A 120,897-nucleotide genomic window follows, 5' to 3' on the forward strand; every position below is an offset into this window, starting at 1 on the left:
GCCTAAACTCTGGGCCAGGCACTGTCCCTCAGCTCTTCAGCTCAAGGCTAGTGCTCTACCACTGGAGCCACAGCGCCACTTCCAGCTTTTTCTGCTTATGTGGTGCTGAGGAATCGAACCCAGGGCCTCATGCATGCGAGGCAAGCACTCTACCACTGAGCCACCTTCCCAGCCCACGTGTTTTTGTTTTTGTTTTTTTAATAATATATATCGTCGGGGGACAGTGGCTCATGCTGTAATCCTAGCTACTCAGGAGGCTGAGATCTGTGGATTACAGTTCAAAGCCAGCCAGGGCAGGAAACTCCGTGAGACTCTTATCTCCAGTAAACCACTAGGAAACCGGAAGTGGTGCTGTGGCTTAAGCAGTAGAGCACTTGCCTTGAGCTGAGAGCGCAGGGACAGTGCCCAAGCCCAGAGTTCAAGCCCCACGACCAACAAAAATAAAATAAAAATAAAAAATATATATCATATATCATATGATTTTTTTATTTGTTGCTCTGGTCCTGGGGCTTGAATTGAGCACCTGGGTGCTGTCCCTGAGCTTCTTTGCTCAAGGCTAGTGTTCTAGTACTTGAGCCACAGATCTATTTGACTTTTTGGTGCTTAATTGGAGATAAGAGTCTCAGGGGTTTTCCCACCTGGCCTGGCTGAACCTTGATCCTCAGATCTCAGCCTCTTTGGAGGATTGTTTTATTTTGCACATTTTGCATTCTTGGTGCGGGGTTGTGATGGCCAAGAATCGGGCTCTGAATTCATATTCCAGTACTTCCCTACGGCTGTGAGGCCTTGGGTAAGTAACATAACTTCTATGTGCCTCCGTTTTTCTTTTTTTTTTTAATTTAATTTTATTTTATTCGAGAACATACTGTACAGAGGGGTTACAATTACATGGGCAGGATAATGCATACATTTCTTACCAAGCATTCAGCCTCCTCCTTTGTTTACCCTTCACCTCCCTTCCCAGCCTCCCCCCTCCCCCTGTGCCTCCGTTTTTCAAATCTGATGCTGGTCAGAGAACAGGAGTGAATGGAGTAATGTGGACCTGGGCCTGGCTGAAGCTAGCTTTTAGTTTTACCTACCAACTGCAGTGTGGCAGGCTCTGAACCATCTGGATGTAGCCTTAGCATCAGAAGGGAGCCTAGCATGAAGCAAGGGCTGGATAAATACTTGTGGGGTGACTGATGGGATGAATCAAGTCCTAGAACCCTAAAATGCTTGAACCACTCACCCATACCCCGTACCTCCGTGGTCTGCAGCTGCTGCACTATGGCCTGTGTCCACCAGAGGGCGCTGCAAGCCCACGGGCCGAGCCCAGCCCAGGAAAGCTCTGCACCTTCCAATTCTAGAAAGGGAGGGAGTCCTCTCAGAGCCCCTGGCACATGCAACCTCCTGCAGGAAGCCTTCTGGGAATCCCTTCCCCCAGATGCAATCTCTGAGACTCCTGCATTTCATTCTTGCCCACTCTGGGTCATATTTCTTTTTCTTTTTGGTTGGTCATGGGGCTTTAACTCTGAGTGCTGTCCCTCAGCTCTTCAGCTCAAGGCGAGTGCTCTACCACTTGACCTACAGCACCACTTCCAGCTTTTCTGGTGGTTTACTGGAGATAAGAGTTTCATGGGGGCTGGGAAGGTGGCTCAGTGGTAGAGTGCTTGCCTTGCATGCATGAGGCCCTGGGTTCGATTCCTCAGCACCACATAAGCAAAAAGAAAAAAAAAATCCGGAAGTGGCGCTGTGGCTCAAGTGGTAGAGCCTTGAGCTGAAGAGCTGAGGGGCTGTGCCCAGGCCCAGAGTTCAGGCACCATGACTGGACCAAAAAAAAAAGAATTTCATGGACTTTCCTGCCCGGGCTGGCTTTGAACTGTGATCCTCAGATCTCAGCCTCCTGAGTAGCTAGGATTACAGGTGTGAGCCACCAGTGCCCAGCTGGGTCATTTTTCTGTGTTGTTGGCAGTGGTAATGGTGGTGATGGTGGTGGTGGTGGTGGTGGTGGTGGTGGTGGTGGTGGTGTGTGTGTGTGTGTGTGTGTGTGTGTGTGTGCGCGCACTGGTCCTGGGGCCTGAACTCTGGGCCTGGGCACTGTCCTTCAGCTCTTCAGCTAAAGGCTAGCGCTCTACCACTTGAGCCACAGCGCCACTTCCGGCTTTTTTTTTTTTTTTCTGCTAATGTGGTGCTGAGGAATTGAACCCAGGGCCTCAGGCATGCAAGGCAAGCGCTCTACCACTGAGCCACCTTCCAGCCCTGGATTTTTCACTCCAGGATGGTGCTCTCCCACTTCAGCTGCAGCTCCACTTCTGGGTCTTGGTGCCTACTTGGAGAGAAGAGTCTCACAAACTTCCCTGCCCTGGCTGGCTTCGAACCATGATCCTCAGATCTCAGCCTGCTGAGCAGCTGGGATGACAGGCGTGAGCCACCGGCGCCCAGATGGGTGATCATTCTTTTCTAGACAGGTGCATCTGTCCTACTGAATGGACCGTGTATACCCTGGCCACAGGACAGGGGCACGCCACGGTTCTGTCCCCAGAGCCACGCGGTCTGCATGGGGCAAGTACAGGGAAAACACTGTGGAATCCCGGGTATTGGTTGAAAGAAACTAGAAATCCAACCGATCGCGGTGGAGCATGCTGGGAGTCTCTGCACTTTTGGAGGCTGGGGCAGGAGTAGGAGTTCCAGGGCGGCCTGGGTTCAAATCCACCTGGCTCCAGGATGACCTCCTGCTGAGCCGGTCTGGGACACAGAGGATTGCCCGGGACAGAGGCCAGAAGGAAGTCCCTGCGCATGCGCAGGCCGCGCTGGCCCCAGGCCAGCATTTCTAAACCGTACCTGGCACAGGCCCCGCGCCAATCACGCAGTCCACCCCACACCAGGTGCTTGCGGGGTCCCTGTGCCACTGGTGAGCGCGACGCACCCAGACCAGGCCGCTCTGATCTTTCCATTCTTACGATCATTCGGCGGGAGAAGGGTGGCGAGGACTTTTCCTAGCTGGGGCTGCTAGATCTCTGACTCCGGGGTGGCTGGGATTACAGGCGTGAGCCACACGGGTGCCTGGCTTGGTAGTTGCTGCTTTGGGATAAATCCTGGGCAAACCCACTGGCTCACCTCAACCCGCAGTGGGGGAAGAGAGCTGGAGAGAAAGTCCTGGAACTTTGGCATCTCCAGAGGCTCAGAGGAAGAATGAGAAGTCCCCTCTCCCGGGTGCCCCCCTCCCCCCCCCCCACACTGCAGAGTCCTAGAAGGGTGTGTCATCTGTCATCAGGGGCTTAGAGGAGTCTCAGCTGCTCTTTCCCCTCCCCTCTCCTGCTGGCCACCAGCCTGGCCAGCGATGGGCCAAGCCACGCCCACCCCAGGGCCTTTACACCTGCTGTTTCTCCTGGGTGTCCCCACATGCTGGCCTCCTCCCCTCCTTCAGGTCTCTGCTCAGATGTCATACCTCCTAGAAGAGGCCTGCAGTGACCTCCTCTCCCCGCTGTTTTGGTCTGTGACCCTCTGGGTGGTTAAAACCCCAGGATGGTTAAAAAGAAAAGATGCATTGTCCTCATACCCCGCACTCTTGAGAGCCCTTTGCTCAACTCCTTAAAAGAAAATAAAAAATAATAATAATCCTAAAAGCAGCTCTCGCCTATCACGTCATTCTAGCTAGGAAGGAAGCAGAGATCTGAGAATTGAGGTTCAACGCCAGCTCTAGCAGGAAAGTCCATGAGACGCTTATGTCCAATGAACCACCCAAAAGCCAGAAGTGGGAGCCGTGACTCAAGTGCTACAGTGCTAGGCTTGAATAAAAAAGCACAGGGAAGCCCGGTGCCGGGGCTCACGCCTGTCATCCTAGCTACTCAGGAGGCTGAGAGCTGAAGATTGCAGTTCAAAGCCAGCCCAGGCAGAAAAGTCCATCAGACTCTTATCTCTAATTAACCACTAGAAAACTGGAAGTGGCGCTGTGGTTCAAGTGACCTTGAGCTGAAGAGCTGAGGGACGGCACCCAGGCCCAGAGTTCAAGTCCCAGGACCAAAAAAAAGTAGCACAGGGACAGCACTCAGATCTTGAGTTCAAGCCCCAGAGCCAGCATTATAAAGAAAAGGAAGAGCCTGGTGCTGGTGGCTCACGCCTGTAATCCTAGCTACTCAGGAGGCTGAGATCTGAGGATCGTGATTCAAAACCAGCCCCTGAAAGAAAGTCCGTGAGACTCTTTTTTTTTTGGTCAGTCGTGGGGCTTGAACTCTGGGTCTGGGCGCTGTCCCTCAGCTCTTCAGCTCAAGGTGAGTGCTCTACCACTTCAGCCACAGCACCACTTCCCGTTTTCTGGTGGTTTATTGGAGATAGGAATCTGTCTTTCCTGCCAGGCTTCCTTGAGACTATCTCCAATGAACCACCAGAGAACTGGAAGTGGCGTTGTGGCTCAAGTGGTAGAATGCTCGCCTTGAGCTGAAGAGCTGAGAGACAGCGCCCAAGCCTAAGCAGAGAAATCTATGAGAATCGAGCTCCAAAGTAAAAAGCAAAAAGTGGGGCTAGAGGCATGACTCAAGTGGTAGAGCACCAGCTGAGCAAGAGAAGTGGAAGGAACTGAATTCAGACCTAGCAATAGGTCGGTAGGTAGGAAGATAGTTAAAGAGATGACAGAAGGCCCGGAACCTTCCAGGCTGTACCCTCAAATACCGGCCCTCCTGGCATGGACTCCCCTCCTGGGAACTGAGGTTCCCGATGACAGCTGGGGTGCTGAGTGTGTCACCACGTTGTTCCAGTCCCGAGTGCAGAGTGACAGGACTCCTCCCCCCCACCTTCCCTTCCCCTTGGGGCTGGGTGGGGCCACGGGGGGCCTCCCGAGCTGCCCTTGTAAGGAGGGGAGGCTGAGGACGCCGGACACCCAGTTATAATTAACCCGGACACGTGGCCGCCCCCCCAACACCAGCTGCCTCTCCGGCTGCGCCGTGGAGGCCACAGGGCACCGTAAAAATAACTCGGGGGCACACATGGCCCTGGGCACCAGAGGGAGGGGCGGGAGGAGCTGACCCCCCCCCACCCCAGAGTTCACATCTCCCCAACGGGGTCCAGCCTCAGTTTCCCTCCTGCTCAGTGGCTCCCTGGGTTACACAGGGGTGGCTGTGTCCTCGGTGGGCTCCTGGTTCTGAATCTTCTAAGATGCTGGGGCTCAGCAGCTGGGGGGAGGTATGTAGTGTGTGTGTGTGTGTGTGGTGAGGGTCGAGGGGGGTCGTGGCCAGGACATGCGCAGGCCACGGCGTGTCCCCGGCAGCCAGCCAGCTGCTCCCCGCCAGCCCGACTCAGCACTGGCTCGTGGGCTGGGCGGGCGTGGTTTTGGGGGGCGCTGGGGCGGCCCATACAAGGCCACGGGGCTGGGCACTGGGCAGGCCTGGCTGTAGGGTGGGCGCTGTGCCCAGGCAGCTCGGCCCCCTCCCTGGGGACAGCCCCACCCAGCCAATCGCGCAGCCCCGGCCCCCCGATATAAAGCGGGAACCCCAGGCCCTGCCTCCGGGTTGGTGTTGCCTGCAGGACACAGACAGTTCTCTCGGCCAGGTACTGGGGAGGGGGGATATGGGGGGGCTCTGTGCCTAGGCTGGAGGGGATGACCTGTGTCTGGCCCCTCTGTGACTTCCAGCAGGTGGCCCTGTGGGGCCAGAGGGCCCCCCAATCTGTGGCCCCAATGTGGCTTTTACCCTAAGTCCCGAGCCCCTGTGTGTGTGGGATGAGGGGGTCCCCAGAGCCCCAAAAAGGGTCACCCCAGCTGGGTGCCACGGGCAGCGGGGGGTGCCTGTCACCGGTCAGGGTGGCTGTGACCTTGTGTCTGACTGTTCCCTGCTCTGGGATTACAGGCATCCCCTTGGGACTCACTTGACAGGGCTGGAGGGGTGCGTGCCCCGCTCTTTAGGGTCACCTGCTTGGCCTCCATGCCTTCAGGGTGTCCCTAGTTGAGGTCCCCAGCAGGCACCCTCTGGAGGGAGGGAGGCTGGGCTTTCTGGGGTGTCCTTGAGCCCCGGGGCTTGGCTGCGCGTCCTCCCCACCGCCCTGGCCACCCACCCCCTGCTGACTTGGTACAAACCGAGCCAGGGCGGGGCCGGGCGGGGGGATGCAGATGCCAGGCCCTAAAAATAACCACGGGCCTCCCCCCAACCCCTCTCCAGTTCCATCGCACCACCCCCACCCCCCCGGCTGGAGCTGGGGGGTCCTCCACGGTCTCCATTGGGTCTAATGGATACAATAATGCCCCGGCTGAGTTCTGAGGATCAGAGAGGTCTGAGCCTGGAACACACAGCACCCACACGCCGAGCTGGGGTTTGAACCCCGTGCTGTGTGGACTCCAGAGACTAACCTGATACAGAGATGGTAGATGGTGGAGGGGGGTGCGCCCACCCAGCCCCCTGCCCCAACTCTGCCTCTCAAGCTTGGAGCAGGATGCCCCGCGGAGAGCAGACTCCTGTTCAAGTGCTCCTTCTCCGCAGCTCCCGAAAACCCAACACCACCAGGACAGATATAATAATAGCTAAATAAAAGACTGCTGGAGCTGGGTACAAGTGGCTCCCCTAGCTACTCAGGAGAGTGAAATCTGAGGATCACAGTTCAAGGTCAGCCCAGGCAGGAAACCGAGTAAGACCCTTATCTCCAGTTAACCAGCAAAAAGCCAGACGTGGAGCTGTGTCTCAAAGCAGTAGAGTACTAGCCTGGAGTGAAAGAGCTCAGAGACAGTGCCCAGGCCCTGAGTTCAAGTCCCATGACCAACAAGAACAACAACAAAAAGAATATAAGAGCTGGGCGCCCAGTGGCTCAAGCCTGTCATCCTAGCTACTCAGGAGGCTGAGATCTGAGGATCGAGGTTCAAAGCCAGCCCAGGGCAGGAAAGGTGTGAAACTCTTATCTCCAATTAATTATCAGAAAACAGGAAGTGGCGCTGTGGCTCAAGTGGTAGAGAGTGCTCGCCTTGAGCTGAAGAGCAGAGGGACAGCGCCCAGGCCCAGAGTTCAGGCCCCACAACTGACAAAAAACAAAAAACAAAAAAAGAAAAAAGAAAAAGAAAGAAAGAAAAAAGAATATAAGGTGTGAACAAGACATGGGTACAAGTGCCACTCCTGCATTAACTCCTTTAAACTCCTTTCTTGCTCCCAACCTCCCAAGAGGTTTGTGTTTTTATAGGGCCTCTTTTTATGACTGAGTAAACAGAAGCACAGAGAAGTTTAACAACTTGCTCAAGTCCACCCAGCTTGTCCCAAGGAAAGAGTAGGAGCCAGGATTTGAACCCAGGCTGTCTGATTCCAAAGCATACACTCTCCCCCTAGCTCTCCGCCCCCCGCCCCCCCCCCCCCCCCCCCAGTCCTGGGGCTTGAACTCAGGGCCTGGACACTGTCCCCAAGCTTCACCATGCTCAAGGCTAGCTCCTCTACCACTTGAGCCACAGCTCTACCTCTGGCTTTTTCTGCAAATGTAGTGCTGAGGAATCGAACCCAGGGCTTCCTTCATGCATGCGAGGCAAGCACTCTACCACTGAGCCACCTTCCCAGCCCAAGTCCATACTCTTATCCTTGTTTCTTCTCTGGCCTGGGGGAATGTAACTAGTCTTGTGTGATGGAGCCAGACTATGACCCAGCCAGGGAGCTCACCTGAGACTCTGCTTCTCCTGGGCAGGGTTCAGGGGTTGGGGGGGGATGGGATGGGGGGCTCTCTTGTTGCAACAAGTCCTCAAGCTTCTTCACCCCCGAGTCTCACACCCTGCTTAGGTTCGGCTCACCGTCCTTCCCTGCCCCCCCCCCACAGACCCCCACCCCCCCACCGCCGCCACCATGCCGTTCGGAAACACCCACAACAAGTTCAAGTTGAACTACAAGCCGGAGGAGGAGTACCCTGACCTCAGCAAGCACAACAACCACATGGCCAAGGTGCTGACCCCTGACCTCTACAAGAAGCTGCGGGACAAGGAGACGCCGGCTGGCTTCACCCTGGATGACGTCATCCAGACGGGCGTGGACAATCCAGGTCTGGGAGCTGAGGGGGGGAGACTGGCGGGGAGTGGGGGAGGAGTCCAAACCCTCTCAGCCTCCACCTCCCCGGTGCACACGCATGGACCCGCATCTCTGACCTCAGCCCGCCCCCCGCCCCCCAGGTCACCCCTTCATCATGACGGTGGGCTGCGTGGCCGGGGATGAGGAGTCATACACGGTGTTCAAGGACCTCTTCGACCCCATCATCCAGGACCGGCATGGGGGCTACAAGCCCACCGACAAGCACAAGACGGACCTCAACCACGAGAACCTCAAGGTCAGCGATCCAGGGTGGAATGGGAAGAGTACACAGACACACAGACACACAGACAGACAGGGAGCCAGAGGGCGGATGGAGAAGGGGGAGATCCAGGAGTTGGGGTAGATGTGAGGTTCTGGGGAAGCCGTGGAGGCGCTGAGGACCCTGGAGATGTGAGGAGCCCTGGGAGGCTGGCCAGGGGTGGGGTGGTAAACCACGGATCTAGAAGAGCCCTGGGAAATCTGGGGGAGATTCAAGGAAGGTTTTGGGGAGCCCTGAGCTCAGTGGGATGGTACGCCCTTGAGGGTCTGTCATCCAAGACATCCCTCCCACTGCCTCTCCCCCCAGGGTGGAGACGACCTAGACCCCAACTATGTGCTCAGCAGCCGGGTGCGCACTGGCCGCAGCATCAAGGGCTACACGCTGCCCCCACACTGCTCGCGGGGTGAGCGTCGGGCTGTGGAGAAGCTCTCCGTGGAAGGTGAGTCCCCCCCCCACACCTCATTTCTCCAGTCCCCCACAGACCTGGCCCTTGCAAGTCACTCAATTCAACTCAAACAGGGGCTGCCCGACAAACTTTGGGTGTCCTTGAACTCCAGATCCTCCTATCTCTGCCTTCTGAGTAGCCGGGATTACATGTGTGCACCACCACACTTTGCTGGTGTTGAGTCTGCTCCTGGGGAGACTTGGGGACAGGTCACAAGTGGAGGTGGCATAGTGTTTAGGTTCTGTTAATGGCTCAGACCACTGGGGGCAAGCATGGGGTCCCCTGGATACCACACCTCAGCTGAAGTGAGCCAGCTCTGTTTAACCCTCTCCTCCCAGCTCTCAACAGCCTGACCGGGGAGTTCAAGGGCAAGTACTACCCGCTGAAGAGCATGACGGAGCAGGAGCAACAGCAACTCATCGATGACCACTTCCTGTTCGACAAGCCCGTGTCCCCCCTGCTGCTGGCCTCAGGCATGGCCCGAGACTGGCCTGATGCCCGGGGCATCTGGTGAGGCCCTCCGCTGCTCTGTCCCTGCCCTCTGCACCACGGAGGAGAGCCACAGCCCCACTTCCTCCCCCCCCCCCCATGGGAGGTAAAACGTCTCAGGGACTATCCTGTGTGGGCTGGCTTCAAACTTTGATCCTCAGATCTCAGCCTCCTGAGTAGTTATAGTCTCTTTAATAGAAGGCTGTTTAATTCCTTCTGAAGCCCTGGGATCCCAGGTGTGAGGTTCTGCAGATCCCCTGACGTCTGAATGCTCCGACTCAAGCACCTGTGGTTTGGGGGGAAGGCGAGCACACACCCCCTTTTTCGGGGCCCCCCAGATCTGACTCTTGGCCTCTGATCTCACCTTAGGCACAATGACAACAAGAGCTTCCTGGTGTGGGTGAACGAGGAGGACCACCTCCGCGTCATCTCCATGGAGAAGGGAGGCAACATGAAGGAAGTTTTCCGCCGCTTCTGCGTGGGGCTGCAGAAGGTGGGCGCCACCTGCCCCTCGATGCCCCACCCACTCGAGAGGCCACACCCACACATGCAAATACAAGACACGCCCAGTTTCTACGCCACACCCTTCCACATGGAAAGACAGACTTCAAATTCCAAAAGGCCAAGCCATCTGTTCATACACAAAGACACCCAAAGCACCCAAAGCCCTTTCAAGGTCTCTCACACACACACCACGCCCACTTCCAAAGACCACGCCCCTCACATGCAGACACACCCTTTCTACCTCTGAGGCCACGCCCATTCACAAAGACATCGCCTCGCCCACTCCCAAAGCCCCGCCCACTGCTCGGCTTAAGCCTAGCCCTTCAGTCCTGGCCACACCCACGTTCCAAAGCCCCGCCCCTAGAGCCAGCCTCTGTCCACGGGGCGTGGCCAGACTCGGGGCGTGGCCAGACTCGGGGCGTGGCCAGACGCCTCCTCCTGGGTTTCCCAACCTGCGCTCCCGCCCAGCCCCACCTCGCCTGTTGGCTTTGATTGGGGGTGCACTTGGGGGAGCCCGCAGGTGCCGACCTCTGCTTTTCTCCCCCTCCTCCTCAGATTGAGGAGATCTTTAAGAAAGCCGGCCACCCCTTTATGTGGAATGAGCACCTGGGCTACGTGCTCACCTGCCCCTCCAACCTGGGCACCGGGCTGCGCGGGGGCGTGCACGTGAAGCTGGCGCACCTGAGCAAGCACCCCAAGTTCGAGGAGATCCTCACCCGTCTACGCCTGCAGAAACGGGGCACAGGTGCGCTCCCGCACGCCCCGCCCCGCCCCCTCACACCTGGGCACCCTCGGGGGGAGGGGACGTGGGGCACCCCGCGGGTCCCCGAGCCGGTGAGGGTGGGCCTTGGGCTCCTCCTGTGTAAAGTGGGCATCTACACGTGTGCTCAGGAGCTACTATAGTCACAGTTGTACGACACGCATGCCTGCAGGCCCCTGGGCCTCAGTTTCCCTTTCTGGAAATGTGGTGTTGGATGGTTTCCGGACAAGGTACCTACCGTTCCTGAAGCCGAATCCGAAGCTCGGCCACAGGGTCGCCCCGGCCCCCCTCTCCCTCCTCACTGCCCTTCCCCGCTGCTCCACACAGGTGGTGTGGACACGGCCGCGGTGGGTGCGGTATTCGACATATCCAACGCCGATCGGCTGGGCTCGTCCGAGGTGGAACAGGTGCAGCTGGTGGTGGATGGTGTGAAGCTCATGGTGGAGATGGAGAAGAAGCTGGAGAAAGGCCAGGCCATCGACGACATGATCCCGGCCCAGAAGTAGGCGCCCGCCTAGTTCCAACTCCAGGGAGGATGAGGCCCCCCGGAGGCCCCGCCCCCGGAGGCCCCGCCCCCGCCGGAGCCCCGCCCCCAAGCCCCACCATCCGGGCACCAAGAGTTCTAGTCCACCCAGAGTTCCAACCTATGGGCTCCGTCCGCTGAGGTTCTGGCCAATCAAAAACCTACTTTGGGTTCCCAGGGCCTGCCCTCCACCAGAAGCTCAGAAATAAAAGCGATGGTGGCCTTAGTCGCGTTGCATTATTGGGGCGGGGAGGAGTTCTGCAAATGGCCTCTGTGCTCTACCTGTAATTTGCCCTTCTGAGCATACATTAACCATGTCTTATCCCATTTCTATAAAGACTTGAAAGTAGGGTACAGGATTTGATCCAAAAATTAGATTTGTATGTGGAATCTGAGACACCCCAAAGGGGCCTGGTCTGCACAATGAACCAGGCAGGCCTCAAGCTCATGACCTTCCTGCCTCATCCTCCCCAGTGCTAGGATTAAGCAATCACGAGTTCCAGCTTCCTGTACTCTGCTCAAGAAACTGCCGTGACTCCAGTCTCTCCTAGAATGCACTGTTTCGTTTTAAGATCCTGCAAGTCCACGCAGGTCTGACATGCATGCTGTCCACACCAGCTCATCTTTCCAGTTCTCTCCCCATTCCAGCTGCTGACCTGTGTATATACTGCCACTCCCACCAGCCACCCCGGGGCTTGCAAGCTGGGTCCTTGGAAAGAGCCCAAAGGGGACCAGTGGCCCAATAGAGGAGAGAATAATAGCTAACAGAAGTCATGGAGTACTCAAGTGGTGATTGGTTGTTGAGCATGTCAATAACTTCCAACCAGCCAAAGAGGCCAAGACCTCCTTCAGTGAGGGCAGTAGATGGGCCCTAAAAGGGACATAGGAAATGGGTGGCAGGGTGAATGGAAGACCTGGTGAAGGCTTTTTTTTTTTGGTCAGTTGTGGTGCTTGAACTCTGAGCCTGGGCGCTGTCCCTCAGCTCTTCAGCTCAAGGCTCCTGCTCTACCACTTGAGCACCACTTCTGGTTTTCAGAATGGTTTATTGGAGATAGGAGTCTCACAGACTTTCCTGCCCAGGTTGGCTTTGAACTGCGACCCTCAGATCTCAGCCTCCTGAGTAGCTAGGATGACAGGTGTGAGTCACTGGTGCCCGGCTTCATCCCCTCCCCCCCAAAGAGCCCTTAAATTATAACCCAGTTGGTGCTGGGAATGTGGCTCAGTGGTAGAGTGTTTGCCTTGCATGCATGAAGCCCTGGGATCTATTCCTCAGCAGCACAGAAGCAGAAAAAGCCAGAAGTGGCGCTGTGGTTTAAGTGGTAGAGTGCTCGCCTGGAGCTGAAGAGCTGAGAGGCAGCGCCCAGACCCAGTGTTCAAGCCCCACAACCGACCCAAAAAAAAAAAAATTATAACTAGGTGATCCAGCAGTCTGTATGCTGAAGCAGAAAAATAGGAGTTCCAGGCTAGCCTGAGCTACATGGGGACTTTATTTCCAAAGGAGAGAAAAATGTCCTTAAGAGATCAACAAATCCACCTCCTGCTTTAGAGGGTAAACTGAGGCCCAAGGCTGCCTCTTCCCCCTGCCTTTCCCAAGAGTCCCAAGGATTACTGAGATAGGAAGAACAGAAAACACCCAAAGATGAAGGCACATCAGATGTGGGGCTGTCTTCTGCAGCATTAATGAATGATGAGGTGTTAATTATTAATAAAGATCCCAGCACTCATGCTGACTTCAATCCCAAGGCTATGGAGCCCCAGCTGCTGGGGGAGGGACAAAGCCAAGCTAACCCACAGTTATTGTTTGTATCCATCACTTGAGCCACACCCCAAGTTTAGCTGTAGTTATTCGTTTTTAGGTAGGCTCTCATGCTTTTGCCCGGCTGCTTTGTATGGAAATCCTACCTCTGCTTCCCATAGTTGGGATTGCAGGCATAAGGCGCAGTATCACACCAAGCTTTATTACTTTCCTGAGAAGGGTCTCAATAGCTTTGCCCATGCTGGCTTTGAGCCTGAGATCTTAGAATCTCTTCCTCCCAAGTCGCAGGGATCATAGGTGTGTGCTACGAAGGCCTGACTTCTCAAGTCTCTTAAAATCCACCGCTTCTATATCCCCACTTACGCTCCCACCCAGACCTCCTGCCTTCCAACCACCTAACAAATCCGTTCTCAACTCTTCCCCTGCCCGAAAGCTTCCCCTGATTCGCCTGAAAGCAAGCCCCTCCCAGCACCGGCAAGGCCCTGCCCACACCTCCACCTCCTCTTCCCTGACTCCACTTACCCGAGTCACATACTAGGTGTGAAGGCCCTGCGCTGTCTCCCTGGCCGGTCCCCAAGCTGTTCCCTGCACCTAGTATGCAAGCAAAGTTTTTACTTCTGGCGCCCCAGTGCTTTGGGAGATCTACCCTGCTCACTCTGAGCTAAAGGCCGTGTGACCCCCAACCTTTGCCTGTTTCCCTCCCAAATACTTTCTGCCCCGAACCCCAAGCTCTGGTCCCGTGGGGCCTGGCCTCTCTAGAGTCAAAACGATTACTTTGGAGGTGACGACTTATGTGAATCAGAGCTGGCCTGGGAACTTGGGCTGGATGTTGATTGGCTCTGAGATGATCACATGACACACATGAGCCAATCAGAGCTGGCCTTGGAACTTTTGCTGACCATTGGCCTTGACGATCTGCTGGGGCATTTTATTTTTGGGAGGGGTGTGTGTGTGTGTCAGCCGTGCGCACTGTCCCTCAGCTCTTCAGCTCAAGGCCAGCGCTCTGCCACTTGAGCCACAGCGCCACTTCCAGCTTTTTCTGCTTATGTGGTGCTGGGGAATGGAACCCAGGGTCTCATGCATGCCAGGCAAGCACTCTACCACTGAGCCATCTTCCCAGGCCCTGCTGAGCCATTTTAAGTAGCAAGATTTAAACCTAAGGCCTCAGGGCTTGCTGGGCAGGTGCCTTACGACCTGGGTTGGACCTGTAGCCCAACTGGATTATCTGTTATTGGGAAAGGAGCCCAACACCTATTAAATCTATAGTGATGTAATGGTGATAATTGGGGGCCTGGCTCCAACCATGCCTGAAGCCTTAAGCAACATCAACCAATTAACACCTCTAGCAGTGTAGGTGGATTGCTAAGACTAAGGTATTTGTTGAGACACAGTCTTGCCAAGTAACCCAAGCTGGCCTTGAACTCCTAATCCTCCTGAGTCAGCCCTTCAAGTGTTGGGATTACAGGTGTGTACTACCACACCCAGCTTCTAAGGTAGCATATTACTTTGCTAGTTCTACACACACACACACACACACACACACACACACACACACACACACACACACACACACACACACACACACACACACACACACACACACACACACACACACACACACACACCCTCCAAATACAGCCATGCTGAAACCATCTCTCTCAAGTTATGCCATGTCCTTCTGGTCTGGCCATACCCAGCGCCTGGACACTGGAATTTCTTTCCCAACTCTCTTGATATTGTGATATTGTTTTGTTTTTTTTTGGGGGGGGGCTCAGAACTTGCTGGCATCTGACTCCCACAGACAAGGACTCCTGTGTCTCCCGGTCCCGCTCTGGGCCTGGCGTGGAGTCGGCACCAGTGAATGACTGTTTATTGAATACATAGAGAAGAGGCTTGGAGTCCAGTGTTGACGCGGAGGTGGACAGCACGGGCACGAGTGGGTGGCCTCACGGATGAGGCCCAGCTCCGCCCCCCCCAACCGCAGGTGCAGACAGAGGCTCAGGGAGGACCAGACTCCTCAGCTTCCCGATGGGAGGAGGGCAGGGAAGGAAACCCCCCCGGCGCCGTGGGGCGACTCTCCTACATTTATTGGGCAACAGGCTGCGGGTGAGGGGAGTTAATAACTTAAAAACCGAGGTGACAGCGGCAGCTCCCCGAGACCTCTGCGGGGGGAGGGGGGTATTTACAGGGGTTTGTACAAAGTGCCCGCACCAGCCTGGGGCAGGAAGGGGGGGTTCGAGCATGAGGGCCGGGGAGGGGAGGGAATCTGCCTCTGGGACCCCTGCTCCCAGCACCCCCCAAAATCCCCCAGTCCCTAAGTAGGTTCAGCAGCTTCCCCCGCCCTGCCCAAGGCCTCATTCTTCAGTTGTTGAGAACAATGAAGTTTCCTCAGTTTCCCTTCCTGCCCCACCTCCCCTCCCCCCCAAAAGTCTCAGTGCCCCGTAGCTGGGCAGGGAGGGGCAGAACGGGCTGGAGGCTCCAGGAAGGGGGTGCCAGCTCCCCCACGAGCCCCCTCACCTTCACCTTTGTACCATGTGGCCGCCAGCCACACCTCCCCTCCCCCCACAGCCCCTTCCGCTCCTGGAGAAGGGAAGGGAGGGTGAGGGAGAGGCCAGGGAGGGGAGGCTCAGAGCTCGAGGTCGTTGGAGATGCGGGTGACGAGGGTGCGGAAGGCCAGGGCGGTGCCCGCCACCCGGCGGAAGAGAACGCCCCGCAGGCCCGGCCGGGGCAGCTGGCACACCTCCACTTCGAAGTGCGACAGGGGCTCGGGCCCGCCCGCTCCCCCGTGCAGGCAGGCCAGCAGGAAGGGCTGCGGCTGGCGGCAGCGACAGCGGGCGGCGGCCGTGGCCTGGCGCAGAGCTGCCATCAGGGCCTCGGGAGGGCGCGAGCTGGTCAGCTTTACACTCCAGGGGAATCGGAGCAGCCGGGGGGCGGCTTCCGCTTGATCCCAAGGTAGATGGCAACTGGGGAAGGCGAGGGCAGAGGTCAGGGGGACGGGAGAAGGGACCGAGGCCCGGTTTCCCAGCTTCCCCTGCAGCCAGGCCGGTAGGCCTTGAGCCTACATTCGCCTCCTCCTCCTCTACCTAGTCCTTGAGATTAAGAGATTGAAGCTACCATCTGGCACGCCACACCCCGAGCCCCTTCTGACTCGGTTTGCTGACAGGGTCTTGTGCTTTTGCCCTAGCCCATCTTGAATCTTTTGTTTTTTGTCGGTCGTGGGGCTTGAACTCTGGGCCTGGGCGCTGTCCCTCAGCTCTTCAGCTCAAGGCAAGCGCTCTACCACTTGAGCCACAGCGCCACTTCCAGTTTTCTGGTGGTTCATTGGAAATCAGAGTCTCACGGACTTTCCTGCCCGGGCTGACTTTGAACCGTGATCTTCAGATCTCAGCCTCCTGAGATCTGAGCTAGGATGACAGGTGTGAGTCACCAGCGCCCGGCTCCATCTTGAACCTTGACTTGTCCGTCTATACTTCTCTAGTAGCTGGGGTTACAGGCATGCACAGCCACGCCTGGCTCTTGTCTCTAGATTCTGGCATATGGGCCCAAGTGAGGGGTACAACTTCTATCAAGGAAGCTGTACGAGTTGAGCAGGGAAATGGCCGAGTGAGGGGTCCTGGGGCACCTCAAGAAGTGATGCGATCTGGGCCCTGCCTGTGGGTGTTAGGGGAGGGTCCCCACTCACCTTGTGACCTCAGGTCCCCCGATTCTCTCAGGTTCGTCTGCGACCCTAGGAAGTGGACAGGATCGGTGAGAGTGTGAACCAGGACCCGGCCCCCCCTCTGCCCCCACCCACAGCCAGCAGAAACTTCTGGCCGTCCCTGTCCCAGCTCAGTGGCTCCCGCTGGCTTAATTGGGCTAGGGAGAACCGAGCCAGGATAGGGGGTCCCCTCCGGGTCCAGAAGTGGGGGAGCTCCCTCTGAAGTGGTTAGTGCAGGTAGGAGGAGAGATACTGAAGATGAAAAGAGGAGGAGGGAGAGGGGAAGCATCTCCAGCTGGGCCCTTCCCGTCCCACCTGAGTCTGCTTACTTTCCTTTCTTTTTTTTTTTAGTTCCGAGAGTAGGACTCGAACTCGGTACCCGATGCTTTTGCCTCACTGGCTGGCGTTCTACCAACTGAGTCATGCCTCCAACCCCTCCGTGTGTCTCCTTAGTACTTGCCACTACCTGACAGTCAAGAGACCCTCCTTGCTGTGTGGGTGCTTTCTAGAAGCTGGGCTCTGCCAGAGCAGGAACTTCAGCACATTTGCTGCCAGGCACACAGTAGGTGCTCAATCATGAAGTAGCAAATCTGTGTCTATGTACGTGCACAAAGCACTCTCAGCCCTGTAGGTCACCTCATCAATCTCTGCAAGCACCCTGGGAGGAAGGAAAGCCAGGCTCAGAGAGGTTGAGTGACTTCCTTGAGGTCACTCAGCATAGCTAATAAGTGGGAGCCCCAAGAACAGGGCTCTGGACAACAGACTTATGACCACTCTGTCTTTTTTTTTTTTTTTTAAATCAATCCCGGGGCTTGAACTCTGGGCCTGGTTGCTGTCTCTCAGCTCTTCATCTCAAGGCGAGGGCTCTACTGCTTGAACCACAGCACCACTTCTGGTTTTCAGAGTGGTTTATTGGAGATAAGAGTCTCAGAGTTTCCTGCCCGGGCTGGCTTTGAACTATGATCCTCAGATCTCAGCCTCCTGAGTAGCTAGGATGACAGGCATGAGCTACCGCTGCACGATTTCCCTTGCCTTCTTAAGCGGGTAATAAATACCAGACCCCATACAGACCCTGTACCCCAGTTCCCATCCCCAGGACCCCTCCGATGGCCGTGCTCACAGTCGGACAGACATGCAGACAGGGAAGGAGGGCCAGCAAGGAACTGGACTTACTGATCTTGGATCCCTGGGGCAGAGAGGCGCCCGAGACACAGCGGTTCGAGTTCTGACGTTTAGAGGGATCGAGTGTAACCCTGCAGTGTGAGGAGGGGGTGAGGGGTGACAGAGGAAGAGGAAGCAGAAGAGAAGTGGAGGAGGAGGAGACGTGAGGGTACAGAGCAGAGTGGAGGACAGGTCAGGCCCACCCCTCCGCACCCCTAGATTCCAGGCAGCTCACCTGCGGGTCAGTTTGGAGGTCAGCTTGGTAAAGAGGTTGGTGGTGGGGCGCGGTCGCCCGGAGGGCAGGGGTGAAGCCTCGTGGGCCAGCGTGGGGGAGGCAGGAGGACCGTTCTGCACACCCCCGCCACCCCCGCCCCCTGCCCGCCGGTCCCGGACCTGGCCACCATGGAAGGTGCTGCGGATGGTGGAGCCCCGTGCCAGGCGGCTCCGTTCTCCGGATGGAGGGGCCAGGCTGTGGCTGGAGGGGGAGGCAGGGGGCACCCGGGGGGTACCCGAGCTGTAGGCAGAGAGGGACAAGTTAGGGTGGGGGGCCCAAGGCAGGCCAGCGCCAAGTCCCACTGATTCTTCATGGCCCTGTCCTGAGTCCTCAGACCCCAGCCAGCTCGGAGCTCACGGCTGGACGAAGCGCCTTGTTCAGATGCCCAGGCGGCCGTAGGCCACAGAACCCGCCATTATGTTATTGACTCTGGCTTTCTTGGTTAATTCTTCAAACTCTAACACCTCCCTCTGTTCGAACCCTCCTCGCTCTAGATTTACATCACTTCCAGGAGACAGTTCCGATTCCCACCTTCCCCCGACCCCTCAGGACCAGCCTGCACCTCCAGAGAACCCCTCACTGTGGTAGCGGCTTCTGCCTCTCCCCCAGAGCCCGCCCTTCTGCTCTAGGGTGTAAACACCCTTAAGAAAAAAGAGCCTGTGGGCTGGGAAGGTGGCTCAGTGGCAGAGCGCTTGCCTTGCATGCATGATTCCTCAGCACCACATAAACAGGAAAAGCTGGAAGTGGCACTGTGGCTCAAGTGGTAGAGCGCTCGCCTTGAGCTGAAGAGCTGAGGGACAGCGCCCAGGCCCAGAGTTCAAGCCCCACGACCGGACCCCCCCCAAAAAAAAAGAAAAAAGAAAAGAAAAAGAGCCTGCATATAGTCTCTGGCCCAGAGACTACATTTCCCAGCATTCACTGCAGCACATATTGGCCATGTGACCACCCGGGCCAATAGGATATAAGCAGCAGTCTTGTGTTCCACTTCTGGGGCCATGCCTTTCAAGAATGCTGTTTAACCCTCTCTGCTCTGTTCCTACTTCTGCAAAGAAGTGTTGGGAGGCTGGCAGCTGGCACGGCAGCCTGTGACCCAGAGCTGGAGCTGGCAGGATCCTAAGCAAGTCCTGAGCACTGTCTACCTTTTAATGGTTCTGTCCCAGAAGGTTAAATGTCCATCTTTTGTTTTTGTCAGTTGTAGGGCTTGAACTCTGGACCTGGATTCTGTCCCTGCGCCTCTTTGTGCTCAAGGCTAGTGCTCTACTACTGGAGCCACCCACACTACTTCCAGATTTTGAGTGGTTCAACCGAGATAAAGAGTCTCACAGAAACTTTTCTGTCCAAGGTGGTTTTGAACCGTGGTCCTCAGATCTCAGCCTTCTGAGTAGGTAGGAATACAGGCGTGAGCCACCGGCACCTGGCCCCATCTTTTTTTTTTTTAAGCCACTGTTCCTACTTCATGACAATTCTGTTATAAGCTAACTGGTCTACTGTCTTGTCCAGAATGGAAGGCCACATACTATGATGGCCACAAATACAGATTCTGGAATCAGTCTGGAATCTTGTGTTCCTCAAATTAGCTACCAGCTGTGTATCCTTGGATAAGTTACTTAACCTTCCTGTGCCTCATTTTCTCAGCTGCAAAATGGAGACTGGAGGACCTACACAATGTGGTCAGAGCATTAGGTCAGCTACTGGACACAGCCTGGTGACACACGGCTGCTGCTTGAAGAGTGATCAGTTATTATTTGAATTTAATTAATTAATTTGTTGGTTGTGGGGCCTGAACTCTGGGCCTGGGCGCTGTCCCTCAGCTCTTCAGCTCAAGGCTAGCGTTCTACCACTTGAGCCACAGCGCCACTTCCAGCTTTTTCTGTAGTACTGAGGAATCGAACCAAGGGCCTCATGCATGCAAGGCAAGCACTGTACCACTGAGCCACCCTCCCAGCCCAGTTATTATTTTTATTTAGGTCACTAAATAAAAAATAAACCATGGACCAGATCCTGACCTCGATGGGACCTGGAAGCAATCAGCATTTGGCAGAGGAGGAAGCAGGCTGAGAGATCTCTCCAAGTCACCTCACTAACAGTGCAGAGGTAAGGCTCACAGAGTCCTATCTGTCACCCCCCCCACATCACCCCAACACCTGCAGTCATGCACCCCCAAGGACAGTTGCCAGCCTTGTCCCTGGGCGCCCTGGTGCTGGCTAACTGCACACCCTGCGTGGGCAGGAGTGTGACTCTACTGGATGCCACCCCCTCCCGGGTGAAGCTGAGAGAGAGAGACAGAGAGAGAGAGACCACAGCAGGCCCAGGCCTCCAGCCAGCACCCAGCAGCCAGATGAGAGGCTCAGGAGCTAGAACAAATCTGGGCTCCTCTTGAGTTCTAAAAATGGATCATTCAAAAACTTGCCCGGGTTCCCAGGCTGGTGGGCGGACTACTTCCCTGGTTCATTGAGTCTGAGCATCTGGAGGGAGCGGGTGGAGGAGGGACCAGCTTACTGTCCCACCCCCTAGCCCCAGGATGCCCCCCCCCCCCCCCCCCCCCCCGCTGCCAGCCATACCTGTTTTCTTTGCCATTTGGCAACAGGGATGGGCGCTCGGCCCCAGGGCGCTCAGTGCACACGTAGGTGTTCCTGCGGGTCATCATGCTGGGAGGAAGGTTGTTCTGTGGGAGACAGGCCAAGCAGGGGAAGGTAGGTGTGGGTTCTCTCCCAGAGCCCACCCTCCCCTTTTGCTCCTGGAATCCACACCCCTGAAAGTGACCTGCACACTGCCTCCCAGAACGACTACGTTTCCCAGCGTCCTTTGCAGCAAGGGCAGGTCACGTGACCAAACACTGGCCAATCAGAGCAGACATGGAGTCCAGAGCCACAGGACAGCTCCCTTGTGCAGGGCACCCCTCTGGCTTATGTCCCCACTTTTCTCCTGCAAAGCCTGAGGCAGGGGCTCCCTGGGTTCCCATGGAGACGGAAACATTGAGTTCTCTCTGCTGGGGTCACAGGGCCCATTCCTCATGCGGCAAGCTGGCACACTGGCATACAGCACATGGTCAGGCAAACAGCAGGCACTCGATAGATGCACAAATGGCTATCACAGAGCCTGGGTGCTGCAGGGTCAGAGCAACCATGCTCACGGGCAGTGTGGACAGGCTGCCCCATCACTCACAGGGGTGCTCGTGCTGTCCTTCCGCCGCTCGGGGATCTCCGCCTTGTTGGGGTTGTGGGCACTGCTGACCATGGGGCTGGAAGGGGGCAGCCCTCGGCTCCCGCTGCCCGCCGCGCTGCAGCTGGCCTTCCGGCCAGGCAGCCGCTCCTCCTTCAGCTCTGCCTCCCCTGTGCTGGTCGGGCTGCGTTTAGGGTGCAGGGGGGCAGGGGATGGGCCGCCTGGTAGGGAGAAGGGGCATGGTTAGAGCTAGGGTCTCCTGGGAAGCCTCAGCACCCTTGTTGGCATAGAACCTCTGCACAGGGCCATTCTGAGGGCATTTTACAAAAGCCACCAGCGCCTGCCCCTGGAAAAAATGGCTCAAGGAGACCCTAGTTACCGTTTGGCCCAGACTGTAAACGTGAGGCATGAGGAGTCTCAGTTGAGAGATCAAGAGGGGATCAGGAAGCTGGGTGCTAGTGGATCCTGCCTGTCATCCTAGCTACTAAGAAGGCTGAGATCTGAGGATCACAGTTCAAAGCCTGCTGGGCAGGCAAGTCCACGAGACTCTTATCTCCAGTAAACCACTCAGAAAACTGGAAGTGGCACTGTGGATCAAGTAGTAGAATGCTAGCCTTGAGCAAAAGAGCTCAGGGATAGCGCTCAGGCCTTAACTTCAAGTCCTACAACTGGCCAAAAAAAAAACAAAACAAAAAGGAGTCAGGAGAGAAAAAAGACAAGGAAGTTGGGTACAGACAGTGTCTGATCTGGGCCTGGCAATTTTTGCAGGCTTGTGCTCCTTTTTGTTGTTGGTTGTGGGTCTTAAACTCTGGGCCTGGGCACTGTCCCTGAGCTCTTCAGCTCAAGGTGAATGTTCTACCACTTGAGCCACAGCGCCACTTCCAGTTTTCTGGTGGTTCATCGGAGATCAGAGTCTCAGGGACTTTCCTGCCCTGGCTGGCTTTGATCCTCAGATCCTGAGATCCTCAGATCTCAGCCTCCTGAGTAGCTAGGATTACAGGCGTGAGCCACCGGCACGCCTGGCAGGTTTATGCTCTGCCAGGACACGCTTCGGCACTGCAGGCAGTGTCCTGCCCACGGGGACCCTGCCCCCCTCCAGCACTGGTGGGCTCGGGCCGGGTGGACACTCACAAAAGTCGCTGTGCCTGCGCTGGCGGTGGTAGGTGGACGAGGAGCTCCGCTGCCCCTTGCTGTGGCTGCTGCTTTTGCTGGAGCTCGTGCCATTGGTGGTATCGCTGGGCGCCCGCACCCGTGCCAGGGCCAGCCCAGGGGCGCCCCGATCCCCACCCTCCTGTGAGAACATGACAGAGGAGGGGTCTCAGCCCGTCTCTGCTCCCCCCAGCCCCCCCCAGCCGCTCCCCCAGGCTCCCTCTGACCTCAGTCTTCCTGCCCAGCAGGAGGTAGGTGGCGGTCACTTCATTGTACTTCTGGCTGGTCAAGGCCTCTTTGATTTCTTCCCGGGTGTAGCCCATGCCCACCATCACCTCTGGGGGAGGGTGGAGAAGGTCAGTCACCAGCCCTTCCCTCCGTAGTATCTGCTCTTTGTTCTGGTTAGTATTTATTCACTCTCCTCTGTCATCAGTACAGATCAGTACTCTGCCCACTGGGGCCGAAGCAGGCAAATGAGGTGGGTCTGGCCAATCAGCCTGCTCCATCCCCAAAGCCACACTGATTAGCTCAGAACAGACACATGGCCCAGATTTGGCCAATCAGAGCGCTTGACCCTCCCCCGCCCCCGTCACACTAATGCTGATGTTGGCAATGTTTGACTTATACAATGCTGATCTCATGGGATTCAGCCTATTATTATTATTGTTGTTGTTGTTTCGTTATTTTGGGTTTTCTGTTACTTGCAACCACAGAAGTCCTGACCAATGTGGTCAGGAGCCTATGAAAGCCTGTTTCCTCCACCGTACAATGGAGGATTTGGGGTGGTTTCTCAGGGGTTCCTTCTAAGCTAACCCTTTAGGGCTCACAAATGTTAGGGGAAGGATCAAGTCCAAAGAACAAAAAAGATATGCCAGACCCCGGTGGTTCACACCTGTAATCCCAACTACTCAGGAGGCTGAGATCTGAGGATCGTGGTTCGAAGCCAGCCCAGGAAAGTCTGTGAGACCCTTTTCTCCAATAAACTACTCAGAAGAAGCTGGAAGTGTGGTGCTGTGGCTCCAGTAGTAGAGTGCTAGCCTTCAGTACAGGGAGGCTCAGGGCCAGCACCCAGGCCCTGAGTTCAAGCCCCAGGACCAGCCCCCCCCCCCAAAAAAAAAGAAAGAAAAAGAAAAAGAAAAAAGTATGTATGAAGGAGGGGAAAGGCAGGTATCTGATGATCTGTGTTCAAATTCTCCTCAAATGGATCTGCAATTTTTCCTTCTTTTATTAAAAAAATTATTAATTGTCGCTTTTGGCGACAAGGTCTTGCTATGAAATCGAGGCTGGCCTCAAGCTCAAGATCCTCATCCTTCAGACTCCCTGGGACGGGGATGACGGGTTTGCGCCATCATGCCTATCTCTTCCTAACCTGATGGTCAGAGCAGGTGCTGGCTCGTCCATGCTTACGTAGATCAACTCACTTACTATGCACCAGGCCCTATGGGCAGGTTTTGCCATGACGACCTCGGAGCCCAGAGAGGGAAAACCACTGGCTCAGGGTGTCACAGCTCAACAGAGCAGCCTCGGCATAGGAACCCAGAGTGGATTCCTAGCTGCCCAGTACCTGACCGAAGGGACCACAGCCTGGTGGCTCCCGTCCTGCCCGAGTCTCACCGATCCGTTTGGTGTCCCCAAAGTCTTCCTCGGGCTCCGTGTATGGCTTCAACTCCTCGCCCTCGTAGCCGATGTTCATCCATTTGTCTTTCATGATTTGCTGTGTAGCGTGGGGGACAGGCGGCGTCAGAGGCAATCAGACACAGCACAGCCCCCCCACACTTCCAAGGCCTAAGTTACACCCCCCCCCAAATCGAATGGAGGGCTTGTTTTGAGCTTTGCCTGCCATGCCCACCTCCTGCGGGAGCTTCTAGTTGCCACCCTCTTCCTCCCATGCTGCATGGGGGGGCCCTTGGCACCCTGTAATAAGTCTAGGCGCTTATTAGCTAATTACTTAGCATGGCGGGGAGTGGGTGAGTTGGCCTGGGAGCAGCTTCCCGGGGCTGCCCATCTACTCCCACGGCGGTGGCTGTGTGGGGAGGGAGCCCAGAGTCTGGGGGGAGCTGGGGGATGGGAGGGGCGGGCGAGGGGCTGGGGTTCACCTCAAGGGTACAGCGTTTAGCGGGGTTCAGCACCAAGAATCTCCGCAGGATGCTCTCACAGTCTGTGGACATGTAGAAGGGGACGCGGTACTTGCCTCTGAGCACGCGCTCCCGCAGCTCCTGCGGGGGGGTGACAAGGACAGGACCACCCCACCCCGTGAGGTCGGGGCCTGCCCTTCCCCCTCCCCTCAGCCTCTCACATCCAAAGCGGGGCACACTACCGAAGTTCTCGTGGCTTTTAGAGACAGGTCTCCTTTACGGAGCTGGCTTCCAACTCTTTTTTGTTGTTGTTGTTGTTGGTCGTGGGGCCTGAACTCTGGGCCTGGGCGCTGTCCCTCAGCTCTTCAGCTCAAGGCCAGCACTCAACCACTTGAGCCACAGCACCACTTCCGATTTTCTGAGTGGTTTATTGGAGAGCAGAGTCTCACGGACTTTCCTGCCCAGGCTGGCTTTGAACCTCAGATGTCAGCTTTCTGAGTAGCAAGGATTACAGGCATGAGCCACCAGCACCCAGCGGGCCTTGAAGGCTCAAACCTCCTGCTTTCACCTCCCATGAACCTGGGATTGCTCTGAGCATCCGGATCTTATCTTACAGGTAGGGGGACCCGGGTTCAGAAATGGACTTGTCCAAGGTCATCTGGAGATGACAGAGCTGGAGGCTTGATGGAAACCAGGGTGGCGGGAGATGAAAAGGGCCTGGGGCAGGCGTAGTGCTATCCCGGCCCTTTGAAAAGATCTCTTAGTGTCACACCTGGCTCTCAGGAAAACTATTCCATGACGGGTTTCCTCCCCAGGCTCCAGGTGTTCAGGGAACACCTTGAATTGTAGCCACAAGATGTGTGTGTGTGTGTGTCTGTGTCTGTGTGTACACGTGCACATGTGTGCATGCGCACCAGTCATGGGGCTTGAACTCAATCAAGGCCTACGTGCTGTCCTTGATCCACAGCTCCAGCTTTTTGGTGGTTCGTGGAAGTCTCCCAGCCTTTCCTGCCAGGACTGGCTGCAAACTGTGATTCTCGGCTCTCAGCCTCGTGCATGGCTAAGATGATGGGCGTGAGGCACTAGCTCCCAGCAAGATGGGTATCTTCATGACCTGGTAGCTCAGAGGGCTCAGCTGCCTGGCCCAGGCCTTGTGAAGACTGGGTCCCTGCCCCTCTCTCTCAGATCTCAGGCCACTCCTTCTGATTTCAAACTTCCTGGATACACTGAGCAGAATGGAGCTCCGTACTTCAGAAGTCCCTCAAAAGACCCCCGGAATGTGGCCTAGAAGTCCCACCAGGTCGCCGGACAAAAGGACACGCCCCTCTGCACAAGAAGCAGGCCATGATGCTTGTGCTAGGAGCCATTCTGGCATGGAAAAAACAAGGGATCGCCGACTGGAAAAGAAAAAAAAAAACAGTGGCCAAGCATATTTCTAAGGTAGCTGACGACATGGGTGGTAAGGTCAGCAGGGTGGCAGCCAGGCCAGGGAGAGCGTCCCGCTTCCTGTGTGTGACTTCCCCAGGAAGACGTCCCTGCTCTCAAGAGGTGACCTGAGAAAACCTTTAGGGACAAAGGGTCATCGTCTCTCGTGTCTATCAATAACAATGATGAGGGCTGGGCATGGTGGCTCATGCCTGTGATTCCAGCTACTCACGAGATGAGACTGGGATGATGGAAGTTTGAGGCCAGCCAGGGCAAAATGTTAGCAAGACCTCCATCTTAACTGGATGGGGGGAGGGCCTTAGGAAAATCCATGAGACTCTTATCTCCAGCTAACTACCACAAAAGCCAGAAGTAGCCAGGCGCCAGTGGCTCATGCCAGTCATCCTAGCTACTCAGGAGGCTGACAACTGAGGATCGAGGTTCAAAGCCAGCCCAGGCAGGAAAGTCCGTGAGACTCTGATCTCCAATCAACCACCAGAAAACCAGAAGTGGTGCTGTGGCTCGAGTGGTAGAGCACTTGCCTTGAGCTGAGGGACAGTGCCCAGGCCCAGAGTTCAAGTACCATGACCACCACCACCATCACCAGCAACAACAACAAAGCCAAAAGTGGAGCTGCGGCTCAAGTGGTAGAGCACCAGCTTTGAGCCCAAAAGCTCAAGGACAGCGCCCAGGCCCTGAGTTCAAGCCCCAGTAACTGGCAAAAAAAAAAAGTGCTTCCCTACCAAGTGCAAGGCCCTGAATTTATACCTCAATATCACCCCCTCACCCCCCCCCCCAATAAAAGGGAAAAGATAAAATAACAGTGGTGAGGACTAGCACACTAGCCACATGCACACAGTGACGAATCTAGCCGTGTGGCTGAGCGCCAGCCAACATGAATTTCCTGAACGGTACCAGTGTTCTTTCTTGCTGTGTTCTCGCAAGTTCTCCATAGGTTGGCAATGATTCAAAGGAAAAACACAAAAGCAAGCCAAGCAGATGACCCTGACCCCCACCCATCCCACCCTTCCAGTGTCTGTTCCCCAGCCTCTCACTTCGCCCTCTTTTGTTTCTGTTGTTTTCTGTCTGGCCTGTTCTGCAGTGTCCCTGTGGCAGGATGGAAAGTTTTCTGCCCTAAGTGAGCAATTCCTGGGGTTTTTGGTGGACCTCCCCGGGCTGCAGGTCACCGCCGCGATCAACTTGAGTACATTGTTCATCAAGCCAGAAGCAGCTATCACCCCAGCTCCCCCGCCCCCCACCCCGCCTCAGACCGTCAGTAATCTGCTTTCCTCTTCCGTGGATTTGCCGATTCTGGACATTTCACAGAAATGAAATCACTCTGTCCTTCTGTCACTGGGCACAGCTCTCATCAGCCTGGGGAGTTCTGTACCCCCACCCTTCTTTTGGTGATTAGTAATCAAGCCCAGGGCCTTACACAAGGTAGGCAGGAGCTCTACCACTTAAGCCACATCCCCAGCCCCTGTGTTGCTTTTGAGAGGGGATCTTGCTCACTTTGCCTGGGCTGACCTTGAACATTCCATCCTCATACCTCCCCCTGCAGAACATCTGGAACCACAGGTGTCAGTCACCCTGCTCTGCTCTCTCCTCATTCACTCATGCTGTACTTGCAGTGCCATCGCCCAGAGATGCCATCACACAGTGCTATCGCCCAGAGATGGGCGATGATTATTTCTTAAATGAGAGCTGGGATGGGACCCCATGCCTGTGGGCAGCCACGCCCACACGGGGGTCTAACCACGCCCACATAAGCCAGCACCATTGTAGCCACGCCCACGCACAGAGCAAACCTCTTTGTGGCCACGCCCACGCACAGAGCAAACCTCTTTGTGGCCACGCCCACAGACAACCAGGCTGTAGCCACGTCCACAGCAAACCAACCAGCAGAGACCACATCCACACAAATCATTGGTTGGGCCACCCAAGCCACGCCCACCAATCGCACAAACCCCACCCACACAAGCCCGCGGTTGCAGCGAACACCTCTAGCCCCGCCCCACAGCCAAACACTGCCCTGGCCACGCCCATACCTCCATCACGCTGCCCCGCCCCTTACCTTGAGGTTGTGCCCGTCAAAGGGCAGGGAGCCGCTGACCAGGGTGTACAGGATGACGCCGAGGCTCCAGATGTCCACCTCGGGCCCATCGTACTTCTTGCCCTGGAACAGCTCAGGGGCGGCATACGGGGGGCTCCCGCAGAAAGTGTCCAGCTTCGAGCCCAGCGTGAACTCGTTGCTGAAGCCGAAGTCCGCGATCTTGATGTTGGCCTCGGCATCCAGCAAGAGGTTCTCAGCCTGGGGGTGGGGGAGGAATCGGGGGTCTCTGTGGACAAGGCTGGACCAGGCCTCTCCCACCCCAGGCAATGGCGGCGTGCCCTTGGGCACTGCCCTCACCTCCGGCCACTGGGTGGGCATAGTGGGAGACTGAGAACTAAGCAAAGGATTTTGTGCTATGATCACGTGCAGACTACGGAGCCAAGCTCGTTAGGCACATTTTTGCCTTGCCCTGAGCCTCAGTTTACCCAGTAGAAAATAAAAATAAGAGCTGGGGACATGACTGGGTAGCAGAGCAATTGCCTAACGCGGGAAGCCCTGGGCCCCATCCCCAGCACCACAAATTACAAAAGCAAAGGAAAGAAAATGGCAGGTTCCTTAAGACTGTAATAAGGAAAATAAAAACTTTATTTGCTGCCCATCTACTATGTGCTGGGCACTGTGCATTACAGGTAAGAGAACCACTGTGTTACAATGAGGTTTGCATTTTTAAACCTTTTTTCATTGCATATTTCCTATAATTTTTTTTTTAATGGTTGGTCATGGGGCTTGAACTCAGGGCTGGGCACTGTCCCTCAGATCTTTTGCTCAAGGATAGCCCTCTACCACATTGAGCCACAGCGCCACTTCTGGTTTTCTAGTGGTTTATTGGAGAGAAGAGTCTCACAGACTTTTTCGCCTGAGCTGGCTTCCAACCATGATCCTCAGATCTCAGCTTCCTGAGTAGCTAGGAGTACAGGCATGAGCCATTGGCAGCTGGCTTTGATTTTATTTTACAAAAGTATCTTTCCATATGGGAAATTTTTAAAATTTATTTTTCCAGTACCAGGGCTTGAAATCCAGGCCTTCTGCTTGTTTGTATGCTCAGCAGGTGTGCTTCTACATAAGCCTTTTTTTTTTTTTTTTGCTGGTTGTGGGGCCTGAACTCAGGGCCTGGGTGCTGTCTCTAAGCTCTTCAGCTAAAGGCTAGCGCTCTATCACTTGAACCACAGAGCCACTTTTCTGCTTATATGGTGCTGAGGAATTGAACCCAGGGCCTCATTCATGCAAGGCTTACTCTACCACTGAGCCTTTTCCCAGTCCTGGTTTGTGTTTTTTTTTTTTGGTGGGTCATGATGCTTGAACTCTGGGCTTGGGTGCTGTCCTTGCACTCTTCAGCTTAAGGTGAGCGCTCTAGAGCTTCAGCCACAGAGCCACTTCTGGTTTTCTAGTGGTTTATTGTAGATAAGAATTCCGCCCAGTATGGCTTTGAACCGCAATCCTCAGATCTCAGCCTCCTGAGTAGCTAGGATTACAGGCGTGAGCCACCGGCGCCTGGCAACCTTAAACTCTTTTTTTTTTTTTTTGGGGGGGGGGTCTGGTGTGGGGCCTGAACCCTGGGCCTGGGCACTGTCCCTCAGCTCTTCAGCTGAAGGCTAGTGCTCTACCACTTGAGCCACAGCGCCACTTCCAGCTTTTTTCTTTTTGCTTATGTGGTGCTGAGGAATCGAACCCAGGGCCTCAGGCATGCAAGGCAAGCGCTCTACCACTGAGCCACCTTCCCAGCCCCAACCTTAAACTCTTAAGTGATCCTCTGGCCTGTGTTTTGAAATAGTCCAGAGTGACCTTGAACTCATGACCTTCCTGCTTCAGCCTCTCTTGTACTGGAATTACAGGCATGTTCCACCATGCCCGGTCTTTCCAGAGGTTCTCTGAAAAGCCAAGATCCTGCTGTGACACCTGCATCCTACCCAAGTGTCCCCGTCCAGCTCATGTAGCCACCAGGGCTGTGCCAGAACCTGTCCTGTCCTCTGCCTGCAACCCTATCCAAGGCTGCATTCTGGGACAAATCTCTGGGAAGAGCCCAGAGATCTGGGGTCCTGGGGGAAGCCCAGTCAGTGCATGAGGGGTGGGGGTTGAGGGGTGAGGGGAAGGGTCCCCAAGGTCACAGGGGGCCTTACCTTCAGGTCCCTGTGGACAATGTTTTTCTGGTGACAGTAGTGCACAGCCGATACAATCTGCAGAAGAAGGTGAATTATTTGTGGACGCCATGCCTTGGTCCCCAGTGGTCTGTGAAGGTGATCCACAGCCCTGTCCCCAACTTGGCCCAGGCCTCTGACCTGTCGGAATTTAGCTCGCGCTTCCTTCTCCTTCATGCGGCCATGGGACACGAGGTAGTCAAACACTTCTCCTGGGGGCAGAGGCCAAGCGGGGGTCAGGCAGGGCATGGGGATGCAGGGGTGAGGTGTGAAGAGGGGTGGGGCATGGGGGTGCAGGGATAGGGCATGCAGAGGAGCGTGGGGAAGAGAGGTAAGGCCTGGGGGTGCAGGGAAGGGGGACTGCGCAGAGGGCGTGGCCTGAGGAATGAGGGGGCGTGGCCTGAGGGATGAGGGGCGGAGTATGAGGTTGTGAAGGGCGGGGCCTGGCTAGAGGTACCGGGTATAAGGGATACAGGGTGGGGCATGGAGATGGGCGGGGTGTGAAGCATGTGGGCGGGGCATGGGGAAGGGGGCGGGGTGTGGAGAGGGGGCGTGGCCAGCGCCTCACCTGCACTTGCATATTCCATCACTAGGTAGAGTGTCTTCTCTGTCTCGATTACTTCGAAGAGCTTCACTGTAGGACCAGAGGGGAGGGCGTGGGGTCAGGTGGGCAAACCCCTCTCTCCCCCCTCCCCCGCCCCGCACCTCCAGGCTCCCCCCACGCTTTGGGTCCATCAGGTCCCCTACTAATGGTATCCTCAACTGGGCAGCAACCATCCACCAGGAGACAGGACCGGGGGAAGGGAGCTGCTTCCGCCATCCAGGCCTTGGTCAGGAGAGACCCCGAGCGACCACCCCACCCCCCTCTTCCTGACAATGACATCCATGCTCCCATACCCGCAGTCCCCGAAGTTTAGCCCTGAACCAAGTGCTCTTTGTTCAGAGCAGAAAGTAAGAGAACAGAGAGGTCATGTGGCTGCCTTCAAGCCACACAGTAGTAGAGATGTCAGCCTCCCTGTCCCCTGCCTCTGCCTTCCCAGGAGGCTGGGCTGGCAGCCTGTCCCAGAGCCTGCTTACTCCCTTGCTCACCGATGTTGGGATGGTTTAGGCCCTTCATGATTCGGACTTCTCGGAACAGCTAGGTGAGGCCAGAAAGAAAGAAAGAAAGACAAGAATGAGGGGGAAAACCAAATTGTCAAGCAGGGGTCAGGGCAGAGGCTCGCATCTATTAATCCCCGGCATGTGGAAGGTCAAGATAGGGGAGGATCATAGTTTGAGGCCAGCTCAGACAAAAACGTCAGGGAGACCCCATCTTTTTTTTTTTTTTTGGTCGGTCGTGGGGCTTGAACTCTGGGCCTGGGCGCTGTCCCTCAGCTCTTCAGCTCAAGGCGAGCGCTCTACCACTTGAGCTACAGCGCCACTTCCGGTTTTCTGGTGGTTTATTGGAGATAGGAGTCTCACGGTCTCTCCTGCCCGGGCTGGCTTTGAACCGCGATCCTCAGATCTCAGCCTCCTGAGTAGCTAGGATTACAAGCATAAGCCACCAGCGCCTGGCTGGAGACCCCATCTTAACCAATGACCAAGGTACGGTGGCAGGTACCTGCCATCCCAGCTATGCAGGAAGAGTGAATAGGCGGATGGCGATCCGGCTGGACCCAGACAATCCTTTGCAACCCCATTCAAAAAGCAGTTAAAGCAAAAAGAGTGGGCAGATGGGCCAGCTCAAGTGTCAGAATGTCTGCCTAGCAAGCACAAGGCCCTGAATTCAACCTCACAACCATCAAAGAAAAAAGGGAGAGATGATGAATGGTTTGGGGGATCCCCTCCCCTAGCAGTGGCACCTTGCTCCCACTTTATTCCCCCTTCTTTAGGCCGCACCTTCTGCAGGCTGCTGGGGTTCAACTGGGTTTTATCAATGATCTTGATTGCGACCTAGAGGAGAGAAGGAGGAAGAAAAAGGTCAGGGTTCTCCCTGAACAGGGAGAGGTCTCCGACAGCGCAGATCACAGGAAAAAAGCCCTTGTTTGGTCTCCGTTCTTGGAAGAGTCTTCCCTCGGCACCATTGCCACGCATTGGCCTCAGGGCCTTTGCACATGACTCTCATCTCCAGGGCTGTCCTTTCTTCCACAGGGAACTGTCCTCTATTTTGAGGCAGGGCCTGCACAAAGCCGCTCCAGGGGCTGTGAGTAGGTGAGAGGCCCTGAGATCCTGAGGGGTTCCCTGCATGATGGTAGTGCAGGGCAACTGTGTATCCGGCTTTCAACGCTTGACGTGTGAGGTAATGATGACAGCCAACGCTCACCGCTCCCTGAACGCCAGCTACTGCTCTGGGCTTTGCAGTGGAGACAGCATCCTACAGCATGAGGGAGGCCCCCCCCCCACACCAAATTTACAAAAGAGGAAACGGGAGCCAGGCACTGGTGGCTCACACCTGTCATCCTAGCTACTCCAGAGACTAGGATCTGAGGATCAGGGTTCAAAGCCAGCCTGAGAAGGAAAGTCTATGAGACTCTTCTCTCCAATGAAGAAGCACCAGAAAACCAGAATTGAAGCTGTGGCTCAAAGTGGTAGAGCGCTCGCCTTGAGCAAAAGATCTGAGGGACAGCGCCCAGGCCCTGAGTTCAAGCCCCAGGATTGACAAAATAAACAAATAAAAATAAAAAAGAGGAACCAGAGGCATGACCCGGTTTCGTCACTCAGGCAAGACGATGCAGGCTTGAACTCACGACCGCAAGCTCTCCCTTGGCTTTTTCACTCGAGGTTGGCAAGCTACTCCTTGAGCCACAGCTCTATTTCTGTGAGATAAAAGTCTCACAGACGTTCCTGCTGGCTCTGAACCGTTGATCCTCCAGATCTCAGCCTCCCTGAGTAGCTAGGATGACAGGCGTGAGTCTCCAGGCTCCCAGACCCCTCCCATGCACTGGATGAATCTTCCCCTGGGACGCCTGTTCCCTTCCGCTCTGGGCTCGTGGAAACCTCTGGAACTGGGTACAATTCACATATGGTGAGCCCCACGCTCGCTGTGTGGGGAAGGGCCCCTCGATTCGCTCACATCGCACCCATAGATGGCTTCAACCTTGGCAAACGCTGCGCGTGGCAGCACTGAGGATCATATGGTTCCTCTCCCGGAATCTGTGAACGTGGCGCTGCGCGCGCGGGCATAAATCAACCGGCAGAGGGAAGAAGGTGACGAGCCAGGCCTGGGAGAAGCCAGCTCTGTCGCCCGCGCCCCACGGAAACGTGACATTTGAATGTCCGGTGGAACCTACCCTGCTGAGAGGGTGGCCAGTGCCTCCGTCTAAGGGTACGGGGGTGGGGGATCCTGAAGCTATGGGGGTGCCGCCCACCTGTCTGTCCCCCGTCAGTGTGAATGAGGGGCCCTGCGCTGAGGTCCTGCCCTCCCCAAAGGATGCTGGGAGAGCGAGGATGTGACACCCTGACCTCCCCCCCCCCCCAAAGCTGCTGTGTCCTCAGGTTTGGGGGGGAATCTGGAGCAACCAGGGTCCATCTTTAAGATGGGGTGGGGGTGAGCGGGGCACTGGTGGCTCTGTCATCCTAGCTACTCAGGAGGCTGAGATTTGAGGATAACGGTTTGAAGCCAGCCCGGGCAGGAAAGTCCATGAGACTCTTATCGCCAATGAACCACTTAAAAACCAGAAGTGGTGCCGTGGCTCAAGTGGTGGAGCACCCACCTTGAGCTGAAGAGCAGAGGGACAGCGCCCAGGCCCAGAGTTCAACCCCCATGACTGACAAAAAAGAGAGAGAGAGAAAGAGAGAGAGAGAGATGGGGAGGGACTGGGAATGTGGCTCAGTGGTAGAGTGCTTGTCTAGCATGCATGAAGCCCTGGGTTCCATTCTTCAGCACCACATACACAGAAAAAGCCAAAGGTGGCGCTGTGGCTCAAAGTAGTAGAGAGCTAGCCTGAGCAAAAAGGAGCTCATGGACAGTGCCCAGGCCCTGAGTTCAAGCCCAGCACTGGCAAAAAAAAAAGATGGGAAGGGCTGAGGGCATGGCTCAGCAGTAGAGTACCAGCCCAGCATGGACAAGACCCTGGATGCCACCTCCAGCACCAAAAAAAACAAGGAAGGGAGGTGGTGAGGGTTTAGGCAGGAAGATCGTGTGCCTCCTGAGGCATACTACACACCACCAGCCGAGGCAGTGCATGCCTGCCATCTTGGCTCTTGGGAGGCAGAGGCAGGAGGATCACAAGTTCGAGGCCAGCCTGGGCTGCAGAGTCAGACCTTGCCTCAAAAAAATAAAACAAACAACAACAAACCTGGCCTGGTGGTCAGTTACTTGGAATGCAGGGGAGGAAGGATCTGGAAAATAACTAGAGGAAGGACAGGATGGGGGTGGGGGCGTGGCTCCAGTGGTAAAGCACCCAGCCAGCCAGCATGAGGCCCACATTCACACCCATGGATGGAGGAAAGTGCCCAGAGCCCGCACTCCGGTGTGGTCTCCAGGGAGGCCGGGGCGTGGTGGGGGACGCTGAGCGCAGGACGCAGTCCCAGCCCGCCCCAGCCCTGCTCACCTCAGCCTGCCCCAGCCCTGCTCACCTCTCGTCCCGTGAGGATGTGTCGAGCCAGCTTGACCTTGGCAAAGTTGCCTTTCCCGATGGTCCGCAGCAGGCGGTAGTTACCTACGTGGGGCTGCTCCTCGGGACAGGAGGCGATGGAGTTCCGGCAGCGGGCGCCCAGGGAACGGCTGGACCACGACGGCCCCTTGTCTGAAGACCGTCCGCTGCCCAAGGTGCCATGCTGGACAGGAGGGAAAGACAAGTGTAAACTGCCTGTTCCTACCTCCTCCACCGCCGCCACTGGCCCCGGGAAGGAAGAATGACCGTTGGATCTAACCCTAGCTACTCCAAGGTGGCCCTTTTTAAACTAGAGACCCAACACCACTTTCTGGTACCTATAATCCCAAGGTTCAAGGCCATCTTGGGCCAAAAAAAAAAAAACCCAAGACCTCATCTCAACCAATAAGTCTGGTGTGGCCGGACATGCCTGAGATCCCAGTTACTCAGGAGGTGCAAATAGGAGGATCGCAAATTCAAGGCTGGTGCCATACAGAAAGATTAAAAAAAAACAAACAAGACTCAAGCAAACAAGGCTTGGGGACGGGGCCTAAGTGGTGGTAGAGCACCTGCTTAGTAAGAAGGACCTGGGTTCAAACCCCCAGAATCACTGCAAGAAAAGAGAGAGAGGGAGAGGGAGAGGGAGAGGGAGAGGGAGAGGGAAATCCAGCCCCAATTCTACGCCAAGCCCTGACACCCTAGCTGATCTCTCTCACATCTTCCCCTCAACTACCGCTTCTGGGCTTTACCTGGTCTAGAGACAGTACCTGGAGCTGGGAAGCAGTGGCTCATGCTTGTCATCCTAGCTACCCAGGAGGCTAAGATCCGAGGATCAAGGTTTAAAGCCAGCCCAGGCAGGAAAGTCCATGAGACTCTTATCTCCAATGAACAACTAGAAAACTAGAAGTGGCGCTGTGGCTCAAGCGGTAGAGCGCTCGCCTTGAGCCGAGGAGCTGAGGGACAGTGCCCAGGCCCAGAGTTCAAGCCCCCCCCCCACCACAAACAACAAAAAAGACAGCACATGGAAACTTCCAGCTAGAACCTTGGTCATGGAAGTTTCCCCAGGTCCCCGGGACCACAGTATCTCACGGGGAGATTTCTGCTTTACAATGGTAGCCGACCTCTGGCGGCCCTGGTGTATCATTAAGCTTTATCACAAGCATACAAGCAAAAAAAGAACATGCCAAGTGTGGCATGCACACGCTCCAGGTAGCAAGCATGTGGGGGGTGTGTGTGGGGGGGATTCTAGAACATTCCACTATGGATGAGGGGGGGGGGTGGTGGTGTCACTGTGACCCCCTCAGATCTGCTACAAGGACTGGAACAAAGTCTTCCAGCCCTGGCTTGGGTAACAGTTGCCATCTTCCACAAGAAACATTGTCTCCCCCTGACCGCCCCCCCCCCTCCCCCGCCCTGCCCTGAGCCTCCCCGGGCGCTGCCCCAGTGCTCCGGCCCGTCCCGTCCCTCCGGGCCTCTCCCCCGCGGGTCACCGCCTGCTCCCGCTGCCCTGTCCTCATTGTGTGCCCGGGCACACTGAGTGTCCCTTTCAAGGCTGGGGCCCAGGGCACCAGGGCAGGGCCAAAGCGGCCGCGGGGACAGAGGAGGACAAAGGAGCCAGAGGAGAGGCGGCCAGGTGGCCAGGGACCTGGGGTGGCCGCCTCAGGGCGGTCAGAACCAAGTTAGGGTGCACGCGCCCCCCCTCCCCTCCACGGCACACAGGGCCGGCGCAACCCCACGGGCAGATGGGGAAACTGAGGCTCAGAGCTGGGGGAGGGAACGGGGCCGGGTTAGCACGCTGACCTTCCCCACGGCCACCAGCCTAGACCTGGCCACCGTCTCAAGCTGGATGTGGGGGGGAGCGCCTGTCCTGAACTCAGTTCCCACAGGACCCCATGAGGGAGGCACTTGTCCCTGCAGAGTGCGGAGGGGAAACTGAGGCTTGGAGGAGGCAGCGTGCCTGGCCAAGGTCACCTGGCTCACTCCCTAGAAGCAAGGCACAGGTCGGTCCCCCCCTTCCCCCCCGCTGGACCTCAATGGGGTGTCCTCACCACACTCGAGTCCAGCTGCGGTGCACACCGAACCCAAAAAGTTCCCCCAGAGCTCGTCCAGGGACACAGGGCAGGATGAATGAGCACCGGGGACTCGAACCCTGCACCGGCTGTGGAGTGCAGGGCCTCTCCCAGGCCCCCCAGCTGCCTGCGGCCCAGCCCAGCCCCTACCCTGGGCCGTGGAGATGCTGCCACCAGGCCCCACGAAGGGCGGGGGGGGGGGGGGGGGGGGAGGGACAAAGTCCCCAAGGGGCTGGGAATGGGAGCTAAACATTCACCACACCAGCACTTGGCTTGGATCCTGCTGCCAGGCTGGCACCCCAGCCCCAGGCCCGTTGCTAGGGAACCTCATAGCCAGATTTTGGGGTGGGAGGGCATAACCTCCCATGGCTGTCACCATGGTAACCAGGTAGCAGAGAAGGGGCTCCAGCATCAGATTCCAGGGGGGAGAGTTGAGCAGACCCTGCTGATGACCTCAGAGGGGAGGGCAGACTCCGCCATCATCCTCCCTATTCAGGGAGTTCCAGGATCATCAGCCCCATTTTGCAGACCCACAGACATGGAAACTGGGGCTCAGAGAGGTGCATTCACTGGCCTGAGGTCACACAGCTCAGGAGAAACAGCAAGTGGACTAGAACTCAAGTATATCAAAGTAGTTTACAGTCATCAGAGGAAAGAACCTCCTGGAAAGGTCCTTGGCCGGGAAAGGCCCCTACAGGCTTATCTAGAGAAACTGAGGCCAGCTCCACCAAACTCCTGCCATAGTTATGACAACACTGGTTGGGCAGGCTCGGCCTTCTCAGTCCTCCCCACAGCTCCACCACCAGCCAGGTACCAGGCTGCACCCACAGGGCCTTGGGTAATGCCCAGGAACCTGTCATCATCACCCCATTTTCTAGGGCAGGAAACTGAGGCACAGAGAGGGGAGAACGAAGCTCACACAGGACAGGCCCTGGAGCCCAGGGCCTCAGGCCAGGCACCGCCCAGTCCAGACCAGGGAAGGGAGAAGGTGGGCCTTGAGAAAGGCCAGCAGCAGGTAATGGGGGCTTGCTCTCTCTCTCTCTCTCTCTGCCAGAGAGGGTCCTGGAAGATGGGGCGGGGACTGGGCTGAAGGGGGGGGGGGGGTTGGTGAGGAAAAGAGGCAGCTGAAGAGCATTCTGGGACTTTGGGGGTATCAAAGTGACCAGACCCCTGGGGGATGGTGGGAGGGGTGGGTCTCTCTGGGCTGCCCTGTAGGAGTCTGGGGAGGGGGGTGTCTAGCTGAGTGAGCCCCCCTCCCCCTGGCTGAGAGCCAGGGTTGGTCCAGGAGATTTCTGGAAGCCAGATCTGCAAGGAGTCCTTTGAAGGCCAGACCCGACCCCCCCCCCCCCCAAGCAAGGGAAAAAGGAAGCCCGGGGGGCCCAGGAGACATAGATGGGCCTGGAAATTGAGGGGCAGGGGCTTGAGGCCCAGGTCAGACAGAACCCTAAGTTGGATCCAGGAAGGGTAGGGGGGGGTCAAAGGCTGGGGAGCTTGGGGAGGGGCCCGAGTAGTAGACACAGGGAGGCCCAGGCCTGGACTCACACTGGCTCAAGGGCCTAGATACTCCGGCCTGGATGGGGGGGGGGCTGGAGTCGGAGGCCAAGGCTCCCTGCCAGAGGAAGAGCGGCAGGAGGTCTGGGTGGCATCGGTGGGAGACCAGGGGGGGGGGGCCCGAGGATCCAAGGACAGGACGGGGCTTGGCAGAGGACCAGGCCTGGGAGTGGAGAGAGACCTTGAAGAAGCCAGGCAGAGGGCCCAGGGCCCCGGGCAAGGTGTCCCCCCACACCCCAGCCCGCAGCTTCCCGGGGGGCACCGGCTTCCTGTCGGGGTGGGGTGGGGGTGGGGGGCTGCAGGGGCAGCCACATACATCCCAGAGGTGGGGGGGGGGGACCCCGGATCCAGAGGCCGGGCCGGGCCGGGGCCTGGCTGGGAGAGGCCCAGGGCTGCGCCTGGGCGGCGGGGGAGACGCCGGGGGCCCCCCCAGACCCGGCCCCGGGGCGCGTGGAGGCTGCGGGGCGGCCCGGAGGGGCGGCAGCAGCGCTGCTGGCTCTAAGACCCGGGGAGGGAGGGAGGGGCCGCCGGGGCCGGGGCTTCCTGGAGGAAGAGACCCGGGCAGGCGGAAGCGATGGACCGAGGCACGAGAGAGGGGTCCCGGGCGGGGGGCGCCCCCCGAGGTGTGGGGGGGTCGGGCGGGGGGTCGGGGGGGACCCCGAGGCCTGGACACCCCGTGGGGGGGGCTCGGGGCGGAGGAGCGGGGCGGGGGGGGCCCGCGGCGGGGGGCTCGGCGTGCGCCCCGCCAGGGCTCCCCGGGGAGGGGGGGAGGGGGGCGCCCCCAACTCACCGCGTCCGAGTTGCGATCGTTGCCCGGGGCCAGCGCCGTCCGCGAAGACATCTTCTCCGGGTGTGCCGGGAGGGGGGGGGTGTCGGGGGGCGGCCGGGTGGGGGGGGCGGGGGTCTGGGGGGGTCCCCGCTCGTCCCCTCCCCCCCCCGCCGGCCTGGGGGCGCGAGCTGGGCGGCTGGGGCGCCGCGGGGCTGCGGGGGGGCCTCAGCGACCCCGCACCGGCGCGCGCCGGGGGTCCATGGGCGTGCGTGCGGCCGCGCGGGCGGGGGCCGGGCGGGGGGCGCGCGCGGAGCCGGCCGGGGCGGCGGCGGCGGCGGCGGAGGGCGGCGGCGGCGGGGCCCGCGAGAAAGGGACGTCAGGGGCGGGGCCGGGGGCGGGGCCGCGCGGGGCCACGCCCCCGGCGCCGCCACGCCCCCGGCGCCGGCTCTTAAAGGCGCAGGCTCTCCCCGCTCTCTCCTCTCCGCACGCCTGTCCCCGGGCTGGGAGGTGGGGCTAGGGGGGTCCGGGGGCGGAGGCAGGTCGGGACGCGCCGGCGCCCGGCAAGTTCTCACAGGAGCGCGGAGACTCCACGGGGAAGGACGGGGGCCGGGGGAGGGCCGCGGGGGGGGGGGTGTGGAAGGAGGGAGGGAGGGAGGGAGGGGAGAGGCCCAGGCCCAGCGCCAGAGACGCGGAGAAAGACGTCCGAGAGATGGAGAGATAGACCCAGAGACGCAGAGAGACACAAAGAAACCCAGAGAGGAGGAACAGAAAACACAAAACAGACAGACAGACAGACACAAAGACCTCGGGAGAGCAGAAAGGACGAAACTGACAGAAGGACATAGAGGGACAGACAGATTCTCGGACAGAGGTAAAGGCGGGGAGAACCCCCCCACACACAGGGACAGGACAGACACAAAGGGAGGGACACCGAAAACAACAACAACAATAATAATAAAAGAGAGACCCCTGGGGACAATGAGGACAAAGAGACCCCATCACCCCCCCCCACCCCCCCACCCCCCGGCCCCCACCGCCAGAGGCAGGCTCCAGGCCCAGGGCCCTGACCCCCATACTCCTCACCCCTAAAGGGATCTGGGGCCCAGGCCTCTGTTCTCACCCCACCCCCAAGTCGCTAAGGTAACAAACAACTTGGATGATGGGGTACAGGATGCAGCCACAGCAGAGGACTAACTTCTCCCACAGGGAGAAAGTTCCAGGCTCCAAAAGTTGGGGCGCAGTGGCTAGGACATCCTCCCTGGAAGTCGCCTGCGATTTCTTTCTTTCCTTCCTTCCTTCCTTCCTTCCTTCCTTTCTCCATCATGGGGCTTTAACTCAAGGCAGGGGCTCTGCCCTTCAGCTTTTTTTCCTTAGTGCTCTACCACCTAAACCACAGTTCCACTTTCAGCTTTTTTTTTTTTTTTGGTTGGTTGTGGGGCTTGAACTCTGGGCCTGGGCACTGTCCCTCAGCTCTTCAGCTCAAGGCGAGCGCTCTACCACTTGAGCCACAGCGCCATTTCCAGTTTTCTGGTGGTTTATTGGAGATAGGAGTCTCACAGTCTCTCCTGCCCGGGCTGGCTTTGAACCACGATCCTCAGATCTCAGCCTCCTGAGTAGCTAGGATTACAGGCGTGAGCCACCAGCGCCCGGCATCCACTTTCAGCTTTTTGCTGGTTGATTGATCATAAGAGTCTCACAGACTTTCCTGCCAGGGCTGGCTTTGAATTGCAATCCTCAGATCTCAGCCTCCTGAAGAGCTAGGATGACAGGCGTGAGCCACCAGCGCCTGGCTCACCTGGGATTTCTAAGCCTCTGTTTGCCCTGACTTCCCTGTTAGGGCAGAAGCAGCCACCAAGAAGCAGTGCTGGCCTGAACAGCATGACTCATCTTTGCATGGGCAATCAGACCAGAGAGGGAAAGGCTTTACAGAAGCCACAAAGCACCGTGGAAGAGGAATTGCCCTTGGAGTGAGGTGTGGTCAGTCTCAGAACTCCAAGACCCCAGATCTAAAGACCTACCCAGCCTGCCTTGAACCTCAGTTTCCCCTTTCTGAAAAATGCATATTGACAAGAGTAGTGCACTGGGAACCAGTCCTCATAGTCCCAGGAAATTTAGAACTACTTGTTAAACCGTTGCCATTATTAAAAAAAAAAATTAAATTATGCAGAAAAAATTAAATTATGCAAACATGCAATTAAGTAAATTGTATGAAAAACAAAGGTAATATGCGCTCGTCTCCAAATTATTTTGCTTCATTTCTCTATTAGGTGGGATTTCCAGTGGTTACTATATCTACCCAGTGAACGGCTGTACTTTTTGTCAGAACTGTGTGCGGGTAGGTCACGCCTGTAATCCCGGTTACTCAGGAGGCTGAGGCCTGAGGAGCACAGTTTGAAGCCAGACAGGGCAGAAAAGTTTGTGAGACTCTTATCTCCAATAAACCAGCAAAAAGAAAAACCCAGAAGTGGAGCTGTGGCTCAAGTGGTAGAGTATTGAGCAAAAAAACCTCAGGCGCCCAGGCCCTGAGTCAAGCCCCAGGACCAACACACACACACACACACACACACACACACACACACACACACGCTGTCTATGATGTCACCTTGGTGGCTTGAAATTATCCCAGGTGGATATGTTTGCATCGTACATCTTGCCAAATGCTGCCTACACAGGTTCCCACCCCTACCCCCAGAGAGAGCTACTTGTTAAAAATTTATGGGCCTGCATGGGGGCTCAAGCCTGTAATCCTAGCTACTTGGGAGGCAAAGATCAGAGGCCAGCCTGGACTTAAAAGCTCACTAGACTCCCTCTCCATCAATGGCTGGGTGTAGTGGTACATGTCTGTCATCCTGGCAACAAGGGGAAGCATGAATAGGAGAATCAAAGTCCAGGTTAGCCTGGGTATAAAAGCAAGACCCTATCCATAAAGTAACATGAACTAGGACTGGCCCAATGACTTAAGCTGAAGAGGGTCTTGCTTAACAAACATGAAGTTCTGAGTTGAAAACCCAGTACCACCATGATAAACAACATCCACACATAACCCTGGCACATACCATCCATGGATGTTTCTATATAACAGGGTTAGCCTTTGATCTGTGCGGTGAAAAGAAATCAGGCATTATTGCCACCCTGAGTAGTGGGCCTGAGATTTGAACCCACTGCCCTCCAATTTGAGTTCTTTTTGTTATTTGTTTGTCAGTCATGGGGCTTGAACTCTGGGCCTGAGTGCTGTCCCTCAGCTCTTCAGCTCAAGGCGAGCGCTCTACCACTGGAGCCACAGCGCCACTTCCGGTTTTCTGCTGGTTCATTGGAGATCAGAGTCTCCTGGACTTTCCTGCCCGGGTGGGCTTTGAACTACGATCCTTAGAAGATGTCAGCCTTCTGAGTAGCTAGGATTACAGGCATGAGCCACTAGCGCCCAGCTCAACTTGAGTTCTTAACACGTAACACGTTTTTCTCGTGTGTGTGTGTGTGTGTGTGTGTGTGTGTGTGTGTGTGTGTTCAGGAGGGCCTGGGTGCTGTCCCTAAGCTTTTCTGCTCAAGGCTGGCGTTCTACAACTTGAGCCACAGCTCCACTTCCAGCCTGAAGGTGGTAAACAGGAGATTAAAGTCTCAAGGACTTTTCTCTCCCTGGCTGGCTTCAAAATGCAATCCTCAGATCTCAGCCTCCCACATAGCTGGGATTACAGGCTTGAGCCACCTGCACTCGATTGTTTTCCTGCTTTTGAATAATAACTAACATACTAGAGGGCAAATCACCCAGAATAGGTAAACCCAGCCCTTCTCAGGGGCAGCCTTAGAACCTCTCTTGATGGTTTAGCGGGTGAAGCCTGAGGATATGAAGGCTAGAAAAGGAGAGGAGGGAGTTCAGGATGGGAATCTAGGAGCTTTGTGATACAAAGGCTCTGCAGGGCTCGTGGGGGCTCATGGGAGTGGGATGGAAGCCAAGCCTCCCCCCCCCCAACAACCCCCCCAACACTCCCCGGTCCTAGCGCCTGCAGATGCAGTTCTCCATCTCACCACAAGGGGGCAGCACACCATCTCCATACACATTGGAAGCCTTGCCTGGCTCTGTATTTCTCAACACTTGTCCCCACCCCCATTTCCCAGATCTGGGAGACTGAGGCTCACAGAGGAGGAGACTCACAACGTCGGGGAAAACTTGCTTTTTTCTGTTTGTCCGTTTGTCTGTGACAGTACAAGGGCCTGGAGCTCTCACTTGGCTTTTTCATTCCCAAGGCTGGTGTTCTACCATTTGAGCCACAGCTCTACTTCCGGTTTTTTGGTGGTTCATTGGAACTAAGAAAGTCTAGTCTCATAGACTTTCCTGCCCAGACTGGCATCGAACCACCATCCTCAGATCTCAGCCTTCTGAGTAGCTAGGATGACAGGTGTGAGCCACTAGTACCCGGCTAAAGATTGACTTCTCTAGGCCAGGGATTTGTGGGGCAATGCAAATGTTCTAGAATCCGATCTCTGGTGTTGTTTGCTGCATCCTTGGGAATATAGCCAAACCCTCTGAACCACAGGTTTTCAAAAGGTGCACTTCATGCTATGTAGATAATATCTCAATAAAACAAAATGAAATTAGCCACAGATGGCTGTTCACACTTGCCAGCCTAAGCACTCAAGGGGGGAGCTGAGGTAGGAAGATCATGGTTCAAAGCCAGCCCAGGCAGAAAAGTCTGTTGCCATATTCTCTCTGGTTTAACTTAGCAAAATGCTGGACTGGAGGCGTGGTTCAAGTGGTAGAGCACCAGCATTACCAAATCTAGCCAAGAACAAGAGACCCTGAGTGCAAGTTCCAGTACCGGTTAAATAAAGAAAGGGGAGTTGCTCACAGTGGTCATAGCCCATGACAGATGCCCGGTGGCATGGCTCTGGCTGCAGATGCTGACCTAGGGGCCAGGCTGGCTCCTTCCCCTTCCTGTGTGACCCAGCAGACTTGAACCCAGAGGTGTCACAGTCCAGTTTTCAAAGTGCTCCAAGCCCAGAGATGAGGCTCGGTGTGGAAGCTCGGGCCTAGTGAGTTCAAGACCCTGGGTTCCATCCCCAGCCCTGAGATAAACAAAAACGCCACTAAGTCTGCGGTGGAGACAGATGATCTGATCTTTTCAGACCACGGAAGGCACTAGAAAAATCTAAGCACATTCCTGGGAAATGGGGGTTGGGGGGGGAGAAGGGCTGCAGAGGGGGAGGGTAATGGAGCTCCAGACCAGGAAGATAAAGATGGCAGGGGTGGGGGCTGGGAGGTGGCTCAGTTGTAGAGTGCTCGCCTTGTATGAGGCCCTGGGTTTGATTCCTCAGCACCCCATAAACAGAAAAAGCCGCAAGTGGCACTGTAGGTAGCCTTGAGCTGAAGAGCTGAGGGACAGCACCCAGGCCCAGAGATCAAGCCCCTCGACTGACAGGGGCAGAGGGGAGGGGGGTGCGCTGGGGAACAGAACAGGTAAACCCAGCCCTTCTCAGGGGCAGGGTTAGAACTTCCTGATGGTTGCCGGGCGCCAGTGGCTCACACCTGTAATCCTAGCTACTGAGGAGGCTGAGATCTGAGGATCACAGTTCAAAGCCAGCCTGGATAGGAAAGTCCATGAGACTCTTATCTCCAATAAACTACTAGAAAACCGAGAGTGGCACTGTGGCTCAAGCAGTAGAGCGCTGGCCTTGAGCTGAACTGCTGAGGGGCAGGGCCCAAGCCCAGAGTTCAAGCCCCACGACTGACCAAAAAAAAAAAAAAAAGAACTTCCTGATGGTTTAGCAGGGGCAGGCTGAGCAGAGGAGCACCCACCTGTAATCTCAGCCCTAAGGAGGCAGAGGCAGGAAGATCACTCTTCAAGGCCAGCCTGCTTTACGAAAATATGAAGAAGGTACAGAAAACTACAATTCCAAAGCCAGTGCCACCCCCACAGGGTCCCCAAACCCAGCCCCCTGCGGCCAATGGTTATTTCTTTCTAAAGTCCTCCATAGCTTGGTACAGGAGCAAAGTTAAGAACCCCCCCCCCATCCTCCCTCAAGGGCCTTAGCTTTGCCCAGGCTGGAGAGCAGTTCTGGGCTCTGGTCCAGCCCTGGGGCGTCTCCCTGGGGTGCCCAGGATGGACTTGTCACCTTGGAAGGCGTGAAGAGTAAGCAGGGGGGTGTGGAGGGAGTTCCGGCCCGGGGCTCAGGGAATGAGGGGGGGTGAGGGGGGGGAGACTGGGCTGTGGCCCTGGTCCTGCCCAGTCCAACCATGGGGCTCGCCTAAAAGGACAGACAGATAATGAGCCCTTCCCGCCCCTGGCCCCAGAGAGGGAGGGGTTTCCTGACAGGAAATTGCCCTCCTCCAAGCACCCCCCCCCCCCCCCAGATCCAAGCCTTCAGCAGTCCTGGCTGGAGCAGCCTGGGGAAGGGACAGGAGAAGGCACGGAGGACAGAGGTGAGCGGCCTGGAAGCAGGGGACCCCCCCCCCCAATCCCACCCACAAAGAGCTGCCTGGACCTGAACTTACCTGAGCCTATTGCATGAACCCAAAAGGAGCAGGAGGCCTAAGGAGAAAGGGGGGGCACTGACAAGGAGGCAGACACAGACAGCAGTGGAAGAGGGGTGCAGGAGAATTTGAGGACCCTTGGAAGCTGGAGGAGAGGGAGGAGAGAATCTTGAGCAATCACCAGCAAGCACCCTCGGTGCAACACATGCGCGAAGCCCACTGGAGAGACATGGGGGCCCGGTGGTGGTGGGTATGGGGTGCTTGCTTCCTCCTAAAGATAGGGTTCTTGGAGACGGGCGAGGGCAAGGCTGGCATTTGGTCATGTCAGGATTTGTCTTTGGGGATAAGAACCTATGGGTTGGAGCTTGGGGTTTGGGAGGGATGTGCAATTTGGAAAGTGAGTTCTCAAGCCAGCGTGGTAGCGCACGCCTGTAATCCCAGCACCTAGGATGCAGAGGGAATTGAGAGGCCGCATGCACAACCTGTCACCAAACACAAACCGAGCGTTCTTGAGGGCTGACCCTGGGTCTGGGAGGTGCTGAATTGTGCACACAGGGGCCGGGTTGCCGTGGAGGGTCTGGGGCTTGTTGGGGGAGGGTGGGGGGAGGCTGGCAGCGAGGAAGAGGAGGGGCCTCAGGGGGAAGCTCTGGGCGCTGAGACATCCTGCAAGAACCGGGGGGCTGGGGGCTTCAGGAGGCCTGGGAAGTGAGTCAGGGCCCGGGCATGGGGAGGGAGGCTGACGCGGGGGGGGTGTTGGGGGGGGGCAGGATGTCGGAGACAGCCAAGGGGGTGTTGGATCCAGGAAGGGGAGCGAGGCCTGGGCCAGTTTTGGGTAATGGTGGTTACTTAGTGTCGGGGGGGGGGGGGGGATGTTGGGAGTACTTTGTGAGGTACGGGGTGGGAGAATGTCAGATCAGCTCCGGATAACGTCAGCCAGTCATTCTGGGCTGGGACGTGGAGATTTTGTGGGGGAGTGATGGGGACATTTTGGGGTGAAGGAATTCAGAAGATGGAGGACAGGAAGGTCCCTGTGTGTGTCTTGGATGTGAGCATGCGTGGAGCCGCGCCCCCCCCCCCGAGTTGTCAGGGTGATAGGGGACCATGGAGGCCAGAGGGAGGCCCAGATCTATGTCTGGAAACAAGAGGATTGAGAAACTGTTAGGTTTTTAAAAAGAGGTGGCCGAGTAAGAACTGCACCAGCACGCACGTGGTATTCAGGTAAGGGGTAGGTTTATTCAGTGGACCTGCTGGGACCAGGCAAGGTTGGCACTCCACGCGGCTGGCAAAAGGAAAAGAGGGCGGTCTGGCCGCGGTTTAGGCCTTATATAGGGTAGGGGGTGGGGAAGGGTGTGTCCAGGTAAAGGGAAGTGGGATCAGGTGGGAGAAAGGTGTGGCCACATCAGGTTAAGATGTGACCTCAGCGGATGCGGATGTGACCTCTTCCAGGTATCCCAGTTGCCTAGGTAACGCAGGTACTGGGCGAGGTCTGTTCGCAGTCCAGGAATGGACCTTACAGAAACAAGAGCTGAGATCTCTAAGTCAGTGGCTCACATATACCCTAGCTACTCAGAAGGCTGAGATCTGAGGATCATGGTTCAAAGCCAGCCCAGGCAGGGAAGTCTGTGAGATTATTATCTCCAATTAAAACCACTAGAAAACTGGAAGTGGCGCTGTGGCTCAAGTGGTAGAGCGCTCGCCTTGAGCTGAAGAGCTGAGGGACAGCACCCAGGTCCAGAGTTCAAGCCCCAGGATGATCCTACCTGGGGAAGGAGGGTGATTTTGTTTTTGTTTTGTTTTGGGGTCCAGTCATGGGGCCTGGGCGCTATCCCTCAGCTCTTCAGCTCAAGGCTAGCACTCTACCACTTGAGCCACAGCGCCACTTCCGGCTTTTTTCTTCTTGCTTATGTGGTGCTGAGGAATCGAACCCAGGGCCTCAGGCATGCAAGGCAAGCGCTCTGCCACTGAGCCACCTTCCCAGCCCCTGTTTTTTGTTTTTATATAAGCTGATAAATAAATAGTGGCAGAAAGGCGGGGAGAGGGGAGGGACAGTTCACCTCAGAAAGAGAGCTCCCCAACTCCTCCCAGGCTTCTTGTCTACCTACAAACATCCCAGTGTCCTGTCCTGTCCCCCCCCCCCCCCACCTGACCCTGGTGACAAATAGCCGTAGGTGAACCTGGGACACTTTGTGAAATTCCATCAGAGAGGGAAAATGGAATATTATGCAGCCATTAACGGGAGCACAGGCCACAGCTAAATCTTCCAAGTTGATGGTGTGCGCACGAGAGAAAGAGGACATCAGCTTACAGGATAGAGACTAGTGTGGCATCATTTTTTCTAGAGAGCTTGAAACATGGAAGGTGGCATGTTTTTTTTCTGGGCACAACACTACATAAGCTCCAGTGTTCAAGCCCAGTACCAGCATTCGAGAGGAGAGAGAGAGAGAGAGAGCGCATTCCTCATGCAAGTCTCCTTGGAGACTGAAGCATCAGGCCCTGTTCTACATGAAACTCACGATTCTCCTGTCTACCTCTTGAGTGCTGGGATTACAGTGATGCACCACTATGCCCGGCTTTCTAATGCTGCTGAAACCTCAGAAGGAGAAAAAGGAAATCGAATACACATGGCATGGAGGTTTGCATTAGATGCTGATAGGATTCCAGGCACAGGAGCGGTTATTAACTTGGCTTTCTATATTTTTCTGAAAATGTTTGGAGTCTTTCACTGTGGGCTTTTGTGTGTTTGCTCCTTTTGTTTTGGTTTAGTTGGGGGTTTTGTTTGTTTGTTTTGGTCAGTCTTAGGGTTCAAACTTAGGGCCTGGGCTCTGTCCCAGAGCCTTAGTGCTCAAGGCTAGTGCATTACTCCTTTGAGCCACAGTGCCACTTCTGATTTTCTGGTGATAAGTGTCTCACAGGCTTTCCTTCCCTGGGCTGGCTTTGAACTGCGATCCTCAGATCTCAGTCTCCTGAGTAGCTAGGAAAACAGGCGTGAGCCACCAGCGCCCGGTTTAACTCAGGATCTTGAATTTGTTTTAGCGTCTCTGCCACTTGACCCCCACCCCTTAGGGTGTTTTGGTTTCTTTTAACTTTTATTTTGTTCAGATAGGGTCTCAAGCTTTTGCCTGCAATGGCCTTCAACCTTAATCCTCCTATTTTCACCTCCTGTGTATCTGTGCTGACCAGCTACCACACAGCTCTGAAAAAGTACTTTTAAAATGGGAGTTGAGGTTGTAGCCCATTGGTGGAACACTTACCCAGCATCCACAGCGCGAGGCTAGGTTCAATGCCCAGGAAAAAGAAAAAGATAGGAAAAGCCTTGTTTCTACTCAGTTCAGTACCTTCCTGGTCCCTTCATTCTCAGAAAGCCCAACTCCCTTGTGACAGGTTCAAGGCTTTGCAAAGCCTTGATGTTTGGGAATGGGATCCGGGCTCTTGTACACGCTAGGCAAGCGCTCTTCCATTCCCAGCCCTTGGGATCTTTTGTGGGTTATTTTCTTTTTTCTTTGTGGATCCTGGGTCTTGAACCCAGGGCCTGGATGGTGTTCCTGAGCTCAAGGCTAGTGCTCTATCAATTTGAGACACAATGCCACTTCCAGTTTTCTGGTGGCTAACTGGAGATAAGAGTCTCCTGGACTTTCCTGCCCAGGCTGGCTTTAAACCACGATCCTTAGATCTCTGCTTCCTGAGTTGCTAGGATGACAAATGTGAGCATTATGTGTGTTTTTATGATTTCTTTTGTTTTTTTGTTTCTTTGGTCACTCGTGGGGCTTGAATTCTGGGCTTGGGCGCTGTCCCTGTGCTCTTCAGCTCAAGGTGAGCACTCTACCACTTGAGCCACAGCGCCACTTCCGGTTTTCTAGTGCCTTTTATTGGAGATAAGAGTCTCACAGACTTTCCTGCCTAGGCTGGCTTTGAACCGTGACCCTCAGATCTCAGCCTCCTGAGTAGCAAGGATTACGGGTGTGAGCCACTGGCACCCAGCTAATTTAATTTGTTTTTTGAAACAGCATCTCCTTACATAGCCCAGGCTGGCTTCAAACTCAAGATCCTCTTGCCCTAGCCTCCCTAGTGTTGGGATTACAGGTGTGTGCCACCGTGCCCCGTTGCATGCCCCAAAAGATTGGTGATAAGGATGAATAAGAGAGGAGAGGAGAAACAAATTAGACAGGGGTGGGGTGGGAGAGAAGGAGGTTGAGAAGAAGCCCGATGAACCGGATGTTTCCCTATGGTGATACCCTGGGCTGGGAGTGCCACCTTAGAAAAGAGCCTTGCTCTTTCTTCTCCTGAGCTGGTTTCTTTATAGAGTAGGAGGCCTAATTAAGATGGTGAATCTTGGGGCTGGGAAGGTGGCTCAGTGGTAGAGCGCTTGCCTTGCATGCATGAAGCCCTCGATTCGATTCCTCAGCAACACATAAGCAGAAAAAGCCAGAAGTGGGGCTGAGGCTCAAGTGGTAGAGCGCTAGAAGAGCTGAGGGACAGCGCCCAGGCCAGAGTTTAGGCCCCACGACAAACAACAACAACAAAAAGATCGTGAATCTTGGTATTGAAATGTAGCTCAGTGGTAGATTGCTTGCCTAGCATGCATGAAGCCCTGGATTCAAATCCTCAGTACCATATACACAGAAAAAGCCGGAAGTGGTGGCTGTGGCTCAAGTGGTAGAGCGCTAGCCGTGAGCAAAAGGAGCTCAGGGGCTGTGCCCAGGCCCTGAGTTCAAGCCCCAGGACTGGCAAAACAAACAAAAATAGCACGACTCTTCCAAATACCTTGATCCGAACTGGGAAGGGAAGGTGTTTTTATTTCTTTTTTTCTTTTTTTTTGTCAGTCGTGGGGCTTGAACTCTGGGCCTGGGCGCTGTCCCTCAGCTCTTCAGCTCAAGGCGAGCGCTCTACCACTTGAGCTACAGCGCCACTTCCGGTTTTCTGGGGGTTTATTGGAGATAGGAGTCTCACGGTCTCTCCTGCCCGGGCTGGCTTTGCACCGCGATCCTCAGATCTCAGCCTCCTGAGTAGCTAGGATTACAGGCGTGAGCTACCAGCGCCCGGCGGTGTTTTTGTTTTCTTGTTGGTCATGGGGCCTGTCCCTCAGCTCTTCAGCTCAAGGCTAGTGCTCTACCACTTGAGCCACACTTGAGCCAGCTTTTTCTGCTTATGGGGTGCTGAGGAATCGAACCCAGGGCCTCATGCATGCAAGGCAAGCACTCTACCACTGAGCCACCTTCCCAGCCCTGGTGTTTTTGCATTTGACCAGTACTGGGATTTGAACTCTGAGGGCCTTACATGTGTTTGCCAGGTATGCTCTAGCTTTGAGCCCCCCTCCAAAGCCACACCTCCTTAAGCCACGGACCAATTAGAGTCCGGCCCCAGCCTCTGAAACCACGCCTGTGCCGTTAAGCCACGCCCCATCCTGTAAATGATGCTTGCCACGTAGACCACGCCCAGCCCCTTCAGGCCACGCCCTCGCCCCCTGGGCCACGCCCCCTGCCAGGCCAGGCTGCAGCCGGCTGCGTGGATGGATGGTCAGTTGGGTGAATCCAGGCCCTGAAATCAAACACGCGCCAGCTTTGCTCCTGAAGCCCTTGCCTCTGCCCCTCTGAGCCTCAGTTTCCTCATCTGCTGAAGAAGAGGACAGTAACACCCCCCCCCCCTCATAGATCCAGGGACATTCATATGCACCCCGGCTGCACCTGCGCTGACCCTCGTCTCTCCCCAGGTGCCCGCCCGTCAAGATGCCCATCCTGAAGAGTCTAGGGGTGGCGGACCCCAAGATGCCCCGGGCGGGGACCCTGCCCCTCAGATCCTCCCGCAACCCCTTCGAGGAGGTTCCAGGGCTGGAGGGAGAGACGGGGGACCTGGGCCCCCTGCCCAATGGGACATCGTGTCGCCGCCGGGCCACCCTGGAAAAGCTGGCGGGCCTGGCCCCCTTCCGCCTGGGCTGGTCCCCCGGCCGCCGGGCGGGCAGCCCCGGGGACGGGCAGCCCCGGTCTTTCTTGGGCCGAATGCTGGCCCCGGGGATTCGAAGGAGCTCGGCAGATTTCGGCCTCCTAGCTCGGCTTCAGGGGAGCCGGGGTCACGGCGACGAGGAGGCCACGGGGGAGGCTGCTCGAAGACTAGCCTTCCTGCGCCTCGGCCGGGGGCCCAAGCCCAGGAGAGCCTCCCTGGCCGAGAGGGTGGTCCCCACCGGAGAGGCCGCCCCTGAACCCCCGCCCAAGATCCGGGAGCCCCCAAAGATGAAGGAGCCCTTGTCAGGTAAGTGAAGAGCCCTGATGTGGAGGTATGGCCGTGTGGCTCCCCTCCTCCCCCTGCCTGGGCCTCCCTGCCTCCATTCTTAGCCCATACAGGTATCCCTAAGAAGCTCACCCTCTGTCCCATCCATCTCCCACCTCCCCAGCCTCCAGCACCCCCAATCCATCCTCCCCACCATCTCTATGATCAAAATCAAAGAAGATGCCTGTCATCCTAGCTACTCAGGAGGCTGAGTTCTGAGGATCACGGTTCAAAGCCAGCCCAGGCAGGAAAGTCCGTGAGACTCTTATCTCCAATAAACCACCAGAAAACCAGAAGTGGCGCTGTGGCTCGAGTGGTAGAGCGCTCGCCTCGAGCTGAAGAGCTGAGGGACAGCACCCAGGCCCAGAGTTCAAGCCCCACGACTGAGTGAAAAAAAAAAAAATCACAATTGTAAACCCTCAGCTACTCCGGTGGCTGAGATCTGGAAGATTGAAATTTCAGGCCAGCCTAAGCAAATAGTAGTTCGCCAAGTCTCCATCTCCACAGAAGAAGCTGGCCATGGTGGTTCATGCCTGGCATCTCCACTAGGATGAGAAGCAGAAGTTGTGGGAACTTGGGTTCATACTTGCCTGGGGGTGGGGGTGGGATGAAGGATCAATGTCAAAAATAACTAGAGCAAAAAGGGCTGGAGGCATGGCTCAGCAGTACAACATCTGTCTAGTAACACAAGCCTTTAACAGCATCCCCTCCATCCTCAACCTCTTCTTCTCTGTCTGTCAGTGTCTAGTTCTTCCTTCTCAATGTCTTCTCTGTTTCCGTCCAACCCATTCTTTTCTGTGCCAGCCCTAGGGCTTGAAATCAGGTCCAGGCCACTGTCCATGGCTTTTTTCTTTTTCTTTTTGTCAGTCATGGGGCTTAAACTCCGGGTTTGGGCATTGTCTTTGTGCTCTTCAGCTCAAGGCGAATGCTTTACCGCTTGAGCCACAACGCCACTTCCGGTTTTCTGGTGGTTTATTAGAGATAAAGAGTCTCACAGACTTACCTGCCCAGGCTGGCTTTGAAGCGATCCATCCTCAGATCTCAGCTTCCTGAGTAGCTAGGATTACAGGCGTGAGCCACCAGCGCCCTACCAGTCCATGGCTTTTTTTCCCCCTCTCAAAGCTAGTTAATGCTCTACTATTCAAACCACGGCTCTACTTTTTGATTTTTGGTGGTCAGTTGGAAGTAAGAGTCTCCGGAACTGGGTGCCAGTGGCTTATATCTTTAATCCTAGTTACTCGGGGGATTAAGATCTGAGGAGCGCAGTTCAAAGCCAGCCGGGGCAGTAAAGTCTGTGAGACTCTTCATCTCCAGTGAATCACCCAACACATCAGAAGTGGAGCCGTGGCTCAAAAAAGTAGTAGAGAGCTACCCCTGAACAGAACAGCTCAGGGACAGCACCCAGGTCCGGAGTTCAAGCCCCATGACTGACAAAAAAAGAAAAAGTAAAAGTCTCAAGGCCTTTCTCTTCTCCGGCTGGCTTCAAACCTCGATCCTCAGATCTCAGCCTCCTGAGTAGCTAGGATGACAGGCCTGAGCCACCACAACTGACTTCCAACGCCATTCTTGTCCTGTCCTCTATCTATCCTGGAATCTCGCTCCATCTCAGGACCCGCATCCTCATCCCCGAATCCCCCTCTCACACCCACACCTGAATTCCGGGCCCTCCCCAGCTCCTGTGCGCTCCCCCCCCCCCCCCACTCCAGTGCCCTCTACATCCTGGCTCTTTCAGCCCCAGCTCCCTGGGGATTGGGAGGGCACGGCGGGGAGGTGAGGAGGGGGTGACTGGAGCCCCCGCCTTCTGGAAACGGATGGGCAGAAATAGCCCTGGCCAGGAAATAGTTTCTCTGCCAGGGAGGAAGCAGAGGGGGAGGTGTGGAGGGTAACTCTGGGCCGCCCGGGGCCATGGGACCCTCCCGCCTCCCCTCTGCTTCCAGTCCAGACTCCCAACCCCATGCTTCTCCTAGCTGGAGCAAAGCTGGGGGGCGCTGCCGGAGTGTGGCCTCTCCCCAACAGCCATCCCCACCCCAAGCACCCCAAGTCACCTCCAGATCTGCCTCCTCACTTGCCCCCTGCTCTGTCCCCTCCTGGCTCTGACCGTAGCTCACATCTCTCTCTATCTGTCTAGTGTGGGTTTGTTTTGTGCCAGTCCTGGGGCTTGAACTCAGGACCTGGGTGCTGTCCCTAAGCGTTTTTCACTCAAGGCTGGCACTCTAGCACATCAGCCACACTTCTACACTTCTGTCTTTTTGGTAGTTAATTGGAGATTAGAGTCTCAGAGACTTTCCTTTCCCCTGCTGACTTTGGACCACAATCCTCAGATCTCAGCCTCCAGAGTAGCTCGGATGACAAGCGTGAGACATGGAGGCTGGGTTTTGTGTTTCTGAGGCAGAGTCTCCCTAGACTTCATTGAGACCGGCCTTGAACTCATGATCCTCCTTCTTCTGCTTCCCGGTTAGCTCTGGAATTACAGGCGGTCACCAGCATACTGGATGCCATCAGCCCTAGATTTTTCTTTCTTTTTTATTAGTTGGTGGAGGGGCTTGAACTCTGGGCTTGGGCGCCGTCCCTCAGCTCTTCAGCTCAAGGCTAGCTGTCTGAGCCACAGCACCACTTCCAGTTTTCTGGTGGTTCATTGGAGAGATCAGAGTCTCATGGACTTTCTTGTTTGGGCTGGCTTTGAACCCTGATCCTCGGATCTCAGTCTCCTGGGTAGCTAGGATGACAGGCGGGAGCCACCGGCCTCGGGCTTAGCCCTAGATTTTTCACTCTGTCTCTCTCACTGGCTCTCTCTTCCCTAGCCTTCTCTCCTGGTCTTCCACCCCCTCTCCAGGAGCGCCCCCCACCATGCATCCCCTTGGGGATCCTGATCTGGGACCCCCCACACACACACCCCTCTGCGCTTTGTGCCCCCACAGTGTTGGAGATCCTGAGCCTGATCCAGCGGCGCGAGCTGGCACGGGCGGACGAGCACATCTTGGAGCTGGAGGCGGAGGAGCTGGCGTCGTCGGGGGGCGGCGCCCCGGGTCCCCCCCAGGCCCCGGGCGCGGGCGGCGGCCGGCGGGCGCGGGACGTGGCGCTGCTGTACGAGGCCCTGCAGCGCGAGCTGTGGGCGCTGGTGCGGGAGACGCTGGCGGGGCCCGGGCCGGGCGCGGGCGTCGGGCCGGGCGCCGTGGCGCAGCTGGGCCAGGTGCTGGTGCAGGAGGAGGCGGCCGACGGGCGCCGGGGGCCGGGCGCCGCCCGCCGGCTGCGCGCGCGCTGGGCCGAGGCGGTGGCGCGGGCGGCCCGCGAGCGCCTGGAGGCGGCGGCCCCCGGGGCCCCCGGCGGCGGCCTGGCCGGGCGGCTGGAGGCGCTGCGGGCGCGGCTGCTGGAGGACCTGGCGGTGGTGCGCGGCCGCCTGGCGCCCGCCTACCCCGCCGGCCTGGGCGCCTTCGGCGTCTACCTGCGCGGCTACCACGGCGCGCTGGCCGAGTGGCTGGGCGCCGCCGCGCGCCGCAGGCTGCCGCTGGCCGACCGCTACGCGCTCCTCCACTGGCACAACCAGGTGTACCCCAGGTGAGGGGAGCAGGGGCCGAGCCAGCCAGGACCCCCCCCCCCCCAGCCCAAGCCCTGAGACAGCCAGGACCCCTCCCCAGCCCAGCCCCTGAGACAGCCAGGACCCCCCATTCCCAGACCCAGAGCTAGCCAGGATCCCCCCCCAGCCCAAGCCCTGAGACGGCCAGGACCCCCCAGTCCCTGAGACAGCCAGGACCACCCCATTCCCAGACCCAGAGCTAGCCAGGACCCCCCCCCCCAGCCCAGGCCCAGAGACAGCCAGGACCCCTCCCTAGCCCAGCCCCTGAGACAGCCAGGACCACCCCATTCCCAGGCCCAGAGCCAGCCAGGACCCCCCCCAGCCCAGCCCCTGAGACAGCCAGGACCCCCCCCTAGCCACTGAGACAGCCAGGACCCCCCCCATTCCCAGGCCCAGAGTCAGCCAGGACCCTCCCCCCAGCCCAGCCCCTGAGACAGAACAGCCCACCTTCCACACATCCATCCTGACACCCCTCCCCTTTCCCACCCAGAGCTGGGGGGGGGGAATCTCAGGCTCCTGGAATCTTCTAGACTTTGGTTTCCCACCTACCTGTACAGTTTATTGGGGGAGGGGGGGTTTGCGGTGCCAGTCCTGGGGCTTGAACTCAGGGCCTGGGCACTGTCCCTGAGCTTCTTTTTTGCTCAAGGCTAGCACTCTACCACTTGAGCCACAGCACCACTTCCGGCTTTTTCTGTGTATATGGTACTGAGGAATTGAACCCAGGGCTTCATGCATGCTAGGCAAGCACTCTACCACTGAGCCACCTTCCCAACCTAAGCCCTACACGTTTAAGAGGCCCTACTCCAGTTCTCAACCCTCAGCACCCTGGACCCACACAAGTTCTACTAGCTCAGTCAGTGAAGTTCATGCCTGTAATCCCAGCTACCAGGATCCTAGGTTGAAGCTAAGCCTGGGAAAAAGTTAGCAAGATCCTCCCTCAAACTCCATCTCAATGAACAAGCCTGGGTTGGTGGTACATGCATGACATCCCGGCACTCAGGAGACTGAGGAAGGAGGATTCTGAGTTCCAGGCCAGCTTGGGCTACAGAATAAGAAAAAAGACCAAAAGAGCCGGGTGCTGGTGGCTTACGCCTGTAATCCTAGCTACTACTCAGGAGGCTAAGATCTGAGGATCCCAGTTCAAAGCTAGCCTGGGCAGGCAAGTTTGTAGGCAAGTTTGTGAGACTCTTATCTCCCATGAACCACCAGAAAACTGGAAGTGGTGCTGTGGCTCAAAGTGGTAGAGCAATAGCCTTGAGCAAAAGAGCTCAGGGACAGCGCCCAGGCCCAGAGTTCAAGCCCCACAACCAAAAAAGAAGAAAAAAAAAAAAGTGGATCAGGAAAGTCTGTGAGACTCTTATCTCCAATTAACTAGTAAAAGCTGGACTGGAGGCATGGCTCAAATGGTAGAGAGTTAGTCTTGAGTGAAAAAACCAGGGGCTGGGATTACAGCTGTGAGCTCCCATGCTTGGCCTGGACTATGAGTGGAGACTCTGAGCAAAAGGCTAGTGGGAGGGTGGATGGTGGGGGTTGTTAGGGGGGATTGATACCCTGGCTCAACCTAGCCATGCCTAGCCATGTGGGGGACACAGATGGGGTTGGGGTGACATGGGCCTACCTAGGAACATAGATGGAAGGCAGTGGATCGTGGGTGAGGCCTCGCATGTCAGGTCCTCGGGTCTCAACTTGACCTCCGTGTCTTGTCCGGACACCATCCATCACGGAGCTGACTCAGAGCTGGAGACAGGCGAGACACAATCGCAGCCATGTCCCTCGGCGGATGAGCAAAGCTGGGTCCCAGGAGAGGAAGGGAGAGGCCCGGGGTCACACAGGCGGAGGTGGTGTGGGCTAGGACAGGGGCCCATCGCCCGGCCTCACCCCTCACGGGCCTCCCTGTTTCTCTTCCCCTCTCCCTCAGGGAGGTCCTAGGGCTGGTGGACATGGTGGCCCTGGAGAACGGGGAGTTGGGACCCCTTCTGTCCCCTGGCACCCTGCTGGGCTTGGAGGACGAATGTGTCACAGATGTCAAGGTATCTAGACTCCACATTGGCCATGATGGGGGTCACTGCGGGTTTGGGGGGGTTCTCCCCTCCTTGGTTCATGATGTCTGTCTCCCTTTTGCTGTGGGAATACCTGAGCTCTCAGTGTTGTCTCTGCATTCCTCCTCCTCCCCAGTGCGCATGCCAGGGGAGGGGGAGGGACACAGATACTCAGAGGTTGGGACACATCAGATCCTTGGAATCCTAGAGCCTGAAAAAGCCATTGACCGTTCTGCACACAGGCGGCCCCCAGCCATAGAGGGGTGTCCCCTGTGGATGGTGAGCCCAGCCCCAGGACCCTGAGCCTAGATTCCCAGTAGATCCACATTTGTCTAGCTCCTGCAAACTGGTGTTTGCATTAAGCCAGCAATCAGGAGATGAGCAATGCTCTGGAATTCCTGAATCATAGAAACCAAGAATCTAGCCAGACGCCGGTGCTCACACCCTAGCTACTCAAGAGGCTGAGATCTGAGGATCATGGTTCAAAGCCAGCCTAGGCAGGAAACTCCATGAGACTCTTATCTCCAATAAACCATCAGAAAACCTGAAGTGGCACTGTGGCTCAAGTGGTAGAGTGCTCGCCTTGAGCTGAACAGCTGAGGGACAGCGTCCAGGCCCAGAGTTCAAGCCCCACAACTGACAAAAGAAAAAAAAGAAACCAAGAATCTTTTTATTTATTTTTCTATGTGCCAGTCCTGCGGCTTGAATTCAAGACCTGGGCACTGTCCCTTCGTTTTCTTCCTCAAGGCTAGTGATCTACTTGAGCCACAGCACCACTTTTGGCTTTTCTTTTTTCCTTTTTGGTGGTTCATTGGAGAGAAGAGTCTTATGGTCTTTCCTGCCCTGGCTGGCTTTGAATCTTCAGGCCTCAGCTTCCTGAGTAGCTAGAATGACAGGCGTGAAGAATCTGACAACTTTAAACTGTCTGGTGGGAGAGGAGCCAATGAAATAAAGATCTTTAAGCCCATTGGCTGTTAAACGTAGTGAGCTCAAAGCCACTCCTTAGGCAGGAGGGAAGCGAGGGCTGAATGGAGCAGGTGTCCTTGAACTTGGCGGCCTCTCGAGTGGGATCTGAAAAGACCTGAATGGCTCACACCTGTCATCCCAGCTACTCAGGAGGCTTGAGATCTGAGGATCCAGGTTCAAAGCCAGCCCAAAGCCAGCCCAGGCAGGAAAGTCTGGGAGATTCGTACCGCCAATGAAACCAGCAGAAAGCCGGAAGTGGAGCTGTGGCTCAATGTGGTAAAGCTGTGGCCTTGAATGAAAAACCAAAAACATACAAATAAATAAAAGCACTTGAAGCTCCAGGGGTCAGGGGAGGATGATGTGGTGGGAGGAAAGAGAAAGACCCTCACCCCAGCCAGCCCCGACTCCCGGCAGGCTCAGACGCGGGCAGCCCTTCTTCGAGTTCTCCAGGAGGATGAGGAGCGTTGGGGCTGCCTAGAGGACCAGCCCAGCAGCCTGGCACAGGACGTGTGTGAGGTAGGCCGTCCCTGGGAAGACGGGGATCAGCTGCACCCCCACGGGATGGGCGGGAGGATGGTGAGCCCGCCCCCAACTCTCCTATACCTCATGTCTGGCACAGCTGCTGGAAGAGCACACAGAAAGAGCGCCCCGCATCAGCAAGGAATTTGGGGAGCGCATGGCGCACTGCTGCCTGGGCGGGCTGGCAGAGTTCCTGCAAAGGTTAGGAGCACAAGGGGGACAGGGCTGGGGGGGCGGGGAGGTGACAGATAGAAGATGGGCGTGCTGGTGGCTTATGCCTGTCAGCTATTCAGGAGGCTGAGATCTGAGGATCCAGGTTCAAAGCCAGCCTGGGGAGGAAAGTCCATGAGACTCTGATCTCCAGTGAACCACCAGAAAACCGGAGGTGGTGCTGTGGCTCAAGTGGTAGAGCGCTCACCTTGAGCTGAAGAGCTCAAGGACAGCTCCTAGGCCCAGAATCAAGCCCCACAACCACCAGAAAAAAAAAAAAAAAAGAAGAAAGATGGGGTTCTGACCCCAGCGTGGTGCCCTGCTCCTCTCCACCCTAGTTTCCAGCAGCGAGTGGAGCGTTTCCATGAAAACCCAGGAATCCGGGAGCTGCCCACAGATGTCTACATCAGCAGGACCATCGCCCTGGTCAACTGCGGGCCCCCCCTGAGGTGAGACACCCCTTACTGCATGTGGACACCCCAGAGGCTGCTCAACAGAGATGCCCAGGTGCCAGGTGGAAAATCCCAGCACTGACCCAGGAGACGTCCACATAGGACCTGGAAGTTCTAGAAGCATACATGTCATGTATATACTTCTTCCCCTTCAATACTGGGATTTGAACTCAGGGCTTTGTGTTCGCTGGGCTTGCTTGCTGAGCTGGTGCTCTACCATTTGAGCCAAGTCTCCAATCTGGCATTTTGCTGGTTACCTGGAGATAAGAGTCCTACAGATGTCTTCCCCCTGCTAGCTTCAAACTGATTTTCTAGATTTTTGTTTTTGGCAGGGGGGAGGGAGGGGGGAGGGGAGAGGGTGGTTGATCTTGAGGCTTGAACTCAGGGCCTGGGCACTGTTTCCAAGCTCTTATGCTCTTATGCTCAAGGACAGCACTCTACTACTTTGAGCCACAGCACCACTGGCTTTTGAGTGGTTAATTGCACATAAGAGTCTCAGGGGACTTTTCTGGCTGGGCTGGCTTTTTTTTTGAGGTCATGGGGCCTGAACTCTGGGCCTGGGTGCTGTCCCTCAGCTCTTCAGCTCAAGGCTAGCGCTACCACTTGAGCCACAGCACCACTGCTGGCTTTTTCTGCTTATGTGGTGCTGAGGAATGGAACCCAGGGCCTCATGCATGCAAGGCAAGCACTCTACCACCAAGCCACCTTCGCAGCCCCGGGCTGACTTTTAATTGTGATCCTCATATCTCTGCCTCCTGAGTAGCTAGCATATAGGCATGGGCCACAAGTTCCTGGATGAATTGGGTTTTTTTTTTCTTTTTTTTAAATAAAGAAAACAACATCCATGCCCTGGTGGCTCACGCTTGTCACCCTAGCAACTCAGGAGGCTGAGATCTGAGGACTGTGGTTCAAAACCAGCCCAGGCAGGGAAGTCTGTGAGACTCATCTCCAATGAACCACCAAAAATCTGAAAGTGGAGCTGTGGCTCAAGTGGTAGAGCGCTCACCTTGAGCTGAAGAGCTGAGGGACAGCACCCAGGCCCAGAGTTCAAGCCCCACAACGGACACAAAAAAACTGACTTTCAGTTCCCTTGGACCTTGCAGGGCTCTGGCAGAGCGTCTGGCCAGGGTGAGTCCCCCTGAGAGCGAGCCTGCTCGGGAAGCCTCGGCCTGCGCCCTGGACCGTGTGACCCGGCTTTGCCACCGTGTCCTCATCGACCTGCTGTTCCAGGAGCTGCAGGTGAGTGGGCGGGGGCGGGGACAGGGGGGCCTCAGGAAGCAGGTGGGGGATGGTCCTGCTTGGAGGGGAAAGGGGGGGTCAGGAAGGGGGAAAGGAGGGGATAAGGGTAGAATTACTAGGATGGGGAGGGGAACTTGGGTGGGGCTCCCTACATCATCAAGGTGGGACACATCTTAAATGACTCATGGGGCCCAGCTGGCCATTTACCCCCACCTCTTTGATCAGAATAACCCCCGGGGCTCCAGGCCCACCTTACCCTGGTCCCCAGGCCCCTCCCTTTGCAGACTTCATCTCCATCTGCCCACTGAGTCACGCTCTCACCCCCATCCCCCAGGCCTGCCAGCCCCTCTGCTGCCCCAAACAAAGCCAGGGCCTTCCTGCCTCAGGACCTTGGTACCTGCTGCTCTTGCTGCCTAGAATGTTCCCTTGGCATAGCTGCCTCTCACTTCTTTCAAGTCCTGACTTGAAGCATCAACCTGTCCATGAGGCTTTCTCCTGTCATTCTGCAGCTGCTTGAGCCAGCCCAGTGCCATATACCTGTAGTCTCAGCCCAGCCTCCTGAGCAGCTAGGATTACAGGCATCAGCGGGGGATGGAGACCCAGCCTGGTACATTCTGGGCAGGGGCTCCACCGCAAAGGCACACCCCCCCCAGCATAGACTACACCCCATCCACAAGCCCCCTACAATCGAGCCATGCCTCCAGCACACTGCACTTTTTTGGTGTGACATGGGGCTTGAACTCTGGGCCTGGGTGTGCTGTCCCTCAGCTTCCCAGTTCAAGGCTACCGCTCTACCACTTGAGCCACAGCGCCAATGGTGGTTCATTGGAGATAAGAGTCTCACGGACTTTCCTGCCAGGGCTGGCTTTGAACGTCGATCCTCAGATCTCAGCCTCCTGAGTAGCTAGGATGACAGATGTGAGCCACCGGCGCCCAGCTTTTTTTTTTTTTTTTTTTTTTTAACTCAAGGCTGACACTCTACTACTTGAGCCACAGCTCCACTTCCAAATTTTTGGTGGTTAACCGGAGGTTAGAGTCTCTCAGACTTACATGCCTGGTTAGATTCAAAGCACAATCCTCAGCTCTCAGCCTCCTGCGGAGCTGGGATGACAGGTGTGAGCCACCTGTTCCCGCTGTGGTTTGTTTTTGTGATAGGGCCTGCACTGGTCCTGAATCTCCATCCTCCTACCTCCATCTTCCTGTGTAGCTGGGATGACAGGTGTGCATCACCATATCTGGCTAAAACCCTTCATGAGGGTCCCCGTGTGCATCGTGTGCTATTCAGGCAAATTCTGTAGGTGGTTTTTGCCCAAGCCGCTAGGCTCTGTCCTGCCGCCACTGCCCTAGCCCTTTCCTCAGCCCTCACCTGCTAATCAAAATCACCCTGGGGCCTCCACCCCTTTCCTCTAGGAAGCCCTCCAGGATTCTCCCTGCCAGTGGGCATCCCTTCTGGGCTTCCTGCCCTGCTGGGCCTGTGCGCCCCGGGTGGCGGCTGCATGCGCTGCCCCTGGAGGACGCGGAGGAAGGACAGGGTGGTTCTGCCCCCAGGTGGGGGAGGGCAGGGCTGACCTCCCCCACGCCCCGTCCTCCCCTCCGCCAGCCGCACTTCAACAAGCTGATGCGCAGGAAGTGGCTGAGCAGCACCGAGGCGCTGGATGGCATCGTGGGCACGCTGGGCGCCCAGGCGCTGGCCCTGCGCCGCATGCAGGACGAGCCGTACCAGGTGCGGGGAGGGTGGGCGCGGGGTGCCCCCTCGCAGGGACCCTCCTCTGGGGAGCGCAGGGGTGACCCGGGGTGACCTCCCCCCCCCCCCCCCCCCGGCAGGCGCTGGTGGCGGAGCTGCACCGGCGCGCGCTGGTGGAGTACGTGCGGCCCCTGCTCCGGGGCCGTCTGCGCTGCCGCTCGGCTCGAACCCGCAGCCGCATGGCCGGGAGGCTGCGTGAGGACGCGGCGCAGCTCCAGCGTCTCTTCCGGCGGCTGGTGAGTGAGGCGCAGGGTGGCGCAGCCGGGAAGGGCAGGACCAGCTCCTCCAGGTTTGGGACACCTCATCTCAACCCCCATACAAGGCCGGGCGCAGTGATACACACCTGCCATCCCAGTTACATGGGGAGCTGGCTGGCCCCCAGCCCGCCTGGGCAGCAAGAGAGATCTGACTGGGAAAATGGATGGATAAGAACAGTGGAGGGAAGCGGGGAGGGGGGGCATGGCTAAAGTGGTAGAGCACCTGCTTCCAAAGTGCCAGGTGCAGAGTTCTAAGCCCAGGGCGCTTGGGCTTTAAAGCTGGAATCAGGAACAAATGGTCTGCACCCAGCGCTTTGGTGAATTCCTGGGCTGTAACCGGAAAACCGTAGCCATTCTTGCCACAACTGATAGAACATATTTTCATCAACAAAAATTGAAGAAGAAGAAAAAAAGGCTAGGTGCCCGAGGAACCCAGAATCTCCCAAACCCAACATGCAGAGCACTCCAATCCTCCCCGTTCCCAGCTGTCATCTGGGGTGCCCGGCCACCCCTCTTCCAGCGTCCAGCCTGGGAGTCCTTGAAACTTTGTACACACTCTCTGAGATTAGATTGACACAGCGGCCAGGAAACCAACACAGCGAACACAGAGCGGCCTGTGCGCGCTCTATCTTGTCTTCCCCTCCTGTAACATTTTGCAAACTTGCAAACGGGTCCGTGCCCTCTCCACCGCCTCCTCTCCTGCCAGACCAACCCTCCACCCCTGGGTCACCCTGGCGGCCCTCAGAATCGTCTCTGGCTCTCTACCAACTGAGCCACAGTACCATTTCCGGTTTTTGAGTGGTTAATTGGGGATAAGAGTCTCACCAGGAGTTTTCCACTTGGGATGGCTCTGAACTGCCATCCTCAGATCTCAGCCTCCTGCGTAGCTAGAAGTACAGTTGTGAACCTCCGACACCTGGCTTCCCTGAGCTTTTTTGCTCAAGGCTAGTGCTCTACCACTTTGAGCCACAGCGCCTCTTCCAGGTTTTTGGGTGGTTCACTAGAGATAGTCTCCTGGACTTTCCTGCCTGTGCTGGCTTTGACCTGCAATCCCTCAGATCTCAGCTTCCTGAATAGCTAGGATTACAGGCATGGGCCAGCTGTGCATGGCTTCTCTGTCTCTTTTTTCTTTTTGTCGGTCGTGGGGCTTGAACGCTGGGCCCAGGCGCTGTCCCTCAGCTCTTCAGCTCAAGGCTAGTGCTCTACCATTTGAGCCACAGCGCCACTTCCAGTTTTCTGGTGGTTAACTGGAGATAGGAGTCTCCTGGAATTTGCTGCCAGTGCTGGCTTTGAACTGGGATCCTCAGATCTCAGCCTCCTGAGCAGCTATGATGACAGGCGTGAGCCACCTGCCCCCAGCTTCTGTCTCTTTTGAGAAAGGGTCTCATCGTGTAGCCCTGGCTAGTTTGTAACTCTGGATCCTCTTAGCTCAGTTTTCACATGCAGGGATTACAGGCATGCCCCACAGCACTGGGCTTGGGATAGGTTTTGAAGGCTGTTACCTAGTGGAGAGATAGATTATAGATTTTCCTTCAATTAGTCCCTGCCCCTTCTGCGCCCCTTCACAGATGGGGGGTCGGGATGGGTCTGCTGGGCAAAGTATGAGCGGTGGGCTGTGCCCCTTCCCCCCACCACAGGAGTCCCAGGCCTCCTGGCTGGACGCGGTGGTACCACACCTGGCGGAGGTCCTGCAGCTGGAAGACACACCCAGCATCCAGGTGGAGGTGGGGGTGCTGGTGCGGGACTACCCAGACATCAGGTGAGCCCCCTGCCCTCCCCCAAGACTTGGCATCCGTCCCCCCATTTCCTGCCCCGCCCCCCTTCCAGGCACGGGAGGGAGGCGGCAAGCGTGTCTGCGGCTGTTTCCTGCTGGAACTGGGCAATATTAAAACGATTTCCCTCCTCCCACCGCCACCAGTGCCGCCGCCACCCGGCTTGCAAACAAACAGGCGGCTACAGGAAGCCGGGGCAGTGGGGCGCTGGGCAGGGGGGCAGAGAGGAAGGGCTGGCCCAGCAGGGGGGACTCAGGACAGCACAGGCAGGCGGGCATGGAGAGCCATCCAGTCCTGAGGGCCACTTGCGTCTGCTCCCCAGAAGTACTGAGAGAAAAGCTGGGCATCTGTGGCTCTCGCATGTCATCCTAGCTACTCAGGAGGCTGAGATCTGAGGATCTCAGTTCAGAGCCAGCCTAGGCAGGAAAGTCTGTGAGACTCTTATCTCCAATAAACCACCAGAAAACCGGAAGTGGCGCTGTGGCTCAAGTGGTAGAGCGCTCGCCTTGAGCTGAAGAGCTGAGGGACAGCGCCCAGGCCCAGAGTTCAAGCCCCACGACCAACACACAAAAAAGTTGTTTGAGAAAATTAGCTGGCTGCCTGTGGCTCTTGCCTGTCATCCTAGCTACTCAGGAGGCTGAGATCTGAGGACTGTGGTTCAAAGCCAGCCTGGGCAGAAAAGTCTGTGAGACTCCAATCTCCAATTAATCAGCAAAAAGTAGGAAGCAGAGTTGTGGCACAAGTGGTAGAGCTCCAGACTTGAGTGAACACACTCAGGGCCAGCGCCTAGATGCTGAGGTCAAACTACCCTATGGGCATCAAACTAAAACAAAACAGCCGGAAAGCTGGGCTGGAGGTGTGGCTCAGGTGGTAAAGTGCCAGCCAGACAAGCTTGAGGACCTGAGTTCAAATTCTGGTATAGCCCAAAGAAAGGGGGGTGGGAGGGGATACCCAAAGTAACCTCATGGGTCACATGCAAAAATGTGCATGTCTGCAGTATGATCTGTAGGCTGTGGGGACCCTTGGACTTGAACCCAGGGAGCAGACCAGCCCTTGGTGACGCCCTGCTGTGGTGTTGAGGGGAGTCCCTTTTTGGGAAAGGGGGGGTGCAGAATAGGGCAGGGTGCTTGTGGTTTTGTTTTTTGGGTCCGGTTGTGGGGCCTGAACTCTGGGCCTGGGCACTGTCCCTCAGCTCTTCAGCTCAAGGCTAGCGCTCTACCACTTGAGCCACAGCGCCACTTCCGGCTTTTTTCTTATGTGGTGCTGAGGAATCGAACCCAGGGCCTCATGCATGCAAGGCAAGCGCTCTCCCACTGAGCCACCTTCCCAGCCCTGTGGTTTTGTTTGAAAGCACTTTGGGGGGGGGGGGTGATCCTGGGATTTGAACTCAGGGCCTCTCAGGAGTCCTTGGTGGGCTGGTGCTTCTACCCCTTGGGCCTGCCCGCCAGCCCCAGGGAGTCAGCTTTGAGGATGAGGCTTGGGGGTAAGGAGACTTTGAGGATGAGGCTTGGGGGTAAGGAGAGGGCCTCGGGGTGACCTTGAACCTCCACTAGCGTTTTTGGGGAGCTCCGGGTGGTCATGGCGGGGGAGGGGGCGGGGAGGAGGGCGGCAGGAGTGGGGGGCTCCCCGGGACTGGCCCGCCTCTCCCCGCAGGCGCAAGCACGTGGCGGCGCTGCTGGACGTGCGCGGCTTCCCGCGCGCCGCGGGCCGCCAGGAGATCCTGGCGGTGGCCCGCGACCTGGAGCTGTCGGAGGCCGGCGCGCCGCCCGCCCGCGCCCGCGCCTTCTTCGCCGACATCCCCGTGGCCCGCCCGTCCTTCTGCCTCAGTTTCCCTCTGCTGCTGGGGCGCCTCCCGGTGTCCGGGTTGGCCGGGCCCCGTCTGGCTCGCCTGTCCGTGCGTCCTCGGCCCGGGGCCCCGGCGGCGGCGGGAGCGCGGCGCTGAGGCCCCCCGGCCCGGCCCCGGCGCCCCCCCGGTCCCCCCCGGCCCCCCCCCCGGCCCGGGACGCCGACCCCAAGTCCTTGAGCCTCCCCTCCCCCGAGCCTGGCGCGGGGGGGCGGGGGGCACGCTGGAAGGTTCTACCCACAGAAACATCCCGGGGCTCCCCGCCCCTCCCCTCAAGGCCGGGCCCCCATCCAACCCGTGAAGGAATGTTCGATACTTAGAATAAAGAGGTTTCTATTTAACGCGAGGAAGGGCTGAGTCCCGAGTGTGCGGGGGGGGGGGGGGAGGAAGAGGGGGGGCTGGGGTGCGGGGCCCGGGCCAAGGGCCGGTCACCCCCGCCCAAGGCCGGGCTGGGGTCCCGATGGGCGCGGGGCAGGGGGGGGGGGCCCTCCCTCCCTCCCCCGCATCGCCCCCCCTGCATCACCCCCCCCCTCCGCCTCCCATCCCCGCGGCCATCCTTGGCGGGAAGCCGCGTCCCGCCGCCCCGCCCGGAGAGGAAGGAGGTGGGGGGCGGGTTGGCGGCATCCAGGGCGCCCTCCTGGGTTGACACCGGAAGGTTCGGGGTGGGAAAGTTTCCAGCCTCTCACACACACCCCCCCTCCCCGGCCCCAGGGCGGCCCGCGGGGGCCCCTGAGCCGCTTGACCCCCGGGCGCCTTCCCCGGCCCCCGACAGCCTGGTGATGGATGCTTCCTGGCCTCGCCGGCCCTGGAGGTGCTTGTTTGCTTCTTCTTCTTCCCTGAGAACTCCTGAAGTGGAGGAGCCCGGGGTCCGCCCCGGGCTGGGGAGGAAGGGGTCACCCTCCAGGCTGTGGGGGGGCTTGGCCTTCCCTTCCCCCATCCTGGGGTGGGGGGAAGGGGGGAATGAGGCTGGGCACCCACGTGGCTCAGGCCTGCCATCCAAGGGGTTCAAAACCAGCCCAGGCAAGGAAGGTCAGTGGGACTCCTATGCCCAGTTAACCTGCCAAAAGGCAGAAGAGGAGGTGTGGTTCAAGTGGTAGAGTGGCAGCCTTAGTTCAAGCCCTTGGAATGAGCACACGACTCAGCTCTGTATGCATTCTCCCCAGTGTGTACCCGGGTGTGCTTTACACGAGAAAACCTTAGGGCTGGAGGTGCGGCTCTGGTGGTAGAGCACCAGCCCAGCAAACTGCCAGGCCTGAGTTCAATCTCCAAACTATATAACAGAGATGGAGGGAGCTGCGTCAGCTGCTCTGAACCTCCTGTCTCAATGTGTGCAGTGGAACAGATGAAAGCTCTTGGCTTTCTCATCTGTTATGGGCTCTACATTGTCCAGTGAGAAGCAGGGTTCACTGGGGACATCTTCAGCTCCATTAGACCTGCAGGTAGACACTGCTTGATCCCCCTTCTAAGCCATAGATTATGTTGCTTGGAAAAGGGAAAAAAAAACAGGCTGGGAAGGTGGCTCAGTAGTAGATTGCTAAAAACCTGGAAGTGGCGCTGTGGCTCAAGTGATACAGCACTAGCCTTGAGCTGAAGAGCTGAGGGACAGCGCCCAGACTCTGAGTTCAGGCCCCATGACTGACACACACACATAGATACACACACACACACAACTGTAATTTGGGAGGTGCTGGTGGCTCACACCTGTAATGCCAGCTACTCAGGAGGCTGAGATCTGAGGCTTGAAGTTCAAAGCCAGCCTAGACAGGGAAGTCTGTGAGACTCTTATCTCCAATGAACCACCAGAAAACCAGAAGTGTTGTGGCTCAAGTGGTAGATCACTAGCCTTGTGCAAAAAAGCTTGGAGAGAGTGCCCAGGCCCAGAGTTCAAGCCCTGGGGGGTGGGGGGGAGGAAAGGGGGGCTGGCGGGAAGGAACTCCTATAGAAAGCAGGATACACAGAAAGATCTACAAATTACAACCAAATAACTTCGGGTATTCTCTCAAGAGCAAGCCCATGCAACAGTTCAGCCAGGCATGGTGGTGAACATCTGTGATCCCAGCACTCAAGGAAACCTACTGAGGCCTGAAGATCTCAAGTTCAAGACCAGTTTGGGCTAGATAGTGACTTTGAGGCTAATCTGGAATAGAACGAAAGGTACTCAGGAGGCTGAGCTCTGGAGGATCATTGTTCAGAGCCATACTGGAAAGTTTATTACACTCTATCTCTAATTAACTAGCAAAATGGTAGACTGGTGGTGTGGCTCAAGGAGCAAAGCACCAGATGAGCAACCCAGCCCAGTGAGTACGAGGTCCTGAGTTCAAACCCCAGTAAATCCAGGGTAATTTTTAACAGTATAAAATCTAAGTAAAATCAACCTCATCAACAAAAATTAAGGGAGAAAATGCTTTAATTACCATAAAAAATGCAGACAGAGCAGTTGGCAAAATTGTCAGGCTCAGCTGCGAGCCGGAATTTGCCTATTTTCTGAGGTTTTCAATGATCACCACATGCCTTGGATGCTTCATAAACAAGATATATAAATAAATACTCAGTACGTTCCTGAAAGATGTCAGCATTCTTCGGTGTTGGAATTATTCAAAGAGAACCACACAACGATGACTAAACAGGTTGACAATAACAAGTACTTGGACAGCGGAATCCAAACGAAAGAAATGGAGAGGTTAGGGGGCGTGGCTTGTGGGCGGGGCATTGGCGGGGCGTGGTTTCCCTGGGGGCGTGTCTCTGGGCGCGGCTAAAGTGCTGAGCCGCTCTGCCCAGCCAGCAGAAGGCCCAAGTTCAATACTCAGTATCTGAACATGGAGAACTCAATAACCCAATGTCCACATGCTTAGCTTAGTTATTTAGTGGTAAATAACTGCTGGCATGTTAACAGATTCCTGAATTGCCGGAGACCATGGCCGAGCCTGACTTTCTTTTTTTTAATTTGATTTTTTTTTTTTAATTGGCAGAGCTAGGGATGAGGTTCACCATTACCCCAGCTGCAATTTTCTTTTTTTAATTTAGTTTTATGCCATTTTTATTTTCTCTTTTTTTTTTTTGACCTCTGGGTTATTTACTTTGCAAATACTTGTGGGTTTTTTTTTTTTTTTTGAGCTATCTTCCTGTTATTGATTTCTGTCAGGACAGAGAAAATATTTTGTAATATCTGACTTTTGTAAACAGTATGGGGCTGGATTTTTTTTTTTTTTTTTCGGTCGTGGGGCCTGAACTCTGGGCCTGGGCACTGTCCCTCAGCTCTTCAGCTCAAGGCGAAAGCTCTACCACTTGAGCCACAGCGCCACTTCCGGCTTTTTCTGCTTACGTGGTACTAAGGAATGGAACCCAGAGCCTCATTCATGCAAGGCAAGCGCTCTACCACTGAGCCACCTTCCCAGTCCAATGGAGTTGAATTTTGCTCTATTTTAAAAATTTGCTTTTTTTTTTTAAACTCTCCCAAATAGGGTCTTGTGAGGCTCAGCACCTCTCGCTTGATAGGTTTTGTTTGGTAGCTCAGCTTGTCTTGTTATCATTTGGGCCACACCTCCAGCCCAGCTTTTTGGCTAACTAATTGGAGAAAGAGTCTGGAGGAGTTTTCTACCCAGACTATCCTTGAACTCTTTTGCTCAAGACTAGTGCTCTACCACTTTAAGCCACCACTTCCCAACCAAACCTTTTCTTTTTTTTTTTTGGGTCTGGTCATGGGGCCTGAACTCTGGGCCTGGGCGCTGTCCCTCAGTGTTTTAGCTCAAGGCTAGCGCTCTACCACTTGAGCATAGCGCCACTTCCGGCTTTTTTCTTTTTGCTTATGTGGTGCTGAGGAATCGAACCCAGGGCCTCATGCATGCAAGGCAAGCGCTCTACCACTGAGCCACCTTCCCAGCCCCCAACTAAACCTTTTCTATTTAAACAAAAATAATTCTAATGCACTATTAGATGAAGAGATGAACCGTAGGAAAGGAGCCAGCATACAGCCCATTCGGGAGGAGGGGTAGGCCACTCCTGAGGTTCGCGTGCCAGTGTGAACGGATGCCCTGACCCCCGAAGGCATCCATGACCAGCCACAGATGTTCCACAATCCAAAGGAGCCGCTGGAATAACAAAACGAAGAGTCAGAACTAAAATAAACCTACAAAGGAAATAAAACGGGATCATGAAAAATCTCATGAATCCAAAAGAATATGAAAAGAGGACAACAAAGACCAAATGGAAAAATAAATTAAAAAACATACCTATATATAGGACTGAGAATGTGGCTTAGTGGTGGAGTGCTTGCCTAGCATGCATGAAGCCCTGGGTTCCATTCCTCAGTGCATAAACAGAAAAGATGGAAGTGGTGCTGTGACTTTAGTGGTAGAGCGCTAGCCTTGAGCATAGAGAGGCTCGGGACTGTGCCTAGGCCCCGAGTTCAAGCCCCAGGACTGGCCAAAAATAAAATAATGTGTGTGTGTGTGTGTGTGTGTGTGTTTGTATACACATACCAGATGAGAGAGAGACATAAAAAAATAGACAAGGAATCTATCTGTACGGATCTGTACAGATTGTCACATTGGACCCAAACTGTGCAAACATCTAATTCATCATAAGACAAAGATTGTCAGTCTGCACAAAGTCCAAACATATGCTGTCCCAAACAACTGTGTGTTAGCTGGTCATGGTAATGTACACCTGTAAATCCCAGCAGGAGAGATGGAGAGAAAAGGATCATAGGACCCTCTCTCAACAAATAGCAATAAAAAGGAAAGAAACGTACTTTAAACATAAAGATCTTCTATACAACAGGTAACTGAAAATAGACTACAGCTCTATACATAAAACCAACAATTCTAAAAGTCCTAGAAGAGCCAGGCTTCGTTGGCTCATACATGTCATCCTAGCTACTCAGAAGGCTGAGATCTAAGGATCAAGGTTCGAAGCCAGTGGGGGACAAGAAAATCCATGAGACTCTCTCTCTAAACCACTAAAAAGCTAGAAGTAGATCTGTGGCTCAAAGGGTAGAGAGCTAGCTTTGAGTGGAAAAAAAAAAAAAAGCCCAGAAACAGCTCCCAGGACCTGAATTCAAGGCCCATGACTGGCACAAAATGAAATTTTAAAACCCACAGCGGAAAAATTACTCCGTTCCCTGAAGTTACTCGCACCGACCACACGGTGGCGTCATGGGGCCCTCAGGTACCAACCTAGGAGACAGGAAACACCTGTGCAGATAGGCGGTTTACCTGTAATGAACACCCGGGAAGGGCAAACAACCCAAATGCCCCTCACGTGCGAGTGGATAACTAAGTCACGGAGCGCCCACAAAACGCCCGGATCAGCCGAGAAAAAGGACGAGCTTATCTATCTATCTATCTATGTAATATATATATATATATATTACATATATATGTATATATAATATGGGATTAAGTCCTGGAGTTCCTTCCCCAGCTGTCACTTGAGCCACGCCCCTAACCCAAGAAAAACCAATTAGAAGCAGAGGCGTGGCTACGTGGGGTGTGGCTCAAGTCACAGAGTTTCGGCCTTAACAAGATCACAAGCCCTGAGTTCAAATCCCAGTACAGCTACAATAGAAGTGGGAATCTTACTTTTTATTTTTATTTTTAATTTATTTATGTGGTACCAAGGAATCAAACCCAGAGCCTCATGCATGCTAAGCAAGAACTCTACCACTAAGCCACATTCCCAGCCTGGAATCTTATTTTTTTTGTCAGTCATGGGGCTTGAACTCTGAGCTTGGGCGCTGTCACTCAGCTCTTCAGCTCAAGGCGAGCACTCTACCGCTTGAGCCACAGTGCCATTTCCGGTTTTCTGGTGGTTTATTGGAGATAAGAGTCTCATGGAATTTCCTGCCCGGGCTGGCTTTGAACTGTGATCCTCAGATCTCAGCCTCTTGAGTAGCTAGGATGACAGGCGTGAGCCATCTGTGCCCGGCTGGAATCTTATATTTGAAGGGGGTAGTGTTTTCTGTTTTTGTTTTGCTTTTTTTTTTGGCCAGTTCTGGGGCTTGGGCACTGTCCTTGAGCTTCTTTTTTTTTTTTGGGTCCGGTCCTGAGGCCTGAACTCTGGGCCTGGGCGCTGTCCCTGAGCTCTTCAGCTCAAGGCTAGCGCTCTACCACTTGAGCCACAGCGCCACTTCCAGCTTTTTTCTTTTTGCTTATGTGGTGCTGAGGAATTGAACCCAGGGCCTCATGCATGCAAAGCAAGCGCTCTACCACTGAGCCACCTTCCCAGCCCTCCCTGAGCTTCTTTTGCTCAAGGTTAGCGCTCTACCACTTGAGCCACAGTGCCACCCAGCTTTTTCTGTGTATGTGGTATTGAAGAATCGAACCCAGGGCTTCATGCATGCTAGGCAAGCACTCTACCACTGAGCCACATTCCCAGCCCTGGTGTTTGGGGTTTCTTTTTCCCCAGATAGGTGGTCTTACTGTGTAGCACAAACTAACTTAGAACTGATCCTCCAACCTCGTCCTCCTGAATACTGGGATTATAGGCATATGCTGCCACACCTGGCACTATTTCAGAATTCTAAATAATGTGTGGTGAAGTGGAGGCTTCCTGCTGTAATCTTTGTGTTGTTTATGAATCTGACATTACAAGGTCAACATGAAGTCCTTCCCCCTCTCCCCCCCAGGAGTCTCAAGTTTGCGTGCCAGGCAGAACTCTAACATGTGGCCACACCTCTTGCCTGGCTTTTTCTGGTTAATTGGAAATGGAATCTCAAGGACTTTTCTAATGAGGCTGGCCAAGAAAACTGTATTTTCATGTTATTCTGTAACTAGGAAAGCAAGAAAAAAAAAGTCAACTTTTACATTTTTGTTCATAGAGTTTATTCCTTTAATGCTGGAAAACTTTAAGGAAAAGATGACACTGTGTGTCTTTTTCCCTGTGGAATGGTTACATTTTCTCCAAGGACTAATTCTGAGTTAGTGCAACAGATAGGAAAATTGAACTAATTATGTGCAGCCAGGTCTTGGTGGTTCACACTTGTAATGCCAGATATTAAGGAGGCTAGATCTAGAGAACTGAGGTCCAAAGTCAGCTATGGCAGAAAGTCCATATGACTTTTTTTTTTTTTTGGTCAGTCATGGGGCCGGAACTCTGGGCCTGGGGGCTGTCCCTCAGCTCTTCAGCTCAAGGCTAGCACTCTACCACTTGAGCCACAGTGCCACTTCTGGTTTTCTGGTTGTTTATTGAAGAGTCTCACCGAGTTTCCTGTCCAGGCTGGCTTTGAACCGGGGTCCTCAGATCTTAGCCTTCTGAGTAGTTAGGATTATAGGCATGAGCCACCACTGCCCGGCTCCTATACGACTTTTATCTCCAATGAACCACAGGAGGCTCAGTTGGCAGAGCCCTAGCTTTGAGCCAAGAAAGTTTAGTGAGAGCATGAGGCCCTGAGTTCAAATTCTAGTATCATAAGAATAACAAATAAGCCAGCAAATGTGGCTCAGAGTTAGGGCATTTGCCTATCAGGCCCCAAACCTTGGGTTCAATGGGCATAAAAAGAGAAGAAAAATTTAAACAAGCTACATTGCTACCATGTCCTTAAAGTTAGCACGAAGGGAAAAATGGAAGGTCAGAACCAGGCTCAACTTGAACCAATGTGCGGGGTTGGGAACTGTGGAGGCTGTTCAGTTTTCCCACTGGGCAGAGGTGCTAAGGAGGCTGCTGTGTTCTACACAGGATTTCCAGCAGAGGGCGGTAGAGAGTCAGAGAAAAGGGCTAGTACAGTTCTGCTGTCCAGGCTGTTCCCTGGGCCTCTCTGGTCCCTGTAGGAGCAGGATGTACAGGTGCCAGCTCTGAGGGCAGCACGGAGCCCAGTAGACTCTGATCCAAGTGGCCAGTGTTGTAGGATTCAGAGCTGGCTGATGCCTTAGCAGAGCCTCGCTTCTCTTCCCAGTGATAGAAAATTTCCAGTCATGCTTTCCTGCCATTATGCACATAGTGGTTCAAGATGTGTCTACTGAGTCTTTGTTCCTTATGCTCAGAGCCCTGCCCCTGGTCCACACAGGAAGTCCCCCCGAAGACTCAGCCAAGGGCCTAGCCCAGTGCTGTGGGACCCAGAACTGATTCCATCAGGCCAGGCATGGAGGCTCATCCCTGTATTCCCAGCACTCCAGAGGCTGAGGTAGGAAGATCACAAGTTCAAGGCCAGCCTGACACAGTCTTCAAAACACCAAGGAAGAAAAGCATCTGCAGGTCTTCAGTGCACTGTGGTTCACACAGGGGCCTCTGTTTCTTCCCAAACAGCCTAGCCCAAGGTCCTGCATTTCTTCATTGGCAGAACTGTCAAATGGTCTTTTCAAGTCCGCTCTGCCATTCTGGCCTGTGCGATTTCCATGTGCTCTTTGTAACTTGAAAGATGGGTCTGGGGGCAGGGGAGTCTTTACATGGATTCCAAGGCTAGGTCCCCAATCTGTGGCACTATTGGGACATGGTGGCACCTTTAGGGGAGGGGCCTAATGGAAGGAAGTTAGGTCATGGGGGGGGGGCGGGCACGGACTGGAAGGAGCTATTGATTGGGACTCCAGCCCTTTGCTTCATCACCAAGTGCCTCGTGCGTACCATGAAGAGCCTCCTGCCACAGAGCCACGTGACCGTGGACTGAGCCCTCTGAAACCATCGGCCAATATAAACCTTTCTGTGCGGTAGGCTGATCATCTCAAGCACTGTGTCACAGTGCGTGGGAAGCTAACACACTGGGCTTACAGCCTGGCTGATCACATACAATGGCTTTGCACATACAATTCAGGTTGGTTTTCTCCAGCGCTCTCCCTCTCACCTGTTGATCAGGCCTCAGGGAAGTCATGTGACACCCCCTCCCCAGGCCAAGCCAGAGTCTGTCACGCCTCCACGTTTAGGATTCTAATCATAGTGCCAGAGGAAACCCGTCTATGCCATCAATTGTGATTACCCAGACTATTAATAGAATGTTTTATGAAGGCCTATTCCTCCCTCACTGCACTGTGAGTTCTGTGTGGGCAGAGACTGGCAGTTGGGATAGGCCTGGGACCTCCAAAACGGTGTGTTGAATTAATTTAATACAAACAAATGCACAACCAGGGCAAACAGTGAGGGAGACCTCGCCTTCCACAAGTCAGGGCTAGAAGTCTGAGGGGAAATCACCAGCTTGCTTGATTCCTGGCTCACGTGGGAAGCAAGAGGCACTGACCAGGAGAAGGAAAGGTTTGAGGTTTGATGTGTCCATCGGCCTCTTCCTCCCCTCTCCATCTTGAGGCTGAGATGAAGACGTTGGCCAGCCAGGCAGGAGCTGGTGGCTCACACTTGTAAATCGCAGCTACACAGGAAGGAGGCTGAGCTCCGAGGATTAAAGTTTGAAGCCGGCCAGGGCAGGAAGATCCGAAGATCCGTAAGACTCTGATCTGGAAGTGGAGCTGTGGGTCGAGGGGTAGAGCACCAGCCTTGAGCGGAGGGGAAAAAATGGTCTCAGAGGCAGCACCCAGGCCCTGAGTTCAAGCCCCAGCACGGGTACAAACAGAATGAAACAAAAGGCAGAGAGGGGCAGGAGTGGTGTGAGGTCCAGGGAGAGAAATCAGAGCTCTCTCCACGGAGTCCAGCATGACCAGGAGAGGGGTAGTGACAGGTGGGTGGCACGGGACAGAACCAGGCCCCAGAGGCAGCAGTCAGGTGATCATGGGGGGGGGCGGGGGGGGGGAAGGGGGGAGACACACAGACACACGCACCGGGCCCGGCTAGGCCCGCGGTCCGGGGTCTTGCTCGGGTTCGGTCCCCGGCACCCCGCGGATGTCCGGCAGCAGGCGACAGCCAGCCACGATGTCCAGGCGCTCGGCCAGCGCGCTGAGGTCCCCGCGCGCCAGGCGCACGCTGTGGGCGGCCGCCAGCCCCGCCGCCTGCGCGGCCGCCAGCCTCCCGGCCAGGGCGGCCACGTCGCGGCCCGCGCGGCGGTACACGCCGCTCACGGCGGCCGCCACGTCGTGGTCCAGCCGCGCCTGGCTCTCGGCCAGCCGGAGCTGCAGCAGCGAGCGCGCGGGCGCGGCGGCCGGGCTCTCCTCCGCCGCCCAGGCCTCGCCCGCCGCCGCCGCCGCCTCGCCCGCCGCGCCGCGCTGCACCACGAGCGGAGGCAGGTCCCCGGGCGCCGCCGCCGCCTCCGCCTCGGCCTCCGAGTCCGTCTCCGCCGCCTCCCCGGCGACCCGCAGCCCCGTGGGGCGGCCGCGCGTCGGCCCCGCCGGGCCCAGGTACAGCTCCTCCTCCGAGGACGACGCCGACAGCTCCGAGTCCGTCTCGGCCGCCTCCCCCGGCACCACCGTGCCCGGCCTCCGCCGACGACCCCGGGACGCCATGGCGCGCGGCTGGAGGGAGGGAGGGGGAGAGGGGCGAGGGGTCGGCGGGAAACCCGATTCCCAGGCTGAGGAATTCTCTACGTGAACGGCGGGGGGCGACGGCCGGGGAAACTGAGGCGCGGGCCCACCGAAGCTCCCCGGGCCCGGCTCCCAGGCTCTCTCCCACCCGAGCTCTTTCCGAATTTGCCTCCCACCACAGGCCACACCCTCCGCACCGCACACCCGGAAGCACGCGGGGAACCGTGGGGAGCCGCCCCACGGCCTGTCGCAGGAAGGACGGCCACAGCCCGGAGGGAGGACGCGCTCCCGCGGGTCCCGGATCCGCCGCGACCACCCCACCCCACCCCACGCCACGCCCAGGCCGTACCAGGTCTCCGAAGCTCAGACAACCTGCGAGGCGAGCTGCTTGGCGGAAGTGAAGCTTCACTGTGGGAGAGGGGCGGGCTACAATTCTAGCCAATAGGAGAGCAACAGGCTGGGTGGGCGTGAGCGACCAAGGCATGACGGACAGCTCAGCTACCAATCACGGTGGCAAGGTCTCAGTAACCGGCTTTGAGGGCGTGGAAGCAACGGAGTCACGTGAATTCAAGCGTGACCAATAGGGGGCAAGGGCTGGGTAGGTGCTTCGGTGTTGTGCTTCCAGAAACGTGCTGCAGTGGACAAATAGGGTTCTTGTAAACCTGAGGGTGTACGTGTCTATCATGATGCAGCCAATGGGAACGCTCGAGGACTCGGAAACGGCGAAGCCTTCTAGTTACGGGCGGAAGAAGCTAAGACGTTTAGCCAATGAAAGAACAGAGAAAGTCTTGAGTTTTTGTCTCACACGCTCACGCGTCCGCCGCGTGCGCCCATCGAGGAGGGCGGGGCTAGTTTAAAACACCAATAGGAACCGGAGTGGGCGGTTCACGGGAGGCGGGGCTTTTGAAACTAGACCAATTGGAGCTGGGGGCGCTGGGCGGTCGTTCGGCGCGGGAGTCTGGCGCATGGCGGACGCGGTTTTGTTCGAGTTTCTGCACACCGAGATGGTGGCGGAGCTGTGGGCTGCGGACCTCCACCCCGGCCCGGGGGTGAGCTCCGGGTCCTGGAAGGGTAGAGTGGGGGAGAGGCGAGGATCGGATCGTCAGGCCCGGGTGGAAGCTTCTTGGGGTGCGCGGGTTCGAACCCGCGGCCCGGCCTCTGGCTCTCCGGTTATTGCAGAGGTTGAGTGACGTGACTCAGGGTGAAGCCCTGGCGGTAATTATAATAATTGTTGAATCTGGGGCGCGAGGAGGGCTCGCCTCCACCACGCACGCACTCAGTGACTTAATCTTCGTGTTTGAATGACCTCGGAAAACGTGGACGTCGGGCAGCCCCGACCTCTCAGAGTGAGCGTCCTGGTGACCATCACCACGGTCATCGCGGTTCATGAATTCACCCGACAGACTTTGGCAAAGACCTGCAAGGAGGGCCGGTACTGGGGTTCAGGAGAAGGAGAAGCTTGGAGGACCGAGGCCAGAGTGGGCAAGAGCGTGACACCCTAAACACACACGGGCACACACACTAGGAAGCAAAAGATCTGGAGGGAGGGTTCAAGTGGTAGAGCACCTTGCCTAGTAAGCATGAAGCTCTAAGTCCAATCCTCAGTATTGCCAGGGGGCTGGGGAAGGGGAGAGGTCAGAGGAGAGAAATCTGTTTATGGCTTATACCTGTAGTCCTAGCTAGGAGGCTGAGATGAGGGTCATGGGTTTGAAGCCAGCCTATGCAGGAAACATCCATGAGACTGTGTGTGTGTGTGCGCGTGTGCGTGTGCTTGAACTCAGGTCTGCTCTTGCTTCGTAGGTGTTCTACTGCTGAGCCATGCTTTCAGCTACATCCTTGAGATTCTGATCCACCTGATTTCTCTGTATTGACCATTTGCCTGATTGACTGGGCTCCTAATGCCTTATCTGGTGGTTCCTTCATTGTGTCCTGTGGCTTGAACAAGCACTTCTTCTGTGACATCTGACAGGGACACCCATAATGTTACTTTTTTTTTTTTTTTGTCAGTAGTGGGGCTTGAACCAGGGCCTGAGCGCTGTTCCTAAGCTTTTTCCACTTCAGGCTAACACTCCACCACTTTTAGCCATAGCACCACTTCCAGTTTTCTAGTGGTTCATTGGTGATAAGAGTCTCCTAGACTTTTCTTCCTGGGCTAGCTTTGACTCATGATCCTCAGCTTTCAGCCTCTTGAGTAGCTAGGATTACAGGCGTGAGTCATCAGCACCCAGCTCTATTAGTGACATTTTAAAAAATTGAACTTCACAGTTGGCTGCTGTGAGAGCTGAGGATTGATGTTCAAAGCCAGCCCGGGCAGAAAAGACCCTGTGAAACTTTTTTTTTTTTTTGTAGGTTGTGGGGCTTGAACTCTGGACCTGGGTGCTGTCCCTCAGCTCTTCAGCTCAAGGCGAGCGCTCTACCACTTGAGCCACAGCACCACTTCCAGTTTTCTAGTGGTTAAGTGGAGATAAGAGTCATCCCAGGCTAGCTTTGAACCGTGACCCTCAGATCTCAACCTCTTGAGTAGCTAAGATTATAGGCAAGAGCTACCGGTGCCTCACTCCCGAGAGACTCTTTTCTCCAATGAACCACTCAAAAACTGGAAGTGGTGTGGTACTATGGTTCCACTGGTAGAGCTCTAGCCTTGAGCACAAATAGGCTCAGGGACAGTGCCTAGGCCCTGAGATCAGGCCCCACAACCAACAAAAAGAAAAATTTGAACTTTACTCCTTAAGATTGTTTGTTTTTTTTTTTGGGGGGGGGGGTCCGGTTGTGGGGCCTAAACTCTGGCCTGGGCGCTATCCCTCCCTTCAGCTCAAGGCTAGCGCTCTACCACTTATGAGCCACAGCGCCACTTCCAGCTTTTTTTTTTTTTCTTGCTTATGTGGTGCTGAGGAATCGAACTCAGGGCCTCATGCATGCAAGGCAAGCACTCTACCACTGAGCCACCTTCCCAGCCCTCCTTAAGATTGTTTAGGCAGGTATTCTACCACTTGAGCCATAAATCCTGGTTGTGTTTCTCGTAGATGGTTTTTCAGATAGTCTCACGCTTCTGCTCGTGCCAGCCTTCAACCAAAACCTTTTGCCTCTTGAGTAGCCGAGACAACACGCAAGCTGTGTCAATGTGCTTGACTTGCTGTAGAGATAGGATCTCACTAGCTGCCTCTGCCTCTGCCCTAGCCGGCCTCTGGATCTCTGCCTGCCAAGTAGCTGGAATTACAGGCATGAATGAGCAACGTGTCATTTCCTAAACAATACAGTATAACAACTATATACATATAATTTGTCTTGTAAATGTCTTAGTACTTGATGCTATGCAAATGCTATGGAATATGAAATCTCACCAGTCATTTGCATTATAATCATTTAGATCTGATTTACAGTCTGTGGAAGGGCTGGGTGTTGGCTCTGGGTTAGAGGGTTTGCCTAGCAGGTGAAAAGGTCTTGGGTTCCAACCCCAGCACTGCAAAAATTAAAATGTCCAGTCTGTGGGAGACTCTGTAGGTTCTGGGCACACACTAATTCCTATGAAGGGCCTGAGCCTCCTTGGATTTTTATCCTGGGGTCCTGAGGGAGAAAGGTTTTATCTGCGTCCTTAAAACCAGCCTCCAAGATGGCTATCGTTGTCCTCAGTTTTGTGTTGTAACAGGATCTGACTATGTAACTAACCCAGGCTGGCCTGGAATTCAGCAATCCTGTCTCCACCTCCTGAGTGTTGGGATTACAGGCATGTGCTATCATGCCTGCCTGCCTTTTATGAAGACGGGGCTGGAGCTAGGAAGAGGAGAAGGGTCTTTTCTGAGGCCACACAGGATTGACCAGTCAGAGGCAAAATGAAAACCCCAGTTGCCCAGGTGACTAGGGAACTGTCCCCCACCTGGATCCTGTCCTTGAAGGGGTCTCCTCCACACCATGATGTCCTTTCCTTTCCCTTGGGAAACAGTTGTGGTGCACCCCAGAAAAGCCTTTGACTCCGAGCCAGGCTCTAGCCTATTCACAGGAATGGGAGAGACCCTGCCTTGGACTTTCTGGGAGCATGGCAGCCCCCCCCCCCCCCCCCCCAGTCCCTAAGAGCTTTGCAAGGACTTGTCAGCAAGTTCTGGTTTTCTTTCTGTGAGCTTCCAGGGGTAGTGAGGCGACTGGGGTGAGGCAGGGAGGAGGTGCTCCCCCTCTTCCTTCTGTCTCTGCCCCTCTCCATGGTTCCCCCAATAGCAGTGACCACAGCTCACCGCCACCGCAGGTAGTGAGCCCCACTGCATGTGGGGAAACTGAGACACGGGGCCCTGAGATAAGCTGCCCCAGGATCCAAACTCATTGTCAGTGGGCATTGTTGGGGTGCCTGTCACCTCACTGAGGCCTGGCAGATGAGCCCTTGGAGGACAGAGAAATTCTCTGGCTTGCTGGGACAAAGAAGAGAGCCTCTCTGCACAGGGTGCCACGGGGTGCTGGGTACAGAGCCCCAAAACTCAGTCTCCCCGCCAGGGTTCTCATTCCTCTAATGGCTGCTGCTGGAGAGGTGGCCAGGGGCCCCTGAGTCTCTCCCCCCCCCCCCTTCCCCCCGGCCTTGTAGGGACAGAAGACCAGCCTGTCTGTCCTGGAGGGCATCGGCTTCCGTGTGGGCCAGGCTCTGGGTGAGAGGTGAGCGCCCTCCCCGCCCCCCCTCCACTGGCTCTGCCCCTAACCCACACCCCCCAGCATCAGCGAGGCCCACCTGCCCCCCTCCGCCAGGCTGCCCCCGGAGACCCTGGCCTTCAGGGAGGAGCTGGATGTCCTCAAGTTCCTGTGCAAGGACCTGTGGGTAGCTGTGTTCCAAAAGCAGATGGACGGGCTCCGCACCAACCACCAGGTTGGGGGTGCTGGGAAGAGTGGGACCACCCCCTCTCCCCTTCCAAAGACAGCTCCCCCTCCTTCCCTGTGGGGAGCTAGCGCTGCACAGTGAGCACCAGCATGGCCTGGGCGGCAGCCCTGGGTTAGGGGGCGTGGCCGGGTGGGCGTGGCCCGTGGGGGCGTGGCCCAGGCCCCTTGTCCCTGTTCCCATTGACAGCCTAGGCTGCCTTGGTGGGTCAGTCAAGCCCAAGACAGCCTCGGGCCCTCGTGCAGTTCTGAGGATTGAGCCCCACATGGGGGTACCATGCAGGCAGGAGTGGGCGGGGATGGGACCCCCATGGCCGCTCCTCTGCCTCCAGGGGACTTACATCCTGCAGGATAACAACTTCCCTCTCCTGGTGCCCATGGCCTCCGGCCTTCAGTACCTGGAGGAAGCACCCAAGGTATGGGGGTGGGAACATGCCCTTCCCATCCCCTGTCTGCCTCCCCCACCCCATGTTAGGCCTCTCCCAGGCTGGGGACCTGGGTGCTGGCCTCTCCCTCTCCCCACAGTGGTCTGTGTCCTCCCCGCCCCCACCCCAGTTCCTGGCGTTCACCTGTGGCCTTCTGTGTGGCACACTGCGTACCCTGGGCGTCCAGAGCCTGGTCACCGCCTCCGTGATCACCCTGCCTGCCTGTGAGTGGGGGGGGGAGCCCTTGTCCTCTGAGTGTGCTGGGGACTGGGGGGTGGGGGAACCCAGAGACCAAGCCCCAAGGGACAGACGGAGAAGGAGAAGTTGAAGCTCAGAGATCTTTTTTTTTCTCCAGCTCAGGCTGGGAATAAATTGTGTGGCAATTCCCCAACATTTCCTCCAGCACAGAACCTAGAGGCGGGGAACACCTCCTGGGGTGGCTGGTATCAGGGTAGGTGGGTGGGAAGTTGGGGCCCACCTGGTGAATGTCCTACAGGTCCCCCCCCCCAACTGATCAGCCAGAGTCCCTTTCCTGCCAAGGGCAGCCTGTGAGAAGCTCCCTCACTTCCGGTCCCCTGGTGGGGTCTGGTGGGCGGGGCCTGCACAGAGCCCAGCCACAGAGGCCTGGCTGGCTCCACCCCGCCGCCCACACAGCCCAGGTGCAGGCCAGGTGTGGGGTGGGCGGGCGCAGCACACCCCCCTTTGATCCACTCACCCATCATCCTCTTGAGGTGTGTGGCCTGGGCCACCCAGGCTGCCAGTGCAGGGCAGGGGTGAAGTCTGAGCTGGGTGGGTGCCCTCTGCCCCCCCCCATCCTAACCTCCAGGTAAAGCAGCCTTATCTCCCTTCCAGGTAGGTTCCAGGTGGTGATCCTCAAGTCCTGATGAGCCCAGGCTGCCCAGCCCCCCACCTCCCGGGAGATGGTCCGGTCTGAGCCCAGCCATCCAGCCCTGAGCTGCACAGGGGGGGGTGGGGTTCTTAGGGCTGCTGGTTTCCAGTCCCGGGGGCCCATACAGTCGGGGCTGTTACCGAGGGACCTGGGTGTGTCATGCTGGGTGGCAGGCGCTCAATAAAGATTCTTTGTGTGGAATCAAAAGTAGAGCGCACTGTCCTGACCCCCCCTGTAACCTCTCCGTCCGCACCCCGCTCCCCAGCCTCTCCCAGGCTCTCTGCTCGTCACCCAGCCCAGTACTGCCCTTGGCATGGTGAAGGGCACCGGAGCCCCTCCCTGGGGATCATGCCAGGCACCCGCCTCATGCCCACTTCCCAACCCCACTCCCCATCTTCCAAGAGCCCCCTCGCCACCTCTGCCCACCCAGCCACCACCTCAACCTGAGCGCGGGGCAGTGGCGGGCACAGTGGCCCGCCACACACATCCCGGGCCTGGGCTTGCTACCCCTGCCACCCCCGGGGGCCGGGGGGGGGCTGGGGGGGGACGAGGCTCAGCCCTGGCCAGACCTCTAAGGCAGGCCATACCGAGTTCCTTCGCCCGGCAGACCACACCACTGGTGAAGGGACATCTTATCCTGACACGCCAGCCACCGTGGGCAGATGACCCTGGACGGCAGTGGGGGGGGGGGGAACGTGGTGCCAATGCCTCCCCCTCCGAGGCAGGAGAGCTTTTGCCTTCAAGTCTCCACTCTGTGTGGCAAGCGGTCTCCCACCTCTGCCTCAGTTTCCTCATGTGTGGTGGGCAGGGCCGCAGCTGTGGGCTGGGCTGAGGGCACAGGTCACCGGGTGACCAGGTCCCGGGGCTGCTCCACGCGTGATCTGTCGCTGGGGTGATATTCCAAGCATCCCAGGTAACTGGGTCAGCGGCTGCCACTGCTAAAGGCCCTCCTGACAACCTGGGGAGGCAGGCCCCCGCCTGGCCCACTCAGCAATGAGGAAGCCGAGGCCCAGAGAGGTGAAGTCATTTGCCTAAGGTCACATAGCCTTAGCTGTGGATCTCCATCCTCCCCTGTCGGGCCCCTTGACCTCCATCAAGAGTGTCCAGACGCCAGGGGCCGGCCCAGTGGCCAAGGGGTAGGGGCCTAGCTGGCTTTGTGTCTCCATCATCCCTCTCCCGGGGTACAGCGTGCCCTGTTGGGGTGCCAGTCCTAGAGAGCACCAGGCCAGGCGGCTGCCAAGGGGGGTGGGGTCAGGCTGGCAAACCGGTCAGGCGGGCGGGGCGGGCGGGCGGCGCGGGCACCTGCTGGGCCTGCGCTGATAGTTGTGGGGCTTGCCGGGCAGCTCAAGGCCACAGGCAGGGAGCTGGGGCCGCGAGGCCGCCGCCGGGTACGTAGCCCGACCCTGGGCCAGGGGAGGGGGCAGGCAGGGCTCCCACCCGGCCTCCAACCCTCACCAACTCTGGTCTACCCTCCCCCCTCGCCCCCAGCCTCATCTGTCGCTGAAGGCCCACAGAATTCCCTTCCTCACCCCGGCCATGCTTCCATCCTCTTCTCTTCCAGCCTGTCCCCCCCCCTCCCCGGGTTTGCTGAGCTTCCCTGTGAACTAATCTGCCCATGTTTCAAGGCTCCCCGAGATCTACCCTCCCTCTACCTGCTGTGTTCAGCCCTTGAGGGTACAGGGCTCACCCTCCGCTGCTCCCTGGTGTTCCCCAGCCCCCCCCCCCCGTGGACCCCCATTTCCCCAGCGCTCATCTGCTCCGTACTCTTCAGTCCCAGCATCACCCCGACACCCCAGTGGTTACCCGTCTCCCCTTGGGTACCAATTCCCTTGGGTACCCATCCTGGTGGCTCAGAGACTCAGGACGGGGTCCCTCACCTGTGCAAGGCCACACAGGGCCATCCCGAGGCAAGGCAGGGACTCAGCCCTTAGCCCCCCTCCCCGACTCCTGCCCCCCAGGGGCCGGGCGCTGAGACGGTCCTGTGCGTCCCTGGCCTAGGCACAGGCCCCGGACACCACCGCCCACCATGCAAAAGCACTACGCAGCCCAGTTCACCAAGGGCGCCCGGACCTCTGCCGAACGCTGCTTCTTGGATCCTGAAGTGGGTCATCAAAGAGGTAAGGGTTCAGTTTTTTGGGGGAGAGGATGGCAGAGAGAGCGAAGCCTAAGGGTGCATCGTAGGTGATGGAGAGGCAGAACTTTCGGCTCAGGGGTCAAAAGTCACCTGTAGAGGCTGTGTGTGTGTGTGTGTGTGTGTGTGTGTGTGTGTGTGTGTGTGTGTGTGTGTGTGTGTGTGTGTGTGTGTGTGTGTGTGTGTGTGTGTGTGTGTGTGTGTGTGTGTGTGTGTGTGTGTGTGTGTTTCCCAAGCTGGGCCCAGACTCCCAAGAAGCTGGAGACGCAGGTGCCCGCCTGTCCCTGCTGTGTGGCAGGGACAAGGACTGGGGGGTGGGTCTCAGTCAGGGTCTGGGGGGCCAAACATGGGAGCCTGCTCTAGGAGAGGAGCAGGGAGGTTTGCTCCAAATCCCCAGGCTTGGGCGACAGCCCCCATGTCGGGGAACAGCCCAGGGAGAGGGGGAGGGGAATGGATGTGGGATGCGGAGGGGCCATGGCCTGGTCCAGCCCCCCCCCGGAGTCCTGCGGGCTCCTGACCACGAGGGCCAGCATCTCCTTGCAGCCCAGCCTGAACCCACCCCCTCCCTCTCCCTGGTTATCCCCCCCTCCGTGGCCACCGCCAGTCCCCTGGCCTCCAGCCAGAGCCTCCCAAAGGAAGCAAGACAGGACATGAGGATGGCAGGAGGCACAAGTCTTGAGTGGGGCCTGTGTCCTCTCCCACCCTCACCCGGCTGACCACCCCCCCGTGCTGGGAGGGGGTACGGCCCCTTCTCTGCCATACCCTCCTTGCTGATGTCCCTGACTTGCCCCCAAATACTCCTCCAACACAGCCTTCACCTGCACGCTCAGCCTGATTGGTGCCAGTGCCCACCCCCAGGGCTCGGGGGGCCCAGGCCCAGTCACCCCCACTTCCTTCCTTCCAGGATGCTGTCACCGGTCACGTCAGGACCCTGCGGCGCCTCGAGCCCATGGGCCCTGTCGGCCGTCCCCCCAGTCACACTGGCAGCAGGCCTACCACAGACACCGGGGGGGCAGCAGCTGGCACCGGGGCCCCCTGTCCCCGGTTCTGCAGCAGCAGCAGCAGCAGCAGCAGCGGCGGCGGCAGCCCCCGCCCCCCAGCCCCCTACGGCAGCGCATCTGCCCAGTGCACGGGGCCCCGAAGGGGCTGCCCACAGCCGCCACCACTCCCCCGACACCTGTCAGCGCCCCCCAGCTGCCCCCCAAACCCACCACGTCACCCAGTGCAGCACCCAGCACGACCAGCAGCGGCCCAACAGAGCCCTTGGCACCCGGCGCCCTCCTGGAGCCCAGCGAACCCACAGAAGCCCGGCCCCTGCCGGCGCCCGCAGCCTGCGGCTCCTTCACCTACGGCGCCGGTGCCCAGCCAGGCTTTTTGGGGGGCTCCTGCCTCGCTTTGCCTGGGCCTCTTGCTCCCTGACTGGTGCCTGGTTAGGGCCTGTCTGCATTCCCGCACTCTGGTCCCTTTTGGGGGGGCGTGGCTGGGTCCTAGGTGGTCACCTCTGCCTCCCCCCCCCGTTGGGCTCATGGCTTCTGGGCCAGGCCTGAGCCTGTGTCCCCTTCCTGTCCCTCTGCTCTGCTTTCTCTGTCCCCAGCCGCCCTCCCTGTCTCCCTTGACCCAGGAGGCCAAGGGAAGGCCACGGGGCAGGGAGGTGGCAGCACTGACCGGGGGCAGCTTCTTGGCCTGCTCAGGGGTGGGGGAGATGGGTGAAACATGGAGGTACAGGAACGGGGGTACAGGGCTGGCTGGGGGAGGAGCAGGGATTCGCAGGTCCGCTCAGCGCGGGGCAGGCAGGGAAGCTGCCACACGTGTCTTCGTGGAGCTGTGTTGGGGGTGGGGGTGGGCACCAGGTAAGTGGCAGTGTACAGAGGTGACACCGTGTGACCCGCACAGGGAGAGGTAGGGACGGCAGAGCTGCACATGAGACTGGCCATTGGGAGGCAGGGGCAGCCGAGGCCCCGAGGGAGCTTCTTCCAGGGCAGCCCTAGATGGCAGGACCTCTAGATGGCTCCCAAGCCAAGGAGAGATGTATGCTGACTTGGGGTGTAACACAGAGAGAGGGGGCCCAGGCAGGTGCCTGGCAAGCCGGCAGCGGCTGAGTAGAGCAGGAGGTGCTGGCGGCCTGGGCAGGGTGGCGGCGTGGAGGTGGGGACAGAGTTGTTTTAAGGTCTGGTTTGACGGTAGCGTGACATGCTGGATGGGGACGCAGGTCTAGATCAGGCACCATTGTTCCTGGAGCCCTGGGGCCAGGATGTCCATTTCACGCAGGAAAATAGAGGCTGAGTAAGACCAGGTCACCCATCATTGATGAAGCGTACCTATTGATTAGGTCCACCCTGGCCACCTCAGATGACCTCCATCTTCCTAGCAGGTTCCTTCTAGGTGCCTCGGGAAGTGGGGGGTTACAACCCTCCCTCCCCTCCCCCATGACTGAGCCTTAACTTTCCTTCACCCCAATTCCACACCCAGGGACGGATGATGTGGCTGGCCTGTCCCCTTGTCTGGCCTGCTGTCTTCTCGTGGTCTCTCAGAGGTCACTTCCCGTACCCCTGCAGAGAAAGTTGGGGGGGCTAAGTTTGAAAGTCAAAGTGCATCTGTTACTGGCAGGGCAGAGGCCGGGAGGGAGCCGGGGGAGGACAGGAAGGAGTACAAGAGAGGCAGGAGGACTCAGGATATTGGGGGTCAGGCTAGCAGAGTGGTGATTTGGAACAGTAGGAGCTGTGGGGGGAGGCAGGAAGGCTTCCTAGGCCAGCTGAACCCCACAACCTCCAAGGGTGGCATGGCCAGCCTGCCCGCTTCGCTCAGCCCAGGGGACCCCGGGTCAGCTTCCTCCCTGGCCACACATGGCACATGTGTGAGATAAGAATCCTCCATGGTGACCTGAGTCACCTCTACCTGTCAGGCAGAGGATGCTGAGGCCTGGCGGGGCTGGATGTGGGGCCAGGGGAGGGCAGATGGGAGGAGGGAGGGTGGCACCCAGCCAGCCTCACTGACTCAGTTTCCCCACCCCGCCCTTCAGACATCCTGACTGAGGATGATGTCTACTGCAGCTGCCTGGCCAAGACTCTGTGCCACGTGCCAGTCCCTGTGACCGTGGGTTTCTATGCCCCCTTCGGCTGCCGCCTGCACATGATGTTAGACAAGATAACCAGTGAGCATTTCGGTGTTGAGGGCGGGTGGGGGACATGAGAAAAGGAGCCTTTGGGTCCCTGCCCAGCTCCAGGCTGCCCCAAGCCCCGCTCTCCCAAAGCCAGCCTGTCCCAGCCCAAAGAGCTGTGACTCAGCAGCCACCAGGTCCTTCCCAGGCACACAGACTCCACCTGGTCCCTGGCTTGCTCAACATCCTGGCTTCCTGGATGCCTCAGAGTCCCATCCTTTCCTTGTGGCCTCCATCCTTGCTGCATCCACTTCAAGGGATCTTCCTAAAATAATGACTGTCCTGTCCCTCCTCTGTTAGCATTCCACAATCCCATGATCCCCAGCACTCTGGCGAGAAAGCTTTCATGCCTCTACTGGCACAGCTCTGCACCTGGATGGTCACAGGGACACATGGGGGTCTGGAAAAAGGAAGGGTCTGAAAAGTCCCACCCTGGGCTTAGTGACATGGGAGGTGACCATCCTGCTCTTTTACTCACTGGCCTCAAAGATCCAGTCCTGGACTTTTTATGATCCAACTTTAAAGCGTTTTTCTTTTGAAGCAGAACTTGAACTCAGCACCTGGTAGTTTTGCTCATAGGATGATGTTCTACCACTTAAGCCATGCCTCCAGCCTTTGATCTAACTTTTAGACATTTCCAGCATCTTCTTGGTGCAGAGGACTCAGTGGTGACCAAGATTAGAGGGCCCTTCCTATCCTTGGCTCACGGTCCAGGAGGAGAGTCAGATTTGTCTCGGACACTGATGACACAAAGTGGGAAGGACTCAGGCAATCAGCAGCAGGAGAGGACAGAGCCAGGAAAACAGCCCCAGGCTGTGTCTCAGCTGCCTCATTCATTCATTCATTCATTCATTCCTTGTGGCCCCACAGAACACCCCCCACACACACACACAGAACTTATAGCCTCCCACGGGAGAGGGACACCAGTCCTAGCTCTTTCTCCTGGTCCTCTTGCCTCCTCCCATCTGCTCTGCTTCTGCCCTTGTTCTCTGGCTTTGCCTTCTAACATTGCAGGTGCAAAGGGGGGCACCAGACTTCCCACACCCCACTTGCACCCGCTCTCAGCTCTTTAAGGTGGGCTAAGTCGGCTTCGCTTTCAGGTCCTGGTCTCCGCTTTGCTTAACCTTCAGAAGCGCCACATCCCTTTATAACCACGCCCCTGGCCACCAAGCCACGCCTCCGACAGCACTTTTCAGATAAACCACGCCCCTCCTGTAAATCACCCATTTGAGTTCCACCCCTTCTCCAGCCACGCCCCCTCTCCAGTCCAACAATGCCTTTCCCCAGTACCGCCCTGCCAGCCACGCCCCTCCTCTGGCCACGCCTCCAGCGCATCCGCCATTCACAGGACTTCCCGCGCCCTAAGCTCCTCCCTCTCCTCCCCCCCCCCCCCCCCCGCAGTGCTGATGCAGCAGGAGGCCGCTCAGCGCGAAACCGAGGAGCTGCAGCGAGTGCAGTGGCGACCGCGGCAGGTTCGGGGCTGGGGCGTCCCGCAGCTGCTGTGGTACCTGGTGTTCCTGCAGCCCATCATCACCGAAGTGCACCTGCGACGCAAGAACGTGCAGTTCCTCTTCATCCGCTTCAGCGCCTGGCAGTACGCGGGCACCGACAAGCTGTGGGCCGGGCTGGTGACCACGCTGTGCGAGGGCATCCGCCACCACTACGGCGCGCTGCCCTTCAGCGTGTACTCGGTGCTGGGGAACAAACCCACCACGACGGCGACGAGCTTCTGCCAGCGCGAGTGGCACTGCCGGGTTCGCGTGTGCCTGGCGCTGGTGGCGCTGGTGGCGGCGCTGGGCCTGGGCGTGGGGCTGCTCTACCTGTCCCTGGGCAGCAGCCACGCGGGGGGCCACGGCGCGGTGGCCGGCGGCCACCTGCTCAAGGTGTTCGGCGGCGCGGCCACCACGCTGTCGGGCTCGGGGCTGCTCATGGCCGTCTACTCGGTGGGCAAGCACCTGTTCGTGAGCCAGCGCAAGAAGATCGAGCGGCTGGTGTCTCGCGAGAAGTTCGGCAGCCAGCTGGGCTTCATGTGCGAGGTGAAGAAGGAGGTGGAGCTGCTCACGGACTTCCTGTGCTTCCTGGAGATCTACCAGCGGCGCCGGCTGCGCGTGGTGCTCGAGGTCACCGGGCTGGACACGTGCTACCCGGAGCGCGTGGTGGGCGTGCTCAACGCCATCAACACGCTGCTCTCCGACAGCCACGCGCCCTTCATCTTCATCCTGGTGGTGGATCCCAGCATCCTGGCCGCCTGCCTGGAGAGCGCGGGGAACATGAAAGGCACGGCGGATAACGGCTACCTCTTCCTCAACCGCACGGTCACGCTGCCCTTCTCCGTGCCCATCATGGGCCGCCGCACCAAGCTGCAGTTCCTGCACGACGCCGTGCAGAGTCGCGACGACCTGTTGTATCGTGAGATTACGCGCAAGCTGCGGCTGCCGGTGGGCGAGGGCGCAGGCGCGGGCGGCGAGGTGGTGCAGCTGCTGGCGGTGGAGACGCAGACGGTCGAGGGCGCGCGCTCGCAGGGCCACATCGACGAGGAGGCGGCGCGCCGCATCCACGAGGCGCTGCTCTGCCTGCACGACGAGCGCGACTGTCTCTACGAGTACGTGCCGGACAACGTGGTGTCCATGCGGCGCATCGTCAACACGGTGCCCATCACCGTGCGCCTGCTGCAGCAGCAGCAGCAGCAGGCCGAGTGCCTGGGGCCCACGCCGCGCCAGGCCGTGGCCTGGGTGGTGCTCGCCAACCAGTGGCCTTGTCGCCTCAGCTGGGTGTTGCAGTGCCTGGAGGACCGGCAGCAGGCCGGGGGATTGCCTGACGGCCGCGCACGCCTCTGGGACGTGTTCTGCGACAACAGTCGCGAACTGCACACCATGACCAAGGCTCTGCGGAACGTGCTGGACCTGGACGGGGACCCTGAGCTCTTCGAGCGTTTCCTGGGGGGTGATTTTCCCTTCACCGTGGCCGAAGCGCAGAGCCTGCTCCGATGCACGGTCAACCTGGACCACTCCATCCGCCGTCGCATGGGGCTCATCCGGGCCGTCAGTGCCCTCAAGCCCCCCAGCCCGCCCAGGTCCCCTGCCACCCCGGATGCTTCCCATGCAGCCAACAGAGCCAACAACGAGTCGGGGGCAGCCCCAGCCGGCCGGATATTAAAGCAGGCCAATGCAGTCCACGCTCGGGACTGGGCCTCTGGGGCCGAGTTGAGGCCAGTAGTTTGAGTTCCCAAACCCCCCTGGGTCTTGGAATGGGGGCCTCCCACCTGGATGACCGGGGCAGGGGTGGGACTGGGCCTCAGGCCCCACATGGAGGAGGCCATTGGTGACCACGTACCCCTGGATGGCTCTGAGAGCCCCAGTGGGAGAGGCAGGCTGTGGCCTCCAGAAGTGGACCTGTGTCACTGAGCGCCGAGGGAAGGGCCAGTGGAGGACATGGAGTTCAAGTGCAATAAAAGATGTGGAAAGCTGGGTTGGTCTCCATGGCCTGGATTTCCTGGCTCCAGGAGGCCCGGAATCAGGCCTGCCTCACCCTGCCCCAGCTCACTTCCTCCCCAATTTGCCAGGCCTCTCTGAGCTACCCAAGCTGACATCCTGGGTGGCAGGAGGGTTGAGGAGGCAATGGGCGGGGCTGTGGGGGCAGAGCCGATGAAGGTGGATGGCCAGGTTGACTCAGGCAAAGGGAGCACCCAGGCCTCAAGCGATCCCAGCCCTCGCCCCCACACACTGGCCTGGCCTCCATGGGCAGGAGCTGGCATTTCCCAAGGGGCTGCCCCAGGGGGCCTGGGAGACCGCCTTGCCTCACCATGGGGGTTACTGAGGTCTCAGCCAGCATGGGTGGCTGGCGCTGCCTCCCAGCAGTTATTGTCTGCAGGCCCATCACTTGCTCAAGCCCCTGCCCCCAACCCCCCAATCCAGATTTTGGGGAAGTTGAGGCATAGGGATGGGACACATGGGGCAGAGAGGCTCATACCCAGGTAGGCTGTTCTCTGTGGAGTGCACAGGAGACAGCCAGGAACAGGAGGGTGTCACTGAGCCAGCACCCTGAGGACTGAGAGTCCCAGAGGGACCCCCAGCAAGTTGAGGGCACTTTCAGGTCACGTGGCCCAGGGCTGGAAAACTGAGCTCACGTTACTCAGCTCCCAGGCCAGCGGCTGCCAGACAGATGGACACAGGTCAGTCCCGGTGACCTTCAAGGAGCTGTGAGGTGCTGGGGGCCACGTGACCCCATCAGGCCAGGGTCTCCAGTCCCCTCCCCTAGTCCAGTGGGGGCTGGACAAGCGGGTCCCAGTGCCCGGGAGTCAGGTGGGAGCTGGCACAAGTGCAGCCCAGCTGTCAAAAGCTGCAGCTTTGCTGGCCTGTGGTGGCGTGGGGGGTTAGTTACCTGGTAAAACCAATGCAGGACTTCAGATACCTGTATGTAGGGGTGGGTGACTCTGCCACCCGGACACACATGGCCCTGTACACACCTCCAGCTCTTCTAGAACTAGCTACGGGGAAGCCAAGGGGTTCCCTCTGCCTCCAGTCCCCAACCCAGAACCCCCAGAGAACAGCTAGCTCTTCCCCCCAGATGTCACAACCAAGTCCCACAGACAAGATGATTTAGAACTGCAGACGTTTATTGCTTGGCAGGGCTGCAGGCTCCAAGTTCAAGGTAAAGGGGGGGGGGGCGCTCTTCCTGCTCCTCCAGGCTTCTGGCTCCCAGCTGGTGACCTTGACCTTCCCAGTCTTGTGGACGAGGCCCCAGTCCTAAGCCTCCTCAGGCCCCGCCCCTCCTTTTCCTGAGTCTTCTCTGGGTTGGCCAGGCCGGCCCTGAACTCAAGCCTTCTGGACTACAAGTGAACACCTAGGTTTTGTAGGTCACGGGGCTTGAACTCAGGGTCTGAGCTTCATCCCTGAGCTCTTTTGCTCAAGGCTAGAGCTCTACTTTTTTTTTTTTTTTGGTCCGATTGAGGGGCTTGAACTCAGGGCCTGGGCGCTGTCCCTCAGCTCTTCAGCTCAAGGCTAGCGCTCTAACCACTTGAGCCACAGCGCCACTTCTGGCTTTTTTTCTTTTTGCCTATGTGGTGCTGAGGAATCGAACCCAGGGCCTCAGGCATGCAAGGCAAGCGCTCTACCACTGAGCCACCTTCCCAGCCCCAGCTCTACTATTTTGAGCCACACAGCCACAGAAGCTCCGCTTCTGGTTTTCTGGTGGGTAATCAGAGATAAGAGTCTAATGGACTTTCCTGCCTGGGCTGGTTTTAAACTGCAATCCTCAGATCTCAGCCTCCACAGTAGCTAGGATTACAGGCCTGAGTCACTGGCCCTGGGCTTGGGTTGTCTTTTGTGTGATTAGGGATGGAACCCAGGGCCCAGGCATGCTCTACCTTGTCCTAGGCCCCCAGCCCAAAGCTCCTCACTGTTTTGGAGCTACAGGGGCTTGAAGTCAAGGCCTGGAGCTTGCTGGACAGGCTCCCTTCCATTGAGCCATGCCCTCGGCACTGTCAGGCTTCTCAGGGGCTTGCACTGTGCCCAGGAGAGCTTCAGACCATGACCCTCTTATTTAGGGTCTCCAGCTCGGCTGAATGACAGGCGACACATACACCACTGTACTATGCTCCCTAACCAACACTGTCTGGATGGCCTCACATTGGGGTTCTCCCTAGTTGGGCACCAAGGGTGGACTATCTTTAACTTCATCTAGAAGAGGTTGGAACCAGGGTGGCCTGGGGGGGGGGGGCTCTTCCCAGCCCCCCTCTGACATGATGGCCACAGCAGTGAGAGGTGGGGGGAGCCAGGGCTCACAGCGGTGCTGGAGTCGGGTTTGAGGGGCAAGGCAGGGCAGGCAGGTGACATGGCTCGTAGTGGCTACCTGTGCCCTGCATACAGGCCTGCGGTGTGTTCAGTGGGAAGGGCACTGTCACCGACACACAGGGGAGGTCAGCACAGAGACCGAGGACACCTCTGTCCCACAGCAGGCCACACAGGACAGCAGCAGTGGGGGTCATGGCCTTTCCTTACCAGTGACCCCAAGTTCTACGGGGTGGGGTGGGGGATATTTCCCAGCAGTGCTGAGCCATTGCAAGGCACTTGTGATGGAGCTTGTGGGCTTCTGGGGCTTTGGGCCTGGGGAGACCAATGGGTGGGGCTATGCTAGACCCCCATAATGGAGGTAGGCAGGGGGGTGGAGGGGTGGGGAGCCATGGCTGGGGTCACGCAGGGGCCAGGAACTCTGCCTAGCCCCCAGCAGGAGCACCGGGGTGAGCAGAAAGCAGAGGGGCGAGTGGTGAACCCAGCCCCGGTTTATTAGAAAAGGTGTGGACAGAGCTGCACGGACAGGAGTGACCCCCCACAGCCTTGGCCCTGCCCGCCCCCGCCTGCACCCCGCTGCCCCCCCAACCCCACTGTAGTGCCTTCCAGGGCGCAGCCTCAGAACCCCATGGCTGCCAGCCCCGGCTCCCTGATAGATTTTATTGCACGTAAGAAAAGGAAAGCTCCGGCCCTCGGCGGCCCTGCCCGCCCGCTTCCAGCTGCCGCTGCTGCCGCTGCGCTGCGCAGGGCGGGCCTTGTGCGGCGGGCGCTCTGGAACCAGGGCGGCCTGTGTCCATGGAGCCCCCCCCATAGTCCCCCCCCCAGAGCCCCGAGTCCGTGTCAGCACAGACACATTTAAGCACAAGGGCGGAGTCCGTGGAGCTGCCCAGTCCCGCAGCTCGTGTGGGCCCTGCCCTGGCCCCCGGGGGTGTGGGGGGGCTGGGGGGGGCTGGGGGGGGGGGGCGGGTTCTCATGGCTCTGGCCTCGGCTTGTCCAAGACTGACCGGAAAAAAAAAAAAAGGAACTGGGGGACAGAGATGAAGAGGGGGCGTCAGAGCAGGGGCTCCTGCGCCCGCCCCGCCCCCGGGGGGCTGCACCCACCTAAAGTGTCACAGTGTGTGCTGTGCCGCCTCCTGGCTGGCGTCCCGCAGCAGCTCCTCCAGCTCCCGCTCGTCCTGGGCGCAGCGCAGCTCTGTGCGGGCGGCGCCCACAGTGAGTGACCGGCCCGTGCAGGCGCCGGCCCCCCACCCCGGGGACAGCTCTGGGGGGCACCCCTCTCGTCCCCAGCAGTGCTGGCCTGGGTCCCCAAGCGCCTCACCGTGCTCCAGGCCGCAGCTGCCCCCCTTGGCCTCTGACCCCGGAGGTGGCTCTGGGGGCAGCGCCAGGGCAAACTCCGGCTTCAGGCCGTTGGGCAGCGCCGGTCCTGACGGGGGCGCCTCCGGCTGGGGCTCGGGCACCCCTGAGTCCTGTGTGCCGATGCGCTGCACTGGTGGCAGGACAGGGGGGGAGGGAGGAGAGGGGGGAGGCAGGGAGGCACAGGCGGGGGGCACCGGGGGCTCTGCCCTCTCTGGTGGACTCTCTACCCGGGTCACCACAAACACTTTGTGGCCGCGGCCCGGGCTGGACACGGAAATCCGCTGTTCCGTGGGCGAGGAGGGGCTGCCTGGGGACTTCGGCTCCTGGGGGCTCAGGGAGTCCGTGGGGGGAACCAGGGCAGGGCAGGGGGCTGAAGGGCTCTGGTCACAGCGGGCCTCTTCCCTCTGCCTGTCGTCTTCCTCCTCCTCGCCATCCTCCTCTTCCTCCTCCGCCTCTGAGTCTGAGTCCGAGTCTGAGTCGGGTAGGGACCTGGGGCTCGTGGCCCCGTTGTGTGCCCCTGTGGTGGTGGCGGCGGGGTCCCCGGACTCCTCGAGGGGCTGGGGCTGGGTGATGGTGATCTCGGGCATAGATGCAGACAGCTGCAGCTGCTGCTCCTTCTCCTCTCGCTCCCGCGCCAGCACAAAGTTGCGCTTGCAGCCATTCTGGATCTCAGTGAGCAGGGCCTTCTGCGTCTCGATGAAGCTCTTGACCTGCGGGTGGCATGGCCTGGCTAGGGCGCTGGCTACGGGGGCCACCTTCCCCACCCTGGGGCCTGGGCCGGGCAGAACCCCGCTCACCGCCTCCTTCTTGGGCTCCCGGTCGAGGTCCAGGCGCAGCAGCGAGTGGTTCACCTTGAGGGCCAACGACAGTGCCATGAGCCCGCCCGTCTTGATCTCGTTCTCCCGCAGGTCCAGTCTCAGGAGGCGAGGGCACTCAGCGATGAACTCGGCCACCGCCACCGCACCTGGGAGGGGGACCGAAGGGCTGGCCATGGGGCCCCAGGCTGGCTGGCCGCCGCCCCCCCCCCCACCGCGCCAGCTCGCACCCTACCCTCGCAGGTGAGCTTGGTGGAGGCCAGGCCCAGGCGCACCACGCTGCGGTTGCCGATGAGCCCGTTCTTGAGGTTGCGCACGCCCTCATTCCCGATGGGGTTGTGGCCCAGGTTCAGCGTCTCCAGACTCTGTGTGTGTGGCTGGAAGGGCAAAGCCCATGGAGGGGTAGGCAGGGCCCCCCCCACCAAAGACGCATCAGGAAAGAGGCCGGTGCAGAAGCGGACAGGGCCGCTCCCCGCCGTGTGTGTGGGCGCCCCGCCCGCTGGCCAGCCTGTGCCGGGCACTCGGCTGGGTCCTGTCCTGCCAGCCCCGCAGCTGCTCGCCTTGCTTTCCGCGCTACACAACGGGAGGACCAAGCCCTCGCCATCACCATCTTTAGGCAAACGTGCACAGGGCCATGCCGCCGTCTGGCCCACAATGGCAATGAAAGAAATGGCACGGAGCCGGGCGGGCTCGGGGACTCACCAGCGCCATGCCCAGGAAGGCCATGCCCGTGTGCGTGAGCTGGTTGTTCCACAGCACCAGGGTTGCCAGCCCTTTCCTCTGCTCCTTGAGACCCTCGCAGATGTAGGCCAGACCTAAGGGAGGTCAGGGCCCAGCCTGTGGCTCTGGGATGTCTGTCCCCAGGGGACATTTCTTCTTGCCATCCCTGGCCTGCCCAGCCTACTGTCTCTGGCTTAGACAGCCCCCCAAACCCTGGGCTTGAACTGCTCGTGACCCTGGGCCCCAATGATGGCTGCCACGTGTCTCACCCTCTGGCAGATGGCATTTCACTCGCTGCTCCCTCCAGGCTGAGTCCCAAGGTGGGTGCTTAAGCAGTGCCCTCTCTGCCCCGCAGCCCTTACAGTAGCTAGGGATTCTGCTCAACAGAGGCAGGGAGGAACCAGAACTCTCCTCCTCTCCGCCCCCTGCTCGCTGACCTTCTCCCTGCATGGAGTGTCTGAGCTCGTTTCCACCCAGGGCCTTTGCCCCTGCCTCCCGCAATGCCTCCTTCCCTGCACAGGCCCTGCGGCCCCGCCCATCTTCACAGCACACCCTCGCTCTGAAAACGCCTTCCTGTCAGGCTTTGCAGAGCAGAATTGCTACAAATTTTCATCCAACAACTCCTTTCCACTCCAGGGAACCCCGTGGCCTGAGCCCAGCCAGGGCACCCTTGACTCGCTCAGGCCCCAATCTGGGGCTCACTTCAAGCCCTGGAGGGCAGTATGAAGCATGGGGGGAGGGGGTGCAAACCTGGGTGCCCAGCGCTGCTCCGCAGGGCTGGGCTCACCTGAATCGAGCACGTGGTTGTTGCGCAGGTCCAGGGTCTGCAGGGAGCAGTTGAACTTGAGCAGGTTGCCCAGGTGGGCTGAGTCCTGCAGGCCGTTCAGCTTGTTGTCAGCCAGGTAGAGCTCCCGCAAGTTCAGGTTCATCTTCAGGGCTGTGGCTGCAGGATGGGGGGTGGGTGTGTGGCTGGCAGCCCAGCGGCCGGCTCACAAAGACCCAGGGGTGCTGGGGTGGGAGGCGGGGCTCACCAAGCAGCACGAGGGGCCGCCCCGACAGGCTGGCGTTTTCCAGGTGCAGCACCGCCAGGCTGCTGCGGATGCGCAGGGCCCGCGCCACGAAGGGCGCTGAGTGGTCCAGCAGGGGCGTGCTGCGAGCGTCCAGGTACTGCAGGCAGCTTGTCTGACGGGGACAGGGGACGGGGGGATGTCAGGCTTGGCTCCAGCCCTCTCTGGCCACAGGCAGCAGCATGGCCACCTTGCAGGGGCAGGGGGCGCAGGAGGGCCGCACCTTGCGCATCATGTGGGCGGCGGCCTGCCAGCCCCGGGTGCCAATGTGCTTGTTGAAGGAGATGTTGAGGTGTGTGGCGGACTCATAATACTCGATCATGTCGAAGAGGGCCGAGGCGCCCTGGGGACAGAGACGGCAGTTCAGCCTCTGCCCAAGTGGCTGGGCCAGCCGGTGCCCTGGCCTCGGTCCCAGCTGGTATGCCAGGTGACCAGAGCAGCCTGGGCCCCGCCCACCACCACGCCCCTCCTGGGGCCTCTCACATCTTTTTTTTTTTTTTTTTGGGGGGGGGGGGGTCTGGTTGTGGGGCCTGAACTTGGCCTGGGCCCTGTCCCTCAGCTCTTCAGCTCAAGGCTAGCGCTCTACCACTTGAGCCACAGCAGCACTTCCGGCTTTTTTCTTTTTGCTTATGTGGTGCTGAGGAATCAAACCCAGGGCCTCAGGCATGCAAGGCAAGTGCTCTACCACTGAGCCACCTTCCCAGCCTCCTCTCACATCTCTTGACAATGGGGCTTGACAATCTCTTGCCTGGGGCTCTAGGCAAATAAGGACAGGCAGGGGGGGGGGGGGCTTCCACATGACTTCTGGTGGCCCTACCCCCACCCGTCTAGGTCGCCCTCCCTCCTTTGTGCTCACATCTTCATCCAGGCTGGTCTGCTCCAGGTCCACCATCTTGAACTGCAGCCGCTTGAAGACCTCCTCCAGGGCCTCGCAGGCCTTGTAGTCCAGCTTCTCCCCTGAGAGGAGGAGGCAGGGACGGCGGACGTGTCCAAGATGGCCTGCGAGCGCTGGGGATGGGGGAGCTCCCCGGTGGGCATTGCCCCTACCCTGCCCTCAGCCCTGCGCAGGCCCCAGCCCTGCCTGGGCTCCCGTGTCTCTGTGCTCATCCCACCTTTCAGGTCCAGGCAGTCAATGCGGTGCTCGAGGTCCGTGAACTCCTAGAAAAGTAGGGGCGGTCTGTGCTCGGGGCAGAAAGACACCCCGGATGCCAGGCTACCCAACAGCGGGATGGCGGTGCTCCGAACCCAGGATGGGCCCACCGGGAGCCAGGCAGGCCTGCTAGACCAAGTGAGGGCGCAGGCTACTGGTGGACAGCTAGGCCGAGGGCACAGCCCGCGTGAGGGGCTGAGGTGAGGCAGGGCCCAGCATGCACTCTGTCCTGGCTCAGCCCTGCATGGAGCGCCCCCTTCTGGCGTTATATGGAACCCCAAGCCTCCGGGCAGAGAGGGAGGCGGAGAGGGCCGCACAGCTGGCTACAGGAGGGCGCTGTAGGCACAGTGAGTAAACACTCACTGGAACTGATAACCTCCCCCCTACAGCTGCCCTCCCCTCCTAGGGAGGGGACTCATCTCCATAGGGGCACTCTGAAATTTAAAGTAGATTATTTATTTTTTTGGTGGCCATGGGGCTTGAACTCTGGGCCTGGGCGCTGTCCCTCAGCTCCTCAACTCCTCAGTTCAAGGCGAGCGTTCTACCACTTGAGCCACTGCACCACTTCGGGTTTTCTGGTGGTTCACTGGAGATAAGAGTCTCATGGACTTTTCTGCCCAGGCTGGCTTTGAACCACCATCCTTAGATTTCAGCCTCCTAAGTAGCTAGGATTACAGGCGTGAGCCACTGGCACCCAGCTTAGATTTGCTTTCTTGTCTATATTTTAACAACTTCAATAAACAACAATTTCTTCCTCTTCCTCCTCTTCTCCTTCTTCTTGTACGGAGATTTGAATTCAGGGACTTATGCTTGCCAGGCAGGTGGCTCTACCACTTGAGCCTTTTCAATACTGGGGCTTGAACTCAGGGCCTGAGCACTATCCCTGAGCTTCTTTTGCTCAAGGCTAGCACTCTACCACTTGAACCACAGTGCCACTTCTGGCTTTTTCTGTGTATGTGAAATCGAACCCAGGGCTTCATGCATGCTAGGCAAGCACTCTGCCACTAAGCCACATTCCCAGGCCATCTTTTTGCTTTATCTTCTGGAAAGGGTCTCATGCCTTCTGCCTAGATCCCCAGACTTATGGGAATTGTATGCATGGCTTTCCACTGCAGAATAGTTTCTTTTGTTTCTCTTTTGCCAGTCACGGGGCTTGAACTCAGGGCACAGGCACTGTTCCAAAGCTCCTTTTGCTTAAGATTATCACTCTTACCATTTGAGCCAGAGCCCTACTTCTGGCCTTTTTGTGGATCATTGGAGATAAAGTCGCAAAGACTTTCCTACCTGGGCTGGCTTCAATCCACGATCCTCAGATCTCAGTCTCCTAAGCAGCCAGGATTACTGGCATGAGCCTAAAGTTGTGGAACACAGGCCTTCCCACCCCGACCCCTTACCTGCAGCTGCCGGAGGAGCTTGGGGATCTGCCGGCAGTTCAGTTTCTGGCATGCCTGTCTGTAGGCGCTGATCACCTCATCCACGGTCACGTTCTGGGCTGTGGGCAGAGGAAAAGAGGCTGTGAGGGTTTTTCCCGCAATACCTGGGGTTCAGTCCAGAGCCTTGTTCTCGCTCGGCAGGCACCATGCCATGCCCTGGTCTTAATCAACCACTTTCATCCAAGTGAGGGGGAAAAATGAGCTCTTTATTTCCCTACTGTGAAACCTAGCATTTCCTTCTAACTAACATAGGCCAGATAAGGAAGAAAGAAAATAACTACTTAGCAGATCTTCCAGTGATGTTATAACAACAAGCATGAGCCATGGGCACCCAGCGGGGATTTATTTTTCCTCTGTCTCTCTTGGTTGGAGAGAGGGTCTCTCTCTCTATAGCTCAGATAGAGTCTGCCGTATGCTCCCATAGATTCTGGTTTCTGCTGGTTATTGGAGGCTCACACCTGTAATCTTAGCTATTGAGGAGGCTGAGATCTGAGGATGGAAGTTCAAAGCCAGTCCTGGAAGTTAAGTCCCCATGAGATGCTTATCTCCAATTAACCACTCAAAAACGGAAGGGGGCACTGTGGCGCAAGTGGTAGAACGCTGGGTTTGGGCATAAACAGGCTCAGTGACAGCCTCAAGGTCCTGAGTTCAAGTCCCACAACTGACAAAACAAGAAACAAAAATGGTTGAGGGTTTAGTTTTTTTCAAGTGTGAGGTTCTGGGAACAACCAGAAAAAAAAAGAAAACGAACAAAATTAAATCAGACTGAGAGACATCTCCACTGACACAGAGCTGGGGATGACACGGGGCTGGGGATATGGCTCAGGGTAGAGTGCTTGTCTAGCACGTGCAAGACCCAACCACAGCAACTCAGGAAGCAAAGGAGATTTGGTTTGCACCCTTGAAGATGTGAACGCTCCCAGGCACTGACGAGAATGGTCACTGTTAGTTCATGAGGCCTTTGGGAAACCATATACCAGCTCCAAGTCTAAAAGGGAGAGAGAGAGAGAGAGAAAGAGGGAGAGAGAGAGAGGGAGGGTGTGCACAAGCATGTGTCCACATTGGGGCTTGAATTCTGGTGGCTCAAGCTCTTTGCTTGGCTTGTTTGCTAAAGGCTGGTATTCTACAACTTGAGCCATACTTCCAAACTCCAGATTTTTTTTTTTTTTTTTTTTTTGCCAGTTGTGGGGCCTGAACTCTGGGCCTGGGCGCTGTCTCCGCTCTTCAGCTCAAGGCAAGCTGCTCTACCACTTGAGCCACAGTGCCACTTCCAGCTTTTTCTGCTTATGTGGTACTGAGGCATCGAACCCAGGGCTTTATGCATGCAAGGCAAGCACTCTATCACTGAGCCACCTTCCCAGCCCAAGTTCCAGATTTTTGCTGGGTGTTTGGAGATAGAATGTCTTAGATTTGTCTGTCCCGCTGGCTTCAAGCCACAATCCTCAGATCTCAGCCTCCTGAGTCACTAGGACTACAGGCATGATCAGCCAACTCCTGGCTTCTGTGTCTTCAAAAGTAAGCTTTAGGCGGGGCTTTGGTGGCATCTGTAATTCTAGCTACTCAGGAGGCTGAGTTCTGAGGATTGCAGTTCAAAGCCAGCCACTGCAGGAATATCTGTGAGACTCTTATCTCCAGTTAACTACCATTGAACCGGAAGTGGCACTGTGGCTCAAGTTGTAGAGCCTTAAGCTCAGGGACAGCGCCCAGGCCCAGAGTTCAAGCCACATGACTGACAAAAAAAAAAAAAAAAAGACTGGGAAGGTGGCTCAGTGGTAGAGTGCTCACCTTGCATGGTTTGATTCCTCAGCACCACATAAGCAGAAAAAGCCAGAAGTGGCGCTACAGCTATGACAACGATTGTCATAGTGATTGCTCTTCCCTCTCTGGAAGCAACATCTATAGTCTCAGGTGACAGGACACAAGGATAACCAAGAAGTAGCTGGCCCAGTGCTGGTGCTCAGTCAGCAGAAGACAGCAGAGAAAGAAAATGGAAGCTGGGCGCCGGTGGCTCACATCTGTCATCCTAGCTACTCAGGAGGCTGAGATCTGAGGATCGAGGTTCAAAGTCAGCCCAGGCAGAAATACCCGTGAGACTCTTATCTCCCATAAACCACTAGAAAACCGGAAGTGGCGCTGTGGCTCAAGCGGTAGAGCGCTCGCCTTGAGCTGAAGAGTGCGGGGACAGCGCCCAGGCCCAGAGTTCAAGCCCCGTGACCAACCAAAAAAAAAAAAAAAAAAAAGGCGGAAGCTGATGACAGTGGGCACAGTCTGCAAGGCCCAGGCCCAGGCCCAGGCGCAGTGTAAGGCAGGACACAGAGTGCTTTCCTCGAACGAGTTCATTCAGCCAGCCCTGTGATCCACGAGCCTGGCGCAATTCCATCTCCATTTCATAAAGGAAAGCAAGCCAGAAAGCAAGACATCACCCAGGCCACTGGGCCAGGAAGGGGCAGGCCTGGCCTGCTCAGAACCCAGGGCCTGGCTTCACTGTCCCCAGGGGCAGGGCTGCAGGGGACCCTGAGCTGAGAGAGGCAGAGGGAGGCCTGGGCTCTGAGATTAACACTGGTACTGCTTTGGCTTTCCCTCCGGCCAGGCCCCGGGAGTGGGACGGGCAACTGTCAGACAGAGTCTGAATCTCACAAAGGGACAGGGAGAAACCCCCACGCTGGCATCAGTGGGGGAGCTGCGGCTCACGCATGCGCACAGGTGTAAAGCCAGGATGGGCACCAGGGGGCGGTGGTGACTCAGGCAGCCTCACCAGCCGGGAGCCGGTGGGGAGAGGCCAGTATGGTGGGGGGGGTGTGGGGGGGGGAGTCGCTGCCAGAAGTCACCCTGTGGGCAGGCAAGGAGGGAACCCTGAGGTCCAGCTGTTGGGGGGGGCTCCCTACTCAGGACACCCACACGTGGCACGCACATGTGTCCAGGCTGCTACAGGGATGGCCCACCCCACAACTGGGACCCCCCTAGTCCAAGGCAAAGATGAGGTGGCAGTCCCGAGCGACCGCACTCTCCGGAGACTGGCCTCCATCTCTACTGGGCCATCAAACCTTCAGGGCTGGCCTCCTCATTGGGACTCCAAAGCTAACTTGTGGCGACTGGCCAGCCAGGTGCCCTCTGACACCTGACCTGGCCACGGGAGACGATGGCACACTCTGACAGACACTCCCTGCTGCATGGATTTCCTGAAGCTTCCCTAGAATGGCCAGGCCACTGAGCGCAAGTCAATGTGACTTGATGTCAATGTCATTGGCAAGTAATGGCTTTTACAGAGCCTCAGACCCACCAGGGGTCTGGGGTTCAGCCACAGTTGTGTGGCAAGGTGGGTACCCCAAGGCCTGGACGGGCAGGGGGACACCCAGACAGCCACCATGCAGTGAGGCCCCCTCCACTGCCATTCCTGGGTTCACACATTGGCCGGCCAGGCTCTGCCACGGACCCGCCTTGTGCCATCTGTCCCCACGGAGGCCTTGCTCTGGAAGCTTATCACCCTGACTTTCTGGGTGACAACAGCTTCTCCCTACTGGCCCTCCTGGGGAGGGGAGGAGCACACCATCAGGACCCTGTCCACAGGACCTCAAGTGGATTCTGATCTGGGCAAGTTGGGAGCCCGCGCCGCTGCCACTGCTGCCGCCGGCGGCACTGGCTCTCAGCGCTACTGGCCTGGAAAGTGGAGCTGGTGACACACAGAGACTTCTATAGGGGCCGGTGACATCACCCAGACACACAAGCTGCTGCTTTGTCAACAGGCAGCGCTGTCAGGACCTGACACCCAGGTGACAAGGTGCCACAAGGTCCTGGATGAGCAGAGCAAACAAAACCAGGCTCAGCAGCTGTTCCCACACGAGCACCTCCGCCAGGCAATGGGCTCTTGCACCTCCCCCTTTGCCCCCCCCTTAGACAAATATTTATCCAAGGCTGGGGTCCCCCTCTGCTGGGAGAAAGGAGGGGCTGCAACAGCAGGGCCTGGCGTCTACTCTGTCTCGGGAGGATGACCCCGTGGCATGTGGATGTGATAAACCCCGGTGCACACAGTAGGTGCATCTGCTGATGATCTGCCAACCCACCACAGCCTCCGTGCAATGATGCTCTAGCCCCAGCGCTAGGGAGGCAGAGGGAGGAAGACTACGAGTTGGAGGCCAGGTCAAAAGGCCAAACAAAATCCCAGATCGCTCACACCAGCTCTGTTGCTCCCAGAGGCCGTAAGGCCTCACGGTCCCAGGCTGCGGCCCAAGTCAGCGCTGCCCACGGCCGAGGGCATGCAGCCGGGTGCCAGCCACTATCTTCATGCTGTGCAGGCAGGGCCAGGTCAGCTGGCTCTGCCACTGGGTCCAGGCCAGGCAAAGGCATCTATCAGGGTCCAGGCACTTGGGGAAGGGCTGAGCTTTGGGCACTGGGCCCAGATCCATCTCTACAGAAAACCCAGGGTGACGCCTCACTAGGTCCCTGCTAGGCGATGCTTGGGACAGAATCCAAAATAAACCCTGTCTCTGTCCCCAGGGGCTCCCTGGTCAGGAGGAATCGGATCTCTCCCCAACAGCGATGGGCCAGGCTGGGCTGGGCCGGGCACCGGGCCTGGTGACATAGGCGCCGCCTATAACCTGGGGACTTCCCAGAGGTGGGGTTCTCAAACACCAAAGGCCACTAGAAGGCATGTGTTTGCTAAGCACCTGCGGAAGGAGAGACAGGTGGAAGGGAGGTGTTTGCCAGGTAAAAGGTCAACTCAGCACAGCTACCAACCGCAGGCAGCAATTCTGCTCCAGCCGAGGGCCCCAGATTCCTGCCCAATGCAAACTGCCCTGTGGCCAAGCAAGGGAGACCGTACAGAGCCACACTGGCAACAGATTGCGAGACTGGCAACAGAGCAGTAGGAAACACAAGACCCAGGAGTGCGCTCACATCACTTTTTGTTGTTGGTGGTCGTGGAGCTTGAACTCTGGGCCTGGGCCTGGGCGCTGTCCCTCAGCTCTTCAGCTCATGGTTAGCGCTCTACCACTTGAGCCACAGCCACTTCTGGTTTTCTGGTAGTTTATTGGAGATAAGAATCTCACTGAGGGCTGGAAGGTGGCTCAGTGGTAGAGCGCTTGCATTGCATGCCTGAGGCCCTGGGTTCGATTCCTCAGCACCACATAAGCAAAAAGAAAAAAGCCGGGAGTGGCGCTGTGGCTCAAGTGGTAGAGCGCTAGCCTTGAGCTGAAGAGCTGAGGGATAGTGCCCAGGCCCAGTGTTCAGGCCCCACGACTGGACCCAAAAAAAAAAAAAAAAATCTCACCAAAGCCAGGGGCTGGTGGCTCATGCCTGTAATCCTAGCTACTCAGGAGGCTGAGATCTGAGGATCGCTGTTCAAAGCCAGCCTCTGCAGGAAAGTCTGTGAGACTCTTATCTCCAATAAACCACTGAAAAACCGGAAGTGGTGCTATAGCTCAAGTGGTAGAGCGCTGGCCTTGAGCTGAAGAGCTGAGGGACAACACTCAGGCCCAGAGTTCAAGCCCCACGACTGACAAAAGAAAAAAAAATCTCATGGACTTTCCTGCAGGGGCTGGTTTTGAACCACGATCCTCAGATCTCAGCCTCCTGAGTAGCTAGGATTATAGGCATGAGCCACCAGCGCCCAGCTCATATCACTTTTTTAAGCCAAAACCAAGAAAAACACGTCACTTTTCAGCACAGGGGGGTGGGGTGACACGATTCCACCAGCAGGACTGCCATCCTGCAGCAGAAGTTGAGGTGAGCAGGCAGTCCTTGTCTAAGGGGACCCCAGACTTGCACACAGGTCTGCAGGGTGGAGGTGACGGAGGCAAGAGGGGCGGCAGTAATTTCAGCAGGGGGAGGAGGCCGCAGTCGGGGACCGAGTGCTGTGCAGTGTGACACGGTGTGGGTGACATGGTGTGGTGTGTGCCCAGGTGCAGAGACACAGCTGCTCCCTAGGGAACGGAAGGTCATGCGGCGTTCTGCACAGATCTGGGAGCATGCAGGTATTGGATGCTGGCAAGTCGTGGCTCAATGCTCCCCAGCACTGTTGCTCACGCCCATCGTGGAGATGGGGTCTCTGGGGAACTGGGTGCCCACCAGGATGCAGCCAGCCCTGCCAGAATGGGCCGATGGCACTGCCAGGCTATAGACACTTTAGTGCGCACCTGAGAATCAAGGAATGTGACTGTTGGCTGGCCCACAGTTTCTTACTGCCTTGCTTCTCTCTGAATCTAGAAAAAGCCCTAATGTTGTCTGTTTGGGAGCTAACGGGACTGCACATTCATTCATTCATCTCACATACTCATTCACCACCTCCAGCTCCCCACGGGACGCTGGTCTTCAAGGCAAACAGGTCAGAAGCCCTAGCGAAGTTGGGGCTTCAAATTCTTCTCCTGCCCAGCGCCAGTGGCTCACACTTGTAATCCTAGCTACTCAGGAGGCTGAGATCTGAGAATCTCAGTTCAAAGCTAGCTGGGGCAGGAAAGTCTCTGAGACTCTTATCTCCTATAAACCACTCAGAAAACCAGAAGTAACACCAGGGTGGTGGCTCACACCTGTAATCCTAGCTACTCAGGAGGCTGAGATCTGAGGATCACTGTTCAAAGCCAGCTGGGGCAGAAAAGTCTCTGAGCCTTTTTTTTTTTTTTTTGGTCTGTTCGTGGGGCCTGAACTCTGGGCCTGGGCGCTGTCCCTCAGCAATTCAGCTCAAGGCTAGCACTCTACCACTTGAGCCACAGCACCACTTTGGTTATTTTTTCTTTTTTGCTTATGTGGTGCTGAGGAATCGAACTCAGGGCCTCATGCATACAAGGCAAGTGCTCTACCACTGAGCCACCTTCCCAGCCCCTCTGAGACTCTTTATCTCCAATAAACCACCAGAAAAGTGGTGCTGTGGCTCAAGTGGTGGGCGGTAGCCTTGAGCTGAAGAGCTGAGGGACAGCGCCCAGGCCCAGAGTTCAAGCCCCACGACTGAAAAAAAAAACAAAAAAAACCTCTCCTTTGACCTAGTCAAGTCCCCACCTGAGAAAGCTACAGGTGACAAGCAGAAGAACTGTGGGACAAGGATGGAGACACTGTGTTGTTCATGTGCCCACACGCTGGAAGGACCTAAGTGCCCAGCATGTAGACACAGCCAGGACCATTACAGCTTAGTTGCAGTGTTGCATTGTTTGCTGGGGGGGAGGGGGGAGCGGGGCGGCAGCAGCACACACAGTCCAACCCCACCAGGACCCTGTTGGCCGTGGCAGTGTCCCGCCAGAGAGAGCTGTGCCTTCACAGTGAAAACATCCCAGGGGTACAAACCACCAAGGCAGCAAGGCCATGCCTCTGCGACGGATCAGGAACTCCCCCAACTCAATAAGAAAAAGACAACCCGGCTTAAAAATGCATAAAAAGATCTGAAGACATCTTTCCAAAGAGGATGCTGAGGTGCCCAATAAGCACATGAAAGCCATCCAGGAAATGTATGCCACACCCACAACGAGCGCCCCTGCCAGCTTCCTGGGGGAGCCACACAAAAAGGACAATGACAAATGTTGGCACAAAGGGGGCATGAACCTTCATCTGCTCTGCACGCACGCACGCACGCAGTGTCACGTGGGCACCTGTGTGGAAAGCAGCTGGCAGTTCCACGGTCACCCATTTGCACACGGATGGGAGAGGGAGAGAAAAGCACGGCCACGGGAAAGTATGCACATCAATGGGACGGTGGGTAAGCTGGCGAGTACAGGGCAGCGCCTGCACTAACAGGCACCGTCTGGCCATGAGAAAGAGTGAAGTTCTGGCCCCTGCTATCCGGTGAGCCTTAAGAACATTCCACCCACTGCAAGTAGTTCTCTTGAAGAAACCAGGACCTGACCATCAATATGGAAGTGGCGGGTAGCAATGCAGGCGTCTTTCCTGATTGATTAGAATGCTCTCAACTTAGCCAGGTACTAGTGGCTCACCCCTGTAACCCTAGCTATTCAAGAGGCTGAGATCTGAAGATGGGGGTTCAAGGCCAGCTTGAGCAGACAAAATTGAGATTTTTTAGGGGGAGGGGGGCAGTCATGTGGCCTGAACTCTGGGCCTGGGCACTGTCCCTCAGCTCTTCAGCTCAAGGCTAGCACTCTGCCACTTGAACCATAGGGCCACTTCTGGCTTTTTCTGCTTATGCAGTGCTGAGGAATTGAACCCAGGGCCTCAAGCATGCAAGGCAAGCACTCTACTACTGCACAACCTTCCCAGCTCCTTGAGAGACTTTTATGTTCAATTAATTAGCAAAAAGGCAGAAGTGAAGCTGTGGCTCAAGTGGTAGAATGCTAGTCTTGAGTGAAATTGCTCACCCTGAGTTCAAGCCCCAGGACCAGCAGAAAGAAAAAAAAAAACAAACAAAAACCCAAACTGCTCAGCGCTGGATTATGATGATGGATGTACCACTGTGAAATGCTGAGAACTACCGTGCTTTAAATGGGTGAACTTTATGGTATGTGAAACACATCTCAATAAAGCTATTTTTAAAAACTCCCAGATGGCAAGATGAACAAGTGATATTCATATTCTCTCTTTCTCTTTTTTCCTGGACTTTCCAGCTTTTTCATTTTTCTTTTGGGATGAGACCAGCAGTGCATGCTGCACCGGCAAAGCAAGGTCCCAGTGACTTTCGTGAACCCCACGTCCCAAGCTCTATCTAACCTGCAGCGATGCAGGGGTGAGGAGAGGGTGCTCTGGGAGGGGGCAGGGGTGGAGCCCACCCCCACCCCTGCACCCCCACACCAGTACTGGTGGGCATAGGAAGGCAGTGGCTACCTGGAGAGGCCCTGCTTCAAAAACAAACCACGTGGCGGATCTCCACAGTTCAATGTGGTCCCCATCCATGGCTGGTCCAGGCACCTCACCCTGGTCTCCCTGGCTCCAAGGGGCAGCCAGCCCCATGCCTGGGCACTTCTGAGCAGTCTCGGGGAGGGGGAGGGGTGCCTCAGAGCTCAGATGCTGTCCCCTGAGCTTCTGAAACAGCGAGGGGAAGCGAACCCAAACAAATAACAACAAAGTGCAGAGATGCCTTGGGAGCTCAATGGAACGCATAGGGACAGGGACAGGGCAAGCAGTACTATCTGGGGATTAAGGGGGAGAGGAGGATGAAGAGGAGGAGGAGGAGAAGGAGTGGAACCATGTGGGGCGGGAGCTGGACAGCCACATGGGTGGGCTCACCGAGCTGGGGCGTGGACAGGCCTGGGAGGTCTTCTGATAAGCTTCATGGGGGGAAGCCGGTGCCTCCCTCCCCAGCCAGGGACCAGGGGGGAGGGCTCATTTTCCCTTTCTCCACTAGATGACGGAGTAAATGTCACACAGCTCCAGAAAGGAAGCCCTGGTTAGCCGGTCCCATTATCACCTGGCCATTGGGAAACATGAACCTGCATGAGGTCACTACCGGCTCCGCTTTCACCTCTGCCAGCCTGGCCCTAAGGTGCCCAGAACAGGAGTGCTGGAGGGAGGGGTGCTGCTAGGTGGAGGGTCCCAGGTGCTGCTTTCAAGCCGGACAGGCCACCCCGACCAACCAGAGGCCATCTCCAGCGGGACTCCAGCTGCAGCTGCAGCAGGGAAGGGAAGGAAGCACTGGGCAAGTCACATGAGCACTGCAGACGCCCGTGGCAAACCTCCACCCACCACCCCACACGCCTCCCCCTCCTCCTCCTTCTAGAAGGAAAGGGGGCCAACCTGTGACCATCTCTTGAGCTCCCCATTCCCAAGGAGGCCTCCAGGAATCCCATTCCTCTTGCTATGAGGGGTGCCTTTCACCCACGCTGAACTTGAACACCAGCCCCCAGCCTCCCAGCTGCAGCCCACGGAGAGGGTGGAAAACCCACTCCAGCCCTGTGCCACCAGATCAGCAGCCTGGAAAAGTGGGGAGCGGGCCCGCATGGGCTAGCCTTGGACAGACTTCTCATCTGCAAAGGCAGGTCGGTGGGAGGCCCTGTGCCAGACCACCAGCGAGAGGGCTCAGGTCCCCAAGGCCAGAAGACTTCTCCCGCAGGACAAAGGGAGGCTGATGGGCCTCGAAGCCCCCTGCCCTGACTGCAGATTAACTCACTTCATCCCCCACCTGGGCACAAATGCACCAGATCTGAGACTCAACACTCCAGGTTCCATGCTGCCTCTGTGGTTATTTTCCACCCCCATCCTGGGGTCAGGTCTGCTCTAGAACTGAGGTGTCCTGGATTTGGTGAGCGATAGGGTATGGATATGATGCTGGACCCCGGCGCCTGGTCTGGTGGTGCCCTACAGGGGTGAAGTCACACAGGTGGTGTGCACCCCCACGCCCCTGTGGGCGGGGTGTCCTGATCAACCATCACCTCAGAGCTGTGCAAAATCTGGGGGCTTTGGCCACCCAGGTGGGCATGTCTACAGCCTTTTCCAGCCTTACCTGTGGCCTCCCTGCCTCCACTGCAGGAAGCATGCTCCTTCCTGTTCCTTGAACATGCCACCTTGTCCTCTGCCACCGAACTCCCACTGCGCAGCACCTGGCTGACTCCTGTGAGCTCTTATCATATGTCCCTGCCCCGCCTGTGCCCTGCCCGGGCTCAGGGACACACCAGCCTGCTTCTGGCAGGAGGAAGTGCTTGCCGCTGGCTCCCGCACTCCGATGCATGGAGGCGGGGATGGGCCTGTCTTCTCCCCAGCCTTAACACCCACCTGGCCAGGCAGAATAGGTGACCGACCGGTCACAGGTCACCAAGTCACTGAGGCGGCAAAGATCAGTAGCAGGCACGCATGTTGCCACCTATGTGGCTGGGAGAACACGTTCCAGAGAGCACGTCCCCACGACCCAGGGTCAGAGCAAGCTGGAGGTGGGGGGTGGGGCAGGAGGGCAGCCCAGCTGTCCTGGGACCCCTCGGGGTGCCCTTTGCCTCACCCCGAAAGGCGGGCGCTGTCACCTGCACTGCACAGGCTGCAAGTCAGTTTACAGGGGTCTGGTGCCGGGCTTCTCACTGGGTGCCTCGCTTCCCCCACCAGGCCAGGCTGTTCCCCCTGCTCCCCACCCCACACACACCATGAGTTTCTAGGACTCCCTGGTTCAGACAATTCAGGGCTTGCCTGACCTTAGTCTCCAACGCGAGGCTGAGATCAGCCCCCCAGCAGCCAGACCTGCAGGCAGCTCAGGGATCCAGGATGAACGAGAGGACATGCGCAGCCAAGCGGGTGCTCCCCAGCACTTTTCTTAGGCCTTTGAGCTGACAGTCTAGGCTCCCAGGAACACACTAGCATCGCTGTGACCTAGTGGCCGTTCACCACCGATCAGCTTCATGTGTTCTCTCTGGAGCTCAGGAGGGTGGAGGAAGAACCCATCCTGTCACACACCTGCTTAACTGTCCCTGAGCTCTCCTTGAAAAGGCCCTTCTGGCTCCTGTGAACCAGGCGATCTGCACACAGCCCCTGCTCCTGCAGACAGAAATCACTGGAACACACATCAAGAGTCTGGGGTACAGGGGGAGGGCACCAGGCCCAGGGGGACAGGGGAGCGGTGGCCACAAGGCAGCATGGACCCTATGGCGCAGCCAGGGGCTCAGGCTGGGCCTCAGTGGCTTCTGGCAGGACTGGGGTGCTCCTCTTACAGGCAGTATTCCTGATGACTCTCTCTGAGCCTCCTCCCCCTTGCCTCCCCCCATTCCCCATTGCACTTCACAGATAGAAAACAAGGCACAGAGAAGCCTGGGGACCCCCTCCCTCTTCCCCCTCTCCCGGCCTGGGCGGGTGACTTCTACCTGCCAAACCAGTTTCTAGAAGGAAAGTGTAGCTGGTGCCAGAGAAAACCACCAGCCTTAGGTCTCCCCAAAGCTCAGTCACCGTCCTCACTGCCCCAAAGCTCAGGTGGAGGGAGACATGTCCTTCACTCCCCAGACACGCTCTGGGTGGGCGACCCCTACACGCTCTCCAGGACTCTGGGCAGAGCCAGCTATGAGTCACTGCAGGGGAAGGAAAGGAGAGAAGGAGGGGAGGAAAGGAGGGGGCTGTGCCACTGTCATGTGCTTGGATCACAAGTTCCCAAGTTCCTCTCGAAATCTCCACAGAGCTCAGCTGTGCCGGGGAGCACAGCAGCGTTGGCTGCGACCACAGATCTGCCCCAAGCTGCTGATCAGCCCCCCCTGGCACCGTGTGCCCAGCCTGGAAGCGCTGAAGCCCCCCCTTCGCTCTCCATTTCCACCTAGGTCCCCCCAAAGCCTCACCTGCTCTGGCTATCTGACCCCCACAGGTGGTAGATCCCCCAGCCCTCTGGAGTACACACCGTAGGGAGGATTAAATGGAGGGTACCCACACAGGTTCCCAATCTCCGCCTCCACTGAGAAGCTTGGGGAGGACCCTGCCTCTCGATTCATACCCCTCAGTCACCCAACCCAGGACCTTGGCTGGGGTCACGCTGCCCAGCAGGTCCCAGGTGGATCTTCCATTACCCATCCTTCTGGGCCCTCAGCTCAGATGCCACCCCTGTGCCATCAGGGGTTCACAGAGCTACCCCCCAACTCTCCTATTCTCCCTGCAGTGCCCCCCCCAACCCTCCTAGCCTCCCAGCTGCGTCCTGACCAGCCAGCCTGCAGTGATAGCAAGCATTCCTCACCCTAGGCTGACCTGCTCTGTTGTTTGAAGTCTGGGACCTGGCTGGCTCCCAATGAATACCCAGAGTCTACACTCACCACCATGTTTTTCACAGCCACTAGCCAGATCCCTCCTGTCAAAGCCACGGATTCCTCCGATGCCCACTGAGGCCACTGTGCTTCCAGGTCCTAGGGCCAGCAGACCAACCAGTGGAAGCCCACAGGCTTGCTCCAACACTGAGGCAGGCTAGCTGCATACAGTGTCGTTCCCCCTCCCCCCCAATCTTCCCTGAGGCCCACTCACTCGGCAGCATCCCTCCCTACTCCAAGCTGGCCCAACCTCCAGAGGACCCCAAACCCACAGACTGCTTCCCTCCCAATTCCCAGACAGCACCAAGCTCCGATATGCCCCCCCCTCCACACCTTCTATTCAGCACCTCCAACACCAGGCCTTATACAGCCCCCACCCTTCCCAGGGAGGAAAAAAGGTCCTTGCATGGCCACCTGCCAAAGACCCTCAGCCTGTGGACAGTGAACACTTGATACATGTTTCCCTTTTTTTGGGGGGGGGTGGTGGTGGTGGTGGTGGTGGTAGTGGAGGGAGAGGAGTTGGGTTTTGTTGGGGGGGGTATTGGGGATGAAACCTACAGCCCCCTATATTCAAGGTTCTACCACCTAAGCCACGCCCACAGTCCTTTCCTTGTTTTTGAGATGGAATGTCCTTAACTTTGCCTGGACTGGCCTCCACCTACTAATCCTGTCTCTGGCCTCCAGGATAGCTGGGATCACAGGTGGGCATCACCCCACCTCTGGCCGTAGTGGCTTTTCTCCTTAATCCCAAGCCCTGACACTGGCCGGGACCATTTCTGCTTCTTTCTCTGGGGGCTGCCTTCCTTTTCGTCCCTCTCCGACCCCACACTTTTCTCATTCCTTTACGGACACCGGCAAGGGTTGACTCCTCTTTTCCTCCTTCCAGTCGAGGAAAGCCATCGCATGATCGGCATGGCCGCCCGGGCCCCGAGCTTTGCAGAGCACCCGCTTAATCTCGTGCCATTCCCCACGGGCTCCTCCAACTCCTCCAACCGCCCTTTCCGGCCCGTGCTGACCCATTCTTAGCCCCTGGGCCGCTCTGCTCTTTCTTTATTGGGGGGGGGGCCGGGGAGGAGGAGGGCTGGGGGAGGTACTGGCGGGGGGGGGGGAACCCCCCCAAAGCTAGCTGCCATCCTCTCAAACCTTACAAGATGTCCAACTTTTCATTTCCCAGCGTTTTGAAAATCCAGAAACGCTCGGGCCGGCGTCACGGGTCGGGAGGGAGACCAGAAACCCAAGACTTTTTTTTTCCACCTTCCCAACGCCAAAGCCCTCCGAGCTCCGGCTCTCAGCCATCCCATCGGGTGATTCAAGTGACGGGAGCGCACCCCCCCGCCCCGGCCCGGGGTCCGACCCTGCCCGGACCCCCCCCACCCCGAGGTCCGACCCTGCCCGGACCCCCCCCACCCCGAGCCCCTCGGATCGCCCCCCCCACACCGCCGTAGCTACCGTGTCTCCAGGGGTCTTTGGGCTCCACAGCTCCGGACACAATATCCTCGTCCGACGGGAACGTGACGCGCTTGGCCGCTGTCTTGAGGCGGCCGTCGGCGGGGGGCGAGGCCGGACTAGAGGACCCGGCCTCGGCGGAGGCCTCCTCGGCGTCGGCGTCCGCGTCGGCATCGGCGTCGGCGCCCGGCCCGGGCGGCGCCTCCTGCGGCGGGATTTCCATAGCCGCCGCCGCCGCCTGCTCACGGGGGCCCCGGGGACATGCCCCGGGCCCCGGACTCGTTTCTCCGGGCCCGCCCGCCGTCCCGGGGCATGGGCTCCGCAGCTGCCTCAGGCGCCGCCTGCGTCCGTTCTCCGCGTCGTCGCCGGGAGCCCCAGCGCGCCTCCGCCGCGTCCCGAGCGCACCTGCTCATCCGCAGACGCACTTTCGCGAAAAGGCCGCAGGGCCCGCGGCGTGGGAAGAAAGGGGGGACGTGTATTCCGCTTCTTTGAGGACACGATCGTCTCGCGGGCGCTACGGAAGAGCGGGGCCGCGGGCGAGAGGAAAAGCCACGACACCAGAGAAACGTGAGTAGCGAATCTGCGGCGCCGGAACTGCAGAAAATGAGGGGCGGGCCCAGCTGGACGCCGTCTCCCCGGACAGCGCGCACGCGCGGACCCGAGCCGCTCCGCCTCCGTCCAGGCTCCGCCTCCGTCCAGGCTCCGCCTCCCGCACTTTCGTCACGACAGGTTGCCAGCGATCCAAAGGCCTGGGAGCCGGAACAACCGAGGAGAAAGGGGGGGTGGGGGGGAAACAAGGGGTTGCGGGATGCGGAAGGACAAAGGGACCGGCGCTGCTGTGCCGTGTGAGGACGCACAGCGGACAGGGAGGGATTTTCCGTCTGGAAGCGGAGCCTCTGGCCCCTTGTTTATTCTCTGGCCTCATTGGCAGAAGGGATTTCGTCATTGGCTGTCAGGAATGTGGCAGCATTGCTTGAAATACTGCAGCAGGGTTACACTATCGAGACCCGGCTGGACGTCGTGGTGCACGTTGCAACCCCCCCAACTGGAAAAGTTGAGGCAGGAGGCTCACAGGTTCCAGGCAGGCCTGTGCGGCGCAGAGCTGGGTCGGGGGCAGCCTCGGCCACCTAACGAGACGCTGCCTCCACGTAAACACGGAAGAGCTGAGGCTGTAGCTCGGTGGCACAGCGCTTGCCCGCAAGAAACTGGCTCAGTACCTAACTGCAGCGAGAAAAACAGCTCGGCGAGCAGTGTCAAGTCCGATCGGGAAAATACAAAACACCTGGGAGAAGAAAAAGACCCAAAAGGCGAGCAGCGTGACTCCACCGGCCCGAACACCACCAGGTGGCGGAGGAGGATCACCCAGCCCGGCTGGAGTCGATGCCTTCGCTAGCCCACGATTCGCGTCGGCACTTTCGTCAAGCTGCCCCCAGCGCGCCTGCGCACGAGAGGGCGGGGGGGGGGGGGGGGGGGGCTGAAACCTCAAACCTGCGCTCGGGTACGGCCAATTCGGCTGCTGCCATGGCAACGCGAACACGGGGCGGGGCGAATTACGCCGTGAACGAGGCCACCCGGCCGCTGGGCGGGGCCTCGCCGCAGATGCTGTGAATGGACGGGCGGCGGCGGCAGCGTTCGAAGGTCCCGTTCCCCATGGCAAGGAAGGGCTTCGCCTGCATTGTGATCTTGAAGGGACTGGGAAGGGGACAGAAACTACTTGGGTTTCTTGTGGCCGGAAGGCTAAGCAAAGCGGGTGACATGGACGTGGGTCGCCCAGGTACAAATGAAGCACAGCGGCTTTGCCTGAACTACTGATCCGTGGCTTTTGTTCAATGATCGCCACCGCATCCGGTGGTCACTTGGAGGCCGGGCGATCTTAAACCCAGTATGGGCCACACCTCTGGCCTTTTGATCCCTACCCGTCCCCAAATACAACCTCCCATTTGGGGGGGATGCTAGACCTTCCCTTACCCCAGTCCCTTCCTAAATGGAGCTCCTCCATCCCTTACGACGTACACTTACATGAGAGCCAGATACAGTGGTTCACACCTGTAATCCCAGAAGATAAGGACTCTAAGGCCAGCCTGGACTACAGTGAGACCCTAGACCCAATAAATAGACATTTGTATATAAACATAGGAAAGACAGAAGTCGGATTTTCCGTGGAAAATAGCTTCTTTGGCATCAGAGGGGGAGGGGAGGGGGAGAAGAAGACTCTTCAGGGTAGGTGACCTTTTCAACCAATTCAATAAACAGCTCCCTTAGGTAGCTGGCTTCCTTCAGTGCGCTCCTTCCCACCGGGCCCGGTTCTGCAGGACCCAGTTCTGAGGTAGAATACCTTTCAGGTTCCTTCCCTTGGGACCTAAAACTCATGGCTGTGGTTTCTCTCCACTGACCCTGGAGGTGGGAACAGCGCTGGAGCTTGACTTGGAACTCAAAGAGGCAGAGACCTTCATGGGCCAAGGTCCTGGCCTGGGCCCTTTGGAGGCCTGGAATGGTGGGCTAGGCCACACAGTTAAAAGGGCAGGGCTGGGGGAAGGTTCTTCTTCAGAGCCTGAAGGTGTAAGAAATAATGTCACTGCACCGAAGCAATGCCTCAGCCTGCACACCTATGGGAGTCTGCAGCTTCGACACATAGAAGTTGGCCACGTCCAGGTCAGTGGCTCCAAAATGGGCAGCCACGAGCACGCCCTGGTGCAGGGTGAAGCTCACTGGACGGCCCACCATGGCCAGCAGGCTGCGAAGGTAGCGCTCTCGGAGTGTGGCCCGGGCTCGCTGCTCCTGGGTTTCTGGAGAGTCTTCGTTCATAGGACCTTCTTGGAGTTCAGAACCACCAGACTTTAGGGGGACCCTGCGTCCTTCAGGGGCAAATCCACGGCTGAAGCCATCAGGACCCCGGGGAAGCCGGATCACAGGCACAGGCACAGGGATGCCAGGTGGCGACTGCATTGTTCCGGGTGCTGAGTGAAGAACAGGGAAAGAAGCATAAGGAGGGAACTGGCCCAGGCCTTCCCAAGAGCCCCTGCCTGCCTGCTGCCCCCAGAGGAGTGTGGGGACTCTGCCAAGACAGGATGAGGCAAGGGGATTGGATTAAGTGGCTGTAGATTAAGAGAAACCAATCAATACTGGCCTCAAACGTTTTTTTGTTGTTGTTGTTGGGTGGCCTAGATCACAAGACCACACTAGGTAGGATTAGGGACTATTTACATTTGTTTTTTAAACCTCACCATTTTAGTCAAGTTTTGTGTCCACAGGGCCTCACTCCAGCCTAGATTCATCCTGAAATAAGAAGCAAAATGCCCAGGTCTCTAGGATTAGTACTTAGTGCTGAGAATTAAGCCAGTGGTCAAAAATTGTTCTAAGTCTCTGACACAAACAAAATGAGGGGAAGACAGTGAAGACCCTTTTTCTCTACTTAGGACAAAAAAAGGGGGGTGGCAGATTTAATCCTGTTGTCAGTAATCTTCACTTTCACAAAGTAGAAATAAAGCTAGGAGATGGCTAATCTATCCACTGAGCACTGGTTGGAGAGCTGGCCCTAGGAAGGAGGGCAGACATCTTCCAAAAGCACAAGTGAGTACTGAAAGATTCAAGAATGAAGGTATGATCTGATTAAAAGGAAAAAATATATACTAATTTAAGAAAGGCCACATAGGGTGTGTACAAGCAGGCTAGGGCAGCCTCCTATTATCCATGCTCTCAGATCAGGCCCAGAGGTCTTAATCCTTTCAGGATCCCAACCAGGGATTTCCTGCCCTTAAGGCAACAAGGAGGAAAAATATCCAAACCCATTGTCCACCAGGTGGGAATCAGAATCTGGAGCCCCCCACCCCCATCCCTTAGGTCAGTGGTGAAGGAACCAAGTTTCAGAACTCACATTAAGACAATAAGGGACTGGGGCTGGGAAGGTGGCTCAGTGGTAGAGCACTTGCCTTGCATGCATGAGACTCTGGGTTCGATTCCTCAGCACCACATAAGCAGGAAAAAAAAGCCGGAAGTGGCGCTGTGGCTCAAGCGCTACAGCGCTAGCCTTGAGCTGAAGAGCTGAGGGACAGCGCCCAGGCCCAGAGTTCAGGCCCACGACCAGACCCCCCCCCCCAAAAAAAAAAAAAGACAATAAGGGACTGTAGCTGGGAATGTGGCTTAGTGGTAGAGGATGCGCTTGCCTAGCATGCATGAAGCCTTGGGTTCAATTTGAGCACAGGGAGGCTCAAGAACAGTGCCCAGGTCCTGAGTTCAAGCCCCAGAACTGGCAACAACATCAACAAAAAAAAAGCCCACAAACAATAAGAGACTGAGAAGTGGAGATTGGGAGGTTCTCTGTTTGAGGCCAGCCTAGGCAAAGTTATTATTACTATTATTATTTTGCCAGTCCTGGAGATTAAACTCAGGACCTGGGCACTGTCCTTGAACCTCTCTGTGCTCAAGGCAAGCACTCTACCACTTGAGCCACAGCACCACTTCCAGCTTTTTCTGTTTATGTGATACTGAGGAATTGAACCCAGGGCTTTATGCATGTTAGGCAAGTGCACTCTACCACTAAGCCACATTCTGAGCCTGCAAAAAGTTATCAAGAACACTATTCTCATGGGCTGGGAAGGTGGCTCAGTGGTAGAGCGCTTGCCTTGCATGCCTGAGGCCCTGGGTTCCATTCCTCAGCACCACAGAAGCAGAAAAAAAAAGGCTGGAAGTGGCTCTGTGGCACAAGTGGTAGAGCACTCGCCTTGAGCTGAAGAGCTGAGGGACAGTGCCTAGGCCCAGAGTTCAGGCCCCACAACCGGACCAAAACAAAACAAAACAAAAGAACACTATCTCAACAAAGTGAGATGGTGCATGCCTGTCACCTTAGCTACTAGGAGAAATAGATTACTGGGCAATTGAGGCCCCAGGTCAACAGCAACAAAAACTAGAGACCCTATTTGAAAAAGGGTCTGAGATCTGGGGATGGAAGTTCAAAGCCAGCTTGGGCAGGAAAGTCCATAGGACTCATCTTGATAAACCACTAGAAAACCAGAAGTGGCACTGTGACTCAACGTGGTAGAGCACTGGCCTTGAGCAAAAAAGTTCAGGGACAGTGCCCAGGCCCAGAGTTCAAGCCCTATGACCAACCCCCCCCCCAAAAAAAAAAAAAAAAAAAGTACAAGAAAAGAAGCTGAATGGGGGGAAAAAAGTGAGTGTGTGTGTGTAAACGGTGCCAATAATCCTAGCTATTCAGGAAGCTGAGATCTGAGGAACACGGTTCAAAGTCAGGCTAATCTTGGAGACCTTTATCTCCAATGAAGCACAGAAAAACCTGAACTGGAGCTGTGGATCAAGTGATAGAACACTAGGTAGCTCTGAAGAATAAGTAAAAACTGAGGGACAGGGCTGGGAAGGTGGCTCAGTGGTAGAGCGCTTGCCTTGCATGCCTGAGGCCCTGGGTTCGATTCCCCAGCACCACATAAGCAAAAAACAAAAAAAGCAGTAAGTGGTGCTGTGGCTCAAGTGGTAGAGCGCTAGCCTTGAGCTGAAGAGCTGAGGGACAGCGCCCAGGCCCAGAGTTCAGGCCCCAGGACTGGACCCCAACAAACAAAGAAACAAAAACAAAACTGAGGGACAGCACCCAGGCCCTGAGTTCAAGCCCTAGTACTGGCACAGAAAAAGAGGAGAAAATAAACAACAAAAAAAAAAGGTGCATGGAAAACCCCTTTGTACAATGAATACATAGGCCAATAAGAGGATAGCAGTAGAGGTTTGCAGACCTAGCACTGTACAGGGAAGGAGTCGGATTGGCTCCCTAGCAACCCAGGGCTAGAAAGTTAAAAATCAAAAAGGTGAGGAGAGCTCTCCGTGCAGGAGAGCTGGCAGGTGTGCAGACCCGGGCGGGAGAGTGGGGGTCCCCCGCCCCCGCATCGCCCTCCCTTTCCCACACAAACGGAGCCCCCCCCGCCGCCCCCGCCCCCAGATCCCGGGGTCGCGGGCGGCCATTCCGCCCGGGGCCTACGACGTCCGGGGGTCACTGCCCGGAGGACGAGCGTCCGCCACCCCGCCGGCCCCAGCCCGCTCCACGGCGTGAGGCGGCCCCCCGGCCTCTGCCCGCCATCCCCGACACACAGGCCCGACGCGAGCCCGCGCTCCGCCACGCAAAGCCGGCCGGCCGGCACTCACCGCGCTCCCGCGGCGGCCCGCGGCGACCCCACTTCCGGCGGCGCCACCGAGATAGACGCCCGGGTCCGCCGCGAGCCCCCGAGCCCGGGTTCCGCCGCCCCACGTGCTCGCCGGCCGCCCTCGGGGCTGCGCGCTCAGCCCCCCCCCCCACACTCAGCCAATGGGGCGGGGGTGGGGGGGTGGGGGGGCGTCTCGGAAGCCCATTTTAGGGAGCACGAAACTGAGGCTCGGCGAGGGATTTTCCCGTCCTGGATTCCGGGCAGAGCATGGCCGTGGGACACACACACACCCCTTTTACACAATCCCACGTCTACCCC

The 120,897-nt window shown here is 57.3% G+C and overlaps 8 protein-coding genes across 17 annotated transcripts; 4 read left to right on the top strand and 4 right to left on the bottom strand.

The window, feature by feature from the left end:
- The first annotated feature begins 7,768 nt into the window (after positions 1-7,768).
- Positions 7,769-10,981, top strand: Ckm (creatine kinase, M-type). The gene is made up of 7 exons (XM_042700570.1): positions 7,769-7,971; positions 8,099-8,253; positions 8,584-8,716; positions 9,061-9,232; positions 9,581-9,704; positions 10,271-10,460; positions 10,803-10,981. The coding sequence occupies exons 1-7, from the start codon at positions 7,779-7,781 to the stop codon at positions 10,979-10,981; spliced, it is 1,146 nt and encodes a 381-aa protein (XP_042556504.1). The 5' UTR covers positions 7,769-7,778.
- A 3,582-nt stretch (positions 10,982-14,563) lies between these two features.
- Mark4 (microtubule affinity regulating kinase 4) lies at positions 14,564-39,026 on the bottom strand. Of its 3 annotated transcripts, XM_042700259.1 has the most exons (18): positions 38,930-39,026; positions 34,503-34,703; positions 31,824-31,877; positions 31,035-31,083; positions 30,514-30,579; positions 30,087-30,157; positions 29,928-29,984; positions 27,772-28,008; positions 24,294-24,413; positions 23,812-23,911; positions 22,425-22,534; positions 22,180-22,339; positions 21,052-21,269; positions 20,448-20,551; positions 17,848-18,126; positions 17,625-17,704; positions 16,437-16,481; positions 15,373-15,717 (listed from the first exon to the last, which is right to left on the bottom strand). In XM_042700259.1, exons 1-18 carry the CDS (start codon positions 38,978-38,980, stop codon positions 15,653-15,655), a joined length of 2,067 nt encoding a protein of 688 aa, XP_042556193.1. In that variant the 5' UTR covers positions 38,981-39,026; the 3' UTR covers positions 15,373-15,652. The 3 variants fall into 3 exon arrangements, with proteins under 3 accessions (XP_042556192.1, XP_042556194.1, XP_042556193.1); XM_042700258.1 differs by lacking the exon at positions 17,625-17,704 and having other exon boundaries at positions 14,564-15,717; XM_042700260.1 differs by lacking the exons at positions 17,625-17,704; positions 38,930-39,026 and adding an exon at positions 36,568-36,587 and having other exon boundaries at positions 14,564-15,717.
- Positions 29,615-66,349, top strand: Exoc3l2 (exocyst complex component 3 like 2). Its single transcript, XM_042700232.1, has 12 exons — positions 29,615-29,642; positions 51,082-51,617; positions 54,554-55,190; positions 57,128-57,239; positions 58,629-58,730; positions 58,834-58,934; positions 59,282-59,392; positions 60,499-60,634; positions 62,235-62,357; positions 62,459-62,614; positions 64,273-64,394; positions 66,061-66,349. Exons 2-12 carry the CDS (start codon positions 51,098-51,100, stop codon positions 66,347-66,349), a joined length of 2,409 nt encoding a protein of 802 aa, XP_042556166.1. The 5' UTR covers positions 29,615-29,642; positions 51,082-51,097.
- An 8,818-nt stretch (positions 66,350-75,167) lies between these two features.
- Positions 75,168-77,003, bottom strand: Bloc1s3 (biogenesis of lysosomal organelles complex 1 subunit 3). The gene is made up of 3 exons (XM_042700261.1): positions 76,931-77,003; positions 75,946-76,572; positions 75,168-75,663 (listed from the first exon to the last, which is right to left on the bottom strand). Exon 2 carries the CDS (start codon positions 76,561-76,563, stop codon positions 75,955-75,957), a length of 609 nt encoding a protein of 202 aa, XP_042556195.1. The 5' UTR covers positions 76,564-76,572; positions 76,931-77,003; the 3' UTR covers positions 75,168-75,663; positions 75,946-75,954.
- A 504-nt stretch (positions 77,004-77,507) lies between these two features.
- Positions 77,508-82,921, top strand: Trappc6a (trafficking protein particle complex subunit 6A). Its single transcript, XM_042700458.1, has 6 exons — positions 77,508-77,630; positions 81,149-81,216; positions 81,307-81,424; positions 81,765-81,848; positions 81,988-82,081; positions 82,710-82,921. The coding sequence occupies exons 1-6, from the start codon at positions 77,547-77,549 to the stop codon at positions 82,739-82,741; spliced, it is 480 nt and encodes a 159-aa protein (XP_042556392.1). The 5' UTR covers positions 77,508-77,546; the 3' UTR covers positions 82,742-82,921.
- A 1,837-nt stretch (positions 82,922-84,758) lies between these two features.
- Nkpd1 (NTPase KAP family P-loop domain containing 1) lies at positions 84,759-91,480 on the top strand. 2 transcript variants are annotated; one of them, XM_042700303.1, is made up of 4 exons: positions 84,759-84,863; positions 85,782-86,234; positions 87,897-88,028; positions 89,436-91,480. In XM_042700303.1, exons 1-4 carry the CDS (start codon positions 84,773-84,775, stop codon positions 91,253-91,255), a joined length of 2,496 nt encoding a protein of 831 aa, XP_042556237.1. In that variant the 5' UTR covers positions 84,759-84,772; the 3' UTR covers positions 91,256-91,480. The 2 variants fall into 2 exon arrangements, with proteins under 2 accessions (XP_042556237.1, XP_042556236.1); XM_042700302.1 differs by lacking the exon at positions 85,782-86,234.
- Positions 91,481-94,390: 2,910 nt separating this feature from the next.
- Positions 94,391-114,903, bottom strand: Ppp1r37 (protein phosphatase 1 regulatory subunit 37). 5 transcript variants are annotated; one of them, XM_042700298.1, is made up of 13 exons: positions 114,440-114,902; positions 100,326-100,423; positions 98,894-98,939; positions 98,638-98,738; positions 98,005-98,124; positions 97,746-97,896; positions 97,502-97,657; positions 96,697-96,809; positions 96,230-96,371; positions 95,977-96,143; positions 95,142-95,889; positions 94,925-94,998; positions 94,391-94,847 (listed from the first exon to the last, which is right to left on the bottom strand). In XM_042700298.1, the coding sequence occupies exons 1-12, from the start codon at positions 114,657-114,659 to the stop codon at positions 94,925-94,927; spliced, it is 2,136 nt and encodes a 711-aa protein (XP_042556232.1). In that variant the 5' UTR covers positions 114,660-114,902; the 3' UTR covers positions 94,391-94,847. The 5 variants fall into 5 exon arrangements, with proteins under 5 accessions (XP_042556232.1, XP_042556230.1, XP_042556233.1 ...); XM_042700296.1 differs by having other exon boundaries at positions 94,925-95,015; positions 114,440-114,900; XM_042700301.1 differs by having other exon boundaries at positions 94,771-94,822; positions 114,440-114,903.
- A 1,686-nt stretch (positions 114,904-116,589) lies between these two features.
- On the bottom strand, positions 116,590-120,671 carry Gemin7 (gem nuclear organelle associated protein 7). Of its 3 annotated transcripts, none has more exons than XM_042700305.1 (2): positions 120,581-120,671; positions 116,590-117,390 (listed from the first exon to the last, which is right to left on the bottom strand). In XM_042700305.1, exon 2 carries the CDS (start codon positions 117,380-117,382, stop codon positions 116,981-116,983), a length of 402 nt encoding a protein of 133 aa, XP_042556239.1. In that variant the 5' UTR covers positions 117,383-117,390; positions 120,581-120,671; the 3' UTR covers positions 116,590-116,980. The 3 variants fall into 3 exon arrangements, with proteins under 3 accessions (XP_042556239.1, XP_042556240.1, XP_042556241.1); XM_042700306.1 differs by having other exon boundaries at positions 116,590-117,393; XM_042700307.1 differs by lacking the exon at positions 120,581-120,671 and adding an exon at positions 117,661-117,676 and having other exon boundaries at positions 116,590-117,393.
- Between the last annotated feature and the right edge of the window lie 226 nt (positions 120,672-120,897).

Source organism: Dipodomys spectabilis, unplaced genomic scaffold (genome assembly GCF_019054845.1).
Source record: "Dipodomys spectabilis isolate Male_0828 unplaced genomic scaffold, ASM1905484v1 ptg000266l, whole genome shotgun sequence".
Lineage (NCBI taxonomy): Eukaryota > Metazoa > Chordata > Mammalia > Rodentia > Heteromyidae > Dipodomys > Dipodomys spectabilis.

Bases quoted from the DNA above. Each gene is read 5' to 3' on its own strand.
- Ckm (XM_042700570.1), top strand. From the start codon at position 7,779: ATGCCGTTCGGAAACACCCACAACAAGTTCAAGTTGAACTACAAGCCG. The intron at 7,972-8,098 runs GTCTGGGAGCTG...CCCGCCCCCCAG, and splicing joins GACGGGCGTGGACAATCCAG to GTCACCCCTTCATCATGACG. The intron at 9,705-10,270 runs GTGGGCGCCACC...CCTCCTCCTCAG, and splicing joins TCTGCGTGGGGCTGCAGAAG to ATTGAGGAGATCTTTAAGAA.
- Mark4 (XM_042700258.1), bottom strand. From the start codon at position 38,980: ATGTCTTCGCGGACGGCGCTGGCCCCGGGCAACGATCGCAACTCGGAC. The intron at 24,414-27,771 runs GTAAGGGGCGGG...ACCCCCCCGCAG, and splicing joins TTGACGGGCACAACCTCAAG to GAGCTGCGGGAGCGCGTGCT. The intron at 21,270-22,179 runs GTGAGTGTCCAC...TCTCCCTACCAG, and splicing joins GCGCAGGCACAGCGACTTTT to GCGGCCCATCCCCTGCCCCC.
- Exoc3l2 (XM_042700232.1), top strand. From the start codon at position 51,098: ATGCCCATCCTGAAGAGTCTAGGGGTGGCGGACCCCAAGATGCCCCGG. The intron at 58,935-59,281 runs GTTAGGAGCACA...TCTCCACCCTAG, and splicing joins CTGGCAGAGTTCCTGCAAAG to TTTCCAGCAGCGAGTGGAGC. The intron at 60,635-62,234 runs GTGAGTGGGCGG...CCCCTCCGCCAG, and splicing joins TGCTGTTCCAGGAGCTGCAG to CCGCACTTCAACAAGCTGAT.
- Bloc1s3 (XM_042700261.1), bottom strand. From the start codon at position 76,563: ATGGCGTCCCGGGGTCGTCGGCGGAGGCCGGGCACGGTGGTGCCGGGG.
- Trappc6a (XM_042700458.1), top strand. From the start codon at position 77,547: ATGGCGGACGCGGTTTTGTTCGAGTTTCTGCACACCGAGATGGTGGCG. The intron at 81,217-81,306 runs GTGAGCGCCCTC...CCCCTCCGCCAG, and splicing joins GGCCAGGCTCTGGGTGAGAG to GCTGCCCCCGGAGACCCTGG. The intron at 82,082-82,709 runs GTGAGTGGGGGG...TCTCCCTTCCAG, and splicing joins CGTGATCACCCTGCCTGCCT to GTAGGTTCCAGGTGGTGATC.
- Nkpd1 (XM_042700303.1), top strand. From the start codon at position 84,773: ATGCAAAAGCACTACGCAGCCCAGTTCACCAAGGGCGCCCGGACCTCT. The intron at 84,864-85,781 runs GTAAGGGTTCAG...CCTTCCTTCCAG, and splicing joins TGAAGTGGGTCATCAAAGAG to GATGCTGTCACCGGTCACGT. The intron at 86,235-87,896 runs GTGCCCAGCCAG...CCCGCCCTTCAG, and splicing joins CTCCTTCACCTACGGCGCCG to ACATCCTGACTGAGGATGAT.
- Ppp1r37 (XM_042700296.1), bottom strand. From the start codon at position 114,659: ATGGAAATCCCGCCGCAGGAGGCGCCGCCCGGGCCGGGCGCCGACGCC. The intron at 98,739-98,893 runs GTGGGATGAGCA...TCCTCCTCTCAG, and splicing joins TGACTGCCTGGACCTGAAAG to GGGAGAAGCTGGACTACAAG. The intron at 98,125-98,637 runs GTGAGCACAAAG...CTCTGTCCCCAG, and splicing joins AGACCAGCCTGGATGAAGAT to GGCGCCTCGGCCCTCTTCGA.
- Gemin7 (XM_042700305.1), bottom strand. From the start codon at position 117,382: ATGCAGTCGCCACCTGGCATCCCTGTGCCTGTGCCTGTGATCCGGCTT.